Source organism: Cicer arietinum, chromosome 1 (assembly GCF_000331145.2).
Source record: "Cicer arietinum cultivar CDC Frontier isolate Library 1 chromosome 1, Cicar.CDCFrontier_v2.0, whole genome shotgun sequence".
In the NCBI taxonomy this organism is placed as follows: domain Eukaryota; kingdom Viridiplantae; phylum Streptophyta; class Magnoliopsida; order Fabales; family Fabaceae; genus Cicer; species Cicer arietinum.
Genome location: NC_021160.2, coordinates 3,528,306 through 3,642,497, shown reverse-complemented (window position 1 = coordinate 3,642,497; position 114,192 = coordinate 3,528,306). Strand labels below are relative to the sequence as shown.

The 114,192-nt window shown below is 29.6% G+C and overlaps 16 protein-coding genes and 1 pseudogene across 19 annotated transcripts; 7 read left to right on the top strand and 10 right to left on the bottom strand.

Annotated features, from left to right (window-relative positions):
• Positions 1 to 17,988: 17,988 nt before the first annotated feature.
• LOC101492788 (serine/threonine-protein kinase 12) lies at positions 17,989 to 24,646 on the bottom strand. The gene is made up of 12 exons (XM_004485894.4): positions 24,187 to 24,646; positions 22,840 to 22,914; positions 22,642 to 22,737; positions 21,721 to 21,806; positions 21,511 to 21,631; positions 21,306 to 21,385; positions 21,055 to 21,117; positions 20,837 to 20,943; positions 20,568 to 20,653; positions 19,102 to 19,223; positions 18,571 to 18,682; positions 17,989 to 18,387 (listed from the first exon to the last, which is right to left on the bottom strand). The coding sequence occupies exons 1-12, from the start codon at positions 24,502 to 24,504 to the stop codon at positions 18,280 to 18,282; spliced, it is 1,374 nt and encodes a 457-aa protein (XP_004485951.1). The 5' UTR covers positions 24,505 to 24,646; the 3' UTR covers positions 17,989 to 18,279.
• Positions 24,647 to 27,316: 2,670 nt separating this feature from the next.
• LOC101492455 (oil body-associated protein 2C) lies at positions 27,317 to 29,032 on the bottom strand. The gene is made up of 3 exons (XM_004485893.4): positions 28,602 to 29,032; positions 28,312 to 28,426; positions 27,317 to 27,882 (listed from the first exon to the last, which is right to left on the bottom strand). Exons 1-3 carry the CDS (start codon positions 28,980 to 28,982, stop codon positions 27,626 to 27,628), a joined length of 753 nt encoding a protein of 250 aa, XP_004485950.1. The 5' UTR covers positions 28,983 to 29,032; the 3' UTR covers positions 27,317 to 27,625.
• A 1,062-nt stretch (positions 29,033 to 30,094) lies between these two features.
• On the bottom strand, positions 30,095 to 34,154 carry LOC101489455 (protein NRT1/ PTR FAMILY 4.5-like). The gene is made up of 6 exons (XM_004486224.4): positions 33,060 to 34,154; positions 32,836 to 32,953; positions 32,158 to 32,375; positions 31,607 to 32,050; positions 31,397 to 31,524; positions 30,095 to 31,173 (listed from the first exon to the last, which is right to left on the bottom strand). Exons 1-6 carry the CDS (start codon positions 33,060 to 33,062, stop codon positions 30,279 to 30,281), a joined length of 1,806 nt encoding a protein of 601 aa, XP_004486281.2. The 5' UTR covers positions 33,063 to 34,154; the 3' UTR covers positions 30,095 to 30,278.
• Positions 34,155 to 34,297: 143 nt separating this feature from the next.
• On the bottom strand, positions 34,298 to 39,817 carry LOC101492114 (MACPF domain-containing protein CAD1). The gene is made up of 6 exons (XM_004485892.4): positions 39,325 to 39,817; positions 37,773 to 38,011; positions 37,146 to 37,341; positions 36,412 to 36,595; positions 35,859 to 36,013; positions 34,298 to 35,167 (listed from the first exon to the last, which is right to left on the bottom strand). Exons 1-6 carry the CDS (start codon positions 39,598 to 39,600, stop codon positions 34,520 to 34,522), a joined length of 1,698 nt encoding a protein of 565 aa, XP_004485949.1. The 5' UTR covers positions 39,601 to 39,817; the 3' UTR covers positions 34,298 to 34,519.
• A 2,078-nt stretch (positions 39,818 to 41,895) lies between these two features.
• LOC101491597 (26S proteasome non-ATPase regulatory subunit 14 homolog) lies at positions 41,896 to 44,738 on the top strand. The gene is made up of 6 exons (XM_004485891.4): positions 41,896 to 42,163; positions 42,267 to 42,444; positions 42,532 to 42,613; positions 43,602 to 43,778; positions 43,898 to 44,065; positions 44,229 to 44,738. Exons 1-6 carry the CDS (start codon positions 42,031 to 42,033, stop codon positions 44,418 to 44,420), a joined length of 930 nt encoding a protein of 309 aa, XP_004485948.1. The 5' UTR covers positions 41,896 to 42,030; the 3' UTR covers positions 44,421 to 44,738.
• A 295-nt stretch (positions 44,739 to 45,033) lies between these two features.
• On the top strand, positions 45,034 to 47,491 carry LOC101489123 (heat shock 70 kDa protein-like; annotated as a pseudogene).
• A 1,811-nt stretch (positions 47,492 to 49,302) lies between these two features.
• On the top strand, positions 49,303 to 52,075 carry LOC101491275 (26S proteasome non-ATPase regulatory subunit 14 homolog). The gene is made up of 6 exons (XM_004485889.3): positions 49,303 to 49,671; positions 49,775 to 49,952; positions 50,042 to 50,123; positions 51,109 to 51,285; positions 51,396 to 51,563; positions 51,723 to 52,075. The coding sequence occupies exons 1-6, from the start codon at positions 49,539 to 49,541 to the stop codon at positions 51,912 to 51,914; spliced, it is 930 nt and encodes a 309-aa protein (XP_004485946.1). The 5' UTR covers positions 49,303 to 49,538; the 3' UTR covers positions 51,915 to 52,075.
• Positions 52,076 to 53,174: 1,099 nt separating this feature from the next.
• On the top strand, positions 53,175 to 55,743 carry LOC101490962 (seipin-2). Its single transcript, XM_004485888.4, has 2 exons — positions 53,175 to 54,381; positions 55,099 to 55,743. Exons 1-2 carry the CDS (start codon positions 53,317 to 53,319, stop codon positions 55,597 to 55,599), a joined length of 1,566 nt encoding a protein of 521 aa, XP_004485945.1. The 5' UTR covers positions 53,175 to 53,316; the 3' UTR covers positions 55,600 to 55,743.
• A 231-nt stretch (positions 55,744 to 55,974) lies between these two features.
• On the bottom strand, positions 55,975 to 58,222 carry LOC101490635 (nodulin-26-like). Its single transcript, XM_004485887.4, has 5 exons — positions 57,977 to 58,222; positions 57,662 to 57,886; positions 57,362 to 57,559; positions 56,491 to 56,552; positions 55,975 to 56,345 (listed from the first exon to the last, which is right to left on the bottom strand). The coding sequence occupies exons 1-5, from the start codon at positions 58,094 to 58,096 to the stop codon at positions 56,120 to 56,122; spliced, it is 831 nt and encodes a 276-aa protein (XP_004485944.1). The 5' UTR covers positions 58,097 to 58,222; the 3' UTR covers positions 55,975 to 56,119.
• A 2,498-nt stretch (positions 58,223 to 60,720) lies between these two features.
• Positions 60,721 to 62,257, bottom strand: LOC113783885 (aquaporin NIP1-2-like). The gene is made up of 5 exons (XM_004486223.4): positions 62,100 to 62,257; positions 61,786 to 62,010; positions 61,469 to 61,666; positions 61,165 to 61,226; positions 60,721 to 61,036 (listed from the first exon to the last, which is right to left on the bottom strand). The coding sequence occupies exons 1-5, from the start codon at positions 62,187 to 62,189 to the stop codon at positions 60,883 to 60,885; spliced, it is 729 nt and encodes a 242-aa protein (XP_004486280.1). The 5' UTR covers positions 62,190 to 62,257; the 3' UTR covers positions 60,721 to 60,882.
• A 2,899-nt stretch (positions 62,258 to 65,156) lies between these two features.
• LOC101490316 (nodulin-26-like) lies at positions 65,157 to 67,430 on the bottom strand. Its single transcript, XM_004485886.4, has 5 exons — positions 67,111 to 67,430; positions 66,532 to 66,756; positions 66,110 to 66,307; positions 65,872 to 65,933; positions 65,157 to 65,542 (listed from the first exon to the last, which is right to left on the bottom strand). Exons 1-5 carry the CDS (start codon positions 67,225 to 67,227, stop codon positions 65,323 to 65,325), a joined length of 822 nt encoding a protein of 273 aa, XP_004485943.1. The 5' UTR covers positions 67,228 to 67,430; the 3' UTR covers positions 65,157 to 65,322.
• Positions 67,431 to 73,023: 5,593 nt separating this feature from the next.
• Positions 73,024 to 74,617, bottom strand: LOC101489982 (aquaporin NIP1-2-like). Its single transcript, XM_004485885.4, has 5 exons — positions 74,439 to 74,617; positions 74,125 to 74,349; positions 73,808 to 74,005; positions 73,504 to 73,565; positions 73,024 to 73,375 (listed from the first exon to the last, which is right to left on the bottom strand). The coding sequence occupies exons 1-5, from the start codon at positions 74,520 to 74,522 to the stop codon at positions 73,177 to 73,179; spliced, it is 768 nt and encodes a 255-aa protein (XP_004485942.1). The 5' UTR covers positions 74,523 to 74,617; the 3' UTR covers positions 73,024 to 73,176.
• A 2,316-nt stretch (positions 74,618 to 76,933) lies between these two features.
• LOC101489656 (pyridoxal 5'-phosphate synthase subunit PDX1.3) lies at positions 76,934 to 78,460 on the bottom strand. Its single transcript, XM_004485884.4, has one exon. It carries the CDS (start codon positions 78,257 to 78,259, stop codon positions 77,330 to 77,332), a length of 930 nt encoding a protein of 309 aa, XP_004485941.1. The 5' UTR covers positions 78,260 to 78,460; the 3' UTR covers positions 76,934 to 77,329.
• An 11,710-nt stretch (positions 78,461 to 90,170) lies between these two features.
• LOC101489120 (uncharacterized) lies at positions 90,171 to 91,487 on the top strand. 2 transcript variants are annotated; one of them, XM_027334936.2, is made up of 2 exons: positions 90,171 to 91,008; positions 91,118 to 91,487. In XM_027334936.2, the coding sequence occupies exons 1-2, from the start codon at positions 90,219 to 90,221 to the stop codon at positions 91,132 to 91,134; spliced, it is 807 nt and encodes a 268-aa protein (XP_027190737.1). In that variant the 5' UTR covers positions 90,171 to 90,218; the 3' UTR covers positions 91,135 to 91,487. The 2 variants fall into 2 exon arrangements, with proteins under 2 accessions (XP_027190737.1, XP_004485939.2); XM_004485882.4 differs by having other exon boundaries at positions 90,174 to 91,487.
• A 2,696-nt stretch (positions 91,488 to 94,183) lies between these two features.
• On the top strand, positions 94,184 to 97,672 carry LOC101488791 (uncharacterized). The gene is made up of 5 exons (XM_004485881.4): positions 94,184 to 94,510; positions 94,838 to 95,764; positions 96,344 to 96,544; positions 96,881 to 97,076; positions 97,267 to 97,672. Exons 1-5 carry the CDS (start codon positions 94,397 to 94,399, stop codon positions 97,449 to 97,451), a joined length of 1,623 nt encoding a protein of 540 aa, XP_004485938.1. The 5' UTR covers positions 94,184 to 94,396; the 3' UTR covers positions 97,452 to 97,672.
• Positions 97,673 to 97,842: 170 nt separating this feature from the next.
• On the bottom strand, positions 97,843 to 101,733 carry LOC101488457 (uncharacterized). 2 transcript variants are annotated; one of them, XM_004486222.4, is made up of 6 exons: positions 101,187 to 101,733; positions 100,132 to 100,281; positions 99,868 to 100,020; positions 99,693 to 99,737; positions 99,063 to 99,586; positions 97,843 to 98,638 (listed from the first exon to the last, which is right to left on the bottom strand). In XM_004486222.4, exons 1-6 carry the CDS (start codon positions 101,713 to 101,715, stop codon positions 97,979 to 97,981), a joined length of 2,061 nt encoding a protein of 686 aa, XP_004486279.4. In that variant the 5' UTR covers positions 101,716 to 101,733; the 3' UTR covers positions 97,843 to 97,978. The 2 variants fall into 2 exon arrangements, with proteins under 2 accessions (XP_004486279.4, XP_073225487.1); XM_073369386.1 differs by lacking the exon at positions 99,693 to 99,737.
• A 2,569-nt stretch (positions 101,734 to 104,302) lies between these two features.
• LOC101515587 (uncharacterized) lies at positions 104,303 to 106,879 on the top strand. 2 transcript variants are annotated; one of them, XM_004485879.4, is made up of 3 exons: positions 104,303 to 104,463; positions 104,925 to 105,245; positions 106,505 to 106,879. In XM_004485879.4, exons 2-3 carry the CDS (start codon positions 104,975 to 104,977, stop codon positions 106,582 to 106,584), a joined length of 351 nt encoding a protein of 116 aa, XP_004485936.1. In that variant the 5' UTR covers positions 104,303 to 104,463; positions 104,925 to 104,974; the 3' UTR covers positions 106,585 to 106,879. The 2 variants fall into 2 exon arrangements, with proteins under 2 accessions (XP_004485936.1, XP_004485937.1); XM_004485880.4 differs by having other exon boundaries at positions 104,306 to 104,463; positions 104,949 to 105,245.
• The last annotated feature ends 7,313 nt before the right edge of the window (positions 106,880 to 114,192 follow it).

Here is a 114,192-nt window from a genome sequence, read left to right as displayed (position 1 = left end):
TTCTTATTTTATAACGAAGCTTAATTAAAAAGATTATTCATATTTAAGTGATTAATAAAATCTTGACCTATAGCTTCTACAAATTCCAAATTTCGGCACTAGGGAGGTTGGGTTAGGTTATAACATAAATATGAACCAATTGATTCTTATATCATATAATATAGGTTATGTTTCCATCGCTATTTACTAGAATTTGTTTTTTTTTTTTTTTGCTTTTGTGTATTTCATATGGTTCAGATGCAAGTCATCATATACTTTCTATGTTTTGGTTCCGTTTCTTTCTTTAAGTATTTCTTAAACTCCTAGTAATAGTGTATTTTCGTTTCTAATACAATAATTTTGTCATTGAAAAAAAAAACTTTCTATGTCGTTTTGAGTTAGACACCCTTGTACTCTATTTTTATGTATAATAATCTTTTGTTATTTCAAATATTAACAAGTATTAATTTATTAAAAGTAAAACAGTTTAATTCGGTGATCGAGCTCTCTTAATATTGGATTACTCATATAACATTTGTATCAATCACAAAGAAAGACCTTTTTTCAATAACTAATTAATTTCAATATTTTTTTAGACCTAAGACAAGGTTTTGGTTTTTTGACATTTGAGTCACTCCAACTCCACCAATATAGTCGTCAAAGTTTATCTTTTTGTTGTTGTAAAAAAAAGCATTTGTAGTTCTCTGTCGTCAGTAACTATATGACCGTTTGTTTGAGATCAGACGGTTCAAATCTTCATACACAACCATTTGTAACACCAAACTTTAAACATTTATCATTTCTAGTTAGCATTTAATAACTTTATTGGTAAAAAAAGCATGTAATTATTTCTAATGATTCATCCCCTTTCACAGAAACCCAATGAGTTACAATAATAGAATTACCAATATTCCGTTTTCATAAGTGTACCTGAAACAGAACGGATATTCGACAATATAATATTGAGGGACCTCTTTACCTTGTTCAATATAAAAGGACAAATTTGTTGTTAATTATAAAATTAGCTAGCTTAAATGGATAGAACTATAGTTTTGATTTTAAATTGACCATTAAAACGAAACCAAATAAGATTATTCTCTTAATTTGTTAACATATTTAATTCAGCATGTTCTCAATTTTCCATTTAGAGTATGGTACATAAGGTTGAAGCAATTTAATTCTTCGATGACCGTATTAACTTTTTTGTTACAAAGTGACAATAATAAACAATTCGGGTTTGTTCTTTGTAGTCCTCTCTCTGAATAAGTTTTACTAAGTAATTGATGAACATTAAACCGTCAATTGTATGATGCTTTTATGTTTTTCCATAAATCCTACTAATTGTACTAACTGGAATTCGTATTTCATTTTAAATATTACTACCACTTTTGTATTCTTTTGGTGTATTATGTATTACTGTGGGGACTTCGTATTATTATGTGTATATATATTTCTCTCTCAAGTGGTGACCCAAAATTGAAGGCGACTGCCATGTGACAGCCATCCCTTCACCACCTTAGTGCAATTAATTCATTTATTGAATTCACAAATTAAAAAATATTATTAGTATGGTCTCGGAGAATTGAAGTTAATTAGCTATAAGTTGGTTATCATTGACTATTACAAATGTATTAAGATTTATTAATTTAATTTTTTTAGTATATTGTGTTAATTTATAAAATTTAAAATATTAGTTATTTTGAAAGAAAAAAAACGGTAATTGTATTGCAAAAATAATTTTTCATTTAAATATTATATTTGTTCTATCATGATGAAATTTGTAGAAAATAATTTTTAAGTTTTATATTGTGTCTTAACTCATTCTTATAAAATTGGTGATGAGATTTGTATAAAATAATTTTTAAATTTTATATTATGTTTAATTCATTTTTATAAAATTGATTTGATGTGTGAAAATAAACAGTGGATAATCGGATCGATCGAATATGTTTTATATTATATGTAATTCCTCCTTACAAAATCTATAATAAAGGTTTCATTTTTTTTATATAAATTGTTATAAAATTCTATTTCTTTACATGAGATTTAGATTTTTTCTAATAATAATAACATAATATTATTTTATTTCTTATCATAAGTATCATGATATACAAAATAAGTGTTATTATATCTTTATCCAATTCTATATAATATTAGATTTCTCGAATTGATATTGTTAATCAAAATTTAAATATTATTAGTTTGACTCTTGTTGGAGCTCATTAAGTATATATCCAAATTAAGTTGTCATAAGTCTACTGAATAATCATACTGAATGTCGTACGTATAATGTATTTAAGTCATGAGTTATAACAATAACTTTGTGCTGGGAGTTGGACTATGAAAATTGCTACCTATGAGTTGAATTAAAGTATTCTATTTAATATATTAATAGATGAATTAAATTACCAAAAGAGATAGGTCTACGTGGATGTCAATCAGCTTTAGAGTGATGGCAATGTTATGTGTCACAAATTGAACATTATTACATTAAGTATATAAAATTGATCAAAATATATATTGTACTTAGGTCAATAAAATATCTTGTCTAATGAATTAGTCTTTTGGGTTAGGATTTTTTTTGACTTAATTCATAACACTAGTCGCGAAGTTTGTAGTATAAATTGATGGGCCTAAGTCTCTTCCTTTTGTTCATATACGTTTATTTAATTTTTCAAAAAGAAAATTAAATTCACTTTCGATAAAAAAAAAAAAAAAGAAAGAATGATTTAGATTTTATAAATTATTTTTTACAAACCTTACAATATCAACCATTTAATCTCCATCCAATAGCTTATATGCCTTGAGTGAAATTAATTTTAGGTGCACAATGGCTAGTGGATTCAATTCTCACACAATTCTACTTGATTTCCCCACAATAAACATTCTTAGAATTAGGGTACTTGATTCATCGATTACTAATAATGTTGGATCTTATATATAATTTGATTTTATCTATTTATTCAATTTATAATGAAATATAAAAATTGGATTGAGCCTAGTCCTAATTCATCATAAACATACCTCCTAAGTTCATTATACACCTCAATACATCTAATAGAATATTTCTCTTATCCACATATATAACTCTAATGGTAAGAAGGGGACACAACAACAATTAGGTACGAAAATACAAACATTCTTATCTTTGCAACAACTTTCTACTCTTATAAATGTTGTTGTCGTCCTCAATCCAGATATCTAGACTCAATTGTATACTTTCACTTTAATCAATTTTATATTGATTTTAACATTTAAATATTTGGAAGTATCACCCTCGCCTCCAAAAACTGTATTTCAGTTCAGTTATCAATTTGGTCATTCTCCTTGATCTAAACTGGACCAACGAATAAAAAATATGTTTAAATTTTTTAATGATATTTAAAAATAAAATTAAAAATAAAATGATTTGGGATTTCTATTTGTTTGTTGATATATAGGGCAAGAATATGAAAACTCGAATGTATTTAATTACCGTGTAGGACTAAGTAAGTAACTCCCACTTATTGATAAGTTGATTGGACCTAGCAAGGAAAGTTGTCGAGTTGGTACAATTTGTTGTATTCGTGGATTGTGGCTCATCACTCAATTAGTGGTGTAGGTCATGTCAACCCATCCATGCCTACCTTAGCAATACATGTTAAGCAAAGCGTTGACAGGTCGTTCCATAGCAAGCAATTGTTAGATATCAATGCTCATGTACATGGAAAAAACACCATCCACGTTCTTCATCACTACATGTGGTCAAATTTTTATTATTTTTTATCCTTTGTGTTGTTGCTACTTTGCTTTTTTGGGTCAGCCTAAAATTGTAGTCTAGCTTTTAGCGATTGGTCTTACTTTGGTAGTTTTTAAAGGGTTTTAATAACGGCATACCATTTTAGTAATTGAAGATGTTCGAGTTTATAAGTAATTGGATTCTATTAAACATCACAATAATGGAAATGTAACTAACATAACACAAGGATCTAATTTAATGTTGTAGGTTTTCTTAACACTTGATTATTATTTTGTTAGAGGAACCATTTAAAAAATATTTTATTATTTTGTTGAACGAGATAAGTTTATAATTATTATTTTGTATATATGTCTTATTTATTACATATTACAAATCATTACTACAATTTTTTTTTAATAATCAAATTTGTCTTCGTATTGTCATACATAATTATCAAATAAAAATATTATTCAAAATACCCTCAACAATAGAAATTTGTATATATTTATTTCATTAACATTATTATTTGTTAATACAAAATTGATGGTATATATTTATTTTATAATCAACCATTGAGAACCTTATTCGTGCTTTAGTACCGCTCTAGTACCGTAATATTGATTTAATTTTTTTTAAAGGAGTTTAAAAAATTTCTTGAAAATATACTTTAAGTTGTGTTTATAAATTTATAGCTTGTTAGTTTTCCCTCACTTTATCGATTTTAATATAATCTACATTCCCTTTAAGTTAAAATTTAAAATAATAGTGAAATTTCTAATCACCTAAATCTTGGACCCGCGCAGCACGGAAAGATAATTTAAATATTTATTAATATCTTAATTATAAAATAGTAATATCATCCATTATATATATAAAAAAAATCATATAAATTAAGCATTCATATTGAATAAATCCAGCAATCGTTTAACTATAATAAGTTTTTTGTTAAAATAATAATTGAATGGCTAATTATTTTTCTGTGAAAATTTCAAAACTCAACCACTAAGTTGACCATGCTTTTGAAGGAAAAATAATACTTAAAAATGACATCAACTTTTACACAAAAGATACACTTACGAATATATGGTACAAGTTTGCTTGCCTAAAAATGACAAAATACATTTGGGATAAAATTTTACCTGTTTTTAAAAATTAATTATTAATACTTTTATTCTTAAATTTATATTTTATTAAATTATAATCTTACCATTTTAAATATTATTTTATATATGCATAAATATTTTGTAACATTCTGATGTACCTAGGGAATAAATACTAAGGCTCTTTAATTCTCACAGCCAATTGAGCTATAATAAATTAATTTCTTATTTTGATGATATCTAAATGGACTAATTATGTATCTCTTTTACGAATCTAGCCCTTATAGTCCTAATGCACCAGAGATTTAGGATTGTCATATTTCTTTTATGATTTCACTCTTACAAACGACAAGTTTGAGGGGTTGTGGATTGACATAACTCTACTTAATACCTTGACCCGTTAATTAAAGATCACATAGACCCATTAATCGAGTAATATGACCCAACATTTTGTTTAAATTATCTTATATAATTGTCGATCGATAAAATGTTATATTGTGACATAATATGAAAAGTTGTCTTATCATATCTTCCTTATTCAATTACATCACTCACTACTCTTTTCGTATAGGTTTATTTGTTTAGTTTCCTTGCCATCACCATCTTATATCTATTGTAAGTACCAAGTACAAACTACTAACAATAACAAATGTACACCAATACCTCATATATAGTATTGGCAGAATGTTCCATGAATTGTCTCTATTTCAAGGTGATTAAGAATTGAAATTATCTCCATGGTGACACCATTGGACTAATCATTTTCAAGATTTCCATCAATTTGACATTATAGTGTAATTCCATGTGTGTATTTTTTTTAAAGTTATGCATAAAATTGCTTAGCTTAATTTCTAAAAAATCCAACTAACCATCTACTCATAACTTGGATTATAATTAAAATTTAGCTATTAAATGGAAATGAGAGATCTCTCAGGGGTCAAACTCGTTATGTTTTCACAACAAGAAAATCTTAGCCATATCTGCCACTAGGACCACAAGTTGGGGAGTAAGTGGTACCACATGCTTCTTGCTTCAACCATCCAAATACATAAAGTTAAGAAATGCATGTGTCATCAATCGGCATATATACACCTCTCAATTATTGGTTATGCATGGTTTTCAATGTGAACCAATTATGCAAAACAAACTAGTAGTGGAGAAGAAATACATTCTTTTTTTTTTTTTTTAATTTTAAATTAGAGCTAGTCTTGATACCGTATGAGAAGTCTCTTATTAAGGACATGTTTGGGAGGAAGGGGAAAGAGAAGAAGAGGTCCCCTTTTATTATTGTTTGGGAATGTGAGAGAAACCAATGGCTCCTTTTCTCCTCTGCATTTTATTTTATTAATAATCAAAATTAACATCTAACATAGGAGTAAATACTTTTTTTTTAGTTAGAAATGTATTTTTTTTTAGTTAGAAATGTACATAATGTTACTTTCTTCTATATCATTAAAGATTAAGATGTGATGTGTTAAATAAATATTTTGTTTTACACATAGATCAAACATATGTCACATCATCAAAAATTTATGTGACATATTAAATTCATTTATTTTATGTCAATTCGAGTTTTCACATTAAAAATCATACACTTTAATTTATATACAATTTAGTCCACATGTTTATTTAATATACCACGTCATAGCCTATGCTTTTAAAGTAACACAATGATCATTTTAATTGCTGCATTACAATTTTAAGCACCAATTAACAAAGTTCATAAACTAATAATTTAACTAATATTTACAATTTTAAAAATCGATTTGTCTATTCACTTATTTAGATTATAAAGTTAGACATGCTATAGCATCTAGAATAAATTAAGCATGAAAATAAAATGCCAATGGAATGATAAAAAGTTATATGAGAGAGTGACTCTCATGAGAAGAGATTGTCATTCACTCATTCTTTACTGTTAAATAAAGTTTGAAAGAAGAGCAAAGTACAAGTTGCAGTTTCTTTGAGGAGTAATATATTCTTTGCATATAACTAGGGGACCACAAAGCAATTACATTACATGATTTTGTATAGAGGTTTCAAATGAAAGACCTAATCTCATAAATGTATTTAGTATGTATAGGTTGTCACATTCTCACCTTATTTGTCGTCAAGCTATTGTATCATTCCAACAGATTCAAGCACTTGCTTTCACTCCCACATGCCTTATATATAAAGTTTAGCTCAAATGGGAACTAAATTAAATTCAAAGAATTGTGCGTCTTTTGTGGTGAGGGTATTGCTGCAATGCAACTGATTTGCTCTATCATATTCATAACCGAGACATGAACTAATTATTGTAAAAATATTGTATTCAACGTCGAACGAGAACAATGGACAATTGCAATTGATGATGTATCTGTAAATTATAAAACTGCGGAATAAAATTTGAGACATCTAGAGGATTGTTTTTAAGAATTTCAAGAATTCCAATACGCACAAATCCCCTATGATGCATGTAAAATAGATTTGTTCCCAATACAAGTTCATATCACACATTAGTACATAAAGGTATAGCATGCACAAATCGTCCTTTTGTGGGACTTGTAGCTTTTGAAATATCTCAAATACATTACAAATATGACAATCTCCCACATATTTCAAAAGTTCAAAAGAAAAATTGAAAATAATTTTATTTGGTTGACATCATATATGTAAAACAACTAATAAGTGAAGGCAAACTATATGAATCTGACCTAAACTAGTAGCTACGAACTAAAGACATTTATATATGTTAAAAGCCTACAAATCACATTATACTCCCTCCACAATTTGTGATTTCTCTTAGATATTTCGTCAAAATTTCATGCAAAGAACCTCAATTGATACTCATATAGATTGTTTTATCAAGAGTGTGTTGCGAATCATACACCACCCATAATTAAGGGATATAAAAAATTGTTAAAAACTTCATAATTTATCCTCCTAATAATGCAATGTCTAGAACCTACACAAATATTTGAATAAAAAAAAGTACTTACACAAATACATTAAAGAAAATGGGGGAAAAAAAAACTACTGCTAGCAAATGAACAAGTGACTTAATTATTTTTACTACATTCAACCTTCTTTGTGACATTTCCAATAAAAAAAGTTAGGTTAGTTAATTTCAATTGACTCAATTTTATTTATTTATGATTAACATGTTAATTTCCTCTTTTGAGGCTTTGTCCTAATTTTATATAATTGATTGATAAAGTTCCACATTTTAACAATAGTTTTACCACATTATGTATTTGTTGTACATGTCTATTTTTGACATTGTAAGAATTATTTTTTGCAATGGCTATCATATATTGACTATCACAGTATATTAACACTCGTAGAATTGATTATAATAAATAAATAATCACCGACCGTTGCAAATGAATGGCCTAAACAAAAAATGTACAAGTTAAGATTTTTTTAAGAGGGCAAATTAGATTATTAATTAATTAAAACATATATTATTTTAAAAGTTGCAAACGACTTTCAAAGCATGAGCTCACATAACTCAAGTGAAGTGGTTGTTGAGACTTTGGAAAGAGTTTGAGAAAAAGTATTTTTAACAAATGACGATTGGTTAGTGCAACAAGCTGATTGGAATGTCATGAAATACATACTAAAAACAAGCATTAGTGTCCTTGGTCCTCCTAAAAAGTCAATAGCACTTTCTTACTACCAAAGCTTAAGAATATTGAAGATCAACAAAAATACTCAAACTATATTAGGTAACATCTTTTATGTACTTATATCTCTCTCTACTTTCGGATGACTGATGTTTGGTCCCAACCCTTCCTTTTGCTAAAGAAACCCCACAATGGTAATTTTGTGTAGATGCTTGTAATTCCCAATTTCAGTAAATATCTTATGTCAATTTTTTTCCTCTTGTTTCTTTGTTACCTTTAGGCTTTTTTCTATGCCTATATAAAATTTTAGTTGATGGGTCCAAATTCAACGACCCAAAAAATATGTAGAAGATAAATTGAGGGGTCCTCTGCCACCACTGCCTAGTTAGATCATTAGATCAACAAAACTAGAAAAAAAATTATAGTACGTGTTTCTCTTATAAATCAAAAGTTTATGCTAGTATGTGTAATGTCATGTATACCCCATGATGCTTCTATGTAAAGTTTCCTAAGTGGTGCCAAGCTTTAAGAGAAGAAGTTTACTACAAGTTATATAAAATTGAGTAAGAGCATCACTGTATTTAACCAAATTAAGTGGACATATTTAGATTTCTACTCAGATTATCAGAATCACATAAAATTGTCATGATTCAGTAAAAATTACACTTTATATATGTTTACTAGAATTATAGTAGAGTACCACAATTTATGTAATTTTTGCTAAAAAAATATTTTTATTTACCGTAATTCTAATAAATTTATAGTGAAAATCAAAATACACTTTAATTAGTATTTAAAACTTCAACAAAATTATAATTTTATTGTGATTTTACTAAACTCATTGAAAATATACAATTAAAATTCTAAAAGGTAACTGAAGCAGAAAAAAAAAGTGATCAATGCTCGGGTTGTATGAACTATATGAAGTGTAACTTTTTGCTAAAGGTTCCACTCATTCTGAAAACTATATATTCTCATGCTTGAGGATCCCTTTTTCATGTTAGACTTGTTGTGAAGCTAGGCATGAAATAATTATGAGCTAACTTTTATTTTGGCAGGCACATGGTGCTGAATATAATTTTTGTAATTTATATGATTTCCTATATATGTATCACTCTTTTTTCATATTCTATGATGTCCTATGAAAAAGCAAAAATTCAGTTGGAAGTTGGTTACCTATTTTAACAATATTTTGCCTTATAGAATCAATCACCTTGGTAGTAACTTTCAGCCCAGTCTCGCCCTATATAAAAATCCTATGTTATATATAAGTTGAAAATTGAACCTGGAAAAAGAAGAAAATTGGAAATATTTTGCTGACATAAGTTAATGATTATGTTGATCTTGGCACAATGTCACGTTTGAATGAGAAGCAAGAAAGCATAGATAAGAAATAATGTTTGAATTCCATAGTTCCCCAATTTCAATTGCCTAGTGATGCAAAACATGATGGCTTATATCAGAAACAAAGTACCCCTCAGCCCAATATGGCAATTTTATTATTAATATTTAAACTAGGTGGTTGGATCCAACTTCAAAATATAACACTCAACGTCACATCCCGGCGTGAAGGATCACATGAAATCGTAGCAATAATAGGCCTAATTACCCAAGGCCAGGGATATTATATTTTTTTCTTATATTATATATATATATATATATAAGAAATTAAAATATTGACATTAATGTGGATGATAGTGCCTTTGGAAACTCAGGGATGATAGTGCCTTTGTTGCGGAAAGATAACGGTAGCAAACCACTTTGCTATCTTTAATGGCCTTTCTCTCGCTTACATTTTAAATCTAACTCTATGTATCCCAAAGTTTTGGTGTTTCATTTTGTCATTTTATTTCTATTTCTGCTTGATAAAATAAAAATACAAGCACAATTTATTATCAAACTAAAACATATCTATTATATCAATAGAAATAAAAATAAAATATAGAATATTTGAAGAATTATGCTAGCAATATACTCTCTCAATACATATTTTTAATTGGTTCAAATTCAAAAAAGTCTTAATTTAATTGGGGTCTAACATATTTAGTTTGACCAAATTTGTAATTGTAATATAATTTTTAAGTAAAATCTGATAAAAATTATATAAAAAAAAAAAATCTAACAAAATTATTTTTAGATATTTTGGTATACTATTGTTAAATGGGATAAAAATAGTAAATTTTTTATTACATTTGTGTTACAATTTAAAGATGTCAAACTTTATTTATATTTTGATACGAAGAGTATTTGGAGTCAAAATTTCTAAACATCATTCATATTTTATATTTTGGTGAGATTATCATAATCACGAATTTGAAAAATCAACCTTCGTGCGAAACCTATACTAAAGAGTAAAGATATAAATGAGTCGTATTACTTAATTTAATTGAGACTTTAATATGCCTTTAAAAAAATTAACGTCATGTGCGAGGTCATAATTTCAACATCATCGCCATCAATTTATGGTTCTGAACCTTAGCTTGAATTATGACAATGTGAGAGGAAAACCCAATTCAATTTTGACAAGAAACTAATATGTTGATAGTTGTTTCCTCTAAAATGAAACTTATGAGTTTGCACATATTAAAATACAACTCAGTTCGATTTCTTCTTCAACTAGAATCTTTAAGATAAACAAAGTAATGTAAGAATTGAAAGTAAAGAAAGATGATATTAATGATATTAATCTCAAACTAATGATATTAATCCATAGTATCCTTTTGGCTGCACACCAAGATCATTCATCTCAAACTCTTTCTTGAGTTGATCCTTAAGTAGCACAATCATATATCCATGTCTTTACATGTCAATAACATGTCATCCACCTATAGTGAAAGGTAGATGAAGTTATTGCATGTATATCTTTTGAAATAAACACAACAATCATGACTACTTCTAATGAATTTGTGTTTTAGCGTAAAGGAATCAAACCTTAAGTGTCATTGTATAGGTGATTGTTTGAGTCCATAAAAAGATCTATTGAGATGGCGTACCGATAAGTTCCAAATTTACTTAGTTTTTAATGTATATTTCATGTCATTTAGTAACTTGAATTGATTGAAAACATGTGATATTCCATAAGTTATTGTATATATTTAGTAATTTGGATTTGAGGCATGAGAAAGGTGATATTTGCATCTTTTCTTGTGTTTATAGGTTAAAGAGAGTGAGCAATCAAAGAAGAAAGCCAACAAATCATTGGAAGGCCAAAGCTGAAAAACCCAAACGTTGAGAAATTGGCTAAGCGAATATGAAATGGCTTAATAAATTCAACTTAGAAAGTTTTTTGAATTGTGTGGGTATAATTCGCTAATCAAGCAGATAATCCGCTTAGCAAATTAAAGCGGCATATAACAGTTGTCAATTGTTTTAGGGTGAAGAAATTTAATTCGCTAATCAAGCAGATAATCCACTTTTTCTTATGTAATTAAAGGCAATTCATATCATATTTTAGAAGGAACTTCACATTTTTTTAGTCTAAGAACTAGATAACAGATAAAGAGAGACCAAAAAAGGGAGAGTATCATGTATATGTGTAACTAATTCTCTGTTTGTTGGGAATAGATGTAATTAACCATACTCTTTTGTATCTTATTGATAAGATAACAAGTTGTGTGAGCAACCGCAATCTAAAATAGAATTGGCATCCTTGAATTTGACAACATACATCTCATTTCTCAAGAATAGTTTTATTCATTCTTTCAGTCAAACCATTTTGTTGAGGCGTATGTCTTATTGTTTTGTGTCTAGTAATATGTTGTTGCTTATAAAAGGATATAAACTCTTCACCACAAAACTCTAAGCCATTATCAATTCTAAGAGTTTTAATCATTCGTCCAGTTTTAGTTTCTACTAAAATCTTCCATTCATTAAAGGTTTTCATGGATTCATCCTTACTTATAAGAAAGAAAATCCACACTTCTCTACTACTATCATATCGAAAAGTAATGAATTATATGTTACCTCCATGAGAAGCTACTTTTGTTAAACCCTATTTATCTTTATGGATATAATGCATAACTCCTTTTGGTGCAGTGTTGGCCAACTGCAAACTTCACTCTATGCATTTTACCATATAAAGTGTTCACATAATGGTAGTTCTTCAATACTGTCTCAACCTAGAACTCTTGTCTGCTGAATATTTGTATCCTTTTGAGACTCACATGTACCAACCTTTGATGCCAAAGACTTACTCTTTCAATTTTGGATACTACAGCTCCAACTTCTCCAAATATGGTATTCCCATTTAGGACATAAATGTCATTCTTCATGTGACCACTCATAACCATTAATGCTCCCTTCATCACCTTCGATGTACCATTTTCAACTTTGTATGAGTAGTCAGACTCCTCCAATATACATAAAGATATTAAATTTCTCTTGAGTTGAGGAACATATCTCAAACCCATTAGTAGTCTCTTTGTGTCGTCTTCAAACCTCAAATTCACTTATCTTATTCCTTCAAGCCTACATTTTGAATTGCTTTCTATAATGATCATCCTTCTACCAGTTTCTTTGTAACCAAGAATCCAATTTTTCTCTGGAGTCATATGAAATGAGCAATCTGAGTTCAAGACTTATTCTTCATCAGAATAATTTGTGGTTTCCATTAGCACATCAACATTTAAGTATCCTTCAAAAACAATTGATACATTTCCAATTTCATATTCAAATTCATTCTTCTTCTTGAATTTCCTTTTTGGACAATCCCTCTTTAAATGTCTTTCTTTGTTACACTAAAAACATCTTTTATTTGCTTTATCATTTTTCTTTTTATTAGTCTTGAACTTTTTGTTTTGATCATTTCTTCTTATACTTTGTTTTAACAAATAGACCTTCACTATTTCCTCCATCTTTTCCCTCGTATTTTTGTTTCAATTCTTTTGAAATAAATGTTGATTGAACATCCTCAAAAGATAAAGAATCTTTACCATAAATCATTGTATCACTTAGGTTTTCATACGAAGTTGGGAAAGAACTTAAAAGAAGTGGTGCTTAATCTTCATCTGTAATGTTGAATTCAATGTTCTCAAGATCAATGATGAGTTTGTTGAATTCATCAATATGTTCTTCAGTTGACTTTCTTGCTTGCATCTTGAAGGTGCAGAGCCTTTACTTCAAATAAAACCTATTTGCAAGAGACTTGGTCATATACAGCTGCTCCAATTTTAACCAAATTGCTGCAAGCATTTTTTCTTTTGCAATCTCTCTCAATGACTTGTCCTCCAAAGTCCGAATTACTGGACTATGAGCTTTCTCCAATATCTCCTTTTTTTTCTATCACCATGGCTGGTACCACAAGCAGTGCATCTGCTAATCCTTGATGAACCAATAACGCTTTCATCTTAAGTCTCCATATGCTGAAGTCGTTCTTGTCATTTAACTTTTCTACGTAGAATTTCATTGTAGTCATGGTCTCTGAATCATAACCAAACTTTTCTACGTTGTGTTTTTTACTCAAGAAATAATAAATTAAAAATTTTAAGAGAAATTAATGAAATATATATATAGTTCTTAATTGAATAACTAATCCTAATAACCACTAACTAAAATTGTTATGAGCTTCTAACAAATAACTAATCAACTTTGTTAGATATTCATCAACTTGAGTCGGTTTGAGATTGGACCTGAGCCAGAAGAAAAATAGTCTAGAGTGCAATTAATGCATGAATTGGACCCAAATGTCTATAGTACTGTAATTCTAAATAATATTTACAAACAACATAAATCATGGAGATGTGATTCATGACATTAGCCAGATTTCAACCCCAATTTTTGCAATGCTAATAGTTTTCCATTTGTAATACATTTGTTCCCATCTTCATAAATTGCGGCAATAACATACCTTAATTAAATGTTCCGTACGAAAGCTATAAAGTCATCACATCAACGCGTATTAATTAGCTTCTCAAAACACTGTAGTTGAAGTGAAGCTTACAAGTCTATTACGTTTGCAAAAGCTTTCTCAAAATAATATGGTTGAGATAGACTTTATGGTTCATATTGTTCCCTATTAATTGGCAAATTCATGTTAGTAGATTCTTCATTATGCTAAAGTTGGGTAACTAGCTAGCGTGTGCAATATAGATTAGATTAGATTAGATTATAGTATTCACATGCTTTATATATATTTTTATTTTATTTTATTTTATTTTTGTGTTCTGACTTTGCCTTACGGCACACGGTTTGTGCTCAAACAAGGAAAAGGTAAAGGAAACAAATTTGCTTGTACAACTGAAAGTGTCCAAATGGGAAGTTTGGTGCTTCCACAAACGGTGAGAAAATTTGTCATCACTTCACAAAATGGGTCAACACACTTGCAATTTTGATTGGCTACTTTAAGTTTAGATTTTAAACCATCTTTGGCTAAGAATTAATCTTTTGATTTGAACGTGCATGTGCAACTTGATGAACAAAAACTTCTTAAATTTGCTTCATACAGTAACTTTTAGGTCTTGTTCCATAAGGGGAAAACATGAATCAAGCTACATGTGATGCAAATATTTCCCATTAAGTGATGCCACCCACCGGTCACAAAATCTATCATTTGATTGTAAAGTGAACTAAATATGTCATCATTTGATTAATAGGCAAATTATAGTAATTTACGAAATCTTTTTCCCTCTCTCCTTTTGTAATTTCCCCTGTTAATATAATAAATGTGTTAAAATTAATAATAAAAGACTAATAATTTATGAAAACAAAGGAAAAGACAAAATGTTAAAGGGATACATTCACAAATAGAAGAAGTTTACTACATTGGCTCATACAAAAATAAATTTACAATTATTTTTATGAATAAAAAAATTATTTGTCGACTTTTGTATTTTAGGAAAGATTATTTCATAAAAAATAATAATAATTTTATTGTTTATAAATATTATACTAATTTTTATATTTTATTGTAAAAAATATTTAATATTCACTATTATGAATAATAAAAATTAAATTTTATCTTGTTAACACTTTTTGAAAATAATATTTAATTATTATAATTTTTTAAATAATAAAAAATATTTAAAAATTAAATGTATCAATACATGTCGAATAGTAGAATTTACTGAAAATTTTCAATTCCAATTTTTTTAATTATAAAATTCTACTATTCTCTTATTTTTTATAAGTTGAAGTTTTATTTATAAAGGTCCTAATATCATAAAAAATATATATATTTTATAAAAGATAGAACTCCACCAAATTATAGACAAAACACTTTTACAATCCTCAGAATTAATGTTTTTTAGAGTAGATAATGATAACTTAGAGGAAGGGGTTACTCAGGGAGATTCCTCTAATGGTTCTGAAAGGATTATTTGAGGAAGGACTTTTAGCACAAAAAGAACTGAAGCAACGGAAAATTGCTTAAGAAAGTTTCATCTTTTCGTTTATTTCTTAGTTATTTTAGGAAATTTCTTAGTTATTAGTTAGCAAGGTTATATTAGAGATTTTATAAAAAGGTAAAGTTGAAATAGTTCTCCCTTTCCCAATTTTTAAAATTTTCCTATTGTTTTTAAGAGTTTAATCATATTAAAAGGGAAAATTGCCAAAAATAATATTGAATGAAGGTGTAAAGTGCTTAATTTAATAAATTGGGGGTGAATAGTGCAATTATTCATATAAATTAGGGGGTAAAATACATTTGACACTATATTTTATACACTAACACCATTTTTTTCCTATTTAATATTTCTGTTTTTGTTTTTAATTTTTGTAAAACTAACAAAATTTTCAAGAAAAATATCTTAGCGTGTAAAAAAAATATAGTTACGTATAGGTTTAGACCTTATTCAAAACTATCAAATCAAGTTAGTATAATATAAATTTGGGCATGCGAACAGTTGTAAAAGTTATCATTATATAAAAATGTTGTTGTTATAGTAGCTGTAATTTTATGCGTTGCAATATTACCAATTTGCAATCAAATTATGGCTTCTCAAGTATGCTCAAATGTTATGTTGGGCCTCTGTAGCACTAGTAAATTGCCAATTTTTTTGGTAATGAGGTTCCTGCAGATATTCACATAGATCTATCTATTAGGAAAAACTTTTTTTAATGAAAACAAAAATAGAACAAACTTGAATTTGAATCCTCCGTAACCGTTGTATAATATAATAGCAGTAATGATAATTAGACATAGAGAGTAAAATTGACTCTCTAAATCTAATGGTCCTTACCATTATTGCACATTCAGCAGCAGTTGTACGGGTAAAAGATTTAAACACGTTTAGAAGAAAACTTGAGTACAATAAATAGTTGATTGAAAATAATTCCGTTAAAAAGGATATTGAATGTAAGACCAAAAGAAGAAGATACTCAATGAAGCTAGTTTTTCTCTCTCCATAATTACATACCCACATAATTTATAATTAGATTATTGTTGGTGCGCTGCGCGGATATTGATTAATTAATTTTATAAGTTTTATAAGTAATATTTTATGTATTATAAATATAGTTATCTTATAATATTACTTTATTAATTTATAATAATTGAATATGATTAGAAAAATTAAAATGAAGAAAAATCATGTTTATCACAATCATCTAATTTAATTTTTTAAATATTTTGTAAAATTCGTATGATAACTTATTATATAGGATAATTGTTTGACTCATTGTACTTTAATTATTAATTTATTTTTCAACATATAATAGTACTTGTAGTTATTTGATGAAATAAAATATAAAATACAAACTCAAAAATAAGATGTAAAAAATATTAACGTTGAATTATATTGTAGTGTAGCTAAATTTATTTGTTTCATTAGTATGATGTTTTAATTGCGAGCATGAGAAGTTGTTATAAAAAAAGTTATTGAATATATTTCATCAAGAGTTTGTAAAAAAAAATAAGTTGGTGTGGCAGAGGAAGTCTATTTTAAATATATATAATAGATAATAGATTTTAATAATTGGAAATTATTTTTTTAATAATTTTTTATAGATTCGTATTTTATGATTATTTTTAATGAATTTGGGTATATTCTTTCAAATAGAATATATATATTTTTACTTTATAAAATGTTACTACAAAAATGAATTGAAATAAATTGAAAGTAACTATAAATGTCAATTTATTTTTTAACATATAATGGTACTTGTATTTATTTGATAAAATAAAATGTAAAATACAAACCCAACAATAAGATGTAAAAATTTAAAAATATAATTGACTATTTAATATTTTTTATTTTAAAAAAATGTTAATGTTAAATTATATTGTACCGTAATCTAAATTTATTTGTTTTATTAATTATTATCAAATTGTAAAATAATTTTTAAATTTATTATAAATAATTGTAAAATAATTTTATAATTTATAAATTTATTATAAAATAATATTATCAAATAGATTTTGGAGATATTAAAGAAATTGTAGAAGGAAGATGAGAAGTTGTTGAAAGAGGAGGGGTACTCTCATGAGGTACACATCAGCTTTTTGGCTGATGTGGTGGATGAAATTTGTTGAAGTGGCAAAATATGATGATGTGGCATCGGGAGTCTGTTTTAAATATATATAATAGATTTTCTGAGCATCTTAAATTCTGCAATTTCCATTTATTTGTTAGGTTGTTCGAATAAAAAGTTAATCAAAACTCTTACTGCGTATGTTTATACAAAGAAATGTCTCGTTGCACAAAACATACATACATACATAATGTACATGATATTGAGCAAATTCCTAGAATACGTTCTTTTGTTACAAGCAATTCTATGGCCATATATCATGCAGTTGTAAACAAATCATTGAACAAGAATCTTGGAAGCTAAAATCACAATCATGATCCTGGGAATACACACGAGAAAATGTTGCAACGCTCCAACTCAACAAGTGAAATTTGCTTTGTATCGTTATCATTATGCCAATGTTCATCCTTCATTTATGGCTGGAAGTGGAGCGAGATGATCCGCCCCGACTGCTTAATTTCGAACGATCTCTCTTCAACAAGGCTTCCAGATTCTGAAAGCACCTCAATGGTCTAACCTGCATACGTTACAAGGAGCAAGAAGCAACCGGTATCAACGTTACATGCTTGAAAAACTAATATATTTCAACACAAGCAGTATCAAATTCAGCATTCAACCAAGTACATAAATTTGAACAAGCATATGCTGATGTGTAAAAAAAATATGTGGATCAAGGGAGGAAAGGGTATGTGAGGATAACCTTCCAACGTCGTTTTTGACCAATTGTATTGTAGATGGACTCTAGCCTTGTTATTATTAGTCTGAATGTTGGCCTCTTTGCTGGATTCTCATTCCAGCACTCATCAATCAACCTATAAGCAGATATTATTGAAGAGTTCAACCAAATGAAAATTATGTAAGAAATCATTATCATACGAGAAAAAGTAAAATTTGGCAGAGAAGTTATGTTCAATGATAAGCTTAGTGTTATAATTTCACACTCAGGCAAGGTGGACAAGACATAGAGTGAAATAAACAAAATTGTCATATATCAAGAATGCTATGGCCTTCTAATAAACCACATTAACTTAATTTTAGCAAGACTTGCTTTGTAAAATAGCAAACAGTTTACATACACGGAACATAATAATTATTTTCCAATCATATGGGAAAAAATACTCATACTTATTAAATTAGCAAAAGATTGACAATTACATGTTAAGATGAAGAAATAGTTTAACCTCTTGTTACCTGTTAAATTAAATATGACCGAAAAACATAGAAGACTTACTCTCGAATTCCATGAGAATAACGCTTGGCGGGAGCATTGAAGGGTGGCCGCTCTTTTGCAGCATATACCTTAGGAACCTCATCATCGTGCTTTGCAGAAAAAGGAGGGCAGCCTTCAATCATCTAAAGTGGAGCATATAGTAAACATCAGTAATGAATAATGACTACATGAAATTATGACTGTATTGTATCACTCACAGCAAATCTACAAGCCGATTTTGTAAGAGTTGGCTTAGGTCAAATAAACCCAAATTCTAAGAGATGATTAGACATTGGTAGATTTGGCACCAACAGTCGCAAAAGAGAAAGCAGAGAGTACATGTAATGTTGGTCTATGTATGGTTTTAATGGTTGGAATTTGAACATTGTCAATTGAAAGAAGAAAAAAAAACCATTACAACACTGTCACTATCTAGTTCCAAAATTTAGAGAACTTGACAGCCAGCTAGATGGTGACAACAAGACAAAATCCAGAGGATGGTACCACTGTAAGACCCTAATTAAAATAATAGGGTTCTAGGGTAGGGAAGGAGGAAGAGTGAAAAAGGAAATTTTGGATAAAAATTTATAATGATATCTGGTTGAAGGATATGAAACAAAAAGCATTAAGCCCCTATTTAAGATACTACTTGACTCCTAATCCCAGTTTAGTTGAACAACAAACCAATCTCAAAATCATTCTTAAGAGTTCAACTAAGATACTTTGATTCTAGTATACACATTATATTTTCAGATATTTTAACAGCTCATTCATAGGTACTGGGCCATAATATAATAGTATGTCAGAAAGAAGAAGCAGACAAGTCGCTTTAGAGTTTAAATTTCTCCTCCCCCGGATCAGTAGGATCCAAGAAAGAAGAGTCTAAATATGTCAAGAAGCTCGCAAGATTTGAGAGCCTTGTTTCTCCCACCCAAAACGTAGCTAATTAACTAACACCAACCCCACTCAGTTACATTCCCTTCCTCTATTTATAACCCTATCATCTCTCCCTCTCCAACAAACTCCCTAAATAAGTAAGGGAGTTACCTAACACATAAACTACCATACTAAGCGATTGTTCACATAAGGGTTAAATTTGTTTTTATTTCCTATAAATTTGATAAAACTTTATTTTGGTTTTTATGAAGATTTTTTTGTTTTGTTGTTGGTAAACCAAGGTATCATTCAAGTGAAACTGCGGAGACTAATCCCTCGAGATAACAGAGATCCATTTATCATATTCACCAACCAGAGATCAAACCTCTAACCAAATGGTTAAGGGACCCAAGAATCTACACATGGATCATTTAACAAATATGTATTTTAGTCTCTTATCAGTAACAAAAAGCACACATTTTTTGTATTTTTTTTACCAATTTTTTAGGGACCAAAAGAAGATTTTAACTATAATTATAATAAACAATAAAATATATTATTTGTATAATGTATAGATCCATATATAGATTTTTAACTTAAAAATTAGTTACCTCTTGTAGAATTAGTGCAAATGAGAACACATCCACTTTGGTGTCATATTCTTCATGTTTAAAAACCTCAGGAGCCACATAGCGGCCTATAAACAAATATAACAAATTTCCTAGTTTTAGAAAATTATTTCACAGCATTTCTAAGACCACCGCATAAAAAAAATCACAATGTCCTATATGAATGAGAAAATATATTATTGATATTTAGATATTTAGATATTTCAAAAAGTACATTAATGACAGTGTTGAAGAAAAGCAGCAGCACCCACATGAAGTATCTTGGCAAGTTAGAGGCCTGTCTTCTTTAACTGCTAGCAACTTGCTAACTCCAAAGTCCGCAACTTTTAGGTGCCCAGAATCATCCCGCAATATATTACTGTTAGCTTACTCATAAGAAGTGTAGAATATATCAGACTATTAATCCAGACATTCGGACTTAAAATATAAGAACAGAGGAAAAAACAAATCATTCAACAAGGAAACTTACGAAGGCTCAAGATCACGGTGAATAATTGGCGATGGTTTATTTTCATGCAAATAACCCACTCCCCTGCATGATTTCAAATAAAAATGGTGTTAAGCGACACTTTTAACAGACAAAAAAGACAAATGTTGCAGTAGAGAGGACATTATTCAGAACCCAGTAGATCTCTTATCTAAATATGACTTCGTGACTCACAGTTGCAACTAGCAAACAGAATAAACAAAATAACATAAAGGCATGAGAGTGTCAAATACCTAGCAATATCAAGTGCAAATCTCACAGCTGTACTTGGTTTCAAAGCTCCTTTTCTTTTCATGAAATCACGAAGATCTCCCTGCACAACATGGGGAAATGAGATCTAGAAAGGAACATTTTCTATCAAATTACTGTTAAATTTCGCCAAATTAACATCCCAAGAAACACCACGAAATTATGTTTCTTGAGATTATAGGACAAAACCTTGGGAAGATATTCAGTCACAATCATCATTGGACTACTCTGTGTCACAGCACCAAGAAATTGGACTACATTTGGATGCCGAATCTTCTGGAACAGGGCAAGCTCATCTCTGAAAGCCTTCCTGTTAGAAGTCAAGTATATTAACTATCATGAAATCATATAACAGAACTAAAACATCTCTGCACAAGGTTTATATACAATACAACTCACACTTTCTCCTCGTCACTAATCAAATTCTCTCCAAGCTTTTTTACCGCAACCTCAGTCCCACGCCACAATGCACTACAGAAAGTCCCCTGCCATTTAACAAAATATCATAGGATGCAAAATTAAGTATGGAATTGAAGTTTGATTAATTCACGTAAGTACTATAAAGCATATAAATTAGTATGATAATTGAAAGGGGAAAAAAAGTAAACCACATAGAATCAAAAAAATTTGTAATTAATCTAAAAGTTGGAAAATAAAAGAGATGTGGTAACAGAAAACCTTAATAGTTTTACAAGGTTTTTGAAATAAAAAAAAAGGCTTAAATATAATTTTGGTCCTTTATCTTTTATATAATATTCGTTTTGGTCCTTCATCTTCTTTTTTATTAATTTTTGTCCTTTATCTTTTATAAGTGATGTATTTTAGTCTTTTTCACAATCACAACAAAAACTATAGCAATTTCTGATCATTGGAATCTCTTCTAACAATTGTCAATATGTGTCTACGATAACATTCTTTCAAAAAAACATCAATTTAACCGAATAATAGACTTGCACTTGAAAAAACTCTCGTTGCATGCTTCGAAATAGATATAAACTCTTTGAAATGAAAGACATTTATCAAAGTTCTATGTATCTTCATCTCATCCTTGATAAGTTTGCACACTTAACTTTATAGACTTCAATAGTTCATGAAAGTTACCATACAGTTGTTTGAAAGGGTTAATGATGAAAATAACTAATATTCATTATTTATAAAAAATAAGGGACGAAAATTAATTAAAAAAAAAAGATAAAGGACCAAAATAAATATTTGGTAAAAGATAAAGAACCAAAAGTATATTTAAGCCTAAAGAAAAACTGAATACAGACTAATTTGACTGTCAAAAAGAAAAATAATACATTTTAATGATGTGTTTACCTTCGTTATCTCCACACTGTGGGTAAAATCAAGTTCTTTGGGATTGATTTCATATTCTGGGACTTCACGTGCATGATTAACATGCATAGGGGCCATCTGAAACAGTATATTCACATATATTGCCACTCATTAGCAGAATTCAAAACAAAACCGATATGCCAAGACAAATAAGTGCAAGAATCCTCAATATACACACACCAAAGGCTTTGCTCCATGATTCTCCAAAAGTTTGATCACGTCATTGTTTTTATAATATATCGCATCTGCAAGGGGCTGTTTTGAGAAACAAGAGATTAATAACCAGTCCAGCAATTATATATATAAAAACAGTGATTTATGTTTAAATTCAGTCCATACAGAAACTCCATAATTGTTGTTGTCAAAAAAATATGATAATATCATGATATTTTCCAATAGTATCTCAAAGAATTAGTTTCTAATTTTAGAGTATTTTAGACTATCTCTTAAGATTAGATATATATCGTGTACCAAGATACCTTTCCCTAAAAGAAAATAGATTAGATATATTCTATTAGGAGAGAGGGAGGGAGGAAAAGGAGATAACACAAAGACGAGATTCATAAGACTAAAAATATCAACAGAAAACAGCCTGAATATGCACATCATTTGTAGCACAAGATTAAACACATGTTTGAAAAACAGATCAAACCACATTGCCAGAAGAATGCTCCACGCACAGCACCCTTCTACTCTCCAAGTTCAGAACAAATGACAAGAAGCTCTTGTAAATATACAGTTAATTATTTAACTGTTACTTTTTCTATCGAACTCAAGATCAAACCTAAACAACTAGTCAACTTCCCCACAATTAACAAGATGTGTACATAAAATGGCTCTAGTTCAATCTACAGGTAGCAATTAGAATAATATATTCAGGCATTTATTCTAAGGATCTCAAGATCAAGCCTAAACACTTATTCAGGCATTACAACCTAAAGAATGAATCCATAGTACAAGACTAGTCAAGCAACATAAAATCAAGACAAAACTATCCTCAAAGCTGAAGCCAGATTTAGACCACTGGAGGGTATGTGAAATCCACCCCAACATTATTTGGAAATAAGCAAAAACACTATCTAGTTTGGATTGACTTATTTGAACTTATCTACAAGCACAAGCACTTGTGAGACTATTTGTGATAGCTTATAACATCTTCATAAACTATTTTCAGCTTGTTTCCATAAGATCTCCGGGATAACTTCTAAAAATAGCTTATAGCATTAAAACAGTTTGATTTTATTATATCTTGTGTTATAGAAATAATTTATACATAAGCATTTATATGCGTTTTAATTAAGTTGTTTATCCAAATAGCATGCAAAACCCCAACCAATCTATCTTCTATCCTATCTATGATTGATCTATCTTAAGATAAGTCTTACACTAATTACATGTGGCAGAATTTCACAACTCTATTCCTCGCCATTTTTTCTCCACATCAGTACAATCATGCACAAAATCTTTACAATTTAGACCACTAAAGGAAATAAAGAGTTAAAATAGAAGTTATTGCAATGAAATTACCGTGCTACCCCATCGATCTTTAGGATCAACATCAGCACCTTTTTCGAGCAACAAAGCAACAACATGAGTAAAACCTTGACAAGCAGCAATATGAAGAGCAGTGCGTCCATCACCATCCCTAAAATTCGCACTCACACCTGATTCCAACACCTCGCGTATACCATCAACATCACCTTCGTTTGCTGAATACATCAACCTCACTCCAGGATCAATACCACCATCACCATTGTTTTGCACCTCTGTTTCTTCACTATGGCGTTCTGGTGCTAGCGATGATTGCTTCCCAAGCTTAAATCTAGCTGTGTTTTTCGATTCCATTGCAAAATCAAATACCTCAGAAAGTGAAAGATCGATTCAAGATCGGATTTTGAAGATTGTTTAAGGCTTTGTTAAGTTATGCTTTGGTTTGAAGTTTTGATAGTGGAAAATTCTGTATGCTACTTGTGATGTGATCAATGTTGAACGCGGAAATGTTTGAAGTTTTGGAGAAGGTGGAGGACGCGGTGTGTTTTACGCAGTCATTTGAGCGCGTGACGTGTATGATGAAAAGCCAGCGTAGGTGATTGAAACAAGGCGGCGCAGTGTATGGAACGGTTGTCTAACGTGCACTGCGGCGTCATACTACAGTTTGCTGACGTTCATTGTAGATTTGAGATGATCTTAACCGTTTGTTTATGTGGAATGACTCATCCACGGTCTTTTTGATTACATATGTTAATTTTATTTGTTTATTTAAATTTGACCGTGAAAGTGCTTTACTATGGGGGACCCACTTGCGTTGAAAAATCAGAAATCTATTTCACCGAAACGAGAAAGAGATGGAGTAGATTGGATTGGATTGGACAATTTCTATAAGCAAACTATTTTTTTATAGTTATTTTTAGTGGCTTTTATGTAAATTTACAACGAAAATTCATCGTGTTTTACTAATTTGTTTTGAAACATCAAGTTATTTATCTTTTACTAAAAAAGGACACTCAACCACTAAAATAAATAAAATATATTAATAAAAATACTATAAATTTAAAGTTATTAAAATAAAAAATAATGAATTTATAAATAAATTCACATTTATCAAGTTAGTTATTAACATAAAAAGAGAATAACTACAAATAAAACTAAATCTACGAATATAGTAAAATTGTCAAGAATATTTGTTCATTTGGATTTGTAAAATAGACAATATTAAAATCATTGATTAAATTCGTAGTGGATTAAAATTAATCTCTTAACTTGAATCAATTAAACGTCACACAAAATCGAAAAGTTTAAATAATATTACATTAAAATAATAAATAAAATAACATTATCTTAAGATGGTAAATCACAAAATAAAAACTAAATATATATGCAAATCATTCTATTTTATTGATTAAAATACATATAAATTATATTAAATTTATATAAGACTCATAAGATTATGTTTAAGTGCTTTGCCAATGAATCTTGGATGTTTGTATGAGTTTCTATGTCCTGTTTTCCCTTTTCACAATGCATGTACTGATTATTTGCTCTAGGATGGTGTATGTGACCTATATTTAAAGGATGTGTGGCTGGCTAATTTTATAACAAGGCCAACTATATTTATCAAGAATTTCCCCTTCTAACCAATTTGGTTATATACATAGTTTATTTGAAAAACTGAATATTAATTGATATCATGGAAACTTTTTAAGCGACTACATCCCATGGCCATAAGACAAGGATTTATGGTAGAAAATTGAAGACCTTGGAGAGTTTGCTTGTAGTTGAGCTATAGATGTCGATATCACAAAAACTTAATATTAATTGATATCATGAAAAATTCAAGACCAGTTTGATTGTCACATTGTATACCAATCCAATTACAGCAATCATTCCCAACCCATGAAGAAAGGCAATTGGAAGGATCTCTGAGATCTTTTTTTATTTTAAGGAGTGCCATTCTTTCTTCCTTGATGCAAAGAGTGCTGATACTAAAATTAAGGCTTGTAACTACTATGCAATAGGTTGATGCAAAAAGAAAGAAAAGAAGAATAACAGTATATTCAAAGAAGAGGATTTTTATGCTTGCCATCATTCCACCATAGGATATTAGATGGTTTCAAATTCATCCGCACGAGCTTTTGATGAATGGATATATATAGAACAAAATGGTAACTAATTTTTTATTTACTTATCTACTTGTTTATGTTTCTTTGTTTTAGTTTTCAATGGATCCTATTACCGATTATTTAATATTAACCAAAAAATATTGTGAAAATATCTGCAACATCTTCTCAGAAGTTTACTAAGACAACATCAATGTCTCATTATCGGTAATTGATGCTTAAAAATCACCTGAAATATTAATGACGTTCAATGACATTTTTATTTCAGACGTTCAATGACATTTTTGTTTATACAGCTGAAACGATAACTTAATTGATATATGTTCGATAAATTAAATTTTAAAATAAATATTTGTTTTTCTTTATTGCATCAAACTGTCATCAATCATCAATCACATTAGAATTTTAAATGAATTTTAAACATAAGTTAAGCTGGTGTATATGTGGCTGCTATTATTAATAATAATATGATATATATCTCCTTAATTTGAAATATATATACAAATAATGATCACGAAGATACATGATACTATAGAAAAAAAATGTTCTTATAATAATTTTCAAAACAAAGTTCACTGGAAAATATTTGAAATTGGCAGCCTCAAAGTCACGGCAAGGCTGTAAAATAAATCAATTCATAAGATGTTTATTATTTTTTAAAGAGTCCTCCTTGACACGCGTCTTGTTTTTCTTTGTGCTTCTTATTAAAAATGTTGCAGCAGTATTTAATTAGTATATATTATACGCTCACTTGCTTAGTAATGCTTAGGATGTGACATTGGTGCGTTCCTTGTAATAACTTTTTTGCAAAGACCTGAGACCTGAAAGAGTCTGCGGATTCTAAGACAGAGAAACTTACTAGGGATTAACTCTTGTTATTATAACGTAATAATTAATTAGTGTACATTACAATTCCTCTCTGATGTTTTGATTGATTATTTTTTATTTTCCTATAAAATTCTTAATCAATTATTGATTTAAACTAATGAACTGTACATGTACATGTACATGTCTGTTGTCCAAAATAATGCAATAAATATATTGTTTGATCAGTTTGAAATATTGTCCCTCACAGCAAATGTGAACAGTTTACTTAGGTGTATTATCTGGTTGTTCAGTTGATTCATTTCTATCCATATGATTCATTTCTTCATAAACTTAATACAATGTCAACAATTTTGATTAAATTATACATACGACTGATCAGCTTCAGATTTGGTATTAAACATTTTTCATATAAACCAGTGACATATGTAAAGCATCATAGCCAAACACTTAAAACATATTTATTAGCTTATCCCAATTATGCTTTATTCCCTCATGATGACATATAAAATAGCTATATATGTTCAAGGAAAAGGAGCCCTTTTTTTCATCTCAGTTTCTTCAAAGTCAATGACAAACCCTTTGTCATGTTGCTTCCAATAGTCAGCCATTGGGCTAATCATCTCTGGTTCTGGAATCTCAATCCTTGAGCTTTTAAGGCTCTCTGAGGAAATATTGTATTTGGAATCCCTCTCATGCAACAGCTCTGGTCTCACTAACCCTGGACTCACTGCTTGTGGTGACATCATTAGAGCTGGTGCACCTAGTGGAAGCTTGTCCCCTGCATTTCCAATTTTTACATAAATTTTCCAACATTAAAAACACATGCAAACAATTCTAATTTTGCATTACACCACATTGATACTGAGACATTAACACGTAGGTAATGATAATAACATAAGAATATAAAAGTAATTGATGTAACAATGTATTGGTGTCATGTACTCATGTTGGTGTGTCTTCACTGTGAATGAATTATTGGTGCTACATAATGCTACTCAAATAACTAAGATCACAATTCACATCACATAACAACCCACATAACCAGCTTTCTGATTTTGAAGGGAAAATTAATAGCAATTGAATTTTGGAATATACGCGGAGTTTAATTTCCATGATCGGATTTGTGATCAAATTTTATAACTCAGATATGATGCAAACATTGTTAGATTTTAGTTGATGAAAAGAAAAATGAAAATTTCCATTATACCTCGGTCAACCTGCCACGTACACCAGAATTTTCCATAAGTTTTGGCAAGCTTTTCGAGCTCTGGCATTCCAACCATCTCTGGAACTCTAGGATTCACCCACAGACCTGATTTGATCTGTACCATCCAAAATTAATATCCTTCAACATTTTTCTACAATCAAAATTATTCCACTAGAGGAAACTAAAAAGCATAACTTGTAGTACTAAAACAGTTCTAAATTGAAGAACTTGATATAAAGGTTTTAGAAGTCGTAACCATGATAATAGTAATGAATTGAAGTATGAAAAACCTCATAAGCATGAGAATGCCAAAGCTTTTGTTCCTCAGGAGGCAGAGTTTCAAAGATATCATCAGAAATAATGTACTCAATACCAATGAGACGACCTTTATTGGAATCATCAGAATCATAAACAGCACACTGAAGAAATTGGTTGTTGAGTCTTGAACAGTAATGGTGTGTCTCAATCTGACGAGACATGTCATGGCTATAAATGGCGAATGTGCACACGTGCTGACTCATCTGGTTTATGGGTTTGAAACACTGAACCATCATTGCACTCTTGTCCACCACGTGCTGCTCCATTTTCATCGGTTCTCCCGGAGTTGGAGTTGGATTTGGATCTGAATGCTTTGCTGGTGTTGGGTGCGGTGACTTGTCTGTGGATGCCATTGTTCTTCTTCTTTTCTTAATTTGTGTGTTTGTTTCTACTCTTCTATGTTATGTTGGGTTATTATAAGAGGAGGAACAGAACATGTTGCATGGAGGAAAGACTACGTGAGTTGTGGTTTTGGTTCCACGTAGACATGCGGGGCTGCTGACGTGGCTATGTGTAGTGGACTCTGTTGCCATCTGTTACTACTTAGAGTTGGAACTCGTCACCAGCTAGGGCTCTGTTGAACAGATTCATATACTTTTATTTTTAACAGATTAAAAAATATAGATATATATTTTTTTCTTGCAACGTGTTTGCTTTAATAGTTAGACTTTTGTTAATGAGATTCTCAAAAGGAAATACATTGTCTGCATTCATACAATAGGATGAAACGGATATAGGCTATGTGATTTTGATCAAACAGTTTTAACTTCGTATAATGAATTTGTTTTGTAAATTTGAAATACAAATCGTTTGATTAAAATCGAACAGCTGAGATCGCATGATTGTGTCAGTGGAAAATTTTATCAATAATCTTGATTCTTCAAACAGTGATGGATCTGTATAAAATATTGAGGGGAGCGACAAATATACTACTTAAAATATTATAATTAAAATTCATAAAAGTCTAGTATATCATTTTTCAAGATTGCCATTGCATGAAACTGAGAGCTGATGAGAGAGATATGCAAGAGATAGAGTGAAATGAAATGTACAAATCCTAAAACTTTGGGAGTATTTTAGTAATATACTACTATTATTATTTATATATATAAAAAAAATCTTTTATCTTGAAAGATACTATGACATCTCTCCCAAAAAGGTCCGCACATGTGCGCAAATGATTGATATGTAGTATGTAGGATTGCTGTAAATTTCGAGGTACTAGTTCGATTCCTACTAAACAAAGAGACTTTTACCTTTGAATAAACAAATGTTTAGATTTGATTTGAGTTACATATTTTATTGTAAATTTGTTGGTTAAACTACATTAACTATTGATGATTAAGGAAAAGATGCAAGGTATTTTTGCTTTTTCTGTGATTATGAGTTCCTTTTCATTTTGTTATAGCGAAAAAGGAACAACAATGCAATTAACTTCAATGTACCACATAATATAAGCGTCTTTCTCATCATATTTGATATGGTAAGCAATTTGAAAATGACAATATATAAAGATATAAACTAAGAAAGGTGATCTATGACAAGAAGATTAAACAGAAATCAATTAGGCTTAAAGGCTTACAGAAAATAATTTATTTACTTAAGGATTATGAATATCTTTGAGACTATATATGGCCTTCTTTTCTTCCTTATGCTACTAAGTCATTTGATTTTCCATCAGCATTGACAATAGGTCCTTGAGGTCTATACTTGTACCTCTTTGAAACAAACAAATAAACAAAGAAATTGATCAAGCTCACAATAGAAAGGAACAAGTAGAACAAGTTTAGATGATTTCTATTAATATTATTCCCTTCTAACCAACCCCCATTTTTACTATGCTTAGTGACACCATTAATACTCTTAACCACTATAGTACTTAGAAAATATCCAAGTGCCATTGAACTCCAAAGGAAACAAGTTGATGTAGATTTAAGTCCTTTTGGTGCTTCTGAATAGAAAAACTGAAGTAGACCAATATAGGTAAACATGTCAGCTATACCAAATATGAAATACTGAAAAGAAAGCCAAAATGTGGTTATAGGTAATGGCTGCAATACTGGAAAAGCATCAAGCATGTTATGGTCTCTAGCCACTGTTTTTCTTTTCACTTCTATGATTGATGCAACAGCCATGGATAAGGAAGCCAGTATTAGACCAACTCCGATACGCTGCAACTGCGTAACACCGGTTGGAATGCCAGTAAATTTACGCGTAAGAGGCACGAAAACGCGGTCGTAGATAGGTACTAGAATGATTAAGAACATGATTGGGATGATTGGTAGGGATGCAGGTGGGATGTGAAAATGTTTTGTTAAGCTTGTGTCCATTGTGTAGCCTTGTTGGATTGAAAAGGTTTGGAGTTGAGCTAGGCAAAGGGTCATTATGATTGTGCAACAGAATATTGGAACCATGCTTAGAATGATTTTTGCATTTTCTACTTGTGTAACCCTGCAAAGTTTCCATGGACTTGTTGTACTTGGAGCTTGTGATTTCTCTAATTGTATATCTGGTTTTGAATTTATGGCTGCTCTGTCCAAGAACCTGTGAAAAAGGAACTTCAATTTTAGATTTTAGTAGAGGCGTATCTAATTTTTTTTTAAAAACATGTCTTTGTTTTTAATATATTTTTAGTATCTGTAAAATTACAGGGTACTTTAAGTTTATTTCATATAAAAAATTTGTTAATAAAAGGAATAAAAACACCGTATTTTTATAAAAGGTACACATTTATGTTTTAGGCAGGTGTAGAATTGAACATTTGAACCTGAAAATGTCTCTGTGAGGTAGAAACTCAATTTCCATAGCAGCTTCCTTGTCCTGTTCAATCTCATATAAGTCTGCTGGATCTTCAGGCAAGGGAAGATTTCTGTTGCGGATTGCAGCAACATAGACCTGGCAAAAACATGACCAAATATGAAAACAAAACAGCAAGATAAATGCAATATCATATGGTTCTCAAAAATCTTGACTGTACCTGCATGATCTCAATGAGACCACTAGTTCCTATAGCAACTTGAATTCTATATAGTGGCAATCCAGCTGCAAAGATTATGGTACCCAAAAATATAGCTATGGTACCAATACCAAACCCCCAATCCCATCCTTTATTGATTTGTATCCACACAATGAAAGTTAAACTGACTGCACCACCCATGCAAACAGCAAGCAAGAGTGTGTTAAAGTAAGTGGACATTTGATTTGCTTCTTTAGGGTCACTTTCATCAAACTGATCAGCACCATGTGATGGCAATGCAGCTTTGGCTCCTGAACTTCCAAAGGCCAACAAGTATAGGCCAATGAAGAGAAAATATTTTTGGCCTACACTTGGTATTTTACATATAGTAGTTGGGTCATTGACATTGCAAAAGGGTGGCTTAAGACTAGGATAGTGTGCTTGTGTTGTAAGCAATGCAAGGCCCTGCAACGCCAATCACACAATATGTTACATATTTTTGGGTTTGTATTAGTGCTAAGTAATACGTTACACAATATGTTGGAGCGTATGAGAGGTTTTTTGGATCTTACCAGAAACTCAAAGAAGCCAGAAAATAAAACAGATTTGTATCTTCCAATCCATGTGTCAGCCAAGACAGCCACCAAAATAGATAGAATGTAACTGACACCCATATAGTTGGTGAGCATGTTAGCTGCATCTTCTAGTTCATAATGCATCACCCCATTGAAATATGGCACTGAGTTCACAGCTAGTGAGAATGTTGCTAAGTTTTCCAAACCAAGTGTGGCTGCACACAAACACAAACAAAATAATGTATACGAAAAACTAACATAAGGAAAATGACTATATACACCGATGTAATATTACATTGCATCGAGCAATGTTATACTATTCAATAAAATTTTACTTTGATATATTTTCTAAATTTAACTATTGGATTGAAATATTATATTATATCTATAAATTTTTATATAAACCTAAAATCTTATCATATATTATTATTGAGGGGTATCAAGATTAACGTCATATAATTAAAGTGTTTAAGTCTTGATTTTGACATACCTCAATAGTTTTAGATTCATGTAAAAATTTATAGAGATGATTTATATTATATAATCTTTCAATCCAATGGTCAAATTTAGAAAATATATCTTGAATAAAACGTTATTGATCGGGGTAACATTATCTTGTTATAATTTGATTTCTCTTATATATATGTATATATATTTTTGTCAAAAAATATTTACTTAATATGAGAAAAGCAGCTTTCATCCCTCCATATTTGAATTTCAAAGCACTTCTTCCTTTCCAGTCCACTTTATTTCCATCAACCAGCTGATTCCTATCACCATACTCAGATTTTTCCTGCATGAACAAAAATATATATATATAAAAAAAAAGTACCTAGTAAGAAAATGGAGAAAGGGGAGGTACATGGAGAGCACTTGAAAATCAAAGAAATTTTTAATACCATGGGTCTGCAGAGCACTTTGAGTAGCCAATTCTAAAGAAAGATATAAACTAGAGAAAATACAATGACAGCAGGCAGGACCAACGGTCTCTATATTTATAAACAATAAATTCAAAGCATTATTTATACTAGCATGGAGACAAACACCCGTCTTTCTATCAAATTTTTTATTTTGTTTTTTGGTAATTTTAAGTTATTTATGTATTTTAGATATTCTCATATTCTTTTTATGATGTGTAGTGATATATATTTATCAATCAATTATACACACAAGTATGTAATTATATATATATAGCCTTGTAAGTACTAAGTTGTAAGACTATGACATTGACGGCTGGAGCCTGGATGGATGATAAAACGGTTTAATTTAGACACAATGCAACTTTACTTGGTTGATAGTGAAATGAATTGCATGAGATTTACCGATTTTGAAAGAGAATGATTCCAAATTTGTTGCTATAGAGTTAAATTTAAAGTGGCACTACCTTGTACATGGTTAATGTTATGGCTATGTCGTTTAGATGATCTCTAGAAATTCCGTGTCAAAGCAATTTTCTTCCACTTTGGCATGTATGTCCATTACTATAATAAGTTCAGACATATATCAAATTAGACTCTTGATTGTTACACCATTTCTGCATTGCCAGCATATACTACTATTTAAACTCTTAACTAAAATAACATTGTAAAAAGTTAAATATATAAAATTATAAATAACAAAAATCACAACAAATTAAATATTATATAAGATAAAAAAATAAAAAACATTAATGATGGCTAAATATTAATAATTTTTTTACATACATTTTTTTGTTTGTAGATTACCTGGTAAAAAACCTCGTCCCAAAATCAAACATGCTATCTAATCAAACAATATCTACATTTTGTCAATTGAATTAGTCCTTTTACTCATCAATTTTAACTGATTTTGAATTGGTTCAATTTTTTAAGGCAATACAAGAGATAGACAAAAAATATTTTCTGTTTCTTTTTTAAATCTCTAAAAAAAATAATAAACTCTAAATTATTGAATATCAAATGTAACAAATGGACCATTTATTATTCGATTTTGAGTTCCAAACCAAAATTTGATTGGTTCACCAGTTTTAAAATTAAACCAGCCAAATCCAATCTGGTTTATACAACCATACATGAGTGTATCGATTCAAGTAAAAATGTATAACAAAGTCTTCAAAACTTTTAATAAACTTACCTAGTAATGTCAGACAGACATAAACTCACCTTGTAATGTCACTATGTTCATCTTCCATTAAATAAATAAAATTTAATACAAAGTTATAGAAATATAATAAACCACTGCATCACCATCAATTAAATAAAAAAAGGAACATCTACATATCACAAAATAACTCAAAAGATTCCCTGTGCAAAGAATGCTTAACTATTGTTTATAGTGTGAAAGGGAAAAAAATAAATAATCAAAATGAGGAGAATATGAATCAATAGTTTAGCAAGGAGTACTTAATCCTCAGTACAATTTTTCCTTTTTCTACTCCAAGCTTAGCTCCTGTAACTAACCAATGACCAGGAATATCTTGCGGCCCTTTCGACATTTCTGTCATGTCGACAATTTTCGCCAGTTTTCCAATGTGGACCGAACTATCTTCCTTTTTATCATCAGAGGTTTTCTTTGTCAACGACGACGACGAAGCACCATCTGATCTGTGTGCAGCTGCAGGATTAGAAGGGTTATGATCCCATACCGACCGTCTTATTGTGCACCCTGGTACCTTAGAGAAAAGTAGTTTGAGGTGTAATACATTTTTGGCACCGAAGTCCCAAACACCAAGCTGCGCACCGGTGACTATATGAACACCAGAGAGGTCTCCAATGCTGGTTTCGGTTATCTCAATCGGTGCAGTGCTTACGTGGGAGAAATTCTTCCATTTGATCGGCTCAAACCAACGACTGTCTTGCTCCTCGGGACCTTGCCATTTCGGAGCACCTATGGCCATGTGTGCATCCCAGTGAGGTTGAAGGTTTTTCGGGAGTGAGACTAAATGCTGCAAATGAATTGCGAGTCGGTTTTGTTTGCTTCCTTCTAGGCTCAGCCTTAGTCCAGTCACCGGCTTGCGTCCAACGGTTACCTGCAATGACAAGTCATGGTGTTGTCTCACTCACTTGTAGTCTAGAGTTAACAACATGCATATCCAAATTCCAGAGTACATGATCTTTAAAAACTTAAGCGAAGATGTGATAAATGTAGGATCCTTAACTCAACTACACAAATTTATAACCAAATTATAATCTATAGTATATGTCATAAAGATTTGCTTTCACTTGCTTAAGAACTAAAACAACTCTTCAATTTTATCTAGAGCGCCGAACTCTATGTAATCTTGACACTTCAGATTGAAAGCCTGTTCGATACTTCGTTGTCTGACATCGACACAACAGCAGCACATGTGGTTAGATTCAATCGCTTTTATTTTTCTGAAATTATTACCGGTATCTGCGTGTCTGTATTTGTGTCAGTGTTTAATAGGTCGTACATGCTTGTTTTTAACAATAAACATAGGCAGAGTTTTTAATCTAATTCAAATAAAACTTGTAATTTCTCGCTTTTGTAACCTATGAATATGATACTTCATTTTACTCTCTAAGTGTTACAATATATTGACTCAGGTTTCTGACACATCTTGATAGCTGATTTCAATTCAATTAAATAGAGAAGAATGACAATATCAGCACTAATTCTAAGCTCTGTGTTGTGAATAGTCCTCTTTTGACATAATTTGATAGCCATGTTAAATATTGTAGGAATTTAGTAAACAATACCTGATCTGGACTGACAAAAAGCTTAGGTCCCATTAAGCTGAACTGAAGAGATTGACAGACAGGCTCCTTTCTTTGTAGATTATTCTGTTCCGGTGCCCAAACTCGAGTTATTTGGAAATCCAAGAAATACTGTAAGTCTTCGATAGGTGGTTTGTCTGCATAATTTGACAGAGGAGTCAGTTATATACTTTACAAAATTATCTTAACGTTTTGTTATAAATGTACAGACACCATCATGTCTGGTTTTACTATCCCAGTTTTCAAGCTCATTTTCCTCTAGATTCTGGTAATTTCATGGGTAGTTTTAAGGCACAGAACCTGAACTTTTTCATTCAAATTCATATGATAACTGGAAGTATATTAACTTTATTTAGCTTATTATTTTTTAACTTCAAACCGCTTAACTATCTTGATCGATATGGCAGCTTGTATTCTGAGAAAGTTTATGATATTAACTGCATCTAGGGATTAATAAGTTCAGTACACTAGCATAACTATTGCCAGCAGTAATAAAAATCAACTTTGCAGCATTAATAATTGGATTAGAACTTACACTCGAGATATAGATCGATAGCACGGGCCAAAAACTTTACACCTTGTACTCCTTCAAGAAGAGAAACAATGGGTGTAAACTTCATGTTAATGATATCTGGTGCCAATTTTACAGTTTCCACCCATTTAGTATGACTTTGCTCAAGATCATCCCCTCCTCTCCTCCTAAAAATGACTGTAACATCCTGCAACAACATAATGAAAGATCACTTCACTGAGATTCGTAGATTGACAGCGTCTATGTACTGAATTAGCGACATAATCATTTCCTATTAGAAATAGTGCTTTTGCTAGAAATAAATGCACAAGGCTAAGCCATAATGCATTTGCATAAAAATCTATTTGGATTGACTTATTTGAGCTTATCTACTGGTATAAGCCCTTGTAAGACTGTTTGCTAGAGATTATGGAAACAATTTATGAAATGTTCATACGGGGCAGCTTACAATAACAACCTATAGCTTATGACATTTTTCAGCTTATTCCCATAAGCTCTCCCGGATAGCTTATGAAAACAACTTATAGCTTATATAAAAATAGTTTGACTTAATTTTATCTTTTGTTATAGAAATAGTGTATACATAAGCACTTACATGATACACATTTTTACTATAAGCACTTATTTAAGCTATTTATTCAAACAAGGTAAAAAAAACGAAGTTCATAAATAAAGAAGCAGAAAAGGATATCTATTTTCTAAGTAATAATTGGGAAGAGACCACTCTTAATGCTAACCTTTTCCTTGTACTTTAAAGCGGCGGCTCCTGACGAGTTTTTTGCATCAAGAAACCTATCATTTTCAATGTCCTTTACATAGTTCTCAATGTCAGGGGCGGACAAAGAAGACGATTGATGCTGCCTGACATAAACCACGTCTCTTCCACCAACTGTTGCAGATGTAACAATATGTGTACCGTAATTCTCAATAAAACTGAGAAGAAAGGGCAGAAGTTTCCAATTAGAACTATATAATTCTTTCTTTTGGGATTTGTAAAGGGAAATGGGAAAAATATTGGAACGTTGAAGTTATGTCAGATTATATATATGCTTTGTGAAATCTTTATTGTCATAGTACTGCAACAATGAAAAATTCCATTGTCTTCTGCATCAAATAATGGGTCATATGTACACTTGACACTTGGAAATGTAGTAGAAACTATAAAATTTAATCTAGATGTCTATGTAAAAGTATGCACTTTCATTTTAATAAAAAAAACAGATTAAGCATCTGGAAAATACAATGCACAATTTCTTTAATAAGATAACTAAATGACGCTGATGACAAGTGAAGCATACAGAAATTCATTTACTATAACAATGTATTTTGTACTATATACATTAAACAGTAAAAACTTAGTTTACCTAGCCAAGGATGCTGGATCCCAGGAGTAAGGAACAGCGCGCCTGACTTCATCGTTCAAGACCAAATTTAGTTTCGTCAATTTAACTTCAATCAGCGGAATGAAATATCCTACCATGGCAAGAGATTTGGTGGCTGCTGCGTCAACCATCCAGGAGCCAGTAAAATTGAACATAGAATTGAAGCTTCCAAGTGGAATTTCTCCTTTTATGCCTGATTTCTCATTGAAATATTTTGCCATCTGAAAAATTCAGTCATCATGTAAGGTCACCAAAGTAGGCTACAATAGATAATGCATATCTTTAACAATAATAGAAGTTGGCTACGAGGATTCCCGCATGCCATTATGCTCAATCATATATCATACTCTCCAGCCATGTCTTTGGATTAATGCCTTATAAGTTATTTTATTACTTTTTCATATCATTTGAAAAAACATTCTAAAATGAACTATTACATCATCCATTCTCCTTTCAAGGCATTTACTCAAACAAAATCCCTAGGCCTTCAAAGGATTTCTCATCATGCATCTCTTATGTAGAACTCAAATATCAATGTATCAAGAAACCCACATATTCATGCATAGAGTCTACAAATATATGGTTCTCAACACATCAAAGTGGCTATTAGATTATCCATCTATCTTCAATCAAATGAGGCTATTGATAGATTTCAAAACAAATAGATTATTGAGAACCTGGAACTCCTAACACCCCATTTGTTTGAACATTTGGAGAGGAAAAATATAGAAGATTGCACTATTCGCATCCAAAATCATTTTACAAATCCAAATTATACGTCAACACTGGCAGTATATCTGAATAATACACAAGATAGTACCAGAAATAGCCTTGGCCGCTTGAAGGAACCATAAAACTATAAAATTACCTGCTCGAGTGAACTTCCCCTTTATCACTAACTATGAGTCAACCTAATATTTTTCATATAAAAAAGGTAGTACCAATAACATAACCACAGTAAGTAGAAACTTTGTTGGAAATTTGCAGAGGTTGCAAGATAAAATAAAGCCTTGTTTTGCATATAAATAAAACATAAAGTTAATGCATTGATACCATTCAGAGCTCGGCTAAATGGTTCACATAATTGTTCAATACCAATGCAGAGTCTAATTCAAGTAAGGTGCAATTTTACTAAACTCCCCGATAACGTTCTACTTAACGAAAACCAATCAACAAACTTATTAGAAATAAAAATTAGTTAGAATTAGTTTCTACATGGTTAGTTTGTTAAGTCTCCACTAACTCTATATATAAAGTCTTTTATGTATTCATTTGGTATCTTTTTCTTATTCTATCAATATAGAATTTATCTTCGTTTTAATATTATCTCCTTTTCATGTTTTCTATCAAGATTCTTAATAAAACTCTGACTATCGTAATAACATACTAACAATTAACATTTGCCAATAAAATAAATAAATAAATAAATAAAAATGGAAAATAATCAATCTGAGATATTATTACCCTCTGAAGCAATAAAAAAAATCAAAATCTAGAAGAAAAAAAAAAAGAATGAATGGAAATAATGAATTACCTCTTGGAAAGTACAAACAGGGGTCTTGTTGATACCACTCTTCCCAAGGGAGAAATCAATGTCCAAAGAGACATTAGGAACAACAAGGTGTTGAGAGAGAACAAGATCCCTATTATGATTGTGATCAAGATGAACAAGTCTAGACCCAGGTGCCCCTTTGCAATAGAGAAGCCTAATATCTGATGTAACATCAAAGCCACGACCCAAAGCTTGGATTGAGTTGAAAAGAGTTGCAGGGAGAGAATCAGAGCTTGTTGTTGAAGTTGGGTTTTCCATGGTCAAGTGTACAACAACAGGAACATGGAAAGTTCAGTTTTTTTATTAAAAGAGAATGAGAAGAAGAAAAAAAAAAGGTTGGACTTTGATGTTATAGTAGCTGTTGGTGAGGTTTGAAGTTGTTGTTGTTGTTTTCTTTCTCTTTCTCTTGTATGTTCTAAAAAGGTATAATAACAACTATTTGGGGTTTGTTTGACTGTAACAACAATGATAATAAGAATATTAATGTATTGTCTGAAAACGCGTTTTTTTGTAATCTTTAGGGACCATAGTCCATCCACATGGTTCAGTTCACTGGAGGCTGAGGCTTCCTTTTTTTTAAATAAATAAATAAAGTTTATGATTTAGAGTATATTTTCAAAACTTAAAAGAGCACAAAGTATTTATAGATCATTTATCTAACATGTTTTTAGTGGCATGGAAGTTAAACTCATGCATTTGTGAAAGGAATATAAGTCATACTTTTTCTCTTGTGAAATTCCTGGTTTACTAGTCCTGTTTGGTATGTGCTGTTTTTAATTTTTATTTCTTAAATGGAGTTTTAGTGTGTTTGGTTATTTAAGGTCAAAATTTATTTTTGAATATAAAATGAGGCAGAGTTATGTTTTGAATAAAGACTTAAATATGCAAATAACAGCTCATATCACTGTGGTTTGTCAAAAACAAAAAAGTGGAACAATAAAAAGAGGTAGCTTTTGATTAAACTCATTGTCTCGCCATGGTTTTATATTTTCAAATATAAAATTGAATCCAAATATGCATTATTAATTATTTTTATTTGTTTTCTTATGAAATTAATTCTCTTTTTCTCTTTTTTCTTAAAATAACTTGTGTTATTAAGTTTTGAATTTTCTCTCCGTATTGATTTTACTTTTTTAATTATTTATTGGTTCATTCGTCTCACACTAATGGTTACATTTGTAAAATTAATTTATTCAAAAAAAATTTATTTTTTGTTTTCAATACAACTTTAAAATTTTGTATTTGCTAATTAATAATATATACATTACTCTTAATTTATTATTATTTCACTTTATATTTTTTTATATTTAAACTAAACCAATAGTTAATAATGATAATTTGGTTAAATCAATATTATCTCTTTTGTTTATTATCCTTTTTTAATTTGTATAAAATTATCAAATGCCATAATTATTTTAAAATAAAAAGAGTATTATATATATAGCATTTGATTATTAATGTTAGTTGAGTTGTTGACGTACTTGAAATCTCTTCCTCTGCAATGACCTCTTTATACACCAAACTTTGCTTACAAAAATTATTATCCATATATCAACTATATCAAAGTTTTAAGTTGAAATGTGATATTAAAAATTTTTGTGATTTTGAAATATTTGATCTTTTATTATTTTTGTGTTCCCCTTATTTTATTTCTTATATCTTATATTTATAAGTGAGACCGTTAATGAGGTGGGTTTGCATTATGCAAAGAACTTGCTTCATTATTTTAAAGAAACTCACTCATTTTATGATACTTAAACTAGGTCTCCATGTTGGTATCCCCTTCCTCTTTGTTGCTTCAATTGCAACGTTGATGTGCAATGTTTCAACAACAAACAAACAAATAGGTATTGAAATGTGCGAGCTTGGTAGTTATGATCATTTTGTTAAGCTTAAAATGAATTAGTATTATATGATTAGATTGATGAAGTGTGAAATTTTAAATTTATATAAATTTTTAGATAGATTATAAACACGAAGTAAACAATATGAATATAACAAAATTTAATAAGTACGAGTATTTTGTCGATTTTATTAAGTTGAACGTCTTGTTCTGAATTTGAACAAATACTTCGCTAAATTAATAACAGTAGAAACCGTTTCTTCTAAAATGAAAATAATATATTTTTTTTAAATGAAAGCTAAAATTTTCTTATTGGGAAGATGAATATTTTATTTTAGACTTAATTGCGGTTTTGGTCTCCTATTTTAGTTGAATCGTGAAAATAGTCTCCCCATTTTATTTTTTTATAGGTTTTAGTCCTCCAATTCGAAATTTTGGTCCAAAACTTGATGAAATTTCATTGTTTTGTATTTATTTAAGTTATATCAGACCTCAAGATCTTATTGTGCAACAATTATACCTGAAATATATGATCATAAATGGTGTGACTTTAAAAATATCACTTCATCAAATTTTGGACTAAAATTATGTTTGAAGACCACAATTGAAGAGAAATAAAAGTGGAGTAGTTTCGTGATTCAATTAAAATAGAGGGAACAAAATTGAAATTAAATCTCTATTTTATAAACAAAATAAAAATCCCAAATTCGTAACACCGAATGAGAGAGAGATAGAGAAGCATTAAAAGTAGGCGCATCAAGTAACGATAGTTTGCTTCAACTTCAAATCTCAGTGAAACCATCTCCTTCAAATTCCAAATCCAAACAGAAATTTCGTGAATCGACATGGAAAGGCTTCAAAGAATGTTCGCAGGTGCAGGTGGAACGTTAGGGCATCCACCTCCAGATTCCCCAACCCTCGATTCCTCCGAGCAAGTCTACATCTCTTCCCTCGCTCTTCTCAAGATGCTTAAGCACGGTAAACTTCCCATTTTTATCCTAATTCAATCACATCCTATCCAATTTCAATAATTAGGGTTTCATATTATTCATTCTTTTTATTTTTTTATTAAATTAACTAGGAAGGGCTGGGGTACCCATGGAGGTTATGGGTTTGATGCTTGGAGAATTCGTGGATGAATATACTGTTCGTGTTGTTGATGTTTTTGCTATGCCACAGAGTGGAACTGGTGTTAGTGTTGAAGCTGTTGATCATGTTTTTCAGACTAATATGCTCGATATGCTCAAACAAACTGGACGGTATTTTATTTTTATTATTTTTGTAATTTTCTTATTCTTGTTTTTGCTTGGATCCTTTAATTTATTTTCATGGCGATTGTGTTGCAGACCAGAGATGGTTGTTGGTTGGTACCATTCACATCCTGGATTTGGCTGTTGGTTGTCTGGTGTTGACATAAATACTCAACAGGTAGTATTTGTGCATTTATGTGTTGTTTCTGTATGTAGTATTGCTCAATCCAAAGTATCTATATGTTGCATGATCCCATTAGTTTTGATTTAATGGTTCTTTTTATAACTTTTAGCAATGTGGTTTGAATGTCATTGTTTTACTTTTGTTGGCATCTTTACATGTATCTCTTTGGTGTGAATACACTTCTCAGTGTTTCTGTTTTTTTTATATTCAAGTTTCTTATTTTTGTTGAACAATCTTTGTTTTTGAAGAGTTGTGTGGAAAGCACCGTAGTCAATAAATCTGTTTCTGAAATTAATAGAAAAGAGAACAATATAGCATCTGAAACTTTTCCAGCCCACTATACTAACCGTCTAACCCTCAGCTTATAACTACTCTGATTTATGAACCTATTATCAGTCCCATCAAAATTGCCAACATGGCTTTGGTTAGTTTCCCCTGGAAGATCACAACATACATAGACCATACTACTATTCTCTGTGCTAGCTTAACAGAAAGAGTACTGTAAAATGATTTTGATTAATTTAATGACTATATCACCCACACAAGTTAAGTTGGGGCTTAAATTGCTAGCTAGATGTATTTTAATTTTGATAATTGATATTTCCATTGTAGTTGTACTCTTTATTTGTGAAGAGAATTGAGGTTAATTACTAACTGAAAATATTTGATTTCCTCCTGATTTCTTAGAAAGTCAATATTTGTTAAGTATGGAAGCTTGCTCTGATTCCTCAATTAAGGAGTTCATTTTTATATAAAAAATTTCCACGCTATCATTGGAAGTAAACCATTTTCTTGCTAATTGAAGTTAGTGTCATGGAACGCACTGCCAAGTGCCAACTATTGCGTATTTTGTAAACTTGAAATTTGAATTGTTTGGGATCGAAGTTTCTAGCTAGGCCTAAGGGTTAGAATTACTCTTGTTTCTTATCAATTATTTGTTTGTGCTGCTGGTTAATGTAAGTAAATTGTACGTGTCCTGCAGAGTTTTGAGGCTTTGAATCAGCGAGCAGTGGCTGTAGTTGTGGATCCAATACAAAGTGTTAAAGGAAAGGTGGTGATTGATGCTTTTCGATTGATCAATCCACAGACAATGATGCTTGGACAAGAACCAAGACAAACAACATCCAATCTGGGGCATCTGAATAAACCGTCCATTCAAGTGTGTCTCTCAAACCCTTTTTTCTTTTTTGACTTCTATACTCCTTTTTTTTTTTTTTGAAGCATTTATTTTGCACTTATTTTTACTAGTTCTGACCTACCTATTTTGCCCATCTTTAGGCATTGATCCACGGGTTGAACCGACATTATTATTCCATAGCCATCAATTACAGGAAGAATGAACTTGAGGAGAAGATGCTGCTTAATCTTCACAAGAAGAAATGGACTGATGGTTTGACACTTAGGCGTTTTGATACACATTCCAAAACTAATGAACAGACTGTTCAGGTAATTTAAGGATACTTGTGAGGTGGATTATTGCCTACCTTATTGATCAATTATACTGGCTGCATAATGTAATTTTCTTATGCTGATTTTAAGATTAGAAAACCGACCCTATTTAACTGGTATATTAGATGCTAATGGACCTCATTTAATTTGTGAAACATAGGAAATGCTGAGCTTAGCTACCAAATACAACAAGGCTGTCCAAGAGGAAGACGAGTTACCCCCTGAGAAGCTTGCAATAGCAAATGTGGGAAGACAAGACGCCAAGAAGCACCTCGAAGAGCATGTCTCAAATTTGATGTCTTCTAACATCGTTCAAACTCTTGGAATGATGCTTGATACTGTTGTCTTCTAGAGTTGTCATTTTGAACCTTCTGGTTTAATCTAGCATGTTAAGGAGACAAGTTCTTATTTATAACTCGGGTTTCCTAATTATTCTCAGACTATATTTGAATACAGATGTGTTCTTTGGACGAGCTGGAAAGGTCAAGAAAGTAAAACTTAGCACTTAGTTTATGTGGTGTCTTCCTCGGTATTATTAGGTTTCCTTTAATTGTATCATACTGCAGGATTTTATGTTTTATAGATTATCACACGAAAAATGTCAGCTATGTTTTAAAATACCATGTTAAACACATAATATTACATAAAGACATATTTAAATTTAATTGTAGATATAGTCTTCTTATATTTTATCAATTCACGAAATCGGTCCTCTTATTTTAAAATATGACAATTTTTGATCTCGTATTCTAATTTTTTAACAAAAAAAAAATAATGATTTGACATATTTTAAATAATATGATATATAATACTATGATTTAGAATGATTAACATTTATGAAATCATAATCAGAAATTTTTATTTTTGTAATTTAGATTAGGATATATAAATAATTAATATATCTAGATTGTTTTATATCTTAAAGTTGTATGCTACATTATTTAACATATATTAAATTGTCATTTTTTTAATTTAAAAATCTGAAAAATAAATCAAAATTATTGACTTTTTAAAATAAAGGAATTAAAATTACATTTTAAGTCGAATATTTAAATACTCCGCAAAGAATATGTGGTCTTGTTGTGACCACAAGCAAGGTCTAAATCAAGCCAGATTCATTAAAGTTACGGTCTTGAAACTAGGGTGTGGAGATTAGAGTACTGGATCTTACCTCCATGCTCTTATTCTTCATAAAATGAGCATCAAAGTACATTATTCCGAGACTTGATCAAGGACCCCAATTAAAATTCTTTGGAAATTGACAAATTATTGTGTATTTTCCATACATCTTCCTCATCCCCTATCTTTAATCAAATAAAGTCTTCTAATAGTATAATCCCAATACATATCATCATCACTTCATTTTCTATGCCTATAAATACATAAAAATGTCAAAAACTTCTTTTTCACCAATTACTACATCCACATTAGTATTTTCTCTTCACCATCCAAAACACCATTTTTATTCTTTTTTTCTTTCTTTCATCTCAAACTCTCTAGTTTTCCCATGGCAACAAGAAAAAACAAAGCAATAGGCATTGACCTCGGCACACCTACAGCTGCATTGCAGTATGGCAACACAATCATGTTGAGATCATTCCAAATGACCAAGGAAACCGCATCACTCCTTCTTGCGTCGCCTTAACCGATACCGAAAGGTTTGTAGGCGATGCAGCCATAAACCAACTAACCACAAATCCTCACAACACCATTTTCTATGTCAAACATTTGATTGGTCGAAAATTCTCCGACCAATCAGTTCAACTAGACATAAAGTTTTAGCCTTTTAAGGTTGTTCCAAAAAACAAAGACAAACCCATGATTGCTATCACTTACAAAGGCCAACAGAAACTTATTTCACCTCAAGAGATATTTTCCATTGTGTTGTATAAGTTAAATGATGTTGCTGAAAGTTATTTGGGTCATGAAGTGAATGATGCTGTTATCACTGTTCCTGCTTACTTCAACAACTCACAAAGACTAGCTACTATAAGGATGCAGGGAAAATTGCTGACTTTAATGTGATAAGGATCATCAATGAGCCTACTGCAGCTGCTATAGCTTTTGGTTTGGACAAGAAAGATGGAGACAAGGTGAGAAGAATGTGCTTGTGTTTGATCTTGGTGGTGGAACTTTTGATGTTTCTTTGGTTACCATTGATGAGGGAATTTTCAAAGTTAAGGCTACATTAGGAGATACTCATTTGGGTGGTGTTGATTTTGTTAACAATTTGTTGAACGGTCTTGTTGAATTGTTTAAGAGAAAGTACAAGAAGGACTTGAACATTAGTGAAAATTCTAAAGCTTTGGGGAGGTTAAGGTTAGCATGTGAGAAAGCAAAGAGGTTACTTTCTTCAACTTCTGAGACAATTAGTTAGCTTGATTCTCTATGTGGAGGGATTGATCTACATGTCACTGTTACTAGAGCTTTGTTTGACGAAACTAACAAGGAGTTGTTCAAAAAAGTGCATGGAGACTGCGGAAAAGTGTTTGGTTGATGCAAAGATTAGTAAAAGACAAGTTGACGAGTTTGTTCTTGTTGGAGGGTCAACTAGAATTCCAAAGATTCAACAACTATTGAAAGAAATGTTCAAAGTCAACGGTGAAGTCAAAGAGCCATGTAAAAGCATTAATCCCGATGAAGCTGTGGCTTATGGTGCAGCTGATCAAGCAGCAATATTGAATGATGAAGGAGACAAGAAAAAGAGTTGTTGTTGTTGGATGTTATGCCTCTTAGTCTTGGTGTTGAAACTGCTGATAATGTTATGTCTGTTTTGATTCCAAAGAACACTATGATCCCTACAAAAAAGGACAGTTTTTTCTCTACATTCTTTCATAGTAATCAAGATAGTGTTTTGATTAAAGTGTATGAAGGAGAAGAAGCTAATACTGAGGATAACTTTTTTCTTGGGAAATTTGAGCTTTCAGGTTTCTCTAAAAGGGTTCCAAATATTAATGTTTGTTTTGATGTTGATGGTATTTTGGAGGTTACTGCTGAAGATAAGGCAAAAGGGCTGAAAAAGAAGATTACTATTAGTAACAAGGATGGAAGGTTGAGTTCTGAAGAGATGAGGAGGATGGTGATAGCTGCTGAGATGTATAAGGTAGCGGATGAGGAGGTGAAAAAGAAGGTGAAGGTAAAGAAATTGTTTGAGAATTATGTTTATGAAATGAGGGAGAGAGTTAAGAAGCTTGAGAAGGTAGTGGAAGAAACTATGGAATGGCTTGATAGAAACCAATTGGCTGAAATTGATGAGTTTGAATTCAAGAAGCAGGAATTGGAAAAGAATATGCAGTTTATCTCATTTTGATGATCCACAAAGGATGTAAGAACAAGTTTAAACTTGAAAGTGAGAAGCAATGTAAAATACTTTCAGCTTTGATCTCAAATTTTTCAATCGCGCAATTTTAAACTTTTTTAGATTTTAAATTTTACTTTGATCTATTAAATTTTTTGTCCTCTTTATTTTGGTTTATTAAATATCTTAAATATATATGGTTAAACACTTTAGTCCCTTAATTTTTTTGGTTCTTGTTCTAGACCGAGTTCATGCCAATATAATTCAGGTCCAACATGAATTTGGATTGACCCAAACCAATAAGATAGCATCACATAACATCTTCTAAACTAAAGCAAGTTGCCTATAATGATGGAATATAAAGTGATGACTATTGTAACTCACCTGGACCTCCAATCATAACCACTAAATAAACAAGGTGAGAATTCAGTGATGGTAGACATGATAGCTCACCTACGCACCCATTATGAGTCACTTCATGACAATCACAACCACTAAATGAAGTCCACTTTTCACTGATTAGAAGGGCACACTTTCAACACAAGAGGGTGATCCGAAGATCATAGACCTCCTCTCTAATGATCACAAAAGGAATCTTCAAAAAACCTAGAAAAAATCACTATATAAGTAGAGCCTATTAGGTCACAAAAGTATACACAAATTCTAACCTAAAAAGTCTCTCATTCTCTGATAAATTTTGACTTCATCGTTAGAGTGTCTGCATATAGGCTCCCCGAACAAATGAATTAATAGCTTCTACCATCTGTCGTTCACCGCCATTTTCGGAGTCAAGTTCCTATGCTAAATTAAATTATAAATATTAGACACTTTGATTATGTCTGTCAAGGTCTAATGTTTTTAACTTAATAGTCCAAATTATCTAATCTTTGTATCTTAAGGGACCAATGAGTATAATGTTTGTAACTAAAAAGAAGTGTCTAATATATATAACTAAAATGTCCAAGGGAACAAAATAAAATAAAATAAAATAAAATTTAAGGGAACAAAATAAAATCTAAAAATAACTATTTGTTGATTAAAGTCATACATTCTTAATGACTTGACTATTAAAATTTATTATGAGTGTATTTTTTTATACTAAATATAAATATTAAGAAATTATTAGTTTTGTCCCTAAAATAAGAACTTCTTCAGATTTTTTTAATTCATTTTTATAAGATATTTTTTACTTTATAACTACATTAATTATTTTTTATTAACTTATCCTTAATTATATTTTTTTTTTTTGCAATTTATAATAAATACTACAGTAAAACAATAAACTAATTTTCTCTTCATGAGTATACTAGTAAAACAATCTAAATTTCAATAAGTTTAATACTACAATCAACTTTCAGAGCATTTACAAATGTATTTATAAATTACATGCAAAAAATATCCATAAATCAGCAGCATGTGAAGTGGACCAATTCCTTAAGTGAACCAACTTTAATTGAGATATGTGATTTATTATAACGATTATATTTATTTTGGAAATAATTTTGGTTGGATGTAGGCTAGTTTTTTAAGCAAAATACTTCGTACAGTTCTTAAATTATACAAATATATCAAATTAATCAATTAAATTTTTTTTTTATCAAATTAGTTATTTATGTTTGTAAAAGTTACGATATTAAACTATTTTTAGTTAGAGATTTCTAAAATGATACTATGAGTTTTGTTATCAATCATATAAAGAATATCACGATAAATTTTTATGTATTTTCATGACATATTTTAGAAAATTTTACGTTTAATTTCAAAAATTTTAAAATCTATCTCATTCAAATTTTATTAAATTTAACTATTTTTTTAAAATTTGATTAAAAATATATAATTTTATAATTATTAAAATCAAAATCTTTTAAAACTGTACGAATTTATTAAAAATATTAAGAGAAATTTGTATATCAATTTGTTGATTTGAAACTATCATATATTTATTTATTTTTAACAAAGGAAGCTAAAATTTTCTTACCGCCGAAGATTAGTATTCGTATTTTATAAAAAAGAAGAAAAAGTTCTGAATTCGTAACACCGATCTCCGAATCAGAGATAGAAGCGTTAAGTAGGCATCAAGCAAGGAGCAATAGTTCCAAATCATTTCCTTCAAATCTCAGTGAAACCATTTCCTTCAAATTCCAAATCCGAACAGAAATTTCGTGAATCAACATGGAAAGACTTCAACGAATGTTCGCAGGTGCAGGTGGAACGTTAGGGCATCCACCTCCAGATTCCCCAACCCTCGATTCCTCCGAGCAAGTCTACATCTCTTCCCTCGCTCTTCTCAAGATGCTTAAGCACGGTAAACTTCCCATTTTTATCCTAATTCAATCACATCCTATCCAATTTCAATAATTAGGGTTTCATATTATTCATTCTTTTTATTTTTTTATTAAATTAAATAGGAAGGGCTGGGGTACCCATGGAGGTTATGGGTTTGATGCTTGGAGAATTCGTGGATGAATATACTGTTCGTGTTGTTGATGTTTTTGCTATGCCCCAGAGTGGAACTGGTGTTAGTGTTGAAGCTGTTGATCATGTTTTTCAGACTAATATGCTTGATATGCTCAAACAAACTGGACGGTATTTTATTTTTATTATTTTTGTAATTTTCTTATTCTTGTTTTTGCTTGGATCCTTTAATATTTATTTTCATGGTGATTGTGTTGCAGACCAGAGATGGTTGTTGGTTGGTACCATTCACATCCTGGATTTGGCTGCTGGTTGTCTGGTGTTGACATCAATACTCAGCAGGTAGTATTTTTGTTTTTATGTATTGTTTCTGTGTGTAGTATTGCCCAATTTAAAGTATTTATGATCCTATTAGTTTTGATTTTAATGATTTTTCATAACTTTTAGCAATGTGGTTTGAGTGTCACTGCTTTACTTTTATTGGCATCTTTACATGAATCTTTTTGGTGTAAATAAACTTCTGACAGTTTCTTATTTTGGTGAACACTCCTTTTGATTACTGATCTACTCTGTTTTTGAAGAGTAGTGTGGAGTGTGGACAGTACCATGGTCTATGGATCTCTTTATGTAATTAAAAGAAGAGAGAAACAATATAGCATCCCAACTTCCCCAACACACTAATACTAACCCTCAGATTATAAGTTCTAACTATTCTTATTTGTGAACATATTATCAATCTCATCAAAATTGTAAATGTGCTTTGGTTGTTTGCTAGTTTATGGTATATATAGAAGATGCCTGTATTATGCGTACTTATTTCCCATGGAAGATCACCGCGTACAAAGTATTCTCTATGTTAGCTTAGCAGATTGAGTACTGTAAATGAGTTGGATTAATTTAAGGACTAAATCGCATTGCAAGTTAAGTTGGGGCATAAATTGCTAGCTAAATGTATTGTAATTTTAACAATTGATGATATTTCCATTGTAGTTGTACTTTTTATTTTTCAAGAGATTTGAGGTTCATTTAATAATTGAAAATATTAGATTTCCTCCTGATTTGTTAGAAAGTCAATATTAGTTATGGAAACTTGCTCTGATTCCTCAAATAAGGAGCTCTTCATTTTGATATAATTTTTTTTTTCTTGCAAATTGAAATTAGTGTCATGGAATGCACTGTCCAGTGCCAACTAATGCCTATTTTGTAAACTTATAAGTTAAATTACCCATGATCAAAGTTTCCAGCTAGCTTTAAGAGTTAGAGTTGCTCTGGTTTCTTATTTGTAGGTTGCTGGTTAATTTAAGTAAATTGCTCTTGTGTCTGGCAGAGTTTTGAGGCTTTGAATCAGCGAGCAGTCGCTGTAGTTGTGGATCCAATACAAAGTGTTAAAGGAAAAGTGGTTATTGATGCTTTTAGATTGATCAATCCACAGACAATGATGCTTGGACAAGAACCAAGGCAGACAACATCCAATCTGGGACATTTGAATAAACCATCCATTCAAGTGTGTCACTCAAACCCTGTTCTTTTATGACAACTATACTATTTTTATCGAAGCATTTATTTTGCAGTTCTTTTTACTAGTTCTGACCTATCTATAATGCCCCTCTTTAGGCATTGATTCATGGGTTGAACCGGCATTATTATTCCATAGCCATCAATTACAGGAAGAATGAACTTGAGGAGAAGATGCTGCTTAATCTTCACAAGAAGAAATGGACTGATGGTTTGACTCTTAGACGTTTTGATACACATTCCAAAACTAATGAACAGACTGTTCAGGTAATTTAAGTACTTGTTTGGTGGATTATTGCCTATCTCATCGACCAATCAAACTGGCTGCATTATTTAATTTTCTTATGCTGATTTTAAGATTTGAAAGCTGCCCCTATATAACTAGTATATTAGATGCTAATAGACCTCAATTAATTTGAAATGTAGGAAATGCTGAGCTTAGCTACCAAATACAACAAGGCTGTCCAAGAGGAAGACGAGTTACCCCCTGAGAAGCTTGCAATAGCAAATGTGGGAAGACAAGACGCCAAGAAGCACCTTGAAGAGCATGTGTCAAATTTGATGTCTTCTAACATCGTTCAAACTCTTGGAATGATGCTTGATACTGTTGTCTTCTAGAGTTCTCATTTTGAACCTTCTGGTTAATCTAGCATTTTAAGGAGACAAGTTATCATTTACAATTCGGGTTTCCTAATTATTCTCAAGATTATATTTGAATTCAGATGTGTTCTTTGGACGAGCTGAAAAGGTCAAGAAAGTAAAACTTAGCACTTAGTTTCTTTGGTGTTTTCCTCAGTATTATTAGGTTTCTTTTAATTGTATCATACTGCAGGATTTATTTATTTTTGATGAAAACTGCAGGATTTTATGCAGCCAGGTCTAAAATACCATATAAAACACTTAATATTACTTGAAGAAATACTCAAATACCCCACCCTAGATCTGTAGTCTGTTGTGAACACAAACAAGGTCTAAACTAAGCCACATACATTATAGTTATGGTCTTGGAAACTCGGATGTGGGAATTAGATTACTGGAACATAAACAGCAACAACAAATCTTTCCTCCACTCTCTTTCTCTTCCGAATTTCTATACATCTTATTTTAGCTCAAGAAAATTATTATCCATCACAACATTGCAACCAAGCTCAAGGAGTACCACGCCAACAAGGTCCCTGACCCTAATACATAGGTGGACTTGTAATAAGGCTTTTGCCCCCACTTCCCGAACTGGAAATAGAGGCGTTAACCACTAAAAAATGTCCTTGATTATATCTCAACCACCTACATAATCTATAATAACACTGAGCTTATCAGTAAAGGGGTAATCCATGTTGCATCTGGGGTTTAAATATCTTTCTTCTCATGTCAATTGAGATAATCTATTCTTAGGGATGACTTACTCTATTGAATTTTATGCAAGATTTGATATTCGCTTCTCATCGTGCACTCTATTAATGTGAGTCCTTACCACCTTTCACTTCTGCAGTATATACTTTGCTCTATTATGGATGTTTACTATCTTCCAGCGATCGAAGAAGAGCTCTCTATCCAAGCTTATTCTTTTCAAGCTTGGGCTTGCAACATAAAACGCTTGATTGACATGTGAAAAATAAGGATGGTTCTTATCTCACTCCAACATACATTTCAGAAAAACAATCCAATAAAAACACAATTTTTATCTTCTTGATGCATATTCTCAAACAAAACATAATTATTTCTCCCTTTAAATAAAATATGAACGTCTAAATAGGACTGTGATTTTTTTTTAAAACATAAAAGGTGAAATGTAACTCTCAAAATAAATGTCTACCATCTCTAAACCTAAAAGATACAAGGCACAATAGGCCTTAAAATTTTGATTCATTTTTTAATATATATATTTTTAATTTTATATACATAAAACCCATGCATTGCACCTAAAATTATTTATTTATTTTATCTGTTTTCCGATTTATTTATTTTTTTAAAAATAGCTGTTGTTTCTTTACCAAAACTTAGAAGTCAGAATCTGAATGGAATGGACCCATTGCCATCGATCCATCAACATGAAAACGACGACGTTTTCACCGACGCGCTTCACCACTCTTCCGCCGAGGAACCGCCGGAAGCTTCTTCCTCCGCTTCAACGCTTACTGATTCTAAACCCATCTTCCCCGAACCCCGTGATTCGCATTCCAACCAATCCTCTCCGGCGACCACACTTCGGCGCCGGTCAATTCGTCTCGGAAGTAAGCAACCTTCATATTCCAGCACCGATATTGATTCGATTAATGTCACGAGAAGGAGCTTCAAAAATCATCCAAGGTATAAGAATCTCAAGCAAGATGAAAATTCCACAGCGAAACCCTATTCGGATGAACCGCATCAAGTTAACGCTTTACCAGCTTCGATTCCCGCCACGGAAGTAAACAACGAGGAATCTACCGCAACTACAGCTATGAATGATGATTCAGCTGGCGATTCCGCTGACTCAGCACTTCGACTTGGTGACTCGAGTTTTCTCGAATTGATAGCAGGGTTGGTTATTAAAGCATTAGGGTTTCAAATCAAGTTAATATTTATGTTTATAACTTATCCATTGCAATTCACATTTCGTTCTTGTTTGTTTTTCATGGATCCTTTTGGGACAACGAAAATGGGGAAAGATATTTTCGTTTTGGTTTTGTGCAATATATGGAGTATTGTGATTGGATATATTAAACCCTATGTTAGGAAATGGTTTAAGGGGAATGAATCAATTTGGAGTGTAATGTTTAGGTTTGGATTGGGATTTTTGTGGGCAATTTATGTTTGTTGTATGTTGATTGGTTTGTTAGTTTCGTCGTTTGTGTTTAGTGGGTTTTTGATGAAGTGTTTTGTGGAGAAACCAATTCAGATTAAGGAAAGTTTGAATTTTGATTATACAAAGCTCAGTCCAGTGGCTTATGTTCCTATAATATCATGTGATGGTGTTGTCAGTGGGAAAGATTCTGGGAAGTTGATGATGGGTGAAAGAGTTATACCTTCTAAACACAAAGTACAAGTTACTGTTTCATTGAGAGTGCCCGAGTCAGGATACAACAGAAATCTTGGGGTTTTTCAGGTGCTTGCTTATTTCTATCTAGTTCATTTCAGAGTAAATACTAATAGAATTTGGCTTGCAAATTGCCATGAAATTCTCTGTAAATTTTCATTTACGTTGTTATTCTGTTTTGCTTCTTAGGGCTCTTCTCTGAATTCAAGGAGTGAATCATCAATTTCAATTGTAGAAGTCGACAATTTGATCCCTAAAATTAGTGATATTCTAAAATTGAAAATCATCGATAACGATAGTTCATTCGAGCCAATTTTAGAAACTTGGTTAACCGCCTCAAAATGAATAATGTGATCGAAATTTTTCAATTTTAGGTATCATTATGAAAATTGAATAATTTAAAGGGCTGTTTTGCTTGAACCCTATAATATCAAGGACTAAAACAGAGATTCCATTGAAACTTAAATATATAGGGCTACAAACTGATTTATAGTGACATACATATTGGCATATTTTTTGCGAACAGTAATGCTTACACGCATTAAGCTATGCTGGAGATACATATATTTGTGGTATTTTTAAAATAAAGAAGGGGATTATTTGTCTCGGGGCTGTTGATACGATTACTTCAAGTATATTGTTGTTGCTTGTTGTAGAAATTCTCATTTCTTTGTAATTTTGTATCATATTTTTTAGTTTTGGAGAAGTCATACTGCTGATAATTATTGCATTTCAGAGCTTCCTGTTTCTTACTTCTTGTTTCTTCTCTGACTTCGTTTTTTATAGGCTAGGGTGGATTTTCTGTTGTTTAATGGTAAATCTATTGCAAGCCTGAGTCAACCTTGCATGTTAAGATTCAGAAGCGAGCCTATCCGCCTAATCATGACTTTTCTCAAGATTGCTCCTCTTGTTACTGGCTATACGTCCGAAACCCAGATTCTGAATGTCAAGATGATAGGTTTCGTTGAAGGCAATATTCCAACTTCGTGCTTAAAAGTGACACTTGAACAACGACCAGAATATCAACCTGGTGCTGGCATTCCTGAAATATATGATGCATCTCTTGTTGTTGAGTCCCAACTTCCTTTTCTTAAAAGGATCATTTGGCATTGGAAGATGAGTATATTTATATGGATCACAATGATAGCATTCTTCACAGAATTGATTTTTGTTCTAGTGTGTTGTAGGCCTACTATAATTCCAAGAACACGGCATAGGGTTGCATCTGCTCGCGGTCCTGCAACCTTGAACAGTCTTCAGGCACTATCACAAAGTCGAGACTTCTGATTTCCCAGGCTTTGTTGCAATCATTGATGTAAGTTTTTGTCTAACAGTTTAATAACCTTGCATGTTCTGATATGTAAGTATATGTAACCTATATTTATTATGTTTAGTGTGTAATCCTAATGTCTAATTCTTATTTTATCCTTCTCTGTTAAATTTCATTTGTAATCACAATGTAAATTTTAATGCCATATAATGTATAATGTCATTTATATTGTAATAATGTGAGAAATTGAGTTTTAGCTAACCCGTAGCTGTGCCAATGAAGAAATTATTTTAGTCTGAGAAGTGCGACAAACTGATTTTATGAAGGACAAGAATGGTAGGATATTCCTATAGGATTATTTCTCTATCTGTCCTACATTTCTTACCAATTGATGAATGATAAGAATATGCACTTTTCATTTTCTTTAGGTAGATTACAGTGTAATATTTCAATCCAAACCAGATCTAAACATTTAAACCCTAATAAATGATAAAATTGTTGGCACTCTTGGAATTATTGTGGAATCATTTGATTCCATTACATCCTGCTGCTCCTGAAGAAAGGGACAATCTTGGTAGGGACAATCTTGGTGAGCTCATCACACATTGGTTTGTTCTTGTGCCTAATGAAATTGTAAGTCCATGTGCCTATCAAAGCTCCCAGAATGGGTGAAATCAAATATATCCATAGTCCTCTATACTCATGATCCACAACAGCAGGTCCTAAGCTCCTTGCCGGATTCATCGAAGCTCCCGTGATTGGTCTGTAAAATATAATTTCACGTTGCTTTTACTTCCAAAAGAGATTACATCTTTCTTTTTTCTCTTCCAAATAATGCATTTATATTTTTGGTGTAAAAACTACACTAAACAATACATTCAATTAGGTTGAGGTAAGTTAATTATTACCCTGCAAACAATATATCTATCAATATTGTACACCCAACTGCAATCCCGGTCAACTCACCAATCTGCACAATTAGAAAAATATAAACAAAAGGCATGAAACGAGATTTAAAATATTTGAAATATATTATTAAAATTTATTTGAATTCTAAGTTTTGATGCGCATGACATGTTTGCGTGTTGCGATGTAAACTTCTAGCTTATTTTCTTTTGGGGTTGACATTCTCTAGGGTATTACATGACAAATTAACTTCAAATTTGAAAAGTCGTCTCACATTTATGCAATATGAAATTAATGTAATAAAAAGAATAAAATTATATTCTTTAAGTTCTAGCTCAATTGATAAAATCTCGACATTTTTATATTGAACATTATGTCTCAAATTTGAATCCGAGACTTCACAGTTAGTGTGTAAATAAATAAAAATATGATGGAAAAACAAAAAAGATAGAAAGAAATTGTATAAAATAAAAGTGAGATGTGAAGAAAATTGTATGAAAAAAAATTGCCACACTACAAATATATATACAATTACATCAAATGAATAAAAAATAAATTTTGAATAAAAAAAGTTATTATATAACTTAATGTGTCATTATAAAAAATGATAAAATACTATTATTTATTTTAAAATATTATTATATCCTCTTATGTGATGTTTATATAGATTCAAAAACAATAGTAAAAAATTATATTTGATAAGAATTATTGTAACTATTCATTAAGTAGTTGAAGACAACATGAGACGCATACCACTACTATTTTGAATAATTCTTTCAACTTGCTTCTTCCAAAAGATATCATTATATTAAAAATGATAATAGTTTAGTCATTTTAAGTAATCAATTTTTAAGTATGAACAGAAAATATTACCGCTCTGTCATCGGTGGCTACTGCAGTAATAACAAACATAAGGAAGAAAGTGCATATGAACTCGATTACAAAAGCTTGGAGGTTAGAACCAGTTGGGAGTGTTCCGATAAAATGACCATCTTTGCCATTAAATATAAGTTTGAGCGTTCCACTTGCTAGTATGGATCCAAGGACCTGAGCTATAATATATGCCGGTACCTTAACCAAAATTAAAATGAAGGAAAATTCAACAATGTATGACAAATTAAGACAGTTAAGGTCATGTTTACTCTATGAAAATATTTTGAGTTTTCATTTCACCTGCTTTAAGGGAAATGTTTTAGTGGAAGCATGAGCAATGGTAACAGCAGGGTTGAAATGAGCACCAGAGATGTGACCAAGAGAATAAATTAATACCATAACAGTGAATCCCCAAGTAACTGCGATTCCAGGAAGTGTCACTACATGATCATTGTTAAGATTAACCAAAACAGCAGCACATCCGGCAAATATCATCAAGTATGTTCCCACCACTTCTGCTACCAACTATATTAAAAAAATTGGAAAATTTTATGGTAGAAAATAATTCATTTTGATGTTTGTATAAAGAAGGTCAGAAAAGATTAAGAGAGACACCTTCTTCAAAAGGGGCACAGAGTCTTTGAAACCTGACTCATCACAATTTTTGGATGCATCACCGTTTACATTTAAAACCACCTCATGATGAATTTCATTGCTTTCTGAATTATCATCCATAGTTGACAAAAAATAAATATGTATATTATATGAAGCTGAAAAATGGTGCAAGAAGAATGTTCTGTTTTGTCAAAGAGTGCTATGCTTTGTCTCTTATTTCACAAATGACAGACAACCAAGAGAGAAAGAAACTAATTTATAGGCACCCAAAAGTCGTTATATAAAGAAGACTCCTTCAATTAATTATTCCAATACATATTAATATAAAGAAGATGATTAGAAGTTAAGCTCACACCTTATGTGAATCTCACCCTAAATTTACTGGAGTGTGTTTTCTTTAATCTAAATTTAATTAATTTAAAAAATAAATTTTTATTTTGTTTATAAATCGTTTTAAAATGACAATTACTATCACTTTAAGTAATAATAATTTCTCTGTTTTTTAATCTAATAAAACATTTTTTTTTCTGCTAAGAAAATATGAAGGAGTGTGGTTGATAAGAGGTTTCAGGTTATACCAACTAATTCAGATGATTGTTTTGGTACAGATAAGCCATTTGGTATGTTTTTTTTCTTGCTATTTAAAGTTATTAATTTTTTTATATTAAGTTTTATCTTGCATTGATATATGGATGGAAACCACGATATTTGTAGTTAGTTGATTTGTGATGTGAGACAAGTAGTGAAAAATATTATTTTGATTATTTGGTAAATTTATTTGGAGTAGCTAGTTTCTTAAACTTTTGATATTTTGTATTGTGTTGACATCCAGGCAACACAATTCCTTTGTTGAAATAATATATAATAAACAGCTGGCGTTTAATTAAAACCAAAATAATATCATAGTTGAAGCATAAGTAAGAAGAAATTGTACTTTCCATTTCATTTCCTTTAGTTTTGTATGTACCATAGGGTTATTTATCAGACTAAAGTATAGTGATTCTTTCTTACACTTCGAACCTAATACATAGTGATATTCAGAACAAGAAAATGAAGTTGAATTCATTTATAATCACTCAGAGCACATTTGCTTTCTTTGAGGAATAAAATACTCTCAGTGATTTTACATACCGATTTATTTGTGTATCTGATGAAAGTATATGTCCATGTACTTGTCAAAACTCTTAGAATGGCATCAAATATATCCATATTTGTTTGTATTTATATTGCAGAATAACTAACCACTTCTTACTGGATTCATTCATACTCTTGTAATTGGCCTATCATATGTCTTTTCATTCACATGTAAGTTTTATGTTTGACCATGTAACATCTTAATTTTACTGAATAATATACACTCTTGGTGCAAAATTTGCACTTAATAATGATATACTACTATTTAGTAAGATTTTGAGATTAATACCATGCAAACAATATATTTAGTAGAATTATAGATCCAATATGCCCTTAATAATGATATGTGAATATATAAAAGTATACCTTTAATTATAGTACGGTACTAATTCAATACTCGCTCTATTTCACGTTGAGTGTTTCTTTAGTAGAAAAATTATTTTAAAATGAATATTACTTTTTATTTTTAATGTCATTTTAATAAAAAAAAATTCAATTATACTATTAAATTATTATTATATTCACTATTTTCAAAGTATCAATTTCGCTTTACATTTTTCACAGTGACAAATCAATCAATAATTAATAATGATAATTCGATAAAATGGTTCTCATCATTGTATTTTTTAATGTGTTAAAAAACTTTAAAAAACACTTATTTCGAAACAGAAAAATAAAATAAATTAATTTTGATTGGAATATTAGCATTGATCGCACTACCAGTTTCTTCCATTACAATAGTTGTATGTATACATGTACATTTTTTAGAACATGTAACATAAATTAATTTTATACACAAAAAACTATAGTAACATAATACTCCATTTCGTTTGAGAAATGAAAAGAATCTCAACTCGTGAAGAAGGATGTAATCCTTTCATATCAAGCATGTAATGCATGCATGCTTACTTCAAAACATATATAGAGTGAGATAGTTTAAACCAATTATGATGGACTCTTGCTAGAACTCCTTTCCACTCCCTCCAACTCACTCCACCATACTAAACTGAACCTCCCCCTCCCTTATTGGTAACCCCAGAAGCATAAATAGAAGTTCATCATTTTTGTAGTTATAAACTATCGCTACTTGTTGAAGCCCTAATTGAATATGTGATATGATAGCTATTTTTTCCATGTCACCCCCTTTGCTGAAAATTCTCCCTATTCTCATCTTAAAGGATAAAGTTATATGGTTTCTTTGTAGTTATTTTGCAAGGTTGAATGTAATGTTGTTGTATTCTTTAATCTATCGTCTTCTCATCATGACTTGAAATTATGTTGCAAACATCTTGATATATATTTAAAATATGATAATTTTTATTAACTTTATATGAAATTTTACATGCGAATTTAAATTCATTAGTGAGATTTTAACAATTTAATCAAATATAGTTTTATGACCAAGTTCAACATACATTACTATTCTTAAGAACTCGCTTATAGATATATCTAAATACATATGTAAACACTCTATAATTTCGTTGTTATCATAACAAATTAAAGTTATGGTTCCGTTGGATGGAAAAGTTGAATTTTGGCTTCGACAAATTTAAATTTATATTCAAATTTAATTAAACAAAAATATAATGCACAATTAGTTGAGGCATAAATGAGAAGAAACAGTACAACACTTTGCATTTCCTTTAATTGTATGTACTACAGAGCTATTTGTCACACCAAACTAGCAGTGACTCTACCGTACACTTAGACTTTAATACATCGTGCTATTCAAAACAAGAAAATGAAATTGAATTCATTTATAATTACTAAGCTCACTTTGTGTATCTAATGAAAGTATATGTCAATGTACCGGCCAAAGCTCCTAGAATAGGTGACACCAAATATATCCATATTCCTCTATATTCATGGTGCACAATAGCTGGCCCTAAGCTTCTTGCTGGATTCATTGATGCTCCTGTGATTGGCCTGTCAAATATATTTTCATTTACATGTAAGTTTTATGTTTAACATTTCCTCGCAAAAACATGTAACAGCTTAATGTACATTCTTTGTGCAAAATATAGTATTATTTAGTAAGGTTTTGAGGTTAATACCCAGCAAACAACACAACTAGTAGCACTGTAGATCCAACTGCAAGTGCAGCCAATTCATTAACCTGTATAAATAAAATGGATAAACAAAAACTTTTAGATATGGTCGAATAATATTTACACAAATATGTCTATACACTATCAAATTAGTCTGTCATTTTATTTTTATGTATGTGACAGAGATTTTGGCAAGGGGATTTTCCAACTCCTAGAATTGCTTAATATATCTTAAATCTTAATCAAAATGTTCAATAGAAATAAATCACAACTATTACCATCAAAGAAACAAAGTTTAAAAGATATTTACCGCTCTGTTATCAGTGCCAACTCCAGAAATAACGAACATAAGTAAGAAAGTGATTAGAAATTCGACCACAAAAGCTTGGAGGTTAGAACCAGCTGGAAGTGTTCCTACAAAACGATTTTCCTTGTCACTGAATATAACTTTAAGAACAACACTTGCAAGTATTGATCCAAAGAGCTGAGCAATTATATAAGTTGGTATCTGCAGGCCAAAATTAAATGAATATTAATAAACTTTAAAAAAGTGAAAGTACTATGTGTTTTCCTTAATATGAGTAAAGTATGAATATTAAATGAAAATAGTGAACACATTAATTTGACCTGTTGGACAGGAAATCTTTTGGTGGAAGCCTGAGCAATGGTGACAGCAGGATTGAAATGAGCACCAGAGACGTGACCGAGAGAATAGGCCAATACCATAACAGCAAGTCCCCAAACAATTGCAACACCAGGAAGTGTCACTACATTATCATTGTTAAGGTTCGTCACCACTACACCACAACCAACAAATATCAACATGAATGTTCCCACCACCTCTGCTACCAACTATATTCAACAATCAAATTTTTACTCACACTTTTAATTAAATTTATCATAAGCAACAATTAATATTATTGAAAGAAAATGAAAGTTACCTTCTGCAAAAGAGGAACACTATCTTCAATGATTGAGTCATTGGCATCAACATTTAAAACCACATCATTGGTAGCTGAAATATCACCCATGTTTAAGAGACGAGTTTTCAAAGAATATTGCTATGCTTTGATTGTTAGAGCAGAAGTGATGAATGAAAAATTGAAGGAGCAAAACATCAATTTATAGATAACCTTAAAGAGGAACATACAGTGAGAACATATCAACAAATGATCTGTCTAATGTATGTATATTTATTTTTAGGATCATTACTATACTCTGTAACTTCATTTTTAGATAATTTTTTTATCTTGGATAGATATCAATGAAAAGTGTGATATGAAGAAGAAGAAAAAATGGAGAGCTTGTCTAGCTAATTTTGGATGGGATTTGGCTTATTTTGGGGGAAATATAGTTGTCTAATGTTCGATTATATGTATTACCAAGTAGTTTATTATAATTTTTTGAAAATAATTAGTTGATTAATTAATTGGAAAAAGGAAGTTGGAAAATCGAAAATTGAAGACATGTTATTTTTAGCCTTTGAATAATTTTTGTTCAGTTGGTAAAATTTAGATGAGATGTGAATAATTGTGAATATATAATATAACTCTAATTACAGCACATACTAAATGCAATATAATAATTTTTCTTTGGTTGAGATATTAGATTTTATACTTCAATGTTTTGAGTTCGAATTTGGGAGATTAGTACTTTATCATTAAAGATAATAAATCTCTTAATTAGATTTAATGGATTGTGATCTCATTAGATTACTAACAAATATTTGAGTGATTTTAATTGTAGACAGATTCAAATTTAACCACCAACAATGCTCTACAATATTATTGATTTCCAAATTCATTTTTAATCATTCATATGTGTCCTATAAATACATTAATTAAACAAATTTTAATCAATTTAATTTTGATAATTAATTAAATATATTAAGTTATTTGAGTCCACATTAATCATGTACAACAATGTATGTTAGTAGTAAAGTAATAACAAAATACATTATATCGGTAAAAAAGAAAAAAAAAATATTGGAATAATGAAAGAGAAAGAACAAAAGTGATGTAATTGTTAGGGAGAAAACGTTGAGCGAATATGGAATGCTTATTGGTAATTGTTTAATTGATAGAGTTTAAAATAGAAAATAATATTATTAATATAATAATAATAATAATAAATAATAAAATATATATAGGCCGGCCTGTTAGGTCTAATAGACTTTTTTATAAGCCTGAGTCTAACCTATTTACATAAATAGACTTTAAAAATGGTCTAAGTACAGCCTTTTTATTAAATAGGTCAGACCATAAGTAGACCAGACCATAAGCCCACGGACGACCTAGCCTGTTCCGATCCCTAGGTGTGATGCATGTTATTTTTCATACTACCATGATATATTTAACAACTTTTTTGTAAAATATGTATTATTTCTTTCCATATTCCATATTTTTAATCATATATGAATGTGGTGTGGTGCATGTTATTTTTCATACTACCATGATATATTTAAGATGTGTTTTACTCAACTTATTTTGGAGCTCTCTCCTTTTAAAAAGGGGGAGTTTGGGGCCATACAAGTTTAAGCTAAAAAAAATTATTTTATACTTCTATTTCATATTTTACACAAATACCTATTTTACATTTTTTCCAAAAAAGATAATTTTTCCTACTCCATTGTTCAATTTGAAATTGAGAAATTTTAAAATTTTAAAAAAGTTATATTTTAAAAAATTCGAATTTTGTGTATTAATTTTTTTTTAAGTTCTCAATAACAGATTTGCATTCTAAAAAATTTCAATTTTTTTAGAATATAATTGTATTTTTAGATGTTCAAAATTTGTATCAAAAATATAAAGTTTGAGTTTTTTTTAAAGGATAAAATTGGATTTTATTAAAATGTATGGGTACGAGTTATAATTAGGTGGGTAAAGGAAAAAAAAAGTTCAAAAATGAATAATTTGAAATAGTATTTTATTTTGACATTCTTTTTGGAGATAACATTGACAAATTTTTCATATACAAAGTAATAAATTCCTGAAAAAAAACAGTAATTAACATTATATTTTATTGTTTTATGAATATACTAAAAAAATTAAGAGGAATGATTACAAATTTCTGATTTCTTTGTCAAAAATAAAATATAGAATTGCTAAAAATACATGTATCTAATTAAGAGATAGAATTACCTTATTTGTGTCTGCTTAAGAGATAGAATTACCTTAAAAATATCAGACTACATGTCACATAATAAACTTTTTAGACCTATTAGATCATACTATTTAAATAAATATAAATAATATTTTTTTACTACTATAAGTATTATATTAAACTTTGATTTTTTTTATTAGATATTCAGCTTTTAGTAATTTACATATATTAATATTTTTTAGTTTTTGACATATTTAAATGTATTATTATAAAATAGAATTAAAGTAAAATGTTTATAAAGTCATATTCTTTAAAATATCATGTTAAATATCAAAATATAACTTAATTTCATTAACATATTAACTCATCAATCTATTTAATGATATATTTGATTATTTATTCAAAAACATTAAAATAAAATAAATTTTTAAGTAGTCTATCAAAGTCATACTCAAATTTACTTTTTATCACAGACAACGGATCAGACTTAAGCCTTAAATTTTTCAAAAGACCTAACAAAATCTAGCTCACCTTAGCATATTCTCACCCCTATCTATAATCAACGTTAAATTTTCTTACCTTGTTAATTAATAGGCCTCTCTTATACCGTTGAAAAAAAAAAATAGGCCTCTTACACAGAGAAAATGACTTGTGTATTATTAATCTAATAATTCAGGCGTTAAGGTGTGTGTAAAATTCTTGTAAATTTGTTTGTGGTCCATATATTATCCATCCTCTCTTCTAATTCATAATAAGTTAAAATTTGTTAACGAAACACAAGTGTCAGTTAGAGGAAATACTATTAATTTGCGGTATCGTCAAAAAAAATCATCCGATGAAAAATTTGATTTTGCATAAAACTTTCAGATAATAAAAAATTAATATATGACGGTTGATGCATGGATAAAAGAAGTTGTACCATTTGCTCTAGTGATATTACATGGTTGTTTGCCACTCTAAATTAACTAGAGATAATATGCGTAATTACACCGAAATCCTAGCACCCAATGATCTTAAGAAAATGAAATTGAAGATAAAAAGTTTATTCCGTTGGTTGGTAAATCACTTAGCTATGCCATTTTGTACTCCTCTAAGGAAAGAGGCACTCTTGCTAATTTCACGCACCGGTTTGTTTGTATATCTAATGATATTATAGACCCATGTACCGGCCATAGCTCCAAGAGTAGTTGACACTATGTATATCCATATTCCTCTGTATTCATTATGAACAATGGCAGGTCCTAAACTCCTTGCAGGATTCATTGATGCTCCAGTGATTGGCCTGTTATCAAATGTATATATTAATTACTTCATGCACAATTAAGTTCTAAATAATTTGACTTTGATTGTCAAAAGGTGTCACATCATAATTTCATAGTAATGTAATATAAATGAATAAACAAAATGATATTAGAAATTGTGAAATCAAAATAGTTCTTAAACTGTAATGTATCAATCAAAATAGACCTCTGTTAATTTTTATGAGGTTATAATTCCACTGACACTTACAATTCCAACTATTAATTTGTTCTTTGGTTCAAATATAATGCTCTTGATGTAAGAATGTTTCCATGAAAATATATTTAGATAAGCTTTGAATTTAATTAGTACCCGGCAAACATCACATTTAGCAGTACTGTAGACCCAACTGCAAGTCCAGCCAACTCGCCAATCTGAATGATTTACAAATAAAATGAATAAACAAAATCTACAAAATAGGATTGAAGATTGACATTTTAGATTTAAAAAAATAAATAAATGAAATGTTCAATAAAAAAAAATAGGTGGTAATTATTATCCAAAAAATATGAGTGATATATTTATGTATGATAAGAGCAAAAGAAATTACCGCTCTATTATCGGTGGCAACTCCAGAAATGACGAACATGAGATAAAAAGTTATTATAAATTCGACAACAAAACATTGAAGATTAGACCCAGCGGGTAGTGTTCCTGAAAAATGGTTTTCTTTGCCATTGAATATAAGTCTAAGTGTTCCACTTGCAAGTGTAGATCCAAGTACTTGAGCTATTACATAAGCTGGAACCTACGAAATTGTAAAATGAAGAAAAGTTCAACAATTATGGAATAACTAGGACAATTGAGTATTCCACTGGATATAAATTGTATTTGACCTAAGTGTGTATACCGTCTATTTTGTATAGACAAAATATAGACCATGGCTTAGCTTTTTTTTTTTAATAAGAAAATTCATTCCTGACTTTTCTATTATTTTATTTTAATCAATTAAAAGACCTTTAGTTAGTTCACCTGCTTAAGAGGAAATCTTTTGGTAGAAGCATGAGCAATAGTGACAGCAGGATTGAAATGAGCACCAGAGATGTGACCAATAGAGTAAACCAATACCATAACAGTGAGTCCCCAAACAATTGAAATTCCCGGATGTGTTATTACTTTGTCTTTGTCAAGGTTCACCACTACTGCACCACAACCTGCAAATATCAACAAGTATGTACCCACCACCTCTGCTACCAACTACATTCACCATAATACAAATTCAAATTAATTTCTGTCTATCATTTTCATCTTTTATTATATATATGATTTATTTTTAGTTTTCTTAATTGAACTTTCAAGCTATGTCTTCCATTTTTCTTCCAATCTTCTAATAATCCTTAAAATAGTTTTATATTAATAGTACATACAAATTAAACAATTTTATTTTATAATTTGGTTTCGATTTTTCAAACTCATAAATGATTTGAGAAGAGACTATTAACTACAAAATAATAGTTATAATTTAATGAGACAAAAATTCTTTAATGTTTCATGAAACTAATATGGGTTGAGACAAATGTACTAGAAGAGAAGTTTAGGAGATGCATGCACCTTCTTCAAAAGGGGCACACGTTCCTCGATGCTTGAGTTGTCACAAATATTAGAGGCATCACCATTTACATTCAAAACCATCTCACGGTTTCCATTGCTTTCTGAATGATCAGCCATATCACCGACAAAGAAGAAGGATAAAACTAAGAAATAAAGTGAAAAAAAATGTTCTGCTTTGTTGAAGTTGCTAAGAAATATGAAGTATTAAAGAACGGAACGAGCTACCCCAATTTATGGGCACCCAAAAGTCTTAAAAAAGAGGAAGCTGGTGATGGGAAGCATATGATAGAGAGAGAGAGAGAGAGAGAGAGAGAGAGAGAGAGAGAGAGAGAGAGAGAGTTGGACTTGTTCAAAATTTCCACAGATGGAAAAGTAAATTGGACCAAAGAAGCACTTTTTAATGTCAACATATGTTCTGTACATACCCGTTTTAATCACATGATCCGCTTGGTTAAGTAATTTTAGACGAAATTCTTATCTTGCATGAGATATACTATCAAAGAAAATTATTAGTCTTTATCCAAAAAAAATTATCACTATCCATAAAAAAAGTAGTAGTATTGAATCCGTTTTTTGTAAGAGGAATATTAATAATACAGTCTCTAAATCACATATTTTTACATATTTCATTCTTAAATTATTTATTATTTTATAATATCAATATATTATTTATTATATTTTTAAATGTTATTTTATTTATCAAAATATTTTAAGTATATGGTGGTCAAATAATAAATAAATTATAATAATTTTTAATTTTAATATATTTTTTTTGCATTAAAAATTGATCTAATATGAGACTAGCAACAGAGTAGATATTTTTATAAATAAATGAGTCTAGTAGTATATTTGTATAGAAAAATGTTTAATATGCAACTTATAAGTATATATACTTTGAACGAGAAAGAGTTAAAAAAACACAATATAATACGTTGATGATATGATAAAGAAAAATATATAAAAAATAAAAAAGATTTTAGAAAAATTAAGGGTGAATGTGTATATATATTAATGTTATTCTGAGTTGTGATCCTAGAAGACATTGAATGCTTTGTCCAACTACCCACCGGAAATGCAGAATGGAACATAAATGGCACTCAGCAGTAAGCATTAAGTTTTGGATGGCATTTAAGCTTCTTTTTTTTGGGGTCATATCCCTTACCCTGTCAAACTATGGAACCTTTTTTATGATGTAAGGTTGACACATTATGGATTTGTATATTGGTAAAATCGTAACAGAGTTGGCTAAGAGAAAATTAAAAATAAAGATTAGGCCGTTCAAGGTAAAAATTGGATGAGAATGAGATGACGTTGAATAGATAAGAACTCAAATATACATTGAATGAATTCACATTATGTTTTCTTTTTTTATTGGTTGCGGAAGTTTCCTTAAAATTAATGCATAAGCATATATATACTCCATATTCTCTTAACTTTTAATAAATTCCATATATACTTTTTTAACTAATAAGAATGTTCCTGTCAAAAAAGAAAAAACTAATAAGAATGTTAACCTTCAAAAAACAACGTAAAGAATGTTCAAAGTAGAAAGCTCGCCAAAATCTTAAATTTTAATTTAATTAGTAAATATTGTTGAAAATCATGATTGAATTTAAGAAAGAGATAAATAATTAAAAAGAAAAATAAAACTTAAAATGATATTGTGAAAAATTGTTATATAATTAGAGTGTGGTGCACTTTTATATAATATTTTTAATGTAATTAACCTAACAAATTCTACCTAACCATAATTATCTTTTAATTATCTCTAATAAATGTCATATTGTTAGATTATATTATTATATTAGATATTTCAAATTCAAATTTATAATCTCTCTGTTGTGGGGTCAATTTATTGTAGTAATTATATTATCTCGATAAATAAATAAAAAACAAAAATCATTAAGACTAAGAAGGTTCATTTAATGTGTTAGTTTTAAAAGTTTTTTACTAGAATAAATTTTATATTAAATGATTTCACATACATTAATATGAACGTTAATGGTACTTTTAGTAAAAATAAAAGTAAAATAATATATATTTAAATAATAAATACATCTTAAAAGGATCAAAGAATATTAAACATTTAGGTCTCTTTTGTTATTAGTATTAGATAAAAGGATCAAAGAATTTAACATTATAATTAACTTAAACGACTATAATAGAACAAAAAAGGTTTGAGTAAAAGAAATATTTAGTTAACGTCTATAACTTAAATGATCAAAACAAATAAAAAAATAAACTTAAGGTACCAAAGTTAAATATAAAAATAACTTAAAAGATCAAAAGTATAATTTAACTTATTTTATATTTCTATTAATTATATTGAGTAATTGATAAATAAATAAAAACCTAGACACGACCTAATTATTGTAAAAACTAAATAAATAAATAAATAAAAACGCAGTCTCGCTCACATGACACCAACCCTAAACTTAAATTCTAAACTCTTAAATAAATAAAATAAAACTAAAATATTTTATAGGTATATTTAATTTAATGTCAAAAAATTTAAATTGCATTAATGACATTTGTTATTGATTGAGTCATTTAATAATTATTTATCAATTGCATTTATTCTTTATTTTATTTGAACTTGAAATTCACAAACACTGACAATATTTTAGTAGTTATCTTTTCAATAATATTTTCGTTTTGCATATGTTTTGATTGAGATGAAAATTAGTTTGGAATGTATTATTCTATTGTCAATAATGGTTAATGGCAAGTCATAAAGTGAAAAGGGGGCAAAAAAATGTAATTCGTAAATGATAGTAAAAAGGAGCATTGCTATAATTAAAGGGTATGATTCAAACAAAACTAGATGCATAGAGGTTGTGTGTGAAACATCTGATTTGGGGTTAAATGAAAAGTGATGTCTAATATCAAGGGATGCATAAGTAATGTTGGAAGAAACATAAATCATGTAATAATGTTTTTAATTAATATTAAAATAAATTACTTTTCCATTTACTTGAAGTGTTTTCTATTTTATTTTTACAAAGAAAAAAGTATTAAAAAAATATGATTTTTTTGTACTTTAGTATCATAAAAGCCAAAAAGCAAAACTCATATTATAAATATTTAATACACAAATGATCCAGTTTATTAGATAGATGCGTTGCAAAAAAATTTACGTTTTTTATGAAAAACAAAATTAAAATAGGAGAGGAGAGGAGAGAAAATTTAAATCTAAATCATTGCATGTCAGCGGAATCTCATTTGATATTTGTTTTATTGGCATTATTAATAATCAGTAACATCTTTCTAATACATTTAAAATTATTTTTGTTTAAAATATAGTTTTTTCTTATTGCTATATTTTAGGTACAAAGTTTTCATCACCGTTTAGCCGTGACTATCGGGGAAAATGTTGCACAAACATGATAAGTTATCCTCTCTCAATTGAATTTTTCCATTACACAATAGTCAAAGATCAAACTCCTAATCAATTGCTTAAGGGCACTATGTCTCTTATCACTTAGACAAATCCATTGTTGGTAGAGACAATTAAAAAATATCATACGTCCAATCATATTCAAAAGAATAATAAATCAACATCTTCTTCTAACTTGTTAAATGTCAAAATATCTACTCCACTTCTCTATACTTCTACTCCACTACACAACAATTTTCAATCCTAAAACAACGGTCATCATAAAACAGTTAAATTTAAAAAATAAAAATAAAATTTGTACAACAATATATGTTAATGCTTTTATAATGCATTTCTACAAATTATTATGTGAGAATTTTGTTAACTTGCTTTGTAAGTTAAAATTTATAATCTTCAATGTTAATGAAAAACTAATAAAATTAGGAATATATAATTAGTACCAACTAATTAATTTATTGTTTGTGATGATTTCTTTGTTGTCTTGACTCAAGTTATACACTAAAAAAATATGTATATGTTGTCGTCATAATTTACTATGAGTTATCTGCATTTTGTTTGAACATAATAATTTACACCCATAGATAGATGTGTAATTAACATCATTCTTGATTGATTATATTTTTAGATTTGTGCCTTTTTTCCATATCAACTAAGAGTTACATGTTATTTGGTATTTTGTTTTGAGCCTATTAGTTTTTAAAATAATTTTTGAAACAAGACAATTACCAAAACTAAATATGAAATGTTTTTCTACGTTTTTTTTTTTAAAATGTCTTTTTAGTTTAATTACAAAATACACTTACAAAACTAAATATGCAATGTTATCAGATTTGTTCCATTGGCACTATTTACCATTATAAATTATTTGAATTTAATTTATTAAAATATTTACGATTATGATTATAGATAAAATTTTCAAATTTCGGTTATAATTTGCTATTCACTCCATTCCTTTTTTTTTTTTTAAGATTATGCCTCTCCCTTTTTTTTATAAATTATATCTCTCTCTATGAATATAAAATTATAAATATTATGATACTTAATTATATAGATTAATTTATGTAGATATCATCTAAGATATTATACATATAACATTAAAATATAATCTCAATGATTATGGTATAATAGGATTACAAAAACCTTTGATTAGTCAAAGTTATTCAAAACTCAATTTTAAAAATGTTAGAAGAAAATTTATGCAAGTGATAACCTAACCCAAACTTGAAAAATTATATTCCACATGAATCAAATATTTTTTAAATAATTTAATAAAAATAAATACTTATTTAGGCGATAACATGTCCTATGTTTGACGTTTTGAATATTTACTTTGTGAAACTATTTATTTACAAAGTGATACAAAATATTATCATTTTCTTTGACCACAAATACAAAAAAATAAAAAAATTAAGAAAATAAATTAATCGCATTATAATTAAAATATTTGATCGGTGATAATGATGCCTCCCGAGTCAAATACAAAGAACGGCACACACACAGAATAGATCAAAACTCAAATTTAGATGGAGAATCAGAATTAAAAGTTTTTTTTATCTAAATCAAACAAATACGACAACAACAAGAAAGATTGAACTTAACAAAATCAAATATGTTCCATGGAGTTAAACACGATATTTGAGTATGGTGAAAATGTAGCATATATAAGATTGGTACGTTCAACCACCGTCTTCGATATTGACACGGAAGTTGTTAAAATCAACTTCTCATACTCAAAATATGAAAGACGACTTAGATCCAGTGGAAAGAAAATAAAGTTGATAGAGTTAATTTTTTACTCACGATAGAGAAGAAAATAACGAAACATTCTTATAATCACAAGATTTACGCATAGAGTTGTTGTCATCCATTAAGCTGAGTCTTTTCTTGAATTGACAATTCATGCATCAAATATTCTAAATAACATTCTTCATCTTCTTCCCTTAAATTTTTGGAGCCAAAATCTTCTTCATCTATGGTGATTTAGAATCAAAAGTAGAAGTTTCATCCATATTTCTAGGATATCACTATGATCTACCGTGTTAGAAATACCAGGATCATAGAGTTGAAGATAAATTTCATATAAACTTACTTAAAATATTTCATATTGATGATTAAAAAGATACTAAAAAAATACATAAAATATATACTCTATATATAGAGCTTGTAGAAGTTTAACAAACTAACTATTATTAACTAGTTAACTAGCCACATCAGCGTTATTAATCTACATCAAACTCGCAACCGCTCGGATAAACATTTTTGTAACATATATTGTAAGAAATATTAACCGTACGTGCACATTTTGAAGATACAACACTAATATGATATAGTTCAACACTTTAAAATACTGCATAATGTAATTTTATATTTAAATTGTGTTTGCAATAATTCATGTCAGAGAGTTTCGTTGTTCGATATATATATATATATATATATATATTGAGATTTTTAATTTAAATTTTACAATTCAAATTTAATTAAAAACCAACATAATGCATAGTTGGTTAAGGCATAAATAATGAGAAATTGTACAACACTTTACATTTCCTTTAATTATATGTACAATTGGGCTTTTTGTCACACCAAAGTACTGATTGTATCATACACTTAGACTTTAATACATTGTGATATTTAAAACAAAAAAATGAATTTGAATTGATTTATAATCATTAAGCTCCTTTGAGGAATGAAGCACTCTTGGGGATTGTTGCTGGTTTGTTTGTGTATCTAATGAAAGTATATGTCCATGTACCGGCCAAAGCTCCTAGAATAGGTGACACCAAATATATCCATATTCCTCTATATTCATGGTGCACAATAGCTGGCCCTAAGCTTCTTGCTGGATTCATTGATGCTCCTGTGATTGGCCTGTCAAATATATTTTCATTTACATGTAAGTTTTATGTTTAACATTTCCTCGCAAAAACATGTAACAGCTTAATGTACATTCTTTGTGCAAAATATAGTATTATTTAGTAAGGTTTTGAGGTTAATACCCAGCAAACAACACAACTAGTAGCACTGTAGATCCAACTGCAAGTGCAGCCAATTCATTAACCTGTATAAATAAAATGGATAAACAAAAACTTTTAGATATGGTCGAATAATATTTACACAAATATGTCTATACACTATCAAATTAGTCTGTCATTTTATTTTTATGTATGTGACAGAGATTTTGGCAAGGGGATTTTCCAACTCCTAGAATTGCTTAATATATCTTAAATCTTAATCAAAATGTTCAATAGAAATAAATCACAACTATTACCATCAAAGAAACAAAGTTTAAAAGATATTTACCGCTCTGTTATCAGTGCCAACTCCAGAAATAACGAACATAAGTAAGAAAGTGATTAGAAATTCGACCACAAAAGCTTGGAGGTTAGAACCAGCTGGAAGTGTTCCTACAAAACGATTTTCCTTGTCACTGAATATAACTTTAAGAACAACACTTGCAAGTATTGATCCAAAGAGCTGAGCAATTATATAAGTTGGTATCTGCAGGCCAAAATTAAATGAATATTAATAAACTTTAAAAAAGTGAAAGTACTATGTGTTTTCCTTAATATGAGTAAAGTATGAATATTAAATGAAAATAGTGAACACATTAATTTGACCTGTTGGACAGGAAATCTTTTGGTGGAAGCCTGAGCAATGGTGACAGCAGGATTGAAATGAGCACCAGAGACGTGACCGAGAGAATAGGCCAATACCATAACAGCAAGTCCCCAAACAATTGCAACACCAGGAAGTGTCACTACATTATCATTGTTAAGGTTCGTCACCACTACACCACAACCAACAAATATCAACATGAATGTTCCCACCACCTCTGCTACCAACTATATTCAACAATCAAATTTTTACTCACACTTTTAATTAAATTTATCATAAGCAACAATTAATATTATTGAAAGAAAATGAAAGTTACCTTCTGCAAAAGAGGAACACTATCTTCAATGATTGAATCATCTACCTTCAAAACCACATCATTGCTATCTAAAATATCACCCATCTTTAGAAGTGAATAGTTTAAAGCTAAGAGATTATTTATCAAAGATTAATGTTATGCTTTGTTTGTTAGAGCAGAAGTGGTGAATGAAAAATTGAGAGAAAGACACCAATTTATGGAGAACCAAAAATGTCTTGAGAGAAACATACGGTGAAAACATAGAGCAAACAATCTGTTTGCATATGTGTGCATTTATTTATTTTTAGGTACATTAGGACACTCTGTAAATTTATTTTTAGATAAAACTTCATCTTTCATTATATATATCAATGGAAATTGTGATATGGAGAAAAAAAGAAGGAACTGAAAGCTTGACTAAGCTAATTTGGCTTATTTTGGCAATACAAAAATTGAAGGCAAACTGTTATAAGCCTTTGAATAATTTTTTGTTCAGTTGGTAAAATTTTGATAAATTTGGATGAGATTACGAGAATAGATAATAACATAACTCTAATTATAGCACATATTTTAATAACATATCTCATATCTTGTGAAATCTGCTTTTTTTTTTTCTTTCTTATTTATTGTGTTCTCAATTTTACTTCAAAATCAATCAGAATAAATTTGTAATCTGTCACATATCTCAATTTTAGATTACACTCCTCTCCACTATCTCCACCACCTTTGACTATGATTTTTTTTTTCCCTCTCTCTCTATCACTTTTCATCACATTACTTTCATTTCATTCTCTAGAGTATTATGTCTCACAAAGTTGATAGTGCCGATTATTGACTCATATGATACAGAAAAAAATAAAGATGCATTCTCACAAGATTTATGCATAGAGTTGTTGTCATCTTTTACCCAAGCGTTTTCTTAAATTAACGATTCTCACTTCAAAGATTCTGACTAACGTTCTTCCTCTTCTTTTCTAAAATTTTCGAACCCAAAATCTTCATCTTCATCCATCGTAATACTCCAATAAGAAATAAAAAGATTAACATTTGAAAAAATTAGTTAAGAAGCTTACCAACTTTATATTGAACAATTTTTCTCTCCAAAACTCGGGCATAATCTAACTTTCACAATCACGAGCTCAATACTTTCAATCATATAATTTAATATCATTCTGTAAACCAGAAGTAAAATTTAACGGTATTGTGTAACGTTGATATGTGTTTCAAAGCTTATTAAACATCAATGAAATAAATAATTATGAACTCCAAGAGTTTTCGACTTTATCTAACGTCAATTTGAACACTCTAAATTTGGAAAATATAGGCAATTGAAGATGTATCGACATCGAAACAACTTATCAATCTTAGACTATTGACTTGGCTCCATGACGCATTTCTAACACTGAATTCATTTCCTGGCAAATTAATCGTCATTGCTATTGTATAAACCTCGTACCCTTGTTGCCTTCTCACAAGTCATAATAAGCACATTTATCTTCAATTGTCATTCGCCCCTTTCTACGAGACTAGACATGTTTCTTTATTTTTATGTTATTTTTGTCAAAACATAAGGGATTTTTATGTTATTTTTGTCAAAACATGAGGGTGAGAAAGAGAAGTAGTTTGAAGTAAAAAAAAGTGTTAAATGGTGCCAGAAAGAAACGCCACAAGTGAATATACAAATTAGTCTTTAAAATTATAGCGTTAATTGAATATATATTTTATCTACATTGATTTCATATCAAATGTCATATTTTCGAAGATAAATTTGTCATGCAATTTTATTATCTCATAAAATAAATTGTCTGTGCAGATTATAAATAAAACTATAGTTTGATCCCCCGGAGGTCGTTCTATGCAGCGGCCATAAGAGATACATTCTGGTGTAAAAATCACATTAGGCCCATAGTCTGTGCAGATTATACCACTGCACAAAGCCACAAAATATTAGTTATATATTGTGGAGGATTTTTAAATGCCATTGTACAATGCAAGGATCTAAGCCAATATTTTCTTGACAGCTGGAAAATTTAGTATATCAATGCTTTATATCTGTAAATTGTAACAACAAATGGGCTACAGCAGTACAGTATGATCTCTAGTTATGGTACTGCAGTACTGTTTTCCCTACTTCCAAACAGAGCAAAAAATTTCATAGACAACGTTGGAGTTTAGTTTCCTGTTCAATCGTGAACGAACTAAGTTCGACGTCCCCTTCTCTACTTCAAGCCAATGTAACTTTGTCATTTTGCAATCTTTTTTCATTTGTTTTTAGGAGCACAAGTTACAAAACTTGAACATAAACTCAAAGTTACCATTTGTATATCAGGTTAAAACCACATAGATTATACCATATGAACTTTGATTTAAGTTAATGCACAATAAAATTAGAATAGAACAAGACATAAAAAATAAATAGTGGTTTTTCTTCTTTAGTCGAGAACCAATAACAACAGAATGAAACGGGACCATTATCTTCATAATAATGATAACAAATGCGACAACAAAAAACAACAAAAAAGAAGTGGTTAACTTTATTTGACACCAAAAGGTAAAGGGCTTGAAATACAATCAAAATAACAAAATATAACAATAGAATTTCAATATTCCAACAAGAATGGTTCTACTGACTCCACATACCAGATAGATCAAACACTAAAAACGAACTTGGATGTAAAAACCAGTTATGAGCATATCACAAGCCCCAAAAGGCTAGTTGCTTGTTATTTTTATTTTTGTTCATTTTTTTCCCCACCTAACACAAAAACTCAAAACATAAAAAGAAACAAAAACATAACAATAACCTTATTAAAATGAAATATAAAAAACAACTAAAATAAAAGCACTAGATAATAAATAAAACCCCTTTCAGATAGAATTGCCATGCGAAAGAAGAACCATCATCATCATCATCATTCAGAACGATTTGCAAACCTCTCAACATTGCTATCATTCAAATTAATCCCAACCATAGCTTCACCCAATCCACAACTAACCTCAGCCAAAACCTCAGGATCACTGTAATGAGTAACAGCTTGAACAATCGCCCTCGCACGTTTAGCAGGGTCCCCACTTTTGAAAACACCAGAACCAACAAAAACACCATCACAACCAAGCTGCATCATCAAAGCCGCATCAGCAGGCGTAGCAACACCACCGGCGGCAAAATGAACAACCGGAAGCCTCCCAAGTTGCTTAGTCTGCATAACAAGATCATACGGAGCAGCAATTTTCTTAGCGAAAGTGAAAACCTCATCATCATCCATGTTGCGAAGAACCCTAATATCACCCATGACCGACCTGACGTGTCTAACGGCTTCGATGATGTTACCGGTACCGGCTTCACCTTTGGTACGAATCATGGCGGCGCCTTCGCGTATACGGCGGAGAGCTTCGCCGAGGTTACGACAACCGCAAACGAAAGGGATGCGGAAGTTGTGTTTGTTGATGTGATTGTCTTCATCGGCTAGGGTTAGGACTTCACTTTCGTCGACGTAATCGATTCCGAGATGTTCGAGGATCTGAGCTTCGACGAAGTGACCGATACGGGCTTTGGCCATGACAGGGATAGTAACGGCCTGTTTGATTTCTTTGATGAGTTGTGGGTCGCTCATACGGGCTACACCGCCTTGGGCACGGATGTCGGCTGGGACACGTTCGAGGGCCATGACAGCACATGCTCCTGCTTCTTCAGCGATACGTGCCTGTTCTGCGTTGACGACGTCCATTATGACACCTCCTCGAAGCATTTGTGCGAGGCCCACTTTGACGGAAAAGGGGGATTTCTTTGTTTCGGTGATTGCGCCGTTGCCGTAGACTGTTACGACTCCAGATCCTTCCATTGGTGTTGATAGTAATAGTAATGATTGGAATTGAAATGTTAGAAAGGTTTTTGTTTGTGAAGAGGGGATGAATGAAGGAAGGAAGCAAAGGATTGTATTGTGCGGTGCGTAAAGGGAGATGCAATGAGAGGGTTAAGTAGTGCTCCTATCTCTCAATCCATCCCTGCCTTCACTCACTCGAGTCATATCTAGCCACGCATTACTCTTCTTTCTCATTATTAAATATCTATTTTTGTGATAGATATCAAAATAATCTTTTTTATTATTATTATTATTTAACAAATAAAATATAATTTAATTTACATTCATTATCAATACAAAAATATCACATATACATTCAGTTTCATCTTAAATACTACTTATAGAAATATTTTATAAATTATTGCAACAAAATGACATAATAATAGTAGTAAAATATGAGGTTAAATTTATTTTATATTGTTTTTTATTTAACTTTTTTTATTATATCTTGAAATTTATATATTAAAATATTCTATTTTTTATAAGAGATTGTATGCGACTATTTAAAATGATTTTTTTTTTCTTCACATTATGGGATGCACCAACTATTCACATTTTAAAATAAACTACGCTATTATATATAACAATTCTTTACTATAATAATTATTTACTAGTTTACCTCTTATTGTTATAGAAGAGTTATTTAAATGATATAGTATTTTATTTTAGCACATTTATTAGATAAAAAGAGAGTATTTTAGTATATAAATTTCAACATAATATATCATAGAGAATTTTGAATAGAAAGATAATATAAAATTAAAATATTCAAAATATAATTAAGTGTATGATACATTTTTTTATCAATATAAAGTATTTTTTCATATATATCCTATTTCTAAAAAACAATTAAAATAGGCTACTTCGAATTTAGGTAATATTTTATATGTTTTGGCTTTCCAACGTCTTGTGGAGAAAAAAAAATTGGAGGTAGTAGTTGATGCTATCTTGGAATGCAACCTTCTGCATACATATTTTTTTTTTGTTATTTTTGTGTATTAATTGATAAAATAAATAGTAAATAATTAATAATATTATTTAATAATAATATAAATTAATTAAAAATAGTAAAAAAATTATTTTAAAAATATTATAGAGATTTAGTAGGTAACACTCCAAAATATCTATACTCCAAAATATACTCCTGATCTTTGTTTCTCACATAAAGAAAAAAGTATTATTACTACTATTTTTTATTTACGAGAACTACTGTTGCTTTTCATTCTATTTTATATTATTGAATTACAAATAATTATACATTGCAGTCTCTTAATATAATCCTTCCGATTATTTTATTGCTATATATCTTTTTTTTCAAAAAAACAAAATTGGAGTATATCATGAACAAAGAAAAACACATGCCATGATATTTTAACAACTCCTTTTATTTTGCAACTTAATCACATAAATTTTTTTATAAAAAAAAAAATAAACAAAAAAATAGTATAATGGGTTAATTTCTCAAATTTGTTAGGAATAAACTACTACAATTTTCAACTTCCTATTATAGTCTTCCCCAAAATGCTCCACGGAAGTTACAACTCGAAAGCTCTACCTAAAATTTAGGTTACGTTGGCTTGGCCATATCCTCCTTGTACTTGTGCCCTCCGGTTGTGTTAATGAGATCGATCATTTCTCTTTGGAGATCTCGTAAAATATTCATTAATTATAAGTGTGACATTTATTATAAAAAAGTTGAATAAACAAAAACATTTAATTAATTTAAATGACAATAATGATCAATTTATAACTATCTCCATTGAAATTTGTGTTAAAAAATATAACAAATATGAGAGTAACTACGAATCAAATGCACCAATATTTTTGACACTTAATATTCATTTAAGACTTTAAAATTGTATCTATTAATCATCACTCTTATAATCAACATTTAACTTATTAGTAGACTTAGTCAACTAAACTTATATTTGACAATTTAAATTCAGTATCTCGATATTACAAAATTAAACTTGTAATATTGATAGATTATACAATAGACTAAAATTAGAGTATTGATATTTATATCGTGGTTGCTTTTCAATAGAGCTTTTGAAAATTTGGAGAAAAAAATACACATAAATGTCAAAATACATCTATACAAACAAACTACTATATCACTTAACATATCATCTTACCACATTTAATAAAGTTACTTTATTCATTGAACAATTTGATACATATGATTTAATATAAATAAATTTTTGCTAATAATAAATTTAGAGTTTTAAATTATTTGAAACTCACAATTTCTAATTTAGCGAATTGAATTTGAGAAATTGGATTTAGAATTTCAAAATACATTACATACATTAACAATAATAAAAATTTACTTACAACTAAATGGGTCTTATAAGATATATATCATAGTTTGGAAAGTAACATGAGATAAAGATGTTAAGATTCAATGCTCATAAAAAAATATATAATTCAATTATGGTAGTATTTATTTTTTTCTTTCAGTTTATAGTCTTTAAATTCTTAATGAGAGCGATTGTGTTCTTATAAACAAACTTTACAAATGTCCAATAACATGGAAATTTTTATTGGAAATCATAACATGGAATTTTTTTATTGGAAATCATAACATGGAATATTTTTTTTTCGGAAATCACGACATGGAAATTTTTATGATATAATATTATATTCAAAAAACATACTGACATATATAGAATTTATTAATAATATTTTACAACATAAAATTTGTTTATGATATTTGTAAAAAAGATAAAATTTGTTTATTATTTGTACAAGATAAAATTTGTTTAAGATATTTGTAAAAAAAATATATTGTTTATGATATCACTTGGGAACATAATTGATAAGAAGTGTGTACATATATTTTTTATCAACGTAAAAAATTTATATATTTATTCTTCAATAAATGCTATTATTATTAATTAGTTTATGTTTCTTTGCAAAATAAAAAATTAATTTAACTGTAAAATTTGATATTTTAACTTTTTACTAGCAATAAAAAAATAACAAAATATGTATATTCATTTATTTATTTATTTTTAACAATTTTAGTGTATTTAGCTTGTTAATCGAATTAATCTTTCTTGTTTTGTTGCTGGCTGTATACCTCCATATCTTGTACCACCATTTTATTTTATTTTGTCTTAAATAGCGTATATCTTTCCTTGTTTATAAGCCCAAGTGGCATATTGTAAGCCAACAAAAAAAGGGGAAAATAGTTATTATTTATACATATTCATAAATAGTTATTATCTATATTTTAAGCCAAATTTGATATAACTTTTTTCTTTTAATTTTGCCGTTCATTTAAAATAATTTATTTATATTTTTACTTTTCTTTAATCAAATAATTTAATTCAGTTAGATGATTATATAATTTTTTTAAACTTTTATTTATTATTAACAAATTGTAATTTTGAGTATTTACAACTTGGAACTTATAAGATCCAGAACATCACCACATCATAACTTTGTCATTTCACACAAAAATTTTACAGTGAAGTCTCATTATAATTCCTCGCAAAAATACGAAACCTATTAATCCATAAAAAAGTAAAAATAAAAATAAAATAAAAACTCAATTTTTGTTCTCTTACGAAATTAAATCGAAGCGCATTAGTTTATTTATTAAATTTTTTCCTGATTTTTCTTTTTTTCCATTGTTGACATGTGACGGTGTTAAGATAGAGAACTTCACTTTTATTTCGTTGACCATGTGTAATTGAGAATATTATGTATACGTGTGTGGAGAGGTATCTATAATCTTATAACGATAATGTGTTTCAATATTTTAATGTAAGATGTTAAAAGTTTGTATTTTTTTTATAGACTAATTTGGGTGGTTTATATTTTTATAGTTTGTAATTTTTAAATCAAAATCACTTTTAGTTTTGAGTTTCATATCTAACTTTTGATTTTGAATTAATTTTCAGTTTTTATTTTTTAATCTAATGTTTTTTATTGATACACAAAAATAGTTAATAATGATAAAAAAAGGTCTTACTCAACAAGCAATGTTGATATTGTTAGCCATGTATATTTTCTTAGGTGATCTAAGATTGAACACGAGATTTCAACTTCATATGTGTCGGTTTACTGGTGGTATTTGTCATTTCATCTTTAAAAAAATCTATATAAGTAATTAAATAATTTAGTCTTTTTTTAAAATTATTTTTTTAAAAACATATAAACTTATAAGTTAGTAATAATAATATTTAAAAATAGTGGTCGTCAAATATAGTAATATTTAATGGTTGAAATGGTGATTAACAACTAGTGGTAATTGTGGTGGCAAGTGCGGCCATAATGGTGGCTGGTTGGCAGAGCAGAGACCGAGACCAACAAGGCTAGAGTGATGATTGGTGATGGTCAATGATGGTCGAAGGCGGTAGTTGGTACGATGGTTGACGGTGGTCGAGGTAGTGATTAGAGTAGTGGTTGGGGTGGAGGCTACCTATCATTGATAGCACCATGTTAGAATCAAAACCAAGTCCTACATAACTAATCTGGTTGATGAATTGTGGAACACCGCACAAGAGTTTAAGAATGAGGTTCTTAACTCAAACACAAGAAACTAACGTAACTATTAATTTATTAATATTTGCTTATAAAACATAATTAAAACCAAAATAAAAATACTATTTGTGTGATTTTGAATTTTGAGAAAAACGGTTAAAAAAAATCAATTCAACCTACCTTACACAAATGTGAAATTTCAGGTTAGAATCTAAAATAAAACATCAAATCTAACAATATTGACATTTATCTTGAATTAAAGTTTAAGAACTCATTCAACCTAATTTTATCATTTTATATGTGAATAGTATAACTTTCAAAATTAACTTTAAAAAATAAAAATTCAAAACCACCTCAAACATATCTTTAGGGCGTGTTTTGGAGTTTAGGATGTGGAGGGAGATGAAAACTTTAAAAAAACTAAGGATGAAGTGAAAATAATAGAGAATTTTAAGGGTTTACTTTTCTTTATAATTCAAAATCTCTTAATTTATGAGAACTCAAAAGTTGCATTAGAGTATAATTTTGATAAAATTTTCAAATTCAATCTATGTTTGTTATAATACTTTTAATACTAAAAATATATTAATTATATCTGATAAAAAATATATATTAATCAAAAATATTCATTTATTATTTAAATAAAATATCTCAAAAAAATAAAAACAAAACTGTTTTTCTACTTTTTTTTTTCTATTATCCTTTTTCAAAACTCTTAAACATATGAGTCTTAGATTCAGTAAATTTTGTGAGACACGAGAACAAAATGTGACTCCAAATTTAATTAAGGCTTAATTGCAATTTTAATACTTTTATTTTTACTTATTTGTAAAATTGGTCTTCCTATTTTAAAAGTTAACAACTTTGGTCTATCTCTTTGATTTTTTAATTAAAAAATGATGACATGAGATATTTTAAATAATGTGATATATGATACATGATGTAAAATGATTAACATCTATGAAATTAGAATAAAACGCCAAAAAAACTTAATTTTGAACTTCAGAATTTTTTTGTATTTTTAATTTAATTAATGACATATAAATAATTAATGCATTTATATGGTTCTATATCATAAAGTTGTATATCACGCTATTTAAAATATGTTAAATTGTTATTTTTTAGTTTAAAAATATAAGAAAATGATTAAAATTGTCGACTTTTAAAATATGAAAATTAATTTTGTAAATTATTAATAATAGAAAGACCAAAATTGTAGTTAAATATTTAATTAACATATGAAGCTGTAATAAAAAAATGTAAAATAAAAGGGGAAACTATAAAAAATATTCCACATAGGAAAAATCACAAAAATGAAATGGGAGAGGTAGCAATTTTCAAGAGGCTTTGAGTATAGCCTGAGAGGATGTGATAAAAGAAATAAAAGGGGCCTCTCATTTCCAATCTCATTTAATTGGTTTCCTTCCCCACAGGAATATATTAAAATTAATTAAAATATTTTCGAGGAGAATTCGTATTCAACATGTCCACTCCTCAGCCTCTCAACTTGCTAATTACTTTGCGTCATGATGAAACCATAATAATCATTTTTTTATATAAAAAAAAAATAGTAAGAATCATTAATCAATTTTATTTTCTTGCGCATGTGGTTTGGCCGCATGATGACAAAATCAACTTATTAGATTCTCGAGTCTCTTTCGCCAAATCTATGCTTGTTTTCTTTGACTCCATTTGTACCAACTCTCCCTTTCCATTCACTTGTAGAGTATTTAAAAATCCTGAAATCAATGAGTCATCTTACTCAATACTCATATTATATCACGGAGCATTTGAGGTGTATTATTTTAACACATAAAAGTATGACACTTTTTCAATCAAAAATAATATGATATGATATTTAATATCGTATAAAATAAAATATAATATGAATAAGTGTTGTTGTGGAATTCGAAGAGAGTGAGAGAGAAAACAGTTATCTAAGAAACATAATTTAAATAAATATATAACGTTAATGTCAAATATTATGACGATAGAACGTTTCTCTATATTAAGCTATACCAAATTTTATATTGAACTTGCAACTGTTTTCTCACAAGTTGTTAAACTTTGTTAGTGGGGAATCGGACCGAATTTATTATTAATTTTAGAATATTATATTCTCAATATCAAAATACTTTTTTGACATAGATAATTTAAAAATTAGTTGAAAAATACTAAATCAATACCAAAACATCAACATCTAATTTAACAATATAAGTCACTAACAAAATAACAATAAGTGATAATTTAATCTTTCCCCCAATTAATTTGCACATAGTTCTGTTGATATTTACAAACTTCGTATAAAACCACTTAAAAGTATAATAAAATACTAATTGCATAATAATAGAATAAAATATTATCAAAAATATGTTTTTATGTTGAGAGGGAGATTAAAATTAAAATATAAAAATAAAATGAATAACCATATAATACAAAAAATAAATAAATATTTTGTAGGTATCAATATTATCATATTTGCCACAACTTGAAAAATGGGAAATTATATATATTTTTTTAACTACTCAATATATTTTACGTTGAAATTTATATATCAAAATGACATTTTTTTTTTAATCTTTAGAAGGTCGCATCTTCATCCTGCGACCACCGTTTTTTTTTTTTCTGCAGTAGGCCGCATCATCAGGATGCGACCATCTATAATCTTCTACAACATAATAATTAAAATAAAAATAAAAATAGATGGTCGCATATCATAAATGTAATCTCTTACTGCAGAAAAAAATAGTAGTAGGATAGGAATGCGACCTTTTGAAGTTCAAAAAATATAGAATTTTAATGTATGATATATTTGTTAGTTTTATTTTTATTTTTAAAAATGAATATATATATGTATATATATAAACCGAAATATAGGTGATAAATCGAAACCACAATGCACTTAGTCAAATCAGCGTTTCTTACAAAAAATTGGTGTGGGTATCCATGAGGTCAAGCTTCATTGTCATGCCTACATTGCACCTGCATTAGTCTCTCTCATTTTCAAATCACATGCAATTTCACCTTATGCTCCTTAATCAACAAGAGAGATATGTAGACATTGTTTTGTTGCCTTATTTTCTCTTTTTTATTTTTCGTGCTTTCTATATTTGCTTTGGGTTTAGGTGTATGCAACGTGGCTTTCATGTGGATCTAAGATTTTTTATATGTTTTATGAGTATGGGTGTTTTTTACAATTTGCAACGAGGGTATCAAATAATGTTACTCAATGATCACTTTCATTTGAAGGAGATTGGAGATTAAGTACCTTTCTCATATAAATTATCTGATTTTTAGTATGCAACTTGTGAGTTAGGGTTGAATCTTTACCAAAACAATTTTTCTATCGATATCCATTTATTATTGATTTTATTGTCCTGTTACAACATTTTAAATATGAAACATTATAATATAGGAAAGAGGTTGAATTGTGTATCTTTACAAACATACATAAGAAGAGTTTTTTTTTTTGAGCATGTATATTTGTCTTTATCATTAAAGTTAAGACATAAAATATTTCAAACTTATACATAGAGTTTTTTATTATGTTATCTTTGAATCATTGAAGGATTTAGACTTGTCACTTGTTTGGATTCTATTACATTTAACTCGAATGAGTTACTTTAACACTTTAATATTTTTTCAATGTTTGAGATTAAAAAAGTCATTGGTGGGTTCTGAAGATCTAGAGTAACCTTAAAATCGACATTAATAGATTCTATTATGGATTGGATCAAGATCTATCCATTATGGACTTCACCCATAAGTTCACCAATGCATGGAAATCCACTAAGAGCACATGTCTTTCATGTTTGGCTAGCCATAACCTTATGATTAAGATCATACGATAATTTGTTGATCACGATAGAAATACACAGTTGCCTAACATAATTGACACACAATATCCTAAATCAGTTTACCATAAAAAGGGTTGTCGACCCTCAGGAGAAAAGAAAAACACAATGTTCATTCAAATCACACAGCTCTATCTTACATTAATTTGAGTATCTGAATGCTTGTAGATACTGCTCCTATCGAGGAGCTCTCACTGTCATTTTATGTCGCATCAAAGACACTCTGACTTCTACACGAGATGCACCTCGTATCAGATTCTATGTTTTCTTAAAGACCTATAGACATACACAAGGAGATGTATTTTGGTTGGATGGGATAGTGGAGAGCCAATGGGTTTGTTGATAGTTGATGGGTGGATATGGAGATGGAGCTTTTGAGATAAGAGACTCAAAGACAAAATACCATATTAGACATTTCAAAAATAAATTATGTATTACAAAATTTAACTTTCAAAACACCATAAATCAAAAAAATTAAATGCATAATTTTATGCTTAAAAAATTAATTTTCATTTAGTAAATATAAATTTTGAAATCCTGGTAAAAAGGACATTAAAGGTCCATTAACTTTGTAAAAACATTTATTATTTTTATTTTTAAAATGTGTATTAATTTTATTCGTTAATAAAGAGGTAAGATATCTCTTATTAAGTCATTACTCAATTGACAAATGTCGATATTGTAAGGTTGAATATATTGTTTCGGGTTCAAACTCAAGACGTCGCAGGAATTTATTTATCATCTCATCTATACAAAAAAAAATGTAATATATGAATGTATGGATCAAATTGCTAGAAAGTGAACAATTTCAGGATCTGATTGTGTATATTGATTCCGATTTTTACAAGTTAAAACATATAAACTTAGAGGACTAGTTATATACTCTAACGAGTTTGGTATAAGGTCACCACCCATCAGGGGACCTATACCACCATTCAATAATGCACCACCACCCATCAGGAGACCTACACCACCACTCATGAATGCACCACCATCTCCACTCATTAGAACACCGCCTCCCATCATAGTACTAGCTTCTAGACCACCAACCAACATAGTGTCATTTCTTAAGTCTAGCTCAAGTACAAATGAATCAAATTTAATGTATTTCATTATGAATCCAAATATATGACCTCCAAACCCAGGGTAGTGAACATATGAGTGAACATTTAAAAAATGAAAAAGTTGAAAAATAAAATATTTTAAATCACTCGTTACTTATATAATCTTTATTTTGGAATAATTTAGATGATGTATTTGACCATTATCTGGATGATGTTATGATATATTTTGGATGAAGTTATTGACACTGATGACTTATTAATTGAAACTTATTTAAAGTTAAACGAAATTCGTTAATGAATTTTTGACATTTAGTTTATTTTGAAAAAGAATATATGATGAGTTAATTTGTTTGTAATTGTAATCATTTGAGGATCTATTTGCTTATAGGTTATAAATTTCATATACCAAATTGAATACTTTATATTTTTCCAACAACAATGTTACATTCGTACACTTAAAGTAATGTCTCCCGTAACAATGATTCAAAATATAAACATGATTGCAAAAATATACTTTAATATTTTAACTCCATTCTCTAATGACCTAACTTTGTCCACCAATCTTACCTTCCACACCTTTTCACTTATATAGTCCTTAGCTAATGAGACTAGTTTGTCCATCATTCTTGTTTTCCACACATCGTCGGCTCTTTTGTCTTTAATTAAGGATTTTTTTATACCAAATTGTCATCATTGCCTAACAATTTTGCTTTACACACATTTTGGTATGTTTCACATTAAGCATATCTAGTTCCATAGCCTCTTTAATCCATATAAAGAAGTTGTAGTTGTATATAACATTTTTTAAAAATAATAGAGAAATTGCATAAAAAGTATGAAAAAAATTATCTTGCAAAGTTCTTTTTAGTTGTAGCAATTCTAACGAAATTATACTCATATTTTTTCTTCATTTATTTATATTAACATAAGATAAAAACAGAAATAAATTCATTAAAAATAATAATAATTAATAATATTATAAAATTAATTATATATAATTAGTAAAAAATATGAAAAATTATAGAAACTAAGTTACAATTGTCGGTTATATATAGATAATATTTTAAATTATGATCGAGTAATCAATATAGTCCATTTATGTTGTACAATTTATTTATAACGTCTATTGTATTTCTAATGTAAGTAAATGTATATTTCTTCTTCTTCTCTACAAAAACAAAATTTGAATGTATCATGAACCAAAGAAAAGAACATGCCCAAAACATTGGACGTGCTACAATGTTTAAACAAGTCTATATATATGTTAATTTACATTTCAATAAAATAAAATTGCCTACAAAACATAAAGGAGTTATTAATTTATTTGCAATATCACATAGAATAATAAATGGTTAACAAGTGAATAGCCTACAAAATAGGAGGGAGTTGTTAAAATATTGGTACTCTCAACTCTTTTAAATTTCTACATTATTTTTTGTATTTTTTAATAGTTTTAATTAATTATATCTAATTTTTAATAATTATAATGTCTAATTATTTATTATTTTTTGTTTATTTTATCAATTAATACAAAAAATAAAGTAAGATGCAGCATAATGAAAATTCAAAAGTAAGACATATTTGTATTTTTTTTAAAGTGAAATTTTTTTATTTTTAAAAATAAAAATGATATGTTGGAAAAAAATCCCTGATTGTTTGTGAGTGCCAATAATATTTTTATTTTTTATTTTTTAAGATTATAAATATCAATAATTAATTATTAATTTTATTTGATGATGAGTTGAATTCATGATTTTTGTACTATTGTACTTCTTAAGTTCCTCCCATCAATCACCAATTTGCCTTATGCAATATTTTTTTATTACGATGAGGTACACATACTAACTCTACTTTTTAGATACTTTATTTTTAATGTCTATTTTTATCCAGTCGTCTAATATTTATAATTTTTATGTATTTCTTGTTTCTACTAATAATTATTTAAGTAGTATAATGAAAAACAATTAACCTTTTTATTATTATTTACTAAATTTTATTTTGTTTTTTTAATAAATAAACAAATAAAACAAAAAAGTTGGAGGTAGTACCCAATTGGTCACCATCGTGAAACACTTGCAGAAAAAACTCTAAAATTTACAAAATTAGAAAATTATAATTATTTATGTGTACAATTTTAAATTAAATTAAATTAAATTATAACTAAAATTAAATAATTTTAATGATCTAACAGTTATATTAATAATATAAATAAACAAATAATTATATAATACAATAACTATGAATATAAACTAATATTGTAAAAATATATAATATATATAAAATAAATAGCTATCATTTTTTAAAACAAAATACTTCTAGAATAATGGAAGATTTTCTTCGCATTTTAAAAAAGATCAAAGGTAAAAACTAAAAACTGAAAACTAAAAAAGTTGCTGAAAATACCGAAAAAGAGGTAAAGAGTTGCGTGAACTGATGAAAACTGAATATAAGTGCCACAAACAAACTAACAGCAAAATTGCAAATTACCGAACCAAAAGGATAAAATCCAAACAAAAGCTACACAAGAATATGCTTCGGTTCCGAGCCTGTCCATGTGACCGTTGCACCAAACCTAGATTTAAATTTCGCCTCACCTCAACACAAATCCCAAACCTAAACCCAAAACACAACCTCTCCTTTTGTTTTCAAAGATTTGAATCAAATCAAGAAATGGTATCAAAAACAAAGAAGAAAACACCAACCAAATCAATCAAAGACATTAACAAGCGTCGCTGGCGCCGGAAAACTCCCATTAAAAATGTCGTAGCGGCTTCCTCCGCCGTTATTTCCTCCATCCACCGCCGCATCACCAAACTCCTCTCTAAATTGGGAATCACACGAATCAGTTCATCTCGCAAAAGAAACAGCTACAAAATCCTCAAGAAAACAACAACCACACATTTCAATTTCCAACAACAAACTTCATTAGACACCGTTTGCAAAACCCTCTTCTTCGAAGATAACGAAGCTTCGCTTCTTCCACCTTCTCTTTTAAATCGCAAAACCGTTTTCCTTGACCTAGACGAAACCCTAGTTCACTCCCAAACATTTCCCCCACCGGAAAGTTTCGATTTCGTCGTCAAGCCGATCATCGACGGCGAACCGATGGATTTCTACGTCGCGAAGCGTCCTGGAGTAGACGAATTGTTGGAATCTCTGGCTTCGAAATTCGAGGTGGTAGTTTTCACCGCTGCGCTTAAGGAGTACGCTTCTTTGGTTTTAGACCGGCTCGACCGGAACCGGTTCATCTCGCACCGGCTTTACCGAGACTCGTGTCGGAATGTTGATGGGAAGCTCGTGAAGGATTTGTCACTTGTGGGTAGGGATCTGAAACGGGTTGTTATTGTGGATGATAACCCGAACTCGTTTTCCCATCAACCCGAAAACGCTATTCTAATTCGACCTTTTGTTGATGATATTTGTGACAGGGAGCTTTGGAAATTGAGAAGCTTTTTTGATGGGTCCGATTCATTTGATGATATGAGAGATGCTGTGAAACATTACATCGCTGAGAAAGAACGACGTTAACAATATTATTTGTTTGGTTTATTTTTTAAATTTCTTATATGATGTCTGTATTGGTGAAAGAATGAAGTTTGTTGAACAATGAATTGTTCAATTGTTTAGTGATGATAAGATAGAAAGAAAACTGAAAACAGGGGTAATGTAATGTTCTGCATTACTGTATTGGTACTCATTATTTTTGTTGAACTTCAATTGTTCTCTTAATTGGGTGTATTATGGTTTTATTTTATTTTTAAATCAGAAAGAAATCGAAAACTAAAGTATTGTTTACCAGTTAAAGTGACTCTGATCAGAATTTGCATATATACTTTATTGGAGCAGAAAATGTTTAGAAGTTCACCAAATTTGGATATGCCTAACAAGTGAATTGGCTCCTCCAACTGTTTTTGCCATCATCATGTCAATACTTAGGATGGAAAGAAATGCTTTTGACAGTGAGGATAATTTTAATGACAGGAGCATGAGGCTATTGGGGGGAAGGGAAGGAGGAGTATACAGTTTTAGTATATTAATACTGCAAATATTATATTATATTATATTATATTATATTATATTATATTATATTATATTATATTATATTATATTATATTATTGCTGTAACTTTGGATTATGTATAAGTATATTTTGTGGTAATTTATTTTTGGATGTAATGATACCTCACGAGAGTTTGGAGTTTGAGATGTTATGTTAGCTATGTATTGAATTGTCATTTGGTTGTTTCGGGCTCATCTTGTGCCTGTCTCATCCCAGAATAATTAGAAATAATTTTGCATAATTTTTAATAATTGTTTGGATGTAATTATTCTATTTTTTGTAACAACTCTTCGTAAGAAATATGGCTGAGCAAAATTAGTTGATTCGATCCAATCCAAAATACTCGAATGAGCTAATTTGATATGCAAGCAGTTATAGCGGGTCGCGGGTCACGCGAGTTCCCAAATGGATTTATACATGTTTGAGTGATCGATGTGGGTGAAAAAAATTGACTTACAATTATCCGAATTTGATCACTTTACTTAAAACTCTAGGCACAAAAACCCTAATTTTTTAAGGTGAGTCTCTCAATCTCACGTAGTCATCACACCACTAGATATTAAATGAGTTGTCTGATAAAAGTTATTCAAACATTGAGAAAAATACTGAAAGCTCAATATACTTTTATTAAAAAAATAAATTTTAAAAAAATCAAAATAAGAAATAAACAACTCATCACCCGAATTAACCTACCCACATAATTCGCACTGACCGAAACCAACATAAATTAATGCAAAAGTAAATCAAAATTGAGTTTTAAATTACACATTCAGTTTCGAATGATTATAAAATTGGTCCCAAACTTACCCCCATACTTGATTGTTGCTCAACCCTGGTAACAAATAACAATTCTCCTATTAAAATATTTCCCTCATTGGATGAACTAAACTTACCCTTAAAATGTATTACCTTCGTCCATAAATATAAGATTCTCTTGATAATTTTATTTGCCCTATTTTATAAGACACTCTTTAAATTTTCAACTACTTAATTTTTTTTTACTAACATACCTCTAATTAATTTGTATCTTTTTCTACAATCAACGATAAATACAATAATAGAAACATGAATTTGGCTCATTTAAATTGAAAAGTTAATAAAGTGAATAAATTAAGAGTTAATGTTGTAATTATTTATGATTGGTTATACATGTGCGTATAATATCAATCACTAATTTATTTATCAACGGTTGATATTACCCAGTTTAGAGAAACTCAATCTTAAAAATATTAACTAGCTATCTCTCTCTCTCTCTTTAAGGCAACCATATAAAAACAATATCAACTCTTAATAAATTTAATACTACTATCCACTTTCTTAGTTCATTTCATAAATTTGGTCATATATTTAGGGTTGAAGTATGATTTTTTATTTTATTTTAAATATATGTTTAATTTCAATTTTGGTTTTATCTATTTTTATCAATTCATGAAATATGATTCGTATTTTTGAATTAAAAAATAACAATTTGACATATTTTAAATTATGTGACATACAAATTAATGATATATAATATGTAAATGCATTAATTTCTCACATATAATTAATTAAATTATAAAAATGAAAATTTTATGAAATTGAAAGTTAAATTTTTAGAGTAGTTTATTATGATTTCATAAGTGTTAATAATTCTACATAATCATATCATATATTTCGTTATTCGAAATATATCTATTTTTGAATTAAAAAAATAAAAAATGAGGGATCAAAATAGTCAAATTTTACTACACATAAATAAATTTCATGAAATAATAAAAATAGGAGACCGATAATTAAGCCTAACATATAATAATGAGGAGAGAGAAATTGAATATCTGAAATAATTGATTGAGCAAAATATATCGTGTAGTTTTTTAATTTACACAAAAATATTTAATTGATCATTTGATTTCTTTTTGTATCAAGTTAATTCTTTATTTTTTAAAAAGTACAATGTTAAACTGTTTTTAGTTAGAACTGTATTTTAATTATTTAGTCAGATATTTTTAAAATGTATTTTAATTATTTTTAGTGAGAGATTTTTAAAATAACACTATGAGTTTTATTATCAATCATATAAAAAATAATATAATAAATTTTCATGTCATTTCGTGATATAGATTGAAAAAAATTTACATTTTATTTTAGAAACCTTAAAATCTATCTTACTCGAATAATTTTTGTCTAAACATTTTTCTAAAATTTAACTGAAGATTTATTTTTATTATTGATCAAAATTTTAATAATTATGAGTTTATTAAAAAAAAAGAAAATTTAAAATTTTAATAATTTAAAATTTTAATAATTTAAGATTTTAATAATTTAAAATTAAAATTAGTAATGTAAATATTTACAAACTTGATACTAAAGAAAAAAAAATCTTGTTATAAAATAAAAGTAAATGATTAATAAATTATTTTCGTTATATTTAATCTATTAATTATCGATAAAGTCCAGGGTGTGCACGCAAAGACAGACGTACTGATAAATTCATTAACAACAACACGCCATTGAAGCTCTAATTAGAGTTTCTATCCCCAAACCCTTTTCATCTCTATTCCCTATTTTTCGTTCTTTTAGCCCCAAATTGAATTTTTCAGAGTTAAATTTTATTGTTTCCTACTAATATATGCATGTATATGCCCTAATTTGGTGTTTTAGGTTTACAAATGGAGGGCAGAAATTTTGATTCTAAGAATCAAGTGCAAGTTGTAGAAGATTTATCTGCTAGGGTTTCTCGCTTCTCCCTTGATAATCATGTTTCCAATTCCTATTCTCCTCCGGTAAATTTTCTCCTTTTTCCCTCACCAAATATTCACGTGTATCTGTTTTGAATTTCTGCACTTTTTTGGTGTGGATGTTGACCTTGATTATCTTCTTATGTTGCTGTTTTTCTTTTTATTATTATCTTCTTATGTTGCTGTTTTTCTTTTTATTCTTTTTTGATTATTTGGTTTGTTATGTTGCATTTAAAACGGAAGCAGAAAGAGAAAGAGGAATATTTGATCATAATATTTATTGATAATATTGATTTTTCCTTTTTAAGATTGGCGTTTGTTGTTTGGTGCTTTTTGGCTTATTTAGTTGATTTGATATCATATAATTGACAGGATGATGCAGTGGATGGTAGTCTAAGGAATCATGTTACCGAAGAGAATTGTGATTCTTTGTCTAATGTTAGCGCTGAAGAACCTAGTATGAATTTACCTAGCTTGTATCCTGAATTACCTGAAGAATCATTGGATAGGAATAAAGAGGACATGGAGTCTTTAGCTGATCTTCAGAATCAGAGACAGTACTTCTACTATGATGCTCCACTGTATGAAGATACTGGAGTTTGGATACCGGTTTCAGTTCCACCTATGTCGGAAGATGATCATAAAGAGTGGGCCAAAGGTTTTCAATCGAATGGAGGCTTTTTTCCTGACGATGACATGGGATGGAATCAATATGTTGGAGGAGAAAAGGATTTGACTATGTGGGAAGTGTTAGTAGAAATGTTACTTGTAGCTAGGGGAAAAGTGTCTTCTTTGGCTTCGGGAGATATTCATACATATAGCTTTTCATGGATATCCAGTCATGTACTTGAACAAGCTTGGAGAGAGATGGCACAAACTCTTACAGAGGCTAACTTTGGTAATGTGAAGGAATTAATAGAAGCAGAACCTCCAAAGTGGTTGGCAGATAGTGCTGCTGCTTCTTGTATGCTTTGTGGTGTGAGGTTTCATCCCATCATGTGCTCCAGGCATCACTGCCGGTTTTGTGGAGGGATATTTTGTGGTGAATGTTCCAAAGGACGGAGCTTGATGCCATCAAAATTCCGAGTTTCAGATCCCCAAAGAGTCTGCGATGTATGCTGTGTCCGACTTGAGTCTGTACAGCCTTATTTGATGGATCATGTAAGTAATGCTGCTCAGTTACCAACCCATGACCTGACAGATCTCAGTACTTTGAGATCATGGGTTAATTTTCCTTGGGGGCAGACCATGGAATATGAAATTTACAAGGCGACTAATACTATCAAGTCTTATAATCAGGTATGTGTTTAATTACGTTAAAAATTGCTGTTACTTCATTGAGGATTATGTTTTCTGGGAAGCTTGGTGCTCTAAAAATCACACAGGGCAAGTGCATTTTTCATTATGATTTTGTTAATGCTGAATGGTTCATCTAGTATAACATGGGCCAGAGTCACTGTATATTATTGTCACAGTTAGCAGTTATGTTGATCACCTTTCTTTCCGACCTTTCAACTTCCATTAGCTTTATGACCCTCCCCAAACCGAAAAAGAAATTGTAAATTGCGTCGTGACATGATTTTATATTTTCACAGATGTTAGCCTGGGTAACTATATAGATTCCTTGATGTTGTCATCATTTTGTAATTGTTTATGTCAAAAGGGTAAGTTATTGATGGCATTACTTTTGCTAACATGTCATGGTTGGGAAGTCTACAACATATTTTATAGATTCAATTCCTTGATTGTAACTGTTGTTGTTAAAAGTTTAAGTTATCGTTGGTATTACTTATGCAACATGTCACGGTTGTGGAAGTCTACACCATATTTTATTTGCAAAAATGTGATTTACTTCATTAAGAATTTCATTTTATGCAGATTGGTTTATTAAAGCCCGAGAAGACAATTCCAGATTTCATTCTTAGGCAAGCAAAAGGCCTTGCAATTATCACTGTGGTCAAAGTAGGAGTGGTGGTTACTTATAATATTGGAACAGGAATTGTGATTGCGCGCAGGGAAGATGGTTCGTGGTCTCCACCATCTGCTGTGTCGACGTTCGGTGTGGGGTGGGGGGCTCAGGTGAAGCAACTAATCTGTAACAAATATTATTTGACCAAACAGTCTAATTAACAATGACTATATGCCCACACAGATTGTTTCCAGTCAATTCTAAATATCAGGAGATTTCATGTAGTAAATTTTATAGTAAATTATGACAAGGCTTGCGGAAACATTTTGACAGATGGCATAATAGCTGTTGGTCTGTTTGGTTATAGAATGCATTCTGTGTTTTTGTTCCTTGGTCAACTATAAATTACAGAAGTGCTGCATTGTGTTTGTTTGCTTATAATAAGTACTTTGTGTTCATTCTCTGTTTTTAAGATTTGTAATTGTTAACTTATTTTTCCACCATAGGCTGGAGGGGAGTTAACGGACTTCATTATTGTTCTGAGAACAAATAACGCTGTCAAGACATTTAGCGGTAATGCACATCTTTCACTTGGAGCTGGTTTGAGTGCTGCAGTTGGTGTTGTTGGAAGGGCAGTTGAAGCTGATGTTCGAGCTGGTGATGGTGGCTATGCTGCTTGTTATACATACAGCTGCAGTAAAGGTATGTTTGTTATTTGTGATCATCTTGCGTACTGAAATCCTTATTTTTCGCCCACTTTTAGTTTGCATAGGTTAGTAGAAGACTTTTTCTTGAGGGTGGAATAATGAATCTTAGAGTCTGAGACTTTTCTTTATGAAGTTTGGAATTAGAATAACTCCTCTGTGTTTGACCTGTTCTATATTACTTGCAGGTGCATTTGTTGGTTGTTCACTTGAAGGAAGTTTTGTCACCACTCGTACACAAGAAAATTGTCGTTTTTATGGCAGCCAGTCTTTAACTGCAACAGATATACTTCTTGGCTCCTTGCCTAGGCCACCTGCTGCCGCCATTCTTTACCGCGCTCTTGCAGATTTGTATTTGAAGATTGATGGTTAATTGAATTAATTGTATCACATTTTCATATTCCTTTCACATTTTGGAAATCAGTATAAAGGAAAAGAACCATTGGATCATGAATAATTTGTACAGCTTCTAAGTTACATTCAGATTGTAAAGTTTCCTCGTATCATTATTTGTCATGTAAATAAGTACATGAAAATGTAGATATATCAAATACTCCATTTTGACCATGAAAATGTAGATATCATATTCCTTTCTGTTTACTATCTATTAACTCAGTTTTGTTATTTTGTCTGATGCACACCTCCATCTTTTCAATAATAATATTTTTAAAACGACTTTCAAAGGAACACAAGCAACACCAAACTAATGCGTAAGAGGTGTGCCGCTTTTTTTTACCATAAATCACAAGAAATGCATAACCATATAAGTAAAAGTTATGATCTTATTTATTAATACCCACGTGTAGTGGTAGAAAAAGTAAAATGTTATAAGCCAAATGCATACAACAAAAAGAAATTATGGCAGAAGAAAAAGGGTTAAACAATTAGTTTAACTAAACATCAAATATCCCATAGTCTATTCCTCTTCCTCCTTTTGATCAGATTGAGGAAGAAACGAGGAACAATCTTCTTAAGTCTCCTAAGAATTGTCACTACACATTCTTTCCCGGCAACATACAAAGGAAACTGCATCATTGCAAATATGCTGACAGGAAAGAATGCTGCAGTATACGTCAAGCTTGTAGTCCATTTGTTCTTATCTAACTTGATGTTCACCAAAATTGTTGCACTAAACACCAACATTGTTGTGGCCATGGAAAAGAACAAGAATGCAAAACCTGCCATTAGTTTCCTAGGTAGAGACCTCCTAAAATCCCACAACTCACAAGGTGAAGTGAGGATTGAGAGGAACATAACCACTGAAGCCAATGAACTTGCAAGGGCCACAACATCCATGATTGTGAACACTACAAATATAGGATGATGAAGTAATCTTGGGAAGCCACGATCGTCTGTGCCTCCCGGGACAGTGTAAGCAGCTGCAAACACAACCGTTGCGACAAGGACAGCTACTGCAGAACATGACTGAGCTGTCTCTTTTATCCATTTGCGAGCATCCTTCAGCAGTTGTTCATGTTTTTCCTCAAAGACTTCCTTTGCAGTTTGGTTGTTGTTGTTCTTGTGAATGATGTAATGATAAGGAAGTCGCCTCTCTATCCGCTATTTATGTGTTCACATGTATAGACAGATAGTAATGAGAATTAAGATCAATCTTACTAGGCATTGATTAGAACTCAATTTTTTTGCACTAAGACATTCCACACATTCGCGTTGTTAGTAACTCATATATGTTGGATCAAGACCGAACCACTCTGATTTTGAGTTTGCTTTTAAAGCTGATTTGCTAAGCTTAAAATCTTGATCCAACAACTTCGAGCTGTGAATGTATAGAATATCTAACTGTAAAGAATCCAAATTCATTTTCATTTTAGGGACACAGAAGCATCTCGGAAAGGAAAAATGGTGATGTCAATTGCACACATTTATATGTTTAGAATTTTAATGCATGGTTTGAATTGGGAAGTAAGAGAAAATTAGGTGCAAATGTAATTTGTCATTTTGAAATAATCATAACAATACTTACTTCAAACCAATGCAACTCCTCTTGCAATTGCAGGGCATAACCAGGTTGAGATCCTCCTTTAAAATCTGCAGTATGGTGAAGGACAGTATTACTTTGTTTATCTATTTTCCCAGCAAGATGTCTAACCATTTTCAGTTTCTTCAACATTCGAAAAATTTCTAACTGCCGGTGTTCGACAGCCATGTACAATATGTTCTGCTCATCTTCACTCACATGCTCAATTGACTGAGGATGAAAATGAATTATCAATTCTACAATCTCTATAATTCCATTACAAGCTGCCATAAGCAAAGGTGTATAAATAATAGATTTGCAGCTTGTAACATCTTGTTCCTTTTGTATTTCTTGTTTCCCTTTTTTCTGTTTTCCTTCTGTATAATTTGATCTCCCCATAGATACTGTTCTGTCTCTTGCTATAGAACTACGTTGCCATGAATTGTCATTCTTTGCTAACAAGTATACAAGTTCATGTGCCAAGTTATGCATTTCTTTTTTCCTCCAAAGTTTTTCAATACCTTTCCATTCTGAACATGAACATAATGTACAAGAATAAAATAAAATATCAAAACATTTCAGCAAGAAATATTTTGTTTTAAAGAATGTATCATGAGAAATAATCGCAGCTTGCACCTTTGGCTAGAGCTTTCCACATAGTATACCACATCCATGAAAAAGCTGCAATTTTGGTTGATAATTTCTCATGGTTGAGTATTGAGTATGTGAATCTTACATTTAGAAGCTACAAAAATGAATACATAAAATGTGTGTTTAATTTATATTATTCGCTATGATTAAACAGAGATACCTGAGAGTTTTGTTTGATCAATTTGGGGTGGTTGCTTCCAATGAGTTTGATATGGTGTATTTATTTCGTTTTGGCCTTTTTCCACATCTTCTCCTTTTCTTGTATCATCCTTATCATGAAGGTAATATTCATAATCTTTATAATCAGGAAGCACTGAACACAGTATTCCAATAATTAGCTAAAGTTGTTATATTCACATTCTTCATATACTTACATGCATGCATGTTTATTTGTTACTTAGAGATAAAGTTAGGAGAGATTTACTAGGATATATGAAATTTTTGAAGGCTCCCATTTGGGATTGACTCTTGAATGCAGATGGCATTTTTGCTAGCAATTGTAGAGTTGTCAACTGATTATCTTCCTTATGATAAGCCAGTTCTTCGTACCGTTTCAGTAACCATAAAGCTGTGCCTGCATTCAAATTCAAGACAGGGAGACTTATTTTTCTTTTTTAAATTAAACAAAATATTCAAAATATTCTTGTAACCAAGTGTAATTAAAATATTATATAATTGTATTTTACGTTATTCTTCTATTTTTGTTATATTTTAAATGTATATAAAAATATAAATTCGGTCTTTTAAAACCTTTTAATTTTTTCTCTCGCTCAAACATATATTTAATGAGTGAAGGGTTATTGAAATGTTATTTTTGTTTAAAATCTCAAATATATATATATATATATATATTAAAATATAGATATAGTTATTTGAAACTCTCCAAAACAAACTCTTAAGTTTTTGAACGAAGATATGGTGTTCAACCTACTTATATGTTTGTTCTTAACTTTATGTAATGATCTTCCCAACTCTTCATGACCCAACAAACCCAATTGAGTTTCACTAATCATTAAAGTTTATAGAAAATGTCTATCAAAAAGTGGCGGATGTACCGGAGACTATTTTCATAGATGGTCCACCAATAACCAATGTTTTAAAAAGTTATATAAAATTCTAACAAATATTGACGATACTCATATAAGTGAGCAATCCTTCTATTGTTTACAACTGACACAATAACTCAATCGATATTAATTTAAAAAAAGTGTTTCTCTAAACTCAACACGTTGAACTACTATCAGTTAGATTATTGTTTTGATTGTAAAGATATAGAAAGATGTTAATTTATAAAAGTTACATTAATCCACCGTCAACCAACCATTAAAGTGATCCACATTAAATGCTTTAATAAAAGTTACTAGAATATTTGAATGTATATGGTTAGCATATATCTATGTGGGTTGAGACCAGTGTTATATTATATCATTGCATGCTGATAAGTTGCTATTGATTTGAAAAAGAGAGTGAGAGAGAAACCAAAGAATTGGTCAATAACAGCAGTGTGAAGAATGGACATCTTATCTCCATTTCTATGAAAGTGATCCCTTAAATCCACCATCAATTCATCAACGAAGAACTTTAGCAAATTTGTCTTCCCAAGTGCAGCTGCTCTATAAACAGGAGTTTCTCCAAGTTTATTTCTCATTTCTAACAATGGCTGAGGAAACTGTTCTGACTCTTCTTCCTCCTCTTTCTGCAATATACTCTTAGCCATTTCCACTTCTCCTGAGAATGCCACTTCATGAAGTGGTGTGTTATCCATGTCATCTCTCATCCTCAACACTTTTTGTATTTCCAATGGATCAACCAATGATAGCATTTTGTTGTAAATTTCTTTACTCCCACAATGTGCTGCATAATGAAAAGGAGTGTTATGGTGTAAATCAATTTGTTTGTTTAACAGATCTTTGTGGTTTTGGAAAAACTCAAAAAACCCTTTCCAATCATATCTTTTTGCCAACATATATGGCTCTTTCATTTTTTCAATTGAACCTATGTGCCTCATCGTCTCTGTCTCTCTAGTGATGGAATTCATGGTTGAAATTAATATGTATCTTATATATCTAAATATATGTATCATGCTTGGAAAGGAATCACATGTAACACAAGATAAAAAATAATATATGTTTTTTAATTAAGCATATGCCTTGCTTAATTAATCTATAAAGTGCATAAGCTAGCCAGATCACTAGAATCATTAAAGTTAAAGGTTTTCTTTTACTTTGGAACATTATATTTGTTACTCTATAGTGCTTGTAATTGTTGGATCGACCTTGTCAATATACGAATACCGTATAGCCTCTAAGATTTATGTTGGACCCCATTTTAAGTGTTCCCTATTAAGGAACTTAATAAAGTTATCATGAAAATAATATGCTAACAAAATGTCATATTCAAATATAGTAATAATGTCTTGAAGTTTTACAGTCAATTATTTAAAAATCTAAACAATATTCTTTTCTATACAAAACTTTTTTTTATTCCTAAATAAGTGTCCTTAATTGAAAATAAATTATATTGAAATGAGTACAAGTGATACAAAATGTTCCATCATGTGAAGTCTTTATATAAGGCTAACAAACTAATTACCAACTATTAACTAACTATATCTATATTAATCCCTATTGGGTGGAATTTTAGTGCACAATAGGTATTTCAACCTGTTGCAAATACTTTAGTACTAGTTCTCCTATTGTTTAACAGGATGCGATTTCAACCCGTTGCAATTTTAAAATTTTAATGGTTACTAAAAAAAATAGCAAAAGACAATTTATAAATTTACATGCAGATCCATTCTTCATACTTAATCTACAATCTCACTATATCCTAAGTTGATCCTAAGTTGTTACATTTCTTAAATTTGTCATCAATTCCTCCTAAGAGAGTAAAAGACCATTCTCATGACTTGTCTATCACATTTGCAAAAGATGCACTCTTCAACTTTTTTAAATATTTAAAATTTTGAACAATTATAATCTGTATGTGATTAAAAAATGACACTTGACATTTGACAATACTCATACTTTTTTCTTACCCACCTTTAGTTACTAATATTTGATTGTCTTCATAAAAATTATCGCGACACACATTACCTACTCTAGTTTATTAACATTGTCTGCACTAGTAGTTTATAAGATTTGAGTAGTGAAACCAACAAAAGTAATGCTTGTTCTTCATTTTGATATGTTTCATGCATTCGGAAGTCTAAATATCTACTTATTGAACTATTAATAGGACCAAACACATTATTTTTCTTATCAATCGATTGGTTACTCTCTTTCAATCAAACTTTGTGTTCCAACAAATCTAAAAAGTTCATTGCAGAAGTTTTCTTTTAAAGAAGTCACTTTATTTTGTGGAGCAAGTGCACTAATTGAATTGTACTCATTGTTTTTTCTGTTAAAGAAGTCACTTGGTTTTCAAAGACCATGCATATAACAAAGACTTGTATTTTGAGAGTGGATATAATTATCTTTCTTTAACATGTTAATCTTCAAAGAGAACAACAAAGCAAGTATTAGTGTATGGTTTTTGTGTGCTTAAATTAAGTATTTTCTACTTGCAACTACATATTTCAATACTTTGAGTCAGACAAGGACCACAAGGTGTAACAATCTAATCCCTCTTATCGATATTATTATTCACGATCTTCTTGTCCCCATTTTCCATCATTGAAAATTAGCGAGTTTGTCTAGTTCAATTGATAATGAGAGTGAATTAACCGTTGACTTAACCCCTAGGAGTTCACCTTTTTTGTAAACACTCGATCTCGACACTCTTATTTATGGTCTTCCCGTCCTCTATTTCTTGAAAATTAACTAATTTTTGTCTTACGTGAAAATCGAAACTATGACTTAAGAGTTAAGTTTACATACATTTGGACCTACTACTAATTGAGGTGCTTGTAACATTATAACCCCTTTAAACGTCAATTTAATTGTCACATAAATGTTGATTTTCAACGGTGAAAAAAATACATAGTATTAATAAGAGAGATGAATTTTAGTAAAAGTGAATAAATCACAATATATAACATAAATGAATGTCTAAAACACCTCATTGGATTTCTTTATAATCATGATTAAATAAAACTAAAACTAAAGGCCAATGAAAACATTATTATTTGATCTTTTAGCTATTTTAATGTCAACTATTCACTTTAGTATATAATTTTAATTTTGATTATTAAATCAAATGTAAATATTATAATAAATTATGAGTTTGTTAAAATAATACTTTATCCAGAATAAAGTACAAATAAATATAATAATTAAACCATTATATGATAATGAATAAAAACTACGTTTCACACATCTTAAAATTTATGTAAAATAAAATAATTATTATAATCTTGATAACAAAATTATTTTAAAATAAATTAAAAATCAATATAGATATTTTAACAACTCAATCAAAATTAAAAATTATAATAGTAAGTTATTGATAACATTTAATTATTTTCATAATATTGATATAATTTACATAATAATATCTATTAAAACGCGTTACACTAAATTAAAATTATTAAAATGTTGAGTGTTATTTTTCTACCTTAACTTGAGATGGTTTTCTATTAAAACTAAAAACCATATAAATAGTTTTGTTTTCTCTTTTTACTCTCGTTACTTACTATTCCATCTACCCTTTCACCCAAAACTCCAAAACCATCCTCACTTTGCCATCACCCACCTTCCGGCACCGTTTTCCGGCAACACGGCACCGTGCTTCATTCATTCTCAATCGATTAGTTTTGGTTCATTTCTATTCATCCTTACCAAGTTTTTTCTCTTATTTATTCTTCTTTTATGCTGTTTCAATGGTTGTTTTGATTGTTTTTTTTGGTGTTTTGTTTCATTGAATTATTGTTCTTCTATTATGTTATGTTTTTGAAACATCGCCTACTTTGTGGAGGAGGAGAAGGGATTTTTTTCAAAAATTGTGACTTGATTTTTTTCTCTGATTTGAGATTGATTTTCATGTGGTTTTTTAACTGTAGCCTTGAAATCATGACTTGCAAATGATTTTTTGAAGAATTTTGATTATAATGAATAAATTATTACTGTTTTTGCAAGAAAAAATATAATGATCACGAAGTTTCATTTTTATAGTTAGCTTAGGGCACCAAATATCGTAGGACCGGCCCTGTATCTGTTAGTCTGTGTCTCAGGCTCTAAATCTAACATGAGTTTTTTTTATTTGGGTTGAGGATCTCAGATCATTTTGGATTGACAATCTTAGGAACATAGAACTAAGAAAGATTGGATATGGCAACTAGACGTGTTCGTTACAGCTCTCTTCCCACAGATGAGGATGATTATATTGGTGATCAAAGTAGGCCATTTGACCCTCGATTTGATTACATGCCGAAAGCCTTGGAAAGAGTTCCCTGGAAATCTATTGCCCTTGCAATCTTCCTGTTATTTCTTGGTACAGGACTTCTGTTTCTATCATACTTTATTTTCACTGGTCATATGGGTGGAGAACGGTCTCAAGCTTATGGACTTTTAGCATTAGGAGTTTTGAGCTTTCTCCCAGGTACGTTGAAGTCCCAGAATGTTGTATGCATTGTTTATGTGTGCTAGGTACTCTGATTTAATTAATATAAACAACAAGGAAATTAATTTTGACAGTTCTTTGAGACTGCAAATATGCTGTTGGATAAGTCATGTTTGTTGACTGCTATACATTCAGATCCATAAAGATAATTTTGCTGAAGGGCTTATAGATTTACAATCAGAAAAACTAACCAGTATACTGCACTCCAACTTTCTAAATGTTCGAACAATTTGGTGAAATTGATGATAGTAGATTCAGTTAATGACTAGCAGAGAAATAATTGTAAATCATAAATTACATAATTACACAGCCTCCTTGTATGCACCATCATCTTTTCAATGAATCATTAAGAACTGTTCCAAGGTAATGGGATGATACACAAGATCCTTACCTAGATCTGTACATAGATTGTTACATGGAAATGTTTCTGCTTTATTATGTAGAAATAAATTGCATACTGTTTCTGAAGTAGAATTGCAGATGATAGGCATACAATTATAGATCCCAGATCACATGTCCCACCACTTTAAATATACCACCTAGGATTAAAGTGTCATTTATAACAACCCAACTCTTGACGGAGTGAGGAAATGGAGTGTACTTGGGTTCAAAACCATGTTCCCGATGTCCACACAACACTTACATACGTTTTACCAGTATGTTGTGTTCTTGGGACATGTAGCAACACAACTTTGTTATTTTTTTTTTGGAATAGCCAATTGTAGTTATGTTAGTATTGTTAATAATTGTTAGTGTTATGTTGAGGGTGGAGATAAAACCCGTGATCTCCTTATTACTCCACTCCATAACTGTCTCACCCCAGCTACCAAAACGACTTTATATCCCCACTAAACTTTGTTAAATAACACTAATTTTTTGGTGTCATAATTATTGTTGAAGTGGGTCAGGAGCAAATGGGCATGGAATGGGGGCAGGTGATCTCCATCCCTATAATTATGGTCACCACCATTACAAATAAATTATTTCTTTCAATCATATTTATTTGTGAAATGATGTTGCTTGACATGATTTTTCACCTGTTTTATTTGTTCATTAGTTTTAAATGTGTTGCTACTTTTTGTTACTGGATGCACCTCATTGATAGAGAATACATTTTAATTTGTATCTACCATGCATCCTTTCTCTGATTATCAGCCATTTAACTCTGCTCTGCTTAACTTATCTGTCATGAGGACTTTTTGTTGGCTTATATACCTTGTATTATTTTCTTGTTACAGGCTTTTATGAGACACGACTTGCGTATTATGCATGGAGGGGCGCCAAAGGATATCGCTTCTCTGCCATCCCTGATTACTAGAGGATTTGAGTTATACCTTCCAAAACTCTCAGTCATGATGATCAGATTTGGGTGCAACTTATTTGTATGGTTCGTATAGATTAAATAAAATTGTACAATGGGGGTTAGAAAATGAGGTAAAAAGATTTAGAAAGGATATGCATTAGAGTTTTGTAAGATTAGAAAATAACTTAAAAGTTTAGTGTGAAATTGTTGTATTAAGCATCATTGCCTGTTTTGTTCCCTTAAAATGAGCTTATTTTAATTATGTGGAATCAACATCATACTGAAGTTTGCTTGTTACAAGTTTTGTCAAGGATAGTAGTCATTGAGGTTTCCTCTCTTTCTAAAATTTCCACTGTATTAGGGAGTAATGTTCTCAGGCCAGTCATTCTTCCCTCCACCAAATTAAATTTCTTTCTGTATAATGAAAGGTAGCCTTACAGATAAAGGATGTATACTCTGTGGCTTTTGCTTGAAGATAAATGTTTATTTTGGTTATCTTTGTTTTGGCTAAAGAAATACTGACATAGTTTAAAAACTGCATTTTTCTGTAGTATATGATGAAAGTGAAGAAATTCCTAATCATGCTTAGTTGAATTACAATCTCATGGAATAAAAGATAAGCGCAGCCCATTGAACCGTTCAAGTCATCTAATTTTCTTTATTAAAACAAATAAAAAGGTCGACTTTTTGAAAGCCACATAAACTTTTTTTAAATTCCATTTGCAGTTTCCACAATCGCTTTCATTCATGTAACATTCCATTAAATTATCCAGGTCTTAGCTCAGAAATATCAAGATATGTAACTAGCCCATTTTGGTAGGGCGGGATAAGGTAGTCCATAGTTTAATAAGTTTTCTACCAGATCATAGTAAAATACTTCGAATTAGTAATAACAATGAATTTAATAAGTTTGCCAGAAATTTAATTCAGTAGTATTTTTTACATATTGAACAAACATCGGTTGGATCAACCACCACTAAAATAATAGTTTGTTATGGGATTATTCTGATGTAAATTTTTGTAGTGGGCTGCACAATAATATTGCTCTTCATTCTACAAGAGGAAGCAATCCAAGTTATTATTATTTTTGTTGCAAAAAAGCTACACAAGAGTAAGAGGATCAGAATAAAAAGTCAACTTATTGCTTTTTAATTTGTTTTTTATACAATGGAAAAATAAGTATTTTATTTGAATAGCATGATTCTTCAAGACACAACGAGTGCTACACAAGAATAGAGAACAGCCACATAATATTCTTTTATAGACTTAAATATATAAGTAAAAATTAAAATGTATTTAATAATTTATTTATAGTATGACATATCTACATGCAAATTGAGTCTCTATATGGGGACTCATCCAAATTACAGCTTGAGGTGAAAATAAGTTAAATCTGATTAGATTCTATAAGTATGACTCTAACTTATTTTAAAAATATTAAAAAAAATGTTATAAATTTTATGAATTAATACAAAATATAAAATTTAATATGATAATAATAAAAAATTTATATTATGTTTGATTAAATAAACCTTTAAATACTTTTTCAATTGCATGAAACCTAATTTTTTATTCTAAATAAATTCTTAAAAAAATTTAAGCCTCGTTAATTTAAAATAAATCGGTCCTGACATAGTCCTATCTTATATTAGGCCATATACCTATCAACAAGCATGACTTAGACCCCTGATTACAACCAACCCAATAGGAGCAATTGAACTTATCTTCTCTTAGAATAAAAGGTCAAATTTATTTACGTTTTTGTCCTTAGCTAAGCAGATGATAAGATAGCCTTGAAACATAATTATTATTAGGACTTCATCAGCACTAGAGAAAAAAAATTGGATTTCACCCTCAACCTTTTGAGATAAGATAGACTAGATAGTTTAATTTTTATGATTTTTAAATTTATTGAATTCCGAGTTGTCTATTTTTCTCTAACTACTACATGATTGAGATATGAATAATTGCCATCATCAACTATCAATAGAATTTATTAGTAAATATCATTTTCTTCTAAGTTATTTAGTACATTTATGTGAAAATGAAAGTAAAACAAAGGAAGAAAAAGAGAGAAGTGTAACTCATTTTTCTTGAAATATTTTTAGTTGGTAAGACCCTTACCTATTAATTCGTTTTGCAAAAAATGTTCTCTTTTGTGTAACTAAATTAATATAATTCCGTCAAAAATATATTGGTTAATATAACTTATTATTACACAACATAAAGCACAAAATTGTGGCCGGCTTCAAATTATCCTATCCAAACTCATATTTGCAAGGCTATGATAAATCTGTGTTCCAAACATGCTAATGACAAAACTGAAATAATAGATTCTTCTCAGTCATTCATTTTACCAAACCTCATTTTTTTTCTGTGCAATCTGTGCAAGCCACATGTTCACGAATGGGAAACCTCATTTTTTTTCCCTTTAGAAACTATCGTCCTTAATATATTTTGATAACAAAACCTCGTCCTCAAAATATTGTTCAAACTTTCAAGAAAAAGGAAAAGAAATATTATTTGCAGCAAAAGTGAAAAACACAATGCTAAATAAATCAATAGCAAAAAAACCTTTTATTATTAATTTTTATACATAAATGAAATGATAAATAAATTTACACACAACTAAAAGATCTTATATTTGAATTCGAAACATAATATTTAATTTAAATTTTTTGACATTTTTCAATTTAATTCATCTTACAAATAAAAAAAAATAATAAAAAAACAATATTTTTATTAAATATTAATTATTCATAAAATCTTAAATAGTATTTTTGGGATATGGGTAGGGATGGGAATAGGCTAGGCCGTCCGTCAGGGGCCTATGGCCTGACCTACTTATGGTCTGACCTATTTAATAAAAATGATAGACTTAGGCCATTTTTAAAGCCTATTTATATAAATAAGTCAGACTCAGGCTTATAAAAAAGCCTATTAGGCCTGACAGACCGACCTATATATATTTTATTATTTATTAATATTATTTATTAATATTATTTATTATTATTGTATTAATAATATTATTTCCTATTTTAAATTCTATCAATTAAGCAATTACTCAATAAGCATTCCATATTCAGTAGTTGCTCTATATTCAGTAGCATTCCATATTTGGTAGTCATTTCATATTTGATAGCTGTTCAATTAGTCAATCACTCAGTAGTCTTCCATATTTGTTTAAAAGGTAATAATTAGTGTGTTTGTTTCAGAAAAAAAAAAATATCTATTATTTGACACAAAAAATTATTTTGTAGGGTTTAAAGGATGTTTGTTTCATATTTTTTTAAAATTATTTTAAATAGGCTTCCAGGCCAGACCAGACTTTTAAAAAGTCCAAACCAGACCGAAAAAAAAGCCTATAATAGGCCGTAGGTCAGACTTATGCTTAAAAAATAAATCGTAGGTCAGACTCAAGCCTTTCAAAGCCTGATCTTGCGTGACCTATTCCCACCCCTAGATATGGGACATGTGTTAGCTATTTTTTATTTTTGTAAAAATAATATTACTATACTTTTAGAAAAATACAATATTTTATATCTCATGTTATTACTTATTCGACAAGAACACAATATTTATAGAGATTAATATATATATATATGAAACAAAATTTAGGGTGAGGGGGAGTACTTTAACTAAAATTAGTGTAATAACTTACACCAAAATATATAACGATAGGCAATAAAATTTAAATAATGAGATATGGACTGAAAGGAGGCGAATAAATTGTTTTTATATGTGTATTATTGAACGCTATTTGCATATGCCTTGACCTTATTAGGAAAGAAAACATATATGTGTCTAGGGGTGTATACATGTTAGCTTGAGTAAATTTTATTTAAATTCTATATCCACTTATTAATTTTATTTGGATTAACTTGAATTCTCACGATCCACGATTTTTACGTAATACTCTAATCAAACTAAATTGATTATGTCTTTGTAAATACCACCAAAAATTCATGATTTTAACGTTATATTTTTGTAAATATTATTAAAAACTCATACAACTTTTAAATACAACTTAATAATTTTAATATTTATCAATTGAATTAAAATTTACTATTGACGTTTTATTTTTATAAAACAATATCCATATAAATAGCACAATTTTTCTCATAAATCTCCATATTCACGTGGAAATCGACATCCATATTTTCAATAATCATGTTGAGTATGGTCCTGCCCAATTATTAATTTTGGGCAAACGGTCCTGCCAATTTATTCCCATGTAATTAGAAGTTAGAGACAATATTTACTTTTCTAAATGAATCTTTCATCTCAAGTTGAATATTAGCCAAAGTTAAATGTTAACAAATCTACAACTTAAAAGACAACAATTAAATTAAAAGTGAGACGAATTGATCCCCCGCATCATCTTAAACTTGGAAAAATATCCATCTCCAACAAACTACAAACTAATTTAGTCTTAATAGATTGAATTACTAAGCAGATTTTTTTTTTGGTGACAAAAACTTAGCAGAATAGTTTGAATATTATTACAACTACTATCTATATCTTCACTTTTTTGACAATATTTTAAACTTATTATATATTAGTTATTTAGCTATTTTAAATATTATGCACTAGTAGTATCATTATTTTTATAAAAACATTTAATAATATTTTACATTGTAGATATTTTTGTAGGTATTTTAAGAAATAATATTAATAAGTTGAATTATATCAAGATATCCTTGAATGTGAATGTAAAACATTTTCACACCATTAGCTGTCTTTAATCTCTTTTATAAATATCTTTTAATAAATAGTGCATAATTATTAAACAATTAGAGTTCTTAATATTTATATTAAAAATATTTTATTTTCTAACATAAAAAGGTTCATATAATAAATATTTTAAAAAACATTTTTATTTTTCTCATATATATTTTTTGACAAAAAAATAAAATGAGTTTAATTTGTATGTTTGTTGTTAATTAAAAATATTCTACACACCTATTAATAATATGCAGTCACATTATCAAAATCAACCATGCAAATACATCAGCATTAAATTTTTTTAAGGAGAACTTTGTTCTTTATTGTAGTTTTATACAGCTTGAGGAATTAATCTCTAGAGTTGTGCGTAAGAGATTTTCGATTTAAAAAAAAATCATATCACTTGTTATTTTTATTCAACGATATGATATATAAGAATTTGTATAAATATTTTTACACTAATGTAATATACACATATTAAATCTAATTAATCTGAAAATACTACATATCAAATAATAATTTTTTTTATCTTTTTTATTTATTAATTGGTACATTAGAATATCACTACAAGAAAAATAATTTATTGTGACACTTAACTTTTAGTTATACTTCCTCATTGCATGTCACTATAGTTATTTTTAGCTACATAAATAGTGTCATCTATTTTCATTTAATATCAATACATCATGGCTTAAAAAAAGAACTCAAATATTCACATCAAATAAAGTATTCACTTGTTCATCCGAATATTGATTCACCCAAAAGCGTAATGGCATTCTTACCCATTTCGTTCTTTGAAATTTTTGTCTCTATTTCTTCTCTTCTAAAATTATTTTTTCTATTTCATCTCAGAAATTATCAAAGTTTTTTCTGATTTCTACATTGATTCTCATTTTTCTGTTGAAAAAGCTTTTTCTGATTTCTTTATTATTTTTTCGACTGTCTCTTCAATCGATTCCTTCAATTTCCTCTTCAATCGATTTCCTCTTCAAAATGTATTCATCTTCAATCGTTTTCCTTCAATCGAATTTCTCTTACCATTCAGCGATTTACAATTTTGACCCAATGATTCAGATTCATCATTAGAATATATATATATATATATATATATATATATAAAATTAATAAAACACAACACTGAAAAATAAGAATCTAGATCCTCTTCGTTTAAAAAATTGTTGATAGCTCCATTTAGAGAGAAAAAATACTAACAATTTTTTAATATTTTTTTAAAACATTAAAAAAATAAAAGATATTCAATACATTATTTACTTTTCTCTTGAATGCTCAATTTTTTATTATATACATGAAGACGATCCTAATAGAAAAAATATATCGCAGGATCAAGATATAAATTCTAACAAGTCACTTGGTCATGAATTTTGATATATGGATTTGATTTTTAAAGTTAAATTTAGAAAATAAAACGAGCGATATAAAGTATTGATAGTCAAATCAATAATTAATATTATAAATATTAAAGTAGTCAAATTCTCCCATTCATATACACTCTATATGTTCTAGAGAGTAAACTCTAGAGTCTCTTGTCAAACACTCTTGTAATTTTCTTCATGTAAATGTTTATTTTTTATTAATATCTATTTTTTAAATAAAATAAATCATAATAAATAAGAGCACAAAGAAAAATAATTATCTTTTACCTTATAATAATCATCATATTCATTATTTAACACAAATTAAAAAAGACTAATGAAAGAAAGTGAGTAAAATTGTTATTCCCACCGATTCATAACGAGTATTCGAGTATTATACAAGTTAAAAACATAAAAATGAAAAAGAGAGATAAATAACAAATTTGCTAAATTATCTTTATTAATTGTTTTCTCTGTTCTTTTTTAATTGTCATATTTATAGGAAATTGTGTTCCTATATAAATGTTTTTCAAATTTTAATAAACATTAATTATTTATTTGTCAATAATATTGGAGCAATCCTTAGTGATGTTTTAAAGATAACAAACTTTAATGATAAAAATATTTTGATACACTTTGTTATCTAATGTGTGCTCTTGAGTGATTTCATGAAGATTGATAAATCCTAAAATGACTAAGCAAAAATAGACTAATCACAAGCAATATTCAGAGTTCATTCCAGATCATCAAATCTAACAAAAACAAGAGTGTGAAGGTCTCTCTCACCTATATAAATAGAAGACCTCAAAACTTGAAATCTATGAGCTTACATGAAGTATATTTCAAAAACACTTTTCAACAAAGTGTAAAACTTGATTAAAATGGTCAAGCACTCTCAAGATTTATTCATATCTATAAAACTAACTTTTAAAGAGTTCACTACAAACTCAATTTTTAGTGAAAAATTCAAGATACAACCAATCTCGCCAATTTTAAATCATGAAATCACTTGTTATGTTGTAAAAGTGATATAGTTGATTTGTAATTATTGTAAAGTATTAAGTAACTCTAAACCAAATGTGTAAGCATGCTGAGACTAGGAAAATATAGGAAAGAAGATCCCAAGTAATAAATTTGTAAGGTGTAAAACTTAAGAAGGTTGTCTCCTACATTGTAGTAGAAAAACTCACAAAAAGGAGTACAAAGAGTCAAAGATAGTCCAAATTAAGTAAACTAGTATAATTTTTATGTGTATCTCTAATCCTTAACTCTTTCATTCCTTTTTATTTCTAAGTTAACAATTTGAGAACAAACTTTCTTAAAATAATATCTTTAGTTATTTATTGTAAAAAAATAAATTAATAAAACAAGCTAATAAATGAATAAAAACACTATAAGCAAAAAAAATTCTATATTTGTATTCTTAACATGGCACTTGTCGGCATTTTTCATAATTATATCAAAAGTAATAAACTTTATAAGTTGTTTGATATGTGCAAAAGTCAAAATATGTCATTTAAAATAA

Coding starts and splice junctions, on each gene's coding strand:
- LOC101490316 (XM_004485886.4), bottom strand. CDS start 67,227: ATGGCTGATCATTCAGAAAGCAATGGAAACCGTGAGATGGTTTTGAAT. Junction 66,757..67,110: donor GTGTGCCCCTTTTGAAGAAG/GTGCATGCATCT, acceptor TGGTGAATGTAG/TTGGTAGCAGAGGTGGTGGG. Junction 66,308..66,531: donor AAAGATTTCCTCTTAAGCAG/GTGAACTAACTA, acceptor ACAATTTCGTAG/GTTCCAGCTTATGTAATAGC.
- LOC101489656 (XM_004485884.4), bottom strand. CDS start 78,259: ATGGAAGGATCTGGAGTCGTAACAGTCTACGGCAACGGCGCAATCACC.
- LOC101488791 (XM_004485881.4), top strand. CDS start 94,397: ATGGAGGGCAGAAATTTTGATTCTAAGAATCAAGTGCAAGTTGTAGAA. Junction 96,545..96,880: donor GTGTGGGGTGGGGGGCTCAG/GTGAAGCAACTA, acceptor TTTCCACCATAG/GCTGGAGGGGAGTTAACGGA. Junction 97,077..97,266: donor TACATACAGCTGCAGTAAAG/GTATGTTTGTTA, acceptor TATTACTTGCAG/GTGCATTTGTTGGTTGTTCA.
- LOC101489455 (XM_004486224.4), bottom strand. Junction 32,376..32,835: donor AGCTGCTTTTCTCATATTAA/GTAAATATTTTT, acceptor GTTTGTGTGCAG/CCACACTTGGTTTGGAAAAC. Junction 32,051..32,157: donor CTGGCTTCTTTGAGTTTCTG/GTAAGATCCAAA, acceptor TTGGCGTTGCAG/GGCCTTGCATTGCTTACAAC.
- LOC113783885 (XM_004486223.4), bottom strand. CDS start 62,189: ATGGGTGATATTTCAGCTACCAATGATGTGGTTTTAAATGTTGATGCC. Junction 61,667..61,785: donor AAAGATTTCCTGTCCAACAG/GTCAAATTAATG, acceptor TTTGGCCTGCAG/ATACCAACTTATATAATTGC. Junction 61,227..61,468: donor TTGGCACTGATAACAGAGCG/GTAAATATCTTT, acceptor TTATTTATACAG/GTTAATGAATTGGCTGCACT.
- LOC101491597 (XM_004485891.4), top strand. CDS start 42,031: ATGGAAAGGCTTCAAAGAATGTTCGCAGGTGCAGGTGGAACGTTAGGG. Junction 42,164..42,266: donor TCTCAAGATGCTTAAGCACG/GTAAACTTCCCA, acceptor TAAATTAACTAG/GAAGGGCTGGGGTACCCATG. Junction 42,445..42,531: donor ATGCTCAAACAAACTGGACG/GTATTTTATTTT, acceptor ATTGTGTTGCAG/ACCAGAGATGGTTGTTGGTT.
- LOC101490635 (XM_004485887.4), bottom strand. CDS start 58,096: ATGGATGATAATTCAGAAAGCAATGAAATTCATCATGAGGTGGTTTTA. Junction 57,887..57,976: donor CTGTGCCCCTTTTGAAGAAG/GTGTCTCTCTTA, acceptor TTTTTAATATAG/TTGGTAGCAGAAGTGGTGGG. Junction 56,553..57,361: donor TAGCCACCGATGACAGAGCG/GTAATATTTTCT, acceptor CTAATTGTGCAG/ATTGGTGAGTTGACCGGGAT.
- LOC101492788 (XM_004485894.4), bottom strand. CDS start 24,504: ATGGAATCGAAAAACACAGCTAGATTTAAGCTTGGGAAGCAATCATCG. Junction 21,632..21,720: donor ATTAGTGACGAGGAGAAAGT/GTGAGTTGTATT, acceptor GACTTCTAACAG/GAAGGCTTTCAGAGATGAGC. Junction 20,654..20,836: donor AACTTGCCAAGATACTTCAT/GTGGGTGCTGCT, acceptor ATTTGTTTATAG/GCCGCTATGTGGCTCCTGAG.
- LOC101489982 (XM_004485885.4), bottom strand. CDS start 74,522: ATGGGTGATATTTTAGATAGCAATGATGTGGTTTTGAAGGTAGATGAT. Junction 73,566..73,807: donor TTGGCACTGATAACAGAGCG/GTAAATATCTTT, acceptor TTATTTATACAG/GTTAATGAATTGGCTGCACT. Junction 73,376..73,503: donor CTAGTTGTGTTGTTTGCTGG/GTATTAACCTCA, acceptor TATATTTGACAG/GCCAATCACAGGAGCATCAA.
- LOC101492114 (XM_004485892.4), bottom strand. CDS start 39,600: ATGGAAAACCCAACTTCAACAACAAGCTCTGATTCTCTCCCTGCAACT. Junction 37,342..37,772: donor GATCCAGCATCCTTGGCTAG/GTAAACTAAGTT, acceptor CTTTCTTCTCAG/TTTTATTGAGAATTACGGTA. Junction 36,014..36,411: donor TATCGATCTATATCTCGAGT/GTAAGTTCTAAT, acceptor CAAATTATGCAG/ACAAACCACCTATCGAAGAC.
- LOC101491275 (XM_004485889.3), top strand. CDS start 49,539: ATGGAAAGACTTCAACGAATGTTCGCAGGTGCAGGTGGAACGTTAGGG. Junction 49,672..49,774: donor TCTCAAGATGCTTAAGCACG/GTAAACTTCCCA, acceptor TAAATTAAATAG/GAAGGGCTGGGGTACCCATG. Junction 51,286..51,395: donor TGAATAAACCATCCATTCAA/GTGTGTCACTCA, acceptor GCCCCTCTTTAG/GCATTGATTCATGGGTTGAA.
- LOC101490962 (XM_004485888.4), top strand. CDS start 53,317: ATGGACCCATTGCCATCGATCCATCAACATGAAAACGACGACGTTTTC. Junction 54,382..55,098: donor GAAATCTTGGGGTTTTTCAG/GTGCTTGCTTAT, acceptor CGTTTTTTATAG/GCTAGGGTGGATTTTCTGTT.
- LOC101515587 (XM_004485879.4), top strand. CDS start 104,975: ATGGCAACTAGACGTGTTCGTTACAGCTCTCTTCCCACAGATGAGGAT. Junction 105,246..106,504: donor AGTTTTGAGCTTTCTCCCAG/GTACGTTGAAGT, acceptor TTCTTGTTACAG/GCTTTTATGAGACACGACTT.
- LOC101489120 (XM_004485882.4), top strand. CDS start 90,219: ATGCTTCGGTTCCGAGCCTGTCCATGTGACCGTTGCACCAAACCTAGA.
- LOC101492455 (XM_004485893.4), bottom strand. CDS start 28,982: ATGGCATCCACAGACAAGTCACCGCACCCAACACCAGCAAAGCATTCA. Junction 28,427..28,601: donor GGCATTCTCATGCTTATGAG/GTTTTTCATACT, acceptor TGGATGGTACAG/ATCAAATCAGGTCTGTGGGT. Junction 27,883..28,311: donor TACGTGGCAGGTTGACCGAG/GTATAATGGAAA, acceptor TTGGAAATGCAG/GGGACAAGCTTCCACTAGGT.
- LOC101488457 (XM_004486222.4), bottom strand. CDS start 101,715: ATGAGGCACATAGGTTCAATTGAAAAAATGAAAGAGCCATATATGTTG. Junction 100,021..100,131: donor CAAAAATTTCATATATCCTA/GTAAATCTCTCC, acceptor TACTGTGTTCAG/TGCTTCCTGATTATAAAGAT. Junction 99,738..99,867: donor TGATCAAACAAAACTCTCAG/GTATCTCTGTTT, acceptor CCAAAATTGCAG/CTTTTTCATGGATGTGGTAT.